This window comes from Doryrhamphus excisus, linkage group LG2 (assembly GCF_037039965.1).
Source record: "Doryrhamphus excisus strain RoL-2023G ecotype Guam linkage group LG2, RoL_Dexc_Guam_v1.1, whole genome shotgun sequence".
NCBI lineage: Eukaryota > Metazoa > Chordata > Actinopteri > Syngnathiformes > Syngnathidae > Doryrhamphus > Doryrhamphus excisus.
Window position 1 is genome coordinate 6,596,936 of NC_136358.1, and position 128,818 is coordinate 6,725,753.

Here is a 128,818-nt window from a genome sequence, read left to right on the forward strand (position 1 = left end):
TTGTAAACAATGTTAATGCAAAACTCTGTCATAGATTCAAATTTTTCCGTCAACTCATCAATAATGTTAGTAGCGAGTCATTAAAAAGATATTCATTCATTTTCTACTGCTTATCGTCACAAGGGTCGCGGGGGTGCTGGAGCCTATCCCAGCTGTCTCCGGGCGAGAGGCAGGGTACACCCTGGACTGGTCGCCAGCCAATCACAGGGCACATATAGACAAACAACCATTCACACTCACATTCATACCTATGGACAATTTGGAGTCGCCAATTAACCTAGCATGTTTTTGGAATGTGGGAGGAAACCGGAGTACCCGGAGAAAACCCACGCATGCACGGGGAGAACATGCAAACTCCACACAGAGATGGCCGAGGGTGGAATTGAACCCTGGTCTCCCAGCTGTGAGGTCTGCGCGCTAACCACTAGACCGCCGTGCCGCCCTAACTCGTAGATATCACTAGATTAAAAAACAAAACAAAACACATGAACCCTTAACTTTAAAACAGTAAGCGCTCCTGTCACATCAAGGATCTATGACTGTCTTTTTTTGCAGTAATTCCTTAAAAACAGTCCAATTAGCTCCGCTCCCAACATGTTGCTAACAGGTGCCTCAGCCTCCACCTTGCCGAGCTATCTAAATCCTTGGGCAGGTTAATCCAACTCTGACCTCCTCCAGTTCTCACTGACCGATCATATCGTCTTCCTCAGCTCAGGCAGTCATCTCCAGCCTACCCTTGTCTCCCATCGCTCGTCCTTGCCTTCTTCCATCCCTTATAGAGTCCTTATCGCTTACCTGGCTGTCCCTTTTCCTCACCCCCTACCCCAAAGTGGCCCTAAAGGAGATTTTTAAAGCTGCAGTTTGATGTACAGATAAAATGTGTTGTTTATTTCTTGTCTTCTTGACCCTGTAAGCCTTTAGTAGTGTGTATTTGCAGCATGGAAGGAATTGGGAGGGGAAGGAATGTTTTTAGGAAAAGGTGACTCCAAATGGCCCCAAAGGATACTAAGCATGGCGGCACCCTCGGGCAAGGTAGCGAATAGATGGATGATTTGGATCACTTGGCCGTGTACACATGGAAGTAGCTCATTTAAGATGTATATCTTCGTCGTTTATTATGAGCCTTCCCTGGGTGACATGTGCAAAGGTTGTGGTGGAAAATGGCATTTGAAGGGGATTTTAAAAAGCAAAGGCAGAGAGCTGCAGAAGAACTTTGAGTTGCCTTTCTTTTTTTTTTTTTTTTTCTTCTTAAACCTGTCGTCGTCTCTCCGGAGGTCTACCCTTGGCACTTAATGACCATATGTGACATTATGCACCTCGCGTCTTTATAAACAGACACAAGCCGTTTGCTATTCTAGCTGTCAAGAGGGGATGCAGGTCAAGCAGCTGGAGGTGATCGTAAATATTTGTTCGGAATTCCCTTCCTCAATAAGATGACGACGGATGTAGTTGGACACAGGCCAGGACAGTTACATGTCATGTCTTTCAAATGTAGTATATCTGGTACAGAGTACAGGGTACAGGGTTATGTATGTTAGACGACAAAAGAGATGGAAATCTAACATGAAACATATCCAATATATCCAAGAAATACGTTTTTTTTTTCCCTTTATTTGGGCAAATATATGAAACATTACAGTACATTTCCCACATCAAGCAAAATATAACTTCAAAATATAACTTTCCATTATTTACATTTGTATTCAACTATCTGATAACAAGCTTATAAATGCATACCCCTTTTTGCAAGATATAATCATGTTCATGCCACTGTCTTGTTTTCCCCCGTTATTAACATTGTAATATTCATTCATTCATTCATTTTCTACCGCTTTTCCTCACGAGGGTTGCGGGGGGTGCTGGAGCCTATCCCAGCTGTCTTTGGGCGAGAGGCGGGGTACACCCTGGACTGGTCGCCAGCCAATCACAGGGCACATATAGACAAACAACCATTCACACTCACATTCATACCTATGGACAATTTGGAGTCGCCAATTAACCTAGCATGTTTTTGGAATGTGGGCGGAAACCGGAGTACCCGGAGAAAACCCACGCATGCACGGGGAGAACATGCAAACTCCACACAGAGATGGCCGAGGGTGGGAATTGAACCCTGGTCTCCTAGCTGTGAGGTCTGTGCGCTAAGCACTAGACCGCCGTGCCGCCGTTGTAATATTATTATTATTATTATTATCATTATCATTATTGTTTTAATCTTTATCATTATTATCATCATTATAATCATCATTAATATTACCATTTTCATCATTATAGTTAACAATTTTTTTTTTTTTTTGTTATTTTTAATTATTTAATTTTACAGACTTCATTGCTTCTAGACCAAAAATCAATCCATACTTTGTGTTGTTTACTGGTTGTTGTTTGATTATAACAAAATGACCAAGGGCATTTTTGTTAAGCCTATGTCACTCACACAGAGGAAGAAGTGAATGTTTGGTTGAAGGAGCGGGAAGGCGGAAGAGGTGAGGGAATAGAACGAAAGAGAAAAGATGAAAAAACAGAAAATGTCAAAAGTATGGGAACATTTTAGGGTAAACAGCAAGTTGAACACTGTGACATGTATCCATTGTAATGTGTCACTTAGTACATACCACAACTGTACATTTTTGATGTTGTGGCAACCAGAATGGAGAGGATGAGCCGACACAAGGCAAAATTAACATAGCGCAAATCAATTTACCTTACTACTAACATAACGTTAGCCATGAGGAGGGCTAGTTTTATCTTAATTATAAATACTGTCGAATGTGTGACTGCTTTATTACGACAGAATGCCATTAAGGTTGATGTGACTTCATCAGTGGGCCAGCAAAGCCTTCTCTGCTGGCCTTAATTAACTTGAGATATTCAATATAATTCATTGGTTCACTCCTTTTAAAATAATTCTGGGTGGAAAAATGTGTGCGGGAACATTTTTGCATGGCAACATTTAGATAAAGTTTGACACAAGCACTGATAAATAGATAAGTAATCATCCTACATATCTTTTATTCCACTCTGTCACTTTTATGTTTTCATTTTTTGTCCATTCACGATGGCTACGGTTTAATTCTGCACATTCATTTGTTATGTCTTACTCTTATTATGAGTGGTTGGTTTTATTCTTGTGATTTCCAAGTGTCCATGAATGCAGCGGTAACTTGTCCCGGAGGTATTCTTAGAAAAGCTCGCTCAGCGCTGATAGCAGTTTGCTCGGGTTGATCCTGCTAGTTGAGTATGAAGTGTCCATTATCTGACCGGAATCTTTCTATGGTTTCCCAGCTGGAAAAAGAAGCACTTCCTCATTCTTAATAGTATCCAAAGTACATAAAATACATACAACGATAAATCCTGGCCACCACTTTCCACCAATGTGCCTTGCAGAGATTAATATGAACAGTAATTCAAATGAAATCTTCAAGAAACACTCTTAATAAATAAAATAATAATTCAAATGTACTTCCGACTCTGGTTTTCACACATTACGAGCGATTCAAGTGTACTCGTAATTGTGAGTGTGAGGCACGTACCCTCACGAGAACCTTCATTAGAGAACCTAAGGTGTAGATGTTTCAAGACGTTCTATTCAAGGTCCTTACGTTAGGTTGAGCGCTAACTTTACAAGCATCAGTATACTGTTGCTCACCTGTGGGAATGAATTACAAGCTCAAAAGTAAAACACGCGGTAATGTAGGTCAGGCTTATTGGTGATCTATTAGAAGATAAGAGGACTATTAGTGATACAGTATTGGCATTGCAGTGATCTGGTAGACACTAATTGTGTTGGAGTTCCCTCACATTGTCTCTGCCAGCATGGCATGGGTTTGCAACCTCAGCATGGCACATTTTATTATAGACATATATTTTAAAATTAGTGTCTGCTGAAAAAAAATCTGTCCGGTTAAGTCCCCACTATGCCAAATGCACTGGACTTCATACAGGCTTTCTGCAAAAAGACAGCAGTGTGAGTTAAGAAGATGGAAAACGGATTTCACTAGTCCACCGGTGCTTGTAAACATGGCACTCGGCCAAAAGTGACGAGCATAAATAGACCGGCTTGGGGATTAAAGGTTCAGATGACTCCATACATATACGCTAAAACATCATCTGAAGCTGTTCACAATCAATATTTCTCTCACAGCGTGACAAAAATAGAAAACCTTTTAGGCAAAATACATTTACCTACCACAGATTTCTCCTCAGTGCAAACATGCAATCGGTACAGGGGGATGCCTCTTTGCACCGATCAATCAATCGGAACTGGGGGCCTTCAAGCTGGATGGAGGAATAAGAAATCTAAAAAAACAAAACAAAACAAAAAAACTGCCCTCTTGCTACTGTGCATGTGACAGCGACCTTTCTAGTATATTCATTATACTATGCTTACCTGCTGTAGTATTTTTGATTCCTTATAATACCGAACATGTATTTATGTTTTATTTATTGATGTATATATACTACTTTATATTGCTGTTACAGCGACTCTCTACAAACCGTTGTTTGAACGCTACTATTGCACATCTTTGTCATTTTATTGTCCTTCAAAAATTGTTAATGGTAGATACTGACTATATAAAGTGAACAAATGTATTTGTAATTGAGTAATTGGGGTGAAATAAGCTCTGCTTAATCCAACTCATTTTCGGACATTGACTCTATCATTATAGAAATAATCTGTTGCAGGGTCAAACTGTGACTGTAACAAACTATTAACTATACAATAATAATAGTTAAGCATTTGAACATTTCTGTGTCAACATGAGCTGACTCATTGTTTATATAAAAAATGTAATAAATTGTCAAAAATAACCCTCCTTTCAAATGGAGGCCAATAGAAGAGTGAGAATGCCTTCTCTATCTCATGTCCATTCTGACAACATGGAGCTTTCGTCGGGGTGGGGGATGGATGGATGGATGGATGGATGGATGGATGGAGGGTAGAGAGGAGCTTCTCATGCCACTAGCCTGTAGCCGCTGAGCTTGATGCGTGCACTGGTTGCGTGTAAGCACTGCTAATTGCACCCGCCTTGAATGTCTGCTGCATTATGCATTGTGCGCATACATACATACATACAGTAGATTGGAAGCCTATAGGCCAGGGGTATCCAAAATGCGGCTCACAGATATTTTTTTTTTGTGGCATATTCTAAAAATAACAATGAACAATTCTTGGTTTAGAACATTACACAGAAATCAGAGAAATAGTTGTTCCACCCTCGGCCATCTCTGTGTGTTAAGTTGCTGTATGATGAGTTTAGTGTTCTACAATTTCCAATTGGAAATGTTCATCATGAGTTTTTTTCCATAGCTCATGATTGGGCTCTGTCAAATAAAGAGCTGCCTGGACTTGTGTATGCCACAATATGCCGTTTTATAACACTTATAGTCAGACAGTGCATCTTATGTACAGTATGTACAGCTGTGTTCTTCCTCTAATTTTTGTGTTTTTTTCTGCAACACTCATTGTAAAGAATGAATGAATGTTGTTTTTTTTTTTAGTTGGAGTAATAATATAATAAGAACAGTAAAGAATAAGAAGCCACGACAACTTCTTTGAGGAAGTTGATATTTAAGCTGTTTTTTTAAATATCTGAATACAATAAACTAACACTGGATTAGCTTTAGCGTGTCTCATGAATTAAAATGCAAAAAAATATGCAAAAAAGTGGCCTCCACAATGTTCATTTTGTTCTATATGCGGGTTTATGGAGACCAATATAGACGGTACAAATCAGGACCATCTGGGATGGACGCCTCAGGGCAAACCTCTTTCCCTTCTATTCCTTATGATACACGGCTGATCCATACGGTGTGCAGGTGGGCTGTTTTTAAACGACTAAATGATTTATAGGTGCGTGCTCTTTTGGCGTGAGTGTCAACTGGCGTGTTTGTATCATGAAACACTAAACAGAGATCTACTGACAGGAACCAGAAAGGAATATATATCTACAGTATACGTGGGATCCCCTAAGGCTCAATTGTAAACCACAAGAATCCAATCTTGGAATAATAATAGGAATTCTGACAGGCAATGTCCAGCAGGTCCATATGAGTGCAAAGGTCCCCATCCACACAGAACAAGCCTATCCATTAAAAAACCTTGTCTCGGTTCCCAACAGAGCGAGCCCAAGTAGGGCATGATTCACACTTGGAATGACCACCCGTTTTTTTTTTTTTTTTTTTTTGACAACAGGAAGAGTCTTTTGAATGAGGTCAGTCCATTTGGTAAAAATTTGGCTTTAATAGGCATTCTGAAAAATTGTCTAGTGCTGTTTATACAGAAGAGCGACATGGAAAACAAAGCTGGCTTTTATTTTTTTTTTTATTTTATAGAGCGAAAGGGGCTACACACTAATTCCAAAGCTATAAAATGTAACTTCATTACATGTCGGTGTTTTTTTATATGGAACAACAACACATGGAAGACAGAACTCTGATACTACTCATGAGTCATAACTACTTGATTGCTTTTATGGGACTCTAATGAGGACAAGAAATATAAAAAATGGATGGATGGATGAGATGACTATTGCATGAGTATCGGTCTTAAACGTTTTGAGTTGACTTCATCAGTTCATACTCAAAGACTAGGTGGGGCACATACCAGTCAGACTAGATAGGACAGCTCTTGTCTATGAACCCTGATTGGTTGAGAAGTCTTGTGAGACAACCTGAACAGTCCAGCGGCAGTCGATTAAATGCCTTGAGAACCCAGGGCATGACTTAGATGAATGGGAATATTCACAGGTTTGTTCTATGGAGCAAAGGTGCTAAGGTGGTGAAAGCAATGCACAGAGTGAGCTCAATTCCTGCTGTGTGGAGGCAAGAGATGAGGAAAAAAGACACACATGGTCATGGCGATATATTGAGACCGGCAAAATGATCATTTCTATTTTTGGTTGATTAATTAATTAATTAAGATTGTGACACCTCTAAAATACAATGTTGTTCACCTCATTTGTGACTTTCAAGAATGACAATTATTATAATACATAATAGTGGCTGCATGGCGGCAGAGTGGTTTGCGCGCAGGCCACACCCTCGATTCCACCCTCGGCCATCTCTGTATGGAGTTTGCATGTTTTCCCCGTGCATGCGTGGGTTTTCTCCAGGTACATTCCAAAAAGATGCTAATTGGCGACTCCAAGTTGTCCATAGGTATGAATGTGAGTGTGAATGGTTGTTTGTCTATATGTGCCCTGTGATTGGCTGGCGACCAGTCCAGGGTGTACCCCGCCTCTCGCACAAAAACAGCTGGGATAGGCTCCAGCATCCCCGCGACCCTTGTGAGGATAAGCAGTAGAAAACGAATGAATTAATAATAAATAATAATAATAAATGCAGGCGGCACGGCGGTCGAGTGGTTAGCGTGCAGACCTCACAGCTAGGAGACCAGGGTTCAATTCCACCCTTGGCCATTTCTGTGTGGAGTTTGCATGTTCTCCCCGTGCATGCGTGGGTTTTCTCCGGGTACTCCGGTTTCCTCCCACATTCTAAAAACATGCTAGGTTAATTGGCGACTCCAAATTGTCCATAGGTATGAATGTGAGTGTGAATGGTTGTTTGTCTATATGTGCCATGTGATTGGCTGGTGACCAGTCCAGGGTGTACCCCGCCTCTCGCACGAAAACAGCTGGGATAGGCTCCAGCATCCCTACGACCCTCGTGAGGAAAAGCAGTAGAAAATTAATAATAAATAATAATAATAATAAAATTTAGTAGTGGAAATGTTTCAAATTTTGGAGCATTTGTGAAGTTTGTGAAGAAATGACTGGGTTCCTATTTAATTTTTTCAAAAATATCAAAGCAAATCAATGTATCCAAACCTTGGTTTTGTTAGAATTCGCAGGCCAGCTTTCAGTGATATTGATATTCATCACATTGTGTAGTTTTCTATTTTATTCAGGCTCCAGCCCTGCTAAACGTCCCCTTTTGTCTTCCTGACTCCCGCCCTTTCTTCCCTGTCTATTCCTGTCACTCCTTTCCTGCTATGTGGAACATGGAGTCTCGCCGAGCATTCAATCTTTCATGGCGCCGCCGCTTTTCAGTCTCGCTTTGACACGCCACTCAGTCAGCATGAGAGGAATAGCCGCTCTTTCTCGCTCCCTTCTTACCGCCGCCATTTGGATGCATTTAAATGCCGTAAATAGGAGGACCTGTGCAGCATTTGTCGCTATAAGAAGACTTTAAACCACAGGCGCTCCATGTACGGAATGATGAAGTAGACGCTAAACACACACACACACACAGCTCACATGCACGACTACATTCACAGTAAATGTCAGCCTCTTTGATATTCAGATGCTTCGCCCTGATTTTCTTCTTAAGTAGCTGACGTGTGATCCCTGCAAATGAGAAGTTTTGGAGTTGCGGCCAGTTTAGGCCACTTAGCGGGCAGACGTGTGCTTTTAAATGAGAGGCGAAGGCGGCGGAGCTACTCTACACATGTCTAATATAAAGTGGGGAGCAAATGAGGGAAAGCAGCTTTAAAAATTGAACTGATGCTCCTCTTTAGATGCTATAAAAGCTGGTTATTGTTAAATAGTGATGTCTAGATCTACTTAAAACTTGATATGATTTTTATACACGACTCTGTTTCAAGTTTCAAGATTTTTAACGGCAATGCTAAAATGCACTATAACCTTTACAGGTCAAAACCTACCGTTATCTAATAAGGAGCTGAAAGGCAAAATTCACAATGTTTTTTTTTTTTGTGACTCTTCAAGTCTCCCTGTATCTCTGTTGCAACTTGCTGGTGACAGGTCTCTTAGGTGTGGTCTCGAATGTGAACAACAGAGGACTGTTTCTATACAAATATTAATTTATTCATGGATTACACACCCGATTTAAACTCAAAGTTGTGCAAAAAGTATGGAAAAATTGAGTTCAACATGTGCATTCAAACGTTTACGGAAGGTCACATTGAATAAATTACCTGTAATAGTTATAAGTAACTTTAAAACCGAGCTACCAAAATTTACAGACTAGAGAGGGCAACAGTCTATTAGCTGGAGCCACAACATTTAAAGAGAAAAAAATATTTGTACATATATAGGCCATACCTGTTTATAAGTCACATTTTTCCATGTCGTAACATGGGACCTTTTGTACATAAAAAGTTTAGTTTAAATGAATATCCATCCATCCATTTTCTGTACCGCTTATCCTCACTCGAGTTGCGGCCGCGGGGTACACCCTGGACTGGTCGCCTGCCAATCACAAGGCACATACAGACAACCATTCACACTCACATTCATAAGCTAACATTAACCAGAAAACCCACACACGGTGAGAACATGCAAACATGCCCGAGTGGGGAATGAAACCCCACTGCCTGCGCACTAACTACTACTATGCACAGTGCCAAACAGTGTAGGTAAAATGGTTGTTTAAAATGTATCTTACCAGAAAAGTCATTAATCGCCATCCTCCTCCTGGAAAGTAAAACCACTAAAGTTGTCTTCTTCAGCATGAGAATTGAGCAACCTCAGAATTTTTTCACTTTGTCGGTGTCAAACTGCCCCCCCAAAAAATGATAGTAGTTCTACACTTGGTAATGGTAATGGTTTTATTTCATTTGAACATGCATCAGATTACAATTGAATGCATCACATAATCAGTTCACAGTTCTACATGACCAAAAGGAGTAGGAAGAAGCAAAGCTTATTAAATCCTACCCCTCCATCTGGTACTTTTACAATCAGTAACTGTTACATTTGTTCACTTCCTGCTTTCCATAATACAGTTTAATTTTTTTTTTTTTTAATAATGCACCTCGTACCGAAGTACGAGGTGATATGACCATACAATGACATAACGGGTACCATAGTAACTGTCAATATAGTGATATGTATAGCACAACATGACTGGTTCACTTGAATGTATTTAACAACTTTATCAACTTTATGATCACACTTACTTTAAGATTTGTCAGATCAAAAAAACATGATTACTGCATAAGGCTTTAAAAGGTGATATTACATTCCACTTCACTCGTTCACGCCACTTCTTCCTGATCTGCACTCTAAGCATCATGGGAGAAGTAATGTTTAGCCATTAATTAGCTGCATCACTGTACAAGTTGCATGGTGTGACAAAAAAGTAGCGGCCTATTCACTACTATACCCCAATAAAAAAAGGTGACACACACACTTACATTTCTGCATTTAAATCAATGTTTCAGCTCTTTAATTTTGTACATTGTTTCTTCTGCTAAGGCACAAGTTGCTGACTTTTTATGGCATTTGCTTGCAAACTTCGTTCAAAACAATCTGCTGCCTAAAAAATAAAAGTCAACATTTGCCCCCATGAGCAAAACAGCCGGGTCCTAAAATGCAATCCTGTCTCTTTATGTTGCTGCTTGTTTATCACCATACGTTTGTATCATAGACAATGAATACATATTGTGTATTCTTCATTTTATGTTACTTCTTTTTTTTTTTTTTTTACAAAAAACAACACAAATCTTTATTTGGAGTATAAAACCATGAACATTTATTTTATTTAAAAATTGAACATCAATCTATTAACAGTCAAACCCACCAGCATCATCATCATCTTATGGCTTTGCCTGCAAGGCTTTGATTGTTTGGCCCTAAAGCATCACTGCGCATATAAATAATGCATAGATTCAGAGAATGCTGTCTTTTTAATTGTAACTCTTATGACACGGCATGTTTTCACATTGCCACGCATGCATAATTCAGCCTCCTTGGTCAAAAGCCAACGTCTGAATAAAATGAACAGTGTGTCACTTTTCTTTCATGTCTAAAAGAGCTAGCATTGATTGCATGAAGTTATAGATCCTCTATATCCTCGAGTCCCAAAGTGGGGTACACGTACAACTAGATTGCCGTAGGGAGCATGTGAATAAAAATTAAAAATGCATTGACTGTATTAGTTCTGAACACTGAGATTTACATAATGAGTTTGAACTACGACCAGTCCAGGGTGTACCCAGCCTCTTGGCCAAAAACTGAGAATAAGCAGTATAGAAATGGACGGAAGGTGTTTGAACGCATCACGTAAACAACCACAGCAGGCAGTGCAGTGTAGAGGAAAGGTGACAACATGAAGTGGTTTATTGTTCTGTGTGTGTTGGATAGTGTTGGAAGTTTGATGATGACGTGCATTAAAATTGTTTCATCTTGAAGATATTTCAAAATAATTTATGTTGTGTGCGTTGCCTTTCACCAGCCTTTTGTCGTTGTTTACAAATATTAATGCTGTTTGCAAATTCACATACTAAGTGAGCACAAATTAGACACTGATAATGTTCATTCACTCATTCATTTTCTACCGCTTATCCTTATGAGGGTCGCGGGGGTGCTGGATCCTATCCCAGCTGTCTTCGGGCGAGAGGCTGCACTGGTCGCCAGCCAATCACAGGCCACTTATATAGACAAACAACCATCACTGATAATGCATATTTATCAAACATGTCATTGTGTAGTGAATGCTTTTTAAGTGTGATAGGAGCACTCTACCATCTGCAGGATATACTGCAAAAAAATAGTCAAAAAAGTGATGAGTTAATTAATAGCTATTTATTATGGGCAATTGTTTATGGTAATTTTGATCATAGGCTCCCCCTTCTATTGTGGAGTCCAAATAGATTGCATCTGTCAACAACAGACCCAGGTAGTGTGAGCAAGTGCTAAAAGTAGGCTGTGTGATAGTGATTATTTTCCATAGTACAAACCAGGAAAAGTAGAAAACAAAGAAAATGTGTGTTTCCTGCCTTTCCTCGTGGTGTCTGCACATCAGCATTCATGCTGCATCATTTGCAATTCGCAGCAGCCCTCCCTGGCGCCTTGTCTCGATCTCGGCCTACTTTTGTGTGTTTTCCTCCGTGCATTGTCGTAGCCTGCAGCTAGCGCTTTGGATTGACTGGTGGCCCTGCTTTACCTCTCTGCTCTGGATGATTGATGGATGAGTCTTGCAATCCCACTCCTTCAATATTATGAACGCCATTCCAAACAAACCCTATTCTCGTTTACCACGCAGTACAGTTTGGTTACTTGACACGGCTAATGAACAAAAAAGCTGGCTTTTTTGAGGCTTTTTACCTTTAGGAGTTGAAGTTGACCAGGCAATTTTCCGTAGTATCAGTAGTAGTATCAGAGTTTAACTAAAGGCAATACGCTGCTTGTGTACATTTGTGTTTTTTCCTGCCTTGTTCCTGTGTCGCTGTTGTGTATAAACAGTAATGAAACAGAATGTGGGTTGAAAAAGTGGACCCAGCTTTGTACATAGTGTCAGAGCCGTGTAGCACCTTTCCCGCAGGCTATAACGGCTGACTATTTCCCAACTTTTTTCCCAATGTCCACCTGGCAATTTTGCTGCATAATAGGTAAAAAGGGACATTTCACTCCTCCTGAAATGGACAGTGTTTTTCTATGTTGAGTGGCCAAGTGACCCTGGGAGTTATGTTGTCCGATAAGGTATCCCTCGGCAAACAGGTCCTTGGTGACAGGCCGGCAGATTCAGAAAAGTGTAATTCAGAAAACCCGATGAACCAGAACGAAAAGAGGGACGGCACCCCGTCCCAAGATGTGGGATAGTGGGGTCACACGCTGAAGCCAGGCTCCAGAACCCCCCCCCCGGAGACACACCACGTGCAATGGCAAGCATATGGGTCCGGTGCAATGTGCATTGGGCGGCACCTGGGTGACCTGGTCTTTGGCTGCATAATCCGGTTCTTGGGACATGGAACGTCACTTTGCTGGTGGGGAGACTGCTATACCCGGACCTGGATAAGTCGGGTAGATATGCAAAAGTGGACTGACAAAGTTAACCCAGTAATTTTCCAGCTTCGTATGTAGTATCATAGCCAAAACAGCGGCGGGATGGTACATCAGCTCACAAGTTCTATCAATTGTCACTGTTTGACAGTTATTTTAACAGTCACCACCACTCGCCCATCAAACTGGACTATGTATGAAAACACACACTTTTTAGGCTGTGTAAAAGACACAAGGGAAAATTATATGTTGCTGGGTTGCAAAACTGGTCATTTTCTATGGGGATACCCACACGGCAATGTTTTCAGGTCAAAACAGCAAAGTATTTTACTGGAAAATGACATTCTTGGTGCCCTGGAATTTACAAATCGGCTTCCGTTTTCAGAAAATCTGAAAACATAGTTTTTCAGCCAACACGAAAACAACCAACACCGTCAACAATCACAACAATCACCGTCCCAACAAGCCAACATAATATGTGATTATTTCAAATGGCATGACTCTCCTAATATTTTGTTGTTTTATACTCCTTAATGGGCGGCACAGCGGGCGAATGGTTAGCGCACAGACCTTACAGCTAGGAGGACCAGGGTTCGATTCCACCCTCTGGACTCTCCCCTCTCCCCCTCTCTGTGTGGAGTTTGCATGTTCTCCCCGTGCATGTGTGGGTTTTCTCCGGGTACTCCGGTTTCCTCCCACATTCCAAAAACATGCTAGGTTAATTGGCCACTCCAAATTGTCCATAGGTATGAATGTGAGTGTGAATGGTTGTTTGTCTATATGTGCCCTGTGATTGGTTGGCCACCAGTCCGGGGTGTACCCCGCCTCTCGCCCGAAGACAGCTGGGATAGGCTCCAGCAGCGGTAGAAAATGAATGAATGAATACTCCATAATGAGTCAAAGAAAAAAAATTCCACGTCCATCTTCCATCACTCTTCTCTCTTTGGTTCTTTCTTCTTCTATGGTTTGTTGTGTCACATGGTTGTGTCTGCACGTCTGTTCACAGCGCCACACGTAGGTGTGCCTTATGTATTACATCGTTTTCACTCAGTGATCCGTTCCCATCTGGATGGAACTATTTACTAATCTGGCATCGTGTGGATGCAAAAAAATCCCAGGAGCGAGAGGAAGGCCTACAGCTCCTTTCTTCTTTTTGGAGCTATTCCCTGTCACTCAGCTCAATTTTTGCTTTGCCCTTTTGATGTGGTTCCATGCTGCTGGATTGCCCCCACCCCACTACCCCCACTCATTCCTCCTCTCTCAGGGTTAGCAGCCAGCGGCAGTGGCAGTGATTAGGAGGTGTTAGAAAGAATGGACGTGCTGTTCCCATAAAGCGCTCTGTGCTGTCAACACCAGCTTTGGTGGAATGGAATCAGATTAAAAAAAAACCTACATATATACTGTATGTGTGTGTGGACAGAACGGGTGCAGGGGGGTCAATTAGAAGATTCTAAGGAGACACGTACTTACTGCTGTAAAGTTACTTTGCCCTTCAGCTGAACTGTCACTTGCAGATATGAGGAAGAAAGAGGACAAGACAGCAAAAGCATCGGCATGAATACCTTGACCCTCCCGGCATGCCCTCGCATAAATGTTTGGCAACACATGCCGGGCAAGCGATGACAACATTTGGCACCAGATTGGAATGCCAGTGGGTGCAGAGAGCAGTGGGGCAGGGTAACGGCGGGCTAAAGCAGTTCCGATTATCAGGTGCCTGCTGCAAGGCTTTTTGACTCTTTTGGCGTCTTCTTGGGTCCGACTACACAGAAGACCTGGGAAGAGAGAAAAACATCTTGAGTGCCCTATTTTTGTATTTGTGCATCCATTTACTCAATAGCATTCAACTTAATAGTAGTCAGACTGAGATGATGACTGGAGTGTACCATTTTTATTCTGGGGCAAAAGAGAAAAACTGTGTTGTGTTAGTTGTCAGACTGCTTCCTGGTTCTAGGATGTCATAAGAGGACAGGATCCCACCATTGCTATTTTGGAGCAAGGGGAGCATAGTGACTATTTGAACAGAAAGGACAAAATGATGGAGTCAGGTGTTGGCTTGTGGATTTGTTACATAGCAGATTAGTTCCTGGATCGTACCATTTTTATTCCAGAAATGTGAAAATCGTGACTCTAAAGACAAAAAGAGAAAATAAATTCCTGTAACAAAAGTGATAATCTTGAAACAATATATTAATCTATGCATTGATAGTTAGCGAGCTACTTTATTTTGTGGTAAATCATACATTTTGTCTCAAATGGCAAAAACAAGTAAAACAGAGGATTCAAACAAAAACTATAAAATTGTGGCGTGAGAAATATCTCTGTTCCATTCCAGTCCGTATAGTTGTTGTTTGGTGAACTATTTCCTGCTTTATGGAGGATAATGTAAGATGACAGGACTGTACCATATTGATTCTGCAGCAGGGGGTATGTCGTGACTCAAAACATTACAATACGACTATACTCATTCATTCATTCATTTTCTACTGCTTATCCTCACGAGGGTCACAGGCATGCTGGAGCCTATCCCAGCTGTCTTCGGGCCAGAGACAGGGTACACCCTGGACTGGTCGCCAGCCAATCACAGGGCACATATAGACAAACAACCATTCACACTCAAATTCATACCTATGGATATGAAAGTGAAAAAAGACGTTTATTGTGTTATATTATATTATATTACATGTTTGCATTGCAATTCTTACTCAGCAAGCTACTTCCCATGTTATCAATGAAATGCTTGTGAGACATATGAGACATGAACACATGTCTTTCTTTTTTTTTTGTTGTACATTCTAAAGATATAAAAACAGATCAAATAGACAACTAGGAATGCATGTAATGCCTTTTTGTGTATTGTTAGCGTTTCTGTCAGCGTTCAGGAGGTTTTAACAGGACTTTAACGGGACTACTGTGGCTTTGTTGTTACCACAAGGACAGCAAAATGAGCAAAAACAGGTACATTTTTGCAAAGTTTTCCCGAAAACATCCAAATTAGTGTTGTGTTGTAAAAATGAATACGATCAGAAAATGCATGCCATCATCACGTGTGGCCTTGTGTAAATAGAAAGGTGAAAAAAAGATGCATTATTTACGAGTAGCTTTTGTATTAAAATGATTAGCACACTTAAAGTAGCACAGATGCATTGATATTTACACCAGCTATTATGTGGTCAAAGGTTTTATGGCATGTTTTACAACAGCGTCAGACGTGACTCGCCCATTCGATGAAATGGAACGTGCTTTTCTTTTCTCCTGGGGGGGGGTGGGGTGTGTGTGTGAAATGGAAGCCTGGCGTTATTGTGCATGAGAATGTCAGACGCGCCTGTTGTCTTGTTACCCGCACCAGGCAGCTGCTGTAAATAAAGGCCTGGAGCAACGCTGGTGAAAATGTCATGACATGGCCAAAATATCAGGTATAGAGGAAGAAAACATAAGGAAGGGAAATGTTTGGGTCCATTTCTGGCTGCAATCACCTGTGGCCACTGCTCTTGACTTGACACTGAGTGTGAGGAGCGCCCCGGTCAGAGGAGAAAAGCTCCCTGTTTAGCCCCGCGGTGTGCCCGTTTGTAATTGGCCCAAAACACCAAGCGGCCTGTAGCTATTTGTCAGCCTGAATAATTGACACGCGCAAACATGAGGCCTTTACTTTGCCCTTTTTTTTTTAGGCTGGTCATGTGACGCCTTGATGAATTATGCATATGGATTAACATCTTAAAGAAGCCAATCAATTAGGAGACTTGTAGGAGTGAGAGGGAGATTAAATTGGTGAGATAGCCGAGCCAAATTAACTGTTCGGGTGGAGAAGATGAGATGCTTGTCTGTGAATGACAAGCTTGAACTCTTCCCCCTGCAGCTGGACGGCAATGGTACAGTCCTGTCGTCGTATGGTATCCTGTCGCCGGTGAACCAGGTACAAGCATGCAAGAATTTATTCTCTTTTTTTGTTTTTTGTTACACCTAAAAATGGTCCAATCCAGCCGTTGACGATATCATACTTTGTGAACCAGGATGGCGCCAACTTTGTTCATTGGCTGACCTTTTTATGCAGATGGATTTGATGTGCGCGTTTTTGTCTTAGTCACCCCCCCCCCCTCCTCTCAATTCGTGGCTCTTATGTCCTAATTAACTCCCTTTTGTATTGCCGTGTTTTTCCAAACGTGATTTTCTATCTTGTAATTAGTTTGGAGGAACAATGCAAGCGTTTATGGCCTCGCTTTATTTTGTGGCAATGAAAAAAAAGGGGGGAGAGAGGGATCCAGAAGCATGTTGAGAGAACATAAGCCGCCTCGCAGGACTCCCGAACGCGCCGGTCCGGACTTTTGATGCCAGATTAGTGACGGCAAATCAGTGAGGTGCATGGCATGGCGTCAGCTTGAGATCAATGCGGAGGCACAGAATGAAAGTGTTGTGTTGGAAATGGACTTATGAACTGGTGTAATTGAAGTGGAGATGTACTGCATGTTGCACAGCCAATCTGTCAGACGGCACTTTGTCATTTAAGTGCTCATTTTCACATTAAAGCCTTGTTTTTTTTCCCCTCCATGAATACAAAATGCTAATGAACAGGGCAAAATGTGCACAGCACATCCCTGTTTCTAAAAGACAAAATCACCTCATTATTGTTATTATTATTCCAGTTACAGTCAAACCTTGCTTTTCAAACACCCCAGTTTTTGTTTTTCAATTGTAATATATGAGTAGTAGTAGTACTCTGACACCTAGTAAGAGAAGCAAAACTTTCATCCTTTTTTGATTAATGACTTAATACTAACTTATTAACTAAATTGACTTCATTGCCAACTCATTGCCTGGCATACACAGTTGTCCCCCGTTTATTGCAGTTAATTAAGTGATTAATTATTGCAGTTAATTAAGAGTGAATTTCCCCAAAGTAGTATCCATTATTAATGAACAGAATATTTTTGTAGTTACAGAAAATCGGTGTATAACTTTCTAAATACATTTTTTCCATTATTAGAGCTCTGTATGTAGTCCACCTTTTTGTGATTAGTGTATATGGACACAGAGTCAACAGAGCTATAACTGAATGAGTGACTGCTGTGATGTGAGACGGGGTAGGATTTAATAAGCTCTACTATTACCTGTTCCTGTTTGGACATGTTAAGTAGTGAATTGTGAAAATATGATGTATTTCAATGTACTATTGTATGCATGTTTGAAATAAATCAAACTAAACAAAAAACATCCCTAAACTATAGACAGAACCCCCCCATAGTCACTTTTACCCACATATTATCCATTGTTTAACTCTAATGCACAGGCTACGGGATCACTGCAGACATAAGAGAAAAAGTAAGAAGCAAAAAAAAAAAAAAAATCGTACCACTTCCACATGGAATGAGAGGATAACTTTTTTTTCATTCTATAATGCCATGGTGGTAATGTAATATAATGTCCTGTCACATCAATGTAACATTACTAATGCCTAATGACCAGAATACTACCAATGACTTGCCTTTCAATATTTTTTTTTACTAATAATGGGCCATAATCAACCACAAAAAAGCAACTATTTATTAATTCATTTTTGAAAAAACATGACAAAGCGACTTTCAAACTGCAATGTAACCATTGATGACTGTATACAGCACTTCTCCAGTCCAATATATTATTCATTCATTCATTATACCGCTCATTATACCACTTGGTTGGGGGGCATGCTGGAGCCTATCCTATCCTCGGGGTACACCCTGGACTGGTCGCCAGCCAATCACAGGGCACATATAGACAAACAACCATTCACACTCACATTCATACCTATGGACAATTTGGAATCAACATGCAAACTCCACACACATGCCCAACTGGGGAATCGAACCCGAGTCTCCTAGCTGTATGGCTGCGTGCTAACCACTGGTCCACCATGCAGCCGAATATATTATTCATTCATTCATTTTCTGCCGCTTTTCCTCACAAGGGTCGCGGGGGTGCTGGAGCCTATCCCAGCTGTCTTCGGGCGAGAGGCGGGGTACACCCTGGACTGGTCGCCAGCCAATCACAGGGCACATATAGACAAACAACCATTCACACTCACATTCATACCTATGGACAATTTGGAGTCAACATGCAAACTCCACACAGAGATGCCCAACTGGGGAATCGAACCCGAGTCTCCTAGCTGTATGGCTGCGTGCTAACCACTGGGCCACCATGCAGCCAAATATATTATGTTTATTATTATTAGGAGTAGTCGTTATAGTGTTAGTAGTAGGCATAATTTCAACAAGAAAAGCTAAACTTTTGTCCTTTTTATGATTATTTGATGATAAACAGTGAACGCTACACTAGTGGCCTGGCTTTGTTGTCTTTACAGTCCAGTGGGTTTGTAAGTATCCTGCTTCTTTCCTATAAACAACACATGGATTTGTAAATGATGACAAACCCTTTCTGTACCGTGTCATTTCCATAACCTCGAACCCTGGGAAAGGAGAGGGTAGGAAGTGGTGGGGGAGAATAAAAAGGCGTGGGAGTGCAAATCAGGTGCCGTGACAATGGAGTGATCGCTCCTAAACAGCTGGGCCTGTGATCAGTATTGATTTCGCCCGCCCGCTCTTCTTCTCGTGTCGATGCGTCAAGGCTTGTGCCAGATGAAATTTCTGATGTGACGAGCAAGCGAGAGGAGGAGGACGGTAGATGAGCAGGAATGCTTGTCTTCCCCCTCACGTCCAGCGCCATGTGTAATTGGCTGCTGTTCCTCCGCCTCAGAGTGTGTGTGCTCATCACTTCACTATGGTGTTTGCATAGGCCCGCTTCCAGTGACGCCAAACAGCCTGTTAGCCAATAAGTCCCTGCGACTGTGGCCACTGTGGACTTCTGACCACCCATGAAAACATGACTCTGCATAAATGAGAACACCCGCTGCCCTCAAAGAAAAAAAAACAAAAAAAACATCTATACTTTTATGTTTGATGAGTATTGGGAATAAACTGTGACAACCACTTTGTATTCATCAGAGTTTGGAGTTCCAAATTGCTACACGGGGGATTTAATGACATGCATTGTCTTTTTGCAGTTTCTGAAGACATTGCATGTGAATGCTTCATTGCAGTGGAAATTTTTCTCATGGAAAATCTGGGAATACAGAAAAATCAGGACTTGTTTTGGATTGTTAAAGTGAATAGCCAACATGTTCAAAATGAGCTTAAAACTTTTGAATTGGTTGAGAAATGTGGAACGAGTCAACATTTTCCATTTTCGGGAAAATTGTCACTGATGCAAAAATATGGAATCAAATGTTGGAAATTCCTGGAATCTTCCAAGAACTTAATCTGCCAGGGTTCTAAGTGGGAAACCTGTCTAAATAAATTGTCACGGATGCAAAAATATGGAATCAAATGTTGGAAATTCCTGGAATCTTCCAAGAACTTAATCTGCCTGGGTTCTAAGTGGGAAACTTGTCTAAAAAAAATTTCACTGATGCAAAAATATGGAATCAAATGTTGGAAATTCCTGGAATCTTCCAAGAACTTAATCTGCCAGGGTTCTAAGTGGGAAACCTGTCTAAATAAATTGTCACGGATGCAAAAATATGGAATCAAATGTTGGAAATTCCTGGAATCTTCCAAGAACTTAATCTGCCAGGGTTCTAAGTGGGAAACTTGTCTAAATTCTCAATTTCAAATGAAATTTAGGACACAGGAAATGTGGAATTACTGGAAAAGCAGAGATATTCGCCATGTGGAACGATGGAAAAAATAATGATTTCTACAATGTGAAAGCAAACATGTGATAAATATGCTGACTCTTTGATGTTTGAATGGTTTGAAGCTTCGATAAATGAATAACTTGTCACAGCGAGAGAATGTATTTGTTGTGGAAAACATGGAATCATCGGCATGTTAAAAATAGTCCTTATGTCCTGGATGGGGGGGTGGGGTGGGGTGGGGGTATGTACAGCGTGTACAGTATTTGAACGTCTATGCAGATTTGATTAATTAGAGAAAATGCAACCCTGCAAAAACAGCATTAAAGGCTCCACATTATTCCGTTCAGTCCCATGATGAGTGTATGTAAACTGTAAATGATAATTACTAATCCCTCCCTTTAAGGCCACTCAATGGGGGCCTTAATGACGCCTCTCGTCTCAGTCTACTGCTTGGATAGACAATCCCGTCCGTACACACGTGTGGGATTGAGTAACTGAGCAGTCAAGGGGTCAAGAACTGTGTGTTTGTGTTAGATAAACTCAACACAAAGGTTAATGACTGGCAAGGCAGTAAGGCAAATGTGGTCCACAGAGTCTGAAGTTTTTCTGCTACATTCTTCTGGTAGATTTTCCTCAGATTTTTTTTTTTTTTTAGGCTCATAAACAGGTCCCCCCGGAGCACAGCGAGGCGGGTGTGAAGAGCGGCTGTCTTAATTATGGCGGAGGTGCCATGTGAAGTGTTTTTTTGGCCAGGAAGGAACAGTTTGAAGCCCAGAAATAAGGCCAAACCCACCTGGCATCCCCCTGAGGCGACAGATGAACCAACTACAACAAACACTCCTGTAGCATTTGGCTATTTCGCTGCCAAATTAAGCATGACGTGGATTGCCCTTAAAGCAACACTTTGTGACAAGTGGACTTTAAGATGATGGCGTCATTTAGATCAAAAACTGGTGCTTTTTGTTGTTTTTATCGTTGGTGGACCAACATGGGCACCTCTCTTGCTGGCAACACGAGCGTCACAACGAATATTTCTTGTTCCTCCTCAAGTTTGTTGGGTTAAAATAAAATGTTCTTCCCCTTTGGGCTTCTTTAGTTTCTGACTACACTTTTAGGCAGTGGCCTGCAGTGCATTTGGTACCTCTGCATTCAGTGGAGACTTGACCAACTTAATGTTAATACCAAAACCATTGCCACTCCCAATTATCCAAACCATCATTAATATCCAAAAATGCAATATAACATGGCGTTGCAATACATATATAGAGAAAGAGAGAGAGAGGCATTTCATGTATTGAGGATGAATCATGGAGTCACAGTCCGGATGTTATGAGGATGAATTGCTAATTGCCAGTCATGTTGAAGTGATATCAGCCTGCACTCCTGATTCTGAAGGCCTGGGAAGATGTGATAGACATGGCAACACATAGAAGCTGAAATCTGATTGGACAACAAAATCTTTCATACACATACATTATTGGAAGCAGTAATACTGGTGCAGTCAATGCAGTTGGTGTAAATGAATACAATATTTGGGGGCAAATGTAGTGGATGTAGTGGAACCATGGTTAATGGAATTAATGCATTCCATTTGACTCTAACCAAAATAATTTTTCCCATAAGAAATCATCTAAAAACAATTAATCCATTCCAGAAAGCCCAAAACATATTAACAAAACACATTTTATAGTTTTATCATTATAGTTGGAGATGCAGAAAACAGGGCCTTCTGTGGGGTAGTGGATAGCGTTCTGGACTTTGGAGCAGGCACCTCAGGTTTAAATCTCCACTAGTATGCATCAACGGTATTTGTCAGGAAGGGCATCTGGAATTTAAAGGGCCCAAGCCAAAAATCAGTATATGGATCAAAAAGATCTGATGTGGCGACTCCGTAATCAGGAAAATGCCGAAAGAAACAAACAATGGTTGGAGATGCAGAAAACAATTCAAAATACATACTAATGGTAAAAATAAAATATGCCTTTTTTTTTAGTCCCACAAGGGGAAATTTCAGAAATACTGAAATAATCCCATACTGGGAGTCAAACTCAGGCCACCTGGGTGAAAAGTGTGAGAACACTATTGAATTCAAGAAATAATTCATGACAAAACAGGACTATTTTTTCCTTTGTGGTGTCTGCCAGATTGTGTCTTTGGGAACAGTAGTCTTCAACGAAAATAAAAGTAACTTAAAGGTCCATTCATCTGTCATTTATAAAAATGTAGAATCATTTTATGCATGTAAAATGATCATTATAAAACTATAAAAAGATGTTTTGTGTTCACGTCAACTGGTGATGATGTCATAAGACAGCTGACACAACTTCCGGTTCCATTTGCCATTTTGTTCACAAGCTAATAGGATGCCAACAAGGAACGCCATTTACTGATAAAACTGTTTCAAATACAGATGGACTTATGCAGTTTATTAATAACATAGCAAGAAGTGAACCATATTGTACACTTACTTACCAAAAAACATACAAATCAGGGTGGACTGTAACGGAGGTTCCATTGTATTAGAATTAAAGTTGTAAATGTAAATTAGTGTGTCTGATAGTGTTTAGGCCAGCAGAGGAGGCTTTGCAGGCCCTGACTGCACACCACTCGCACTTTCATCATTATTGATGTTTATATTCCCTGCTTTTTTGCCAACATTGTTCACAATTATATTTACTTTGTATATATCAGGGATTTATTTAATATTTTTTTAAAACTTAATATTCATTGGAATGTGAGTGTGAATGGTTGTTGGTCTATATGTGCCCTATGATTGGCTGGTGACCAGTCCAGGGTGTACCCCGCCTCTCGCCCAAAGACTGAAGAATGAATGAATTAATTAATATTTATTGGTAGTTTTGGCTTTTGCGGAAAAATTACTTTCTTTGGACTTCCAACTATCTAAAATGGCTGTCCTGTTGTTTCTGCATCTGACTACTTGTAAATGCATTTTCATGTTGAACTTGATATACAGTATTTGTTTGTGTTTTTCTATTATTTCTTTTGGGAAAATTTGAAAAATTAAAAAAAATGCAAGACTGCAGGTTGTTAAATTAGCGTAAAGGGTGCAATGTGTGTTCCCTTTAATGCGTCAAAGAGTTGAATATGCATCGATAGGGACTACAAAGAGAACAATTGTATCACTGTCATATCTAATAATAGCTCCATTAGCATACCCTTCAGGGCCATATCTATGGGGGGATGTGCGCTGGCGTGTGCACTCATGGAAATAACGCCAGTACAAACAGGATGGTCCCTGCTGACATTCCCTTCCTAGCTTCTTCCTTGCAGTTTTTCCAGTCTACGGCCAGACGGGAGTGTCTCAATTTGGGCACATAATTGTGTAACTATCCGCAAATTGACACACAGCCCTGGACTGAAGGTGCAAAGCCAGCTAACCTCAACTCAGTAGAACATATGTGAATTTGTGAGTTTATATTTGAATCTGTATGTACAATTTTGGCCCTTTGTCAATTAGAGAAATACAACTCTGGAAAAAGTGTCCCTGATAAATGATAAAAGAATCTGTTAGCCTTGATTATACGGCAACGTACCGCGAGCATTTTCCTGTTTGGAGTACATACGTAGCATCTGACATTATACATTGACGTAAGTCCAGCGTCATCCTTTCCATGATTAAATCATAGCTTGCTTTATCGCTCGTCGCTTGTAAACCTTTTTACACTTTTCCAAACCCTATGCTGATAGGAACAAACTCTGGGCGTTGTAAGCCCTTTATTATCATTATTCATTACAATTATTATTATTTATATTATTATATTATTGTTATTTTTATTCTATTTATTTAAAATATATTTTATTATGTTTTATTATTATTATTATTTATATATAAAAACATAAAAAGCAATAAAACAATGAAGAAATACAATGTAAACCTAAGGTGAGTCACTTATAAACATGGCAAAAATAAAAAATGTTGTCTGGTCATTCAAGTGTAAGAAGACATTAACCAGCATTTCAAAAAACTACAAAATAATGAAAAATGTACACGCCTAAACATGAATTATATCATAAATAACATTTAAAAAATGTATATTTAATGTACTTGTTAGACGAGTCCAGCGCCATCATTTCCATGATGAAATCGTAGCTTGCTTTATCGCTCGTCGCTTGTAAACCTTTTTATACTTTTCAAACCCTGCGGTGATAGGAACAAACCCTGGGCATTGTAAGTCCTTTATTATCATTATTCATTACAATTATTATTATTTATATTAATATATTATTGTTTTGTTTATTTTATTTATTTAAAATGTGGGGGTGCTGGAGCCTATCCCAGTACACCCTGGACTGGTGGCCAGCCAATCACAGGGCACATATAGACAAACAACCATTCACACTCACATTCATACCTATGGACAATTTGGAGTCGCCAATTAACCTAGCATGTTTTTGGAATGTGGGAGGAAACCGGAGTACCCGGAGAAAACCCACGCATGCACGGGGAGAACATGCAAACTCCACACAGAAATAGCCAAGGGTGGAATTGAACCCTGGTCTCCTAGCTGTGAGGTCTGTGCGCTAACCACTCGACCGCCGTGCCGCCAAAATATATTTTATGTTTTATTATTATTATTATTATTTATATATACAAAAATGTAAAAAATGTAAACCTAAAGTGAGTCACTTGTAAACATGGCAAAAATAAAAATAAAAACCCATACAGCTCATTTAAAGGCTCAAAATAAATATGACATTCATTCTCATGATGAATGTATGTAAACTGTAAATAATCATTTATTTGTATTCCAGTACAAAGAGGACGGCTGCTCTTCATTCCCTTCCCAGCTTCCTCCTCTTGGCAGTTGTTCAAGACAACGGACAAACAGGAGATGGAAGTGAAGGTGCAAAGAAAAAGTGACGACTTTGTTTGCCTTTGTTTTGCTCACTCCCGGCAAATTTATCAGACAAAAATAAGCCCAATTTGTCCGCCAATGGCTTTGTCACATTTCAAGATGCCCCGACCTGATGGGGACTACTTTTTTTTTTTTCCTTCTTCAAACAAATCAATAGCGCCGTAGTTTAGCCTTTCATAGCAAAGATTACAGAGAAATGGCTATTAAGGGCTTAGCCTCTATCACTTCTCCCATCTCAAAGCCACTTAAAGACTCTGGGTTGGGATCGTGGACCCCGCTGACCCTTCCGTCACACTGCAGGGGTTGTCAGACAGGACTTGAAGATCACGTTTGGCTTAAAAGGAGATGGACCGTGCAGGTGCACAACTTTGATGGGACAAGGGCAAAGGAAAGAAAATGGAAGAAATTGTCTTCTGACTCTTATTGGACTTTTCTACTGAGTCACTAGACGCTTAAGTGACCGTGCACTTCTTTAAAAATGGGAGCGTGTGACTGGAATGTCAAGTGACTCCTCTTGGTAGTGCTAAAAAAAAAAAAGACTCTTTTGCTGGAGTGCATGAATGACATATAGGCTGTGAGCATGAATGACACATAGTCCAGATTCCTGTGGCTAAATGATTCTATGTCTTATTTAGCTATTGATTTTGAGCCAGAGTCAGCGCGGGTATTGACTGTTCGTTTTTTGAATGAGCAGCGTTGAAGGATGAGAGGTTTGTCTTATTGCATGGTTTTAGTCTCCATGCTAACAATTACAGTTTCATCAGAAATTCAGGAAATAATCATCCAAGTAAGAGTTCTGTTGTTTTTGAACAATATCAGGCCCAAGGACAGAGACGTGTTTCTTGTTGGCATTTTAGCAATTGCAGTGTTTTACCGATGATCTTATTCATGGTGAAAAATAAATTATATCATAAATGATATTTTAAAAATTTACTTAAGTCCAGCGTCATCATTTCCATGATGAAATCATAGCTTTCTTTATCGCTCGTCGCTTGTAAACCTTTTTACACTTTTCAAACCCTGCGCTGATAGGAACAAACCCTGGGCATTGTAAGTCCTTTATTATCATTATTCATTACAATTATTATTATTTATATTATTATATTATTGTTATTTTATTTATTTAAAATACATTTTATTATGTTTTATTATTATTAATTTTTATATGAAAAAACATAAAAATCAATAAAACAATGAAAAATATAATGTAAACCTAAGGTGAGTCACTCGTAAACATGGCAAAAATTCAAATTTTGTCTGGTCATTCAAGTGTAAGAAGACATTAACCAGCATTTCAAAAAACTACAAAATAATGAAAAATGTATGTGCCTAAACATGAATTATATCATGAATAATATTTCAAAAATGTATATTTAATGTACTTGTTAGACGAGTCCAGCGCCATCATTTCCACAATGAAATCATAGCTTGTTGTATCGCTTGTCGCTTGTGAACCTTTTTATACTTTTCAAACCCTGCGCTGATAGGAACAAACCCTGGGCATTGTAAGTCTTTTATTATCATTATTCATTACAATCACTATTATTTATATTAATATATTATTGTTTTTTTATTTTATTCATTAAAAATAAAATGTATTATGTTTTATTATTATTATTATTATTATTATTTATATATAAAAACACAAAAAGCAATAAAACAATGAAAAAGTACAATGTAAACCTAAGGTGAGTCACTCGTAACCATGGAAAAAATTAAACATTTTGTCTGGTCATTCAGGTGTAAGAAGACATTAACCAGCATTTCAAAAAACTACAAAATAATGCAAAATGTATGCGCCTAAACATGAATTATATCATAAATAATATTTCAAAAATGTATATTTAATGTACTTATTAGACGAGTCCAGCGCCATCATTTCCACAATTAAATCATAGCTTGTTGTATCGCTCGTCGCTTGTAAACTCTTTTTGCACTTTTCAAACCCTGCGCTGATAGGAACAAGCCCTGGGCGTTGTAGCAATGCTGGCCTTTCAAGTGGCTGATAAGGTTTGGTTTGTTGAAGGTCGTTGTTTTTTTCCCTCATTGCGGAATGTTTGCAAAGCATTTGGAACATATGCCGAAATGTCTTCCTCTGAAACAGCGAGACATCCCACACGATCAATGCCACAATCGGTTAGAATCACAGCGCTTGATGTATCGCGCTAACCCACCTACAACACAGAAAGGTGGAATCTCACATTATTGTGTCTTTTTTTTAATTTGAGCTATTCTTTAATGTTTTCTGATTTATTGGTATGATGTCAGAATTTCTCATATTGGCTTGATAACTATCAAACTGATAATTATTTTCTTTTTTTTTTTACTTTTTGGAGGGAACTCCTCCCATGCAAATGAACTGATTGTCTTTCCTGTCTTGTCATTGGCATTTTGGGCTGTAAAGCATACACACACTGAGGCTTTCTGCAGATGTGTGAGATTTCATGGCTGCGTGACATGAATGCAATAGTAGTAGAAGTAGTACCATCCCCCCCCCCCTTCCTCCACCTGCCTGCCTGCCTTCCATGATTATTCCTACAATAACATTCCATACCATTTCCATGCAGCAATATAGTGCAAGAGTATGGAAAATTGCGCCCCGAAGCTGTACACCTCACTGCTGTTATGGCAGCAGCGTTTAAGCTTGGTGGTGGGAGACTTTTATTGGAAGTTTCACAGGGAAAGTGAAAGGATATCTTTTTCTTTTTTATTTTTTTTTAAGGGAGTGAGGGCAGTGGGTGAGTCTGAGTGGCTGTGATATTGGCGGATTTAACGCTACATCCAGGATTTGGAGCTTTTGTAGCGTTTTTGCAGTCCAGGCTGGGCCCCCGACCTTATTTAAAAAGTGTGTGCACACAACTCACTACTGTAAATCCCTGCACTGTTGTATGTAAACAGCACAAACATGAAGGAATTTAGGTTGTTTGACCTCAGATTACCGTAGTTCACATTTCAAAAACATTTTGACATTTTTTTCCCGTAAGTGAATAATAGAAGTGCAAATGAACTGCTCCCAAGTCAGCATTATGACTTATGACTTATAACGTATTTTTATACTACTCACAAGAACCTCGGGATAGTTCAGATTTCAGTATTACTGTATAAACGTTACAGGTGAACTGCATTTGAGCTTCTCTAATTTTGAACAATATATTCAATACTTAAAATACTATACCTAACGTGTTGTGAGTAGTAGTAGTAGTAGTAGTAGTTATAACATAAAAATATTGCTCTTTAAACATTGCACACTGAGAAAATTGTCATGAAAAGGCGAGTCAAATACAGTATTTATTTATTTTTATAGTATTTCTTTATTTATTATAATTATGTGTATTATTGTTGCTTACTTTCAATTTAATTTATTTTATGTAAATATTCATTCATCCATTCATTTTGTACTGCTTATCCTCACGAGGGTCGCAGGGGTGCTGGAGCCTATCCCAGCTGTCTTCGGGCGAGAGACGGGGTACATAATATATTTACATAATATATGTAAATATATTATTTACATAATATATGTAAGTATATTATTTACATAATATATGTAAATATATTATTTATACATTTATTTTTTATATACATATTATTAATTATTTTTATATATAAAAACATAAAAAGCAATAAAACAATGAAAAAGTACAATGTAAACCAAAGGTAAGTCACTCGTAAATATTGCTAAAAACTGTCACAATTAAAAAAAATTATGGTCATTCAAGTGTAAGAAGATGTTAACCAGCGTTTATATGGTTAAAACAACATAATAAAACAATAAATTAATGAAAAATGTATGTGCTAAAATGCCTAATTTTCATCACAATTGAAAGCGACTGAAACAATAAAAAAAATTGTTTTTACTTAACAAAGATTGTGTTAATGGAGGCTTATGTTTTTCTAAATTTCTGCAATGTTGCTGAAGTATTTTTTTTTTTTTAATGCATAAAATTCCATATTGCACGGCCCTAGGGGCGTTTATTTGAGTCTCAACTCCACCCCCTCCTTTCCCCGTGGCGCCTCACGCTTTAGCCAATAACATGTTTGCTATGATATGGACAGCTGCTCGGCCCAGAAGGTGTGAAATATGGGATACCATTTATAGCACATTAGCCTCCTTTTGTTGGGGAAAAACGCTCCCAAAACTCAGAGGCAGGCTCCTGGAATCTTCTTCTCATCGATGAGCGCCCCTCATTGACTGCTTTTCTTAATTGATTGAGGGTGAGCAGAGCTAATATTTGTCATTTTGACACATCCATTATGGCAACGTAGCGCTGTCCACTGGAGCTTCAGGAGTGTCAATAAATGAGAATGGATTCCGAGCGATACTGACAAGCATCCAAGGAGCTCTCTTCTGGTAATAGGATCATTTGGAGATACTGAAATGTACTCTTTCAGGGTGCAAAAAAAAGCATGACAGTAGTTATTGGCGTTATTTCAGCAAATATCCAAAATTTGAACCCTGTGTTATGCAAAAGTGACCACAGTAATATCTGTCCCTAAGGCGCCATGAGCGTGCCTCAGACCCAACCCTATATAGATGAGCCTGCCCTGTGGAAACCAGGCTTCGCTACACATCTTAAAATAAAGCAGTCAGCTAACTGGTTTTAGGTGGCAGTTTCAGTTTTTTACTGATTGTTATTTTTTGTTATATGTGATGATGTGGAGAGGATGAGGCGGCACGGCAGTCGAGTGGTTAGCGCACAGACCTCACAGCTAGGAGACCAGGGTTCAATTCCACCCTCTGTCATCTCTGTGTGGATTTTGCATGTTCTCCCCGTGCATGCGTGGCACTGACATCGACGAATTCTCTTGATAGCGGGATTCCATGTCTTTCAATAAACACGAACATAGTTCCTCCAATTTCCTGTGTGAAATGCACTGAACATGTGTAATTGACTTAGGATCTTTGCGTGAAAAGGTCATCACCATCATTAATACTTTTGAATTCAATTGAGTTTAATATATGTCGGATCAGCGGCACAGCAGTAGAGTTGTTAGTGCGCAGACCTCACAGCTAGGAGACCAGGGTTCAATTCCACCCTCTGTCATCTCTGTGTGGATTTTGCATGTTCTCCCCGTGCATGCGTGGGTTTTCTCCGGGTATTCCGGTTTCCTCCCACATTCCAAAAACATGCTAGGTTAATTGGCGACTCCAAATTGTCCATAGGTATGAATGTGAGTGTGAATGGTTGTTTGTCTATATGTGCCCTGTGATTGGCTGGCACCCCGCCTCTCGCCCCAAGACAGCTGGGATAGGCTCCAGCACCCCCCGCGACCCTCGTGAGGAAAAGCGGTAGAAAATGAATGAATGAATGTTCTATTGATGTTGAAAGACGTGTAGCAGAACTGTAGCTGGACGGGGTAAAAGGCAGAAAAACTTTATAGCATCGCACAGATTTAGTTGGCTTTCAGCAGCAGTTGCAGTTTCTCACATATATTTTTGTTAATTTCAAGCTTTGTGTCATTATGGTGTAAAAGTTGTAAAAGTTTCCTGTCGATGCGGACAGTGCTCATTCGATTAACCCCCCCGCTCATATTTGGATTAGGCGGACAAACCAGACTTCGCTTGTCAGTATGCGGCGGGCGCGTCCGATCAGTGTTGATTGAATCATTTTCCCAAATAGGGGGAAAGGATAATTAGAAGAAGTGGCAGCTCGGCACATTATGCAAGTGCTGCGCCATGACTTTGGAGCCAAACGGGGGCCCTTTCTTATTAAAGACCCGACTGGGCCCAGCCAAGCCTCCTAATCTATTTCCAGGATTTCCGAAGATTCAGCAATCCAGGGATTAGGACTTTTCTCACAGATTTAGACGACCGCTCCCCTCTGCTTCACCCCCACCAACCACATCCCTCCGCCCCCCCACCCTTGATTTACTAGAAGACATGGAAAAGTATAACATTTTCTCTATTATATGTCATTCATACACTCTTGCAGTGTTGCAGTTTTGCACTCTAGCAATATCACAATAGTCATCATGCACTCTAGTAATCTTGCAATTTAGCCCCCCATCGCTGGATTATGACGTTCATGCACTCAAACAATGTTGCAATAATCATTCATGGATTTTAGCAGATCTGTACTTCAGATGTCATTCCTGCACTCTAGTAATCTTGGTATTTAGCCCCCAGATCTGGACTATGGCATTGATAGTTCTGGACTACCCCAAGTACACCAAGTTCTGCACTATATGTCACTCATGCACTTTAATGATGGTTCCATTTATGTCACATTATTTTGATGTATTTACAGGGTTTTTCCACACAGAATTAAAACTGAACTGATTTGTCAATGTTAAGCAAGTAAAATGTCTCAAACAGACAATTGAGGTGTGAACACCCAGGTGGTCTCCAGGCTATCTTAGTCCGGGCGAGCGTGCAACCTTTAACACATGTTGTCATATTTACGTCTTTGTTTGTATTTATACTCACCGCTCTCACCATGACATCCGGAGTGGAGCGTGATTACAAGCGGCGTTCAGCTTCTTTCTCCGGACCCCAATGCCCCCTCCCAAACTGTCTCAGCTTTGACCTTTCCACTTAGGACACAGCTGTCCGCCTCATAAACTAGAATATTCCACTCAAGTCACCGAACTGTTATTTTGTCTTCAACACAGACGTCTCCGTTGTTCTATATGACCTTTGTAAAATGTATGTTATCTCCTTGTCATGATTCTTTAAGCTTCTATAAGATCCCCCCCCCCAACTGCATCATTTAGGACTTCATATAAGACAGGAGATAGCATGTATTTATGCAACTTTTTTTACCCCATGTCAAATGATATTACAACTCATTGTAATATCTAGCATTCATCAGCACCAATTTGCTGTATGATGCTCATTGGACTGACTAAAAGCGCACAAAAGACATGTAATATTCTTAATGTTATTATTACTGAAGCAGCACATACAGACAAAAAGTGGTAAAGTGGCATTTCTTGCAAAATGTCAAAAACAGGTGTGGCGTGTATCCTAGGCCAAATAAGTGGGGTTAAATTTGTAGCATTATGTAAGTGTAAAAATAAGTCAAGCACTGTTAATATGACAATATAAATACAATCATAAAGGGATAATGCGAAGATAAGTTTGGTGATCATGTGTCATGAAAATGGTTTAATCATTCCCAATGGTCATACATGTTTTTTGTTTGATTTTTTCGACTTTTTCCTGTTTACGGATTCGCCGCAGCAGATCTTTTTGATCCGCATGCTGATTTTTGGCTTGAGCATTTTTATATTTTGGATGCCCTTTCTGACCAATACTGATGATGCTTTCCAGTAGACGCTACAAAATTTGAATAAAGTAAAGCATGCATGCGCTCCAGCAATATAGTGAAGCAAAAATAAACACTAGTGGTAATACATGTGAAATACTGTAAAGACATTTTGCAATGGTGAGCATGTATTTTACTTTTGCGCAACTTGCGTAGCATTCTCAACAGTAATACAGTGTAAAAAAAAAGTGGACCTATTATGCTTTTTCCACTTTTCTGACCTATAAATGTAGTTAGAATATTAAATGATGCCAATATTTCAGAAAATGAGGTTTGCACATTTGGAAGTGAGCCCTGAAAAAGGTTTGAGGGCCTTGCAAATCTGTTTCATTTGCGATGTTGCCGACAAACTGAAGCCCGACACCTTTCCAATGTTACTTGGTCGTGTCAAAAGACCAAACAGTATAAACAGAATATAGTAAACTAAATAAAATAAACTACTATAAAGGCATTTTTCAATGGGAATTTTGCAGTTTCTTTGCAGTGGTCATGGAGTTATAAAAATAAGTTAATCAATGCGTCCTGGCTGGTCCATGAACAATGCATTAAAGTTAACAATTCAATGTTGCCATGGCAATGGCCGTGCTCAGTCCAGTGCTGAATTTCAGTGTGTGCGTTAACCCTAATTATCCCTTACCATTGCTTTAAATGGACACAAAAGGACATCTATGAGAAAATATGGAAATGGGAGCAAAAGGGGAAATTGAGCTGCAGCTCGTAAGCCTTTGGGGAGGTGATAAGCTTATCTTTACCATTTTCATTTCACCGTCCAAGCAAACAAAAAGAATGAAGATGTGATAAAGTACTGCAAGCAAGGACAACTTACATCAGAAGAATGCTCCTGTTATATAGATGATCTTTGACAGCATTTTCTCTTGTCATATAGAGGATCTTTGACAAATGTTTTTGCAGTTGGTGCTCAAAAACAGTATAAAATGTGTGTTTTTCAATCGGACTTTGAAACAGCACAGCACTCCTGTCACATAGAAGATCTTTGACTGGCATATTGATCTTAAAAAATAAGAGGATTATTTTTGCATTGGTCCTTAAAAACAGAACAGTGCTTCTGTTATTTAGAGAATCTTTGGGTCCTCAAAAACACCAGAGAATCTGTGACTTGTGGGTTTTTGTTTTTTTTTGCAGTTGGACCTTAAACACAGCACAGCCGTCTTGTACCATTTCAAGTTTTTGACTAGAAAGTGTCCCGAATAACCATCTACTACTTTAGCGTTATTGTTTCAGGCTCCTTTGTTAATCCTACAAGTCAGCATCCTGTCCCCCCCAGCCTCTCCCCCACCCCCACCCCGGAAGCATCCACATAATAAAAGACAACAAGTGTCCGCTCATAAACATCATGGTGGCACAAGAGCGTCCTTCTATCTTTGACCATTAAGCCTAATTAATGAGCCAGGTATGGAGAGGCGATAACTGCTCAGCAGCTATTATCCGTCCACTCATTCGCAACACAAAAGCCTAGTCTGTGCTCAATGGCCGCTGGCGGAAAAGGGCGAGGAGATCAATTGCAAGGAGAGGAGTAATAAAGGAGTTAAAAGGGAATGTGTGATGGAAGCAGGCAGTTGTTACAAACAGGCTTGGATGGAGAGGTGCTAGGTTGGACCATGTGGGAGTTTGTTGTCTGCAGTAGTAGTACTGTATATATTACCACAAATTACCAGTTAATTCCTAAAAAACTGCTGTATATTCATGTTCAGTGCTTTGTGCCGCAGACATGGACTAGATAGATGGCGAAGACAGCAGCGAGTCGTTTGCAGCTACTTAGAAGCAAAGGTGTGAAAGAGGTCAGCGCAGAGGCGAGAAGGCGACGCCACAAATGAGCTTGATGATGGACTAGTTTGCATGTGAGAGGGTCATTAAAGGAGAAAGAACCGTTGGTCCTTGCAGGATGTCTCACTCTGTTAGCAGGCCAAAGTGTTGTTGCCTGCAACCTACATTGATGCAGCTGCAGGACAAATGGAGACCACCAAGGTCTTTTGCTTGAATTGACAAGACAAGACAAAACACATTCAAACGTCATTCTGTAGTTAGCAGTATGGTTTTAGACCAGGGGTCTCAAACTCAATTTACTTGGGGGCCACTGGAGTTAGGGTCTGGGTGAGACTGGGCCGCATCACATTTTCAAAAAAAAAAAAAAAACGCATTTATTTAAAACAGAAAAATGATTAAACTTTGCTTTGGTTACGATTTTCTACAAGAAAAACCTCAAGAAACCACATATAGTTGGTGGGTAGACAAATTATTTTTAAGTATTAGTAGAGCCCTGTAGACATGACAAAACACGACTATAGTCACATTTATACTTTTTTTATTTACAACATATTGCACAACTGCAGAGTCTGGAGACACATGCTAACTCGCAAACTAGAGAGCTAGCGACCTAAACGGTAGCCTTCAAGTTATTTCCTTTACACTTAAATAGCCAAAAACTTACCACTTCCACACGAATAGGGAGGATAACTATTAACAGATATTTAACCTTTAACATGAACATTAATCAAACGTAATAATTTTTTCTGGGTACATGATACCATACAGCATCCATATCAAACTTGCGCGGGCCGCACTAACATTAAACTTTCATATCTCGGCGGGGGCCTCAAACTAGTGTCCTGCGGGCCACATTTGGCCCGCGGGCCGCGTGTTTGAGACCCCTGCTTTAGACACTAGAAAATGCAATCCAGTTCCTCTGACGTAGCGATATCGCAAAGGTGATCCGACATATTAATTAATTCATTCATTTTCTGCCGCTTTTCCTCACGAGGGTCACGCGGGGTGCTGGAGCCTATCCCAGCTGTCTTCGGGTAAGAGGCGGGGTACACCCTGGACTCGTCACCAGCCAATCACAGGGCACATATAGACAAACAACCATTCACACTCACATTCATACCTATGGACAATTTGGAGGCACGGGGGAAACCCACGCATGCACTGGGAGAACATGCAAACTACACACACAGATGGTCTGCACGCTAACCACTCAACCGCCGTGCCGCTAATCCGACATATATTAAACTCAATTGAATTCAAAAGTATTAATGATGGTGATTACCTTTTCACACAAAGATCCTAAATCAATTACACATGTTCAGTGCATTTCACACAGAACCCTGTAAGACAGGAAATTGGAGGAACTATGTTCGTGTTTATTGAAAGACATGGAATTAGTCGATGTCAGTGCCAGTGTCTGGTGTGAAGTATAAAATACTTGTTGTATAGCAACAATTGCCAGGACCAAGTTCATACTCCTTTTCCAGGATTGCAGTACAGTAATGTAAAAAAAAAAATGGCTGTGAACAGTCAACATAGCCACACAGCAGGAGACAGGGAGCTAATTTGCAAGTGGGAATATTGTCTTTTGTAGGGAACATGAAACATGGTTACGTGATACGGACCTAGAAATGTGGTTTCCCAGCTATCTTAACTTACTTTGTCGTTTCCCGCCTTGCCAGTAATTAACCCTGCACACAATGCGGCCTATTGGCAGTCGCGCGGACACAATCCCAGCCGTGTTTAAAAGCCTGGTCCATGTGATAGGATGTGGGTAACAAGGGGGAATGGAGACAGCAAAACTTTATCTTGGCCTAGCCGAGTCTTTTCTTGTCTGCCGGGGTCTTATTCAAAACTGCTGTCCCTTCACTTCTGCTGAATTGGGTTTTGTTCCCAGTGAATTCATCATCCAGGCTCGTGGGAACCCGCCACCGCGATCGCTTACAATCAGTCAAACACCTGGGAGATAATTGACTGGGCTTCGGTCAAACTTGTTTTTTCTTCCCTCCATCCTCGTTCTCTCTGTCTTTTCCCTGAGTCTTCACAATGGAGACAAAGAGCCAAGACACAAAAAAAAAAAGATCGGAATCAATCCATTCGTAGGCGAGGCGCTGCGTATAGTTGGACCTCGTCTTGTCTAGGCAGTGCGCTTTGAGCTCCCTAAAGACATGCAGGCCATAACGGGCTCAAAACAACTGTTTGGTCTTTGTTATACCGCCACAAAATGCTGCTCCCAGACATTTTTTTCCTAAACTCTAGAGCATGTCGCAGAAGCTTAATTGTAGCAAAAAATACGTCCTGGAAGGGCTATGATGCACCTGGCCAACTTGGAGGCTCATTTAAGGTTTTTACTCATGGTTTTGTGGTCTTTTTTGTGTGCTGAACCATATTGGCTTGCTTTTGCTGCATTGCAGATTCAGGCCGTCTAAGTCAAATTCTATTCTCAGTTTTGCAACACACTTAGAAACACTTGTGAATATTTATACAAATAATGAAAATATATTACATTTTAAAAATAATGTTGGGCGGCACGGTGGTCGAGTGGTTAGCGTGCAGACCTCACAGCTAGGAGACCAGGGTTCAATTCCACCCTCGGCCATCTCTGTGTGGAGTTTGCATGTTCTCCCCGTGCATGCGTGGGTTTTCTCCGGGTACTCCGGTTTCCTCCCACATTCCAAAAACATCCAAATTGTCCATAGGTATGAATGTGAGTGTGCATGGTTGTTTGTCTATATGTGCCCTGTGATTGGCTGGCGACCAGTCCATGGTGTACCGTACCTCTCGCCCGAAGACAGCTGGGATAGGCTCCAGCACCCCCGTGATCCTTGTGAGGAAAAGCGGTAGAAAATGAATGAATGAATGAATGAAAATAATGTTGAAAAACATTTCAGTAGGATTAAAAGAAATATTAATAATATTGTAATTTCTGACAACAGCATTTTTTTTTCTACTTCTTTGCACATAATTCTACTCATACTCTTTCGCCTCTCAAAAAACTCCCATTAGATCCAAAAATACTGTGTATGCATGTAAGATGTTCATTGGGAATAATTATGCAGGTTGCAGCGGTCAAATTTTGAGAGTGTGCGCTAGTTGGCGTGTGCCGGCAGCCTTGGAAAAGGGTTCAAATGTTCTTTTGCTACCAGTGAGAAGTCCCCGACATGCTTAAACTCAGAGGAGAAAGTGGAGCTAACGAGTTGAGAAGCTCCTAAAGCCATGAAAACTGATAACCCAGCACTTGAGATCATGCCTTTTATTTACTAACTGATGGGAGTCTGCCAGAAATACTTCAATTTATGTAACATAGTCTAGAAACAGACAGTATATTTACTGCAGTCATTTATACATTTATGTTTTTGTCCTGTGTACTGTGTGTCTATGTATGTATCTCGGCTGGTGTGTTTTTCATTAAACGTCAAATTTATGACACCGTTTTGTGAACGAATGCTCTGGTTAGTGTACTCTTGTTGTGTTAATTAATACACTGTTATCAATACACAAATCGTCCATCCTTGTTACCATTCACTAGCCAGGACTACTGAATTGAAGAAATAACTCGCGTAAAAACAGGCACGTGGTGGCGGTTGATCTCGTTTCCACATCGTGTCTTTGGGAAAAGTCATCACATCTTCACGAAAGCAAAAGTAAACTTAAATATTCATTTGGCTTTGTGTTAACACTTTTGGCTTTCTGCAACAGATTCATTACATTTGCATTCTATCTGGATTTGGTTAACATCCGCTTTGGTTAGACTTGGACTGTCTGGAACAAATTAATATAAAATAAAATAAATAATATCTGCCCCAATGGCTGGACAGGACTAAAAAAATCCAAAACTCATGTTTTGTATTTCACAATGCATTTATTTCTTGTCTTCTTACATTATTAACTGAAAATGTGAATGAAAAGCAGTTTTATCCACCTCTGCTGGGCCCCTCCAGCCACATCTGCTGGATCTGCTTCAGCCACATCTGCTTCAGTTTTTTCACTTCCAATTCTTCGTTTTGCATTATGAAGCTCTACTTAGAACTTCCTTTAGATTCGAGAGCACAAAATGTAAATTCTTGAAATTTTTTGGTCTTTTGTGGTCTTAATATTTTGATGATGTCACTATAAACTACATTTGCTTATATAATTTCTGGTTTACTATTTCAGTCATGTATTTATTTTAATCACTCATTTTCTCACCTTTTTGTTTCCAATTGATTCCATGTTTTCCATGCCAAACTTATCAAACCCTGTCTTTGACTTTTTTACTTTGGGAATCAGCATAGAATTCTCCAAAATGTCGACAATGTAATGAATGAATGAATCCGTCTTGATTTCCAAGGTAGTGCAAACGCAAATAAAGATGATATTTGGTAGCGAGGGAGCACAAACGGAACTGCGTTTTTAATCTTTTAAGCTTGCATTTGAAGCTAATCTGCCATTAAAAAAGCGACAGTACAACAGCGTTGACTACTTTGCCGTGTGCAAAGTGATGAATGCAAGACGGGAACGGGGCTAAAGGTGCCATTTCAACTCTAAATAAGAAATGTCAAAAATAATCCACACAAACAAAACATGTGCAATAAAAGCAGGAGAGATAAAAGCACTGAGTGGGAATATGATCCTTGAATGCAAATAAATACTACAGCTGCTACTACTACTTCTACTACTGCATACAGTATGTGTTTGAGGTGACAACAGGTGCACTCGTGTGCGTGGAAAAATCACAAACTAGCCAAGCAGCACGAGCGGCACGAGTACTCGCTTGCGTTTTTTCTGTACGGGGCATTGTCCGTGAACGTGAGTTATGTTTTTTTTTTTTTTTTTTGGACAGCATTCTCAAAGTTTCATGCCGTGTGACATACTTCATAGATGAGCTGAACCACACTGATGCATGGTCCTCTTTGCTCCATTTCGGGCTGCAACTGGCGACATACAATCTGGAAATAATTGTCAAAGGTCACAAAAGAGCTCCAGATCCCTTGTGATCAAAGGTTGAGTGTGTCACTGTTAGCGGTTAACTTCTTTTTACACTTTATTATTGCAATTGTGGAAAAAAACATGGATTACTACTAGCAATAATAATAATAAATGATTGGATTTTATATAGCAATTTCCAAGAAACCCAAACCGCTTCACAGTGAAGTGAACCCATTATTCATTCACGCACTGGTGGCGTAGACTGATGAAATGTGGCTGCCAATTTGAGCATACGGTCTCTCTGCCCACCATCAAACAATTAATTCCCATTCATACACTAGTGTGGGCAGCACTGGAGGCAAGGTGGGACAGCTCTGATGGGCTCCAGTATGCCCCGCGACCCTCATGGGGATAAGCGCTACAGAAAATGGATGGATTAATTGTCCTAAAATTTTAAATTTCCATAAAAAAATTGTGAAAAATGTGCTTTGAGCCATCAACATGTAGGTAGCTACTAGCCAAGCCTCTAGCTCTGGCTAGCTGTTTTACGTCTTATCACTTGCTAACAAAGCTAAATTGTGTAATTTGCTTAACTTAACTCCTGAATTGGACAAAAAAAAGATGGCGCCTATCCTTTTGGTTAGTTGCTATACATGCCACCACTGATTAAATTCAGTATTGGACCAAAACTTTCAACAAGTGCTAGCTAGTAGCTAATTTGTGTCTGCATTTAAACTATCCTCTTAAGGAGCAGTAGGCAGCCATCTTGCGGGTCATAGGTCAGCAGGTCAGTGAAGCATCAACAGCGGCACCAGTAAGTAAATGCCATTGTGCGTATTTGCAGCGATAACAGCGACATATTTAGCATAGCACCTTGAAATTTTATGCTAACCACATAAACTGCATGACATCATTACGACTTCACTGCGCTCTCCTTATAATCAGGGAGGGGTGACGAGGGAACAGTGGATGTTGGGGGAGGGGGGGGGGGGGGGGTCAAGGAGACGCGGCGAGCCACTGAAGCATGCTTTCAAACTGCAACCCGAGTAGGTTAAAACATCACATGCTTCCCACCGTGCACCACTTTGATGATGCTCTGCACAGAATAGCTGGCATCGCCTTCTTCCCGTAGCAACAAGGCTTAAAATAAAATAAGCATTGTGAGGCGGATGCTGGTCCTTTTAATGAGGAGATAGCATCTTTAGCTTCGCCACGGTGACCAAGGAGCATATTCATTTTTGATATTGCGAGAGACTTTGTGTTTTAAGACGGTATGTAATAACACCAGCACATTATTGTGTTTTTAAAAGCTTATTTTGGGAGCTTTTGGAAGGAAAGTTTTTATAAATGTTGCAATGTGATATTATTTTTATCATTATAATTATTGTTAGAATATTTAAGTAAGTACAGTTGTCCCTCGTTTATCAATTAGTTCCATACTCAACCACAATAAGTGAATTTTCGCAAAGTAGGATTCAACATTAATATTTTCACAGAGCATAGAAAACATGTTTTCATCTTTCTGATTATGTTGCTTAACATTATTAGAGTCCTGTAGATCTCATGTAGCACCCCTATAGTCACTCTTACGCTTCTATTATTATTTGTTTACACCACTTTGCATAGGTTGTGGGATCACTGCAGGGATGTTTACCGCTAGCATAGCAAGCAAGCTACTGAGCTAACTAGTTAGCCTTTCCAATTTACGTATTCTGAATGTAAGAAAGTGTTTCAAAGAGAGTGGAGGAGAAAAGGTAAACAAACATGTACCACTTCCACACAGAATGAGAGGATAACTTTATTCAATTTTATTGATTGAAAACATTGGATCCGGGTTTGTTCAATAATGTAAAAATTTAGGATTTAATTTTCGGGCAATTTGGCTATAAAACAGGTATGATTTTTTTTGTGAATATTGTGCTATGGAATAAAAAAAATCCCAACGCTATGCTACAGTGACAAATTCATCTGGGAATATTTTTTTTGACAATTTGGCCATCAAAAAAGGCGAGTTCCTTTTGAGCTTGGAAAAAAAAATAAAATTCAGTAAATTACAAAATTGTCCCTCAAACAAGCTTGGAAAAATACCCAATATCATCCACGGAATTCCAAAGCCGGTTTCTATTATTCTCTTTGTTTTGTTATCTGTGTTTATTCAAGCTGACACGGCACATATTTAACCAGACAATTACTTTATGACTCCTCAACTTTTTTTATGGAACCTTGCGTCATTGCTGCCTTTCAAAAGTTCGGAACGTTTATTAGCACTTGTTGAACTACTGGTTGTAAAACAAGCGGCTCGACATTGATGTATGCAGATAATGCAGGAAGTTGATAAGCAAAATAAGACATACTGTTCCAATTGAGAAAAGTTTCCTGAAGAGTCCGGAATGTTCCATTTAGGATAATTAATGTATGTTTAATCCCCGCGCCCCCCCCTTGTGTGAAGCTTTGCTTATTGAGCCCCACTGCTAGCCATATTAACAAAGTTAGCTTAATGATACAGCTATTTTACCTAATAGCATTTTTATTACTCCCGCCAAGAACGGAGACATTCATTAATGACTGGAGAAATGAACTTCCTCTGATGTAACGGCATCACAACGACATCACTGCAAATAGTCCAAAACATTCATAATGCCGACGGAGGAGGTGGGAGAAATTAATATTCCCGACAGGCGTTCAAGCGGGATAAATTATGGATGGATTACGGGCTGTTGGCGGACATGTTGGATGTACCGCATGCAGAGCGAGAGACAGGATGGTAGAAATGCAGCAGATAATAGAAAATTCATTAGTAAAGAAATTTTAATTGAAGAAAATTCCCCGAAAAAAGCACACAGAAGTGTGTACGTAGTAGAAATTAAATTAGTAGATTGCTATATATTGTCATAATTTTCATACTTTTTCATTGTACTTTTCTTAAAAGTATGACAAAATCTTGTCTCGTTCTCATTGTCGTTTTTAGTCACTTATATGCATTTTTTTTTTACTTATTTCCTGTGCCTTACCAATGTATTTACTCATTAATTGACTTAAGTAATGAATTCTGAATCATAATCTTCTGTTTTAATTTACTATGTGTTCCGATACAACTTTCCCTGTACTGATATTGCAGCTTTGTCGACATGATCGAGAAACATGCTTTTATTACTTAATTTTATACAATGTTGAATGTTGGAAAAAGCTTGATTAAGTAATATATGACCCATTTTCTTCTTTATGCATGTGAGGTATAGTTTTGTCCACAAAGTTAACATTAGACTTAGCAATATAGCAACATTAAACTTTTCCTGACTTTAATCAGATGGAATTAACCAAATATTTGTGCAAAAGTATGTTATTTTGTGAGAAAGATGGCAACATTGTTGGATAATCTTCCCAAATTCCAATATATCAGACAACCCCAGTATCTATTAGTCACTCTATGGTGTCTGAGGTCTTATTCCCAACCTTGTATCTCCCAGGATGCTCTTTCTGGAAGCATGTATAATTCAAAAACCAGCAGCACACCTTTAATAATCTTTGACGGCATTGGTATTTATAGGACAGTGCCACTTGTGAAAAACGACGGGGTATTCTTTTAAGTAACTACAAACTAATGATAAATATGCTGTGAGTCGGCGCGTCATCCTAAAGTCTCCTCTTCATTACCTCCAAGGGCAAAGAGGAAGACGATCCGTTTGCTTGTATTCATCCCGACATCTCCCACAAGAGCCCAGAAACGAGGCTCGGACTTATCCCGAAGCTTTACAAGTAGAGATAAGGCCAGTTCAGACCTATTGTTGCCGCCCGGTCGACCCGGAACATAAAAGGGCATCTCGGCCATCTCCCATTGTGTACAGCCACACTACATAGTGTGCTATCCCGGGAAAAGGAGGAGCTCTTAATTAATGTTCTAATATAATGAACCACCGGGAAGTTGCTGAATGCAAGTGCCTGTAAGTGGGTTAGCATGTAAATACATAAATAAGTTAGCTTTAAAGTGTGTTAGCATGTAAATAAACAAGTGATGTAGTGTCAGCAAAAATTGGAATAATTAAACAGATTGTTTTTGTTCGAATTAAACTCCGTAAAAATATTTTGCTATGTTATGGTTCCATAAATCGCGGTATGCAGGCATCTGGTACATATCTTGTAGTCCATCACATCACGGAATTTCTCTGTCCAATAATAATGACTTAATTTCATGAATTTAAATTAGTTCCACTCTATATGAATCTTGATTCATATACCATACGACTGCGGATGGTAGGAATCAAGGATCGCTTAAGGCTAGTTTTTGACAGCATGCCAAAAATAAAATGTTTTTGCATTCAAATTGTCGGCAATTCTGAACTTTTTTTTTCATTGCCAAATTTTTTTTCATTCTGTATTTGCACTTATACAGTTTTTTTCAGGTCTTAGTGAACTTCATAATACAATGAATGAAGCTGATGAATACATAAATAAGTTATCCTTAAAGTGCATGCAAATAAACGTCCAAGTGTCAGCAAAAAGAAGTTATCTCAGAGGACACGGCGGCGAGCTCTCTGGCTTTCATGAATAGTGTGTGTCATATTTCCTCATGTACTGATGACACGCTAATTACTCCTTAATTACACGCGTCATCTGGACCAAAGTGGCTAGCGCTGATTAATCCACTTTATTGTTGCAGTGATGGCGGTGCTCCCGACGGACTCTGACAAAAAAAGGGATGTGAGGGCAAAGGTTGATGGAAATAAAATATTTCCAAAAACGTAATTGGGTGGTCAGCATAATCACTCACCTTGACGGAAATTGTTCAATAATCTTCCCAAATGTTGTCAGAAGTATGTTTTTAATAGCTGTTATGTCACATGATCATACTGGAACGGTGGCATATTTAACATCGACTGGCCAACATTGCCATTGCAAGTTATACTATCCGTTAACGTACTAAATATCAAAATGGGTTTAATCTCTGGTGAATTATGAAAATTCTATTATTTCAAAACACACTTGACAGAACTATTACAGAATGTACACATAAAAAACAAGTACAGTGGTGTCATTAATCCGTTCCAGAAGGTTAAACGGTCTCCAGCCAAAGCAAATTTTCCATAGAAAATAATGTAAATACAATTCACCCGTTCCAGAAAACTCAAAACAGATTTTATAGACAGTATTGCTTCAAAATCATAAAATCCTGCTACCAAAACGGTGTAGTTTTACATTTTCACCAGATGCACTGAAGTGCACTTCTGACTGTGTGGTAGGTGCAAGTCAGTCTCGGCACTTCCCCAGTTTGTCTGTGTGCACAGCTGGGGTGGATCGTGACGAGCGAGCGTTTGCGACACGCTTGAAACTTGTGTGGTGCACACAGATTTCAGCAGTGGTGTCGGCATTTTGTCTCCTCTCTGGGATGCCGTGGCCACAAAAGAGGGAGTCGGCTGCATCTGCGGTTCAAAAGGCAGCGGATGCGGCTGTAGAGGCCCAGCAGAGGCGGTCAAACTTGCTTTTCATTCGGGTTTTCAGTTAATAATGGGAGAAGAATAGAAATAGTTTGGATTTGTTTGGCTTGAATTACGTTATTAAAAAAAGCCAGTAGTACATTTAAGCATTGACACTGCATCTATGTACATATGTGATCGGTATTGGTATTGTTATAGGCCAATTTCATTTAGTATCGGGATCGGTATCGGCAGCATAAAACCCTGATCAGCATTCCATAGCGAAGCTAGCCGTTGATATATTTGCTCCGCGTCTTCACGCTCCACCCCATACAGTGTATGTGCTTTGTCTGGCTTTATTCTCACCTGTTACATGTCCTCCTTTTTGCCTCTTCCTGTGCCTATTGACTCCTCTTCTAAAAGGTGAGGGAAAAATGGTGATGATACCATCAGTTTTATTGTGCCGTAAGGTTTTTCTTCCCAGCATTCCCGTCTCAGGGAACATTTTTACCTGCCATTTCCTCTGATGATTATTTTTTTCTTCTTCTTCCAAACACGGCATTCCACAGGGCACTCGCTGCACTCCACCTAACCTAATTCCTCCCTGGCGCTCTTTCAAAGTGCTGAGCATCACAAGGAAAGCTCCGTCAAGGTATCCATCCCTGCCTCTCTCGCTTTCTTTTTGGAACTCAAGCAACATCTGTTGTGCTTTGGGGGGCCTCCTCCTGACTCACAGGAGGGTTTTTTTTTTTGCTTTGCTTTGCCTTGAAGCCAGCAATGAGATCTCAATGAATTTTTCACATTACGGAGTGCATTTTGTCCGAATTAGCATTGCTCACTCAAGCTATAGTATAGCACTCAGCTGCCACCAGACATGTTGTATCTTTTGGAATGTTTTTCAGTCTTGTTTACCTGCTCTTCTGGACCATCGGTTTTAATATTCACAGTCTTGAGTGCCATATCCAAGTAAAGTGCAGCACAATTCCCAGCCTGGAGCGCCAGTTTAGCACAGTCCATCCCTTCAACTCCAGCACCAACCTCTTTTCTAACCGCATGAATCTTGTATGACTTGGTGATTTTTAAATAAGTCAATAAGAAACCTGGACAACATGGAACTCTCCGTGACCATGATATTATTCATGTTTCCCCCCACCCTCCGGAATAAGGAGTGCTGTTTTTAAGGACCTACATACTGCAAAAGCGGTAGTCAAAATCCTCTATGCTGGTTTTTGAGGAGTTAAAAACAACACAAGTCAAAGATACTTTATATGACAAGAGCTCTCTGCTGTTTTTAGGAACCTATGTGAGTCAGAGATCTACATAGTCGGAATGATGTGTTGCAAAAATCCCAGTCAAAGACCCACTATGTGACAGAACACCCTCCTTTTTTTAGGGGCTACTGAAAAATGCTAGTCAAAGATCCTTTATACAATAGGAGTGATCTGCTGCAAAAATCCCAGTCAAAGATCTTCTATGTGACAGACCACTCCTATTCACCAACTCTCTTTTATTGTAGATGGTGCAGCGTTAGGATAAAACAAATAGACCTAAAATGCTCTAATGGGAGCAATTCAAGCCATTTGTCACTTATTGTAGCTTTAACGTGGAGCTCTCCGAGACCTGAAATGCAAATGAGATCCTCTGTGTCAGTCAGCCAGTCAGGCAGACCATGTTGAATATTCAAACAAAGATAATTATCCGTGGATTAGCCTCATTTTGGCTGGGCCACTTCCACTTGTCAAGCGGACTCTTGGGAGAGATTGTTTAATCATTAAGACCTCTTGCGCTCTGTGAACTGCCGGGGTCGGATCTTGGCGCACCCGGCATGCCACCGGCTCAGAAAAAGAGATATATTTTATCCTAACATCTGAGCCATTTAGCAATTAAACCATGGTGGTTGTTTGAAAGTATGTTTTTTTAAAGCTGCTTTTTGAAGTGTATTTGTAAATGCCGCCGTATGCAATATTTAACGCCAAGAGGCGCGTCTGTCATGTAGGGTTGGATTTTTTTCTCCCTTAATCATATAAAAAGTCATTTAAGAACTGCATTTTTTGGTGATGAGTGGTTAGCACACAGGCCTCACAGCTAGGAGACCCGGGTTCAATTCCAACCACGGCCATCTCTGTGTGGAGTTTGCATGTTCTCCCCGTGCATGCGTGTGTTTTCTCCGGGTACTCCGGTTTCCTCCCACATTCCAAGAACATGCTAGGTTAATTGCCGACTTAAATTGTCCATAGGTATGAATGTGAGTGTGAATGGTTGTTTGTCTATATGTGCCCTGTGATTGGCTGGCGACCAGTCCAGGGTGCATCCATGAATGAATGAATGAATTTTTTGTTCAATTGTGTTTTCCTTGTCTAATTTTTCAAATTTTTTTTTGGTGATCTTAAACATCTCCGTGTCACAAACATGCAAACAAAACGATAACAGGAAGGGGACAAACATTTTTTCACACCACTGTGTATGTGCTATGATGCTTCAGATAGGGTGTCAACTACTTTTCACACTGGAGATATACATAGTCGCTATAGCAAAGGTTAAATGTAAGAGAAGTGCGAACGCAAAACCCCTCATGGCCATTTTCAGACGCCTGGATTATTTAATGTACAGTATGGTAGGAGGACATGAACTCTATGGAGGCCACAGGGGCTGAGTTAGTGCTCTAAAGTCATTAAAGCACTCCATGTGCAGTACAAATACAGAGCATATATTTGTATTATTAATTATTATGGTCACAATACTTAGGTGCATATTTTTGTCATTTTATGTTACTCATTGATATTGCTATTGCTATGCTAGCATCTTTTCCATCCCAACTTCTACCAAGCTACCTTGCACTGCTTTTCACCAAGCTCCACTCTTTTGCTGTGTGTGTATGCTAGTGGCCCCACCTCCTCCCACAGCCAATCTTTGATTGATTTTTTTCTGATATTATTGTTCTTATTATATTATGGTCATATTTACATATATATTTAATTACAGTATTTATGTTAGGGGAGTTTGCATGTTCTCCCCGTGCATGCGTGGGTTTTCTCCGGGTACTCCGGTTTCCTCCCACATTCCAAAAAACATGCTAGGTTAATTGGCCACTCCAAATTGTCCATAGGTATGAATGTGAGTGTGAATGGTTGTTTGTCTATATGTGCCCTGTGATTGGCTGGCGACCAGTCCAGGGTGTACCCCACCTCTCACCCGAAGACAGCTGGGATAGGCTCCAGCACCCCCGCGACCCTCGTGAGGAAAAGCGGTAGAAAATGAATGAATGAATGAATTTATGTTAGGATTTTTTGTTAATTGGGACATGCATGGTTTTCATTGGCAATGATAATGGGGTAGCTCTCCCATGATGATCACCCACCTTCCCTCCTTTGAATTCCAATTTTCCCTGATTCTCCTTTCAACACCATTCCAATAAAGAGCTGTAAACGCAACACTGGAACTATATTTAGTTCTTAATGTGCATGAAGGTACAATCAGATAAGCCTTGAGATTGTGACTCACATCACTTCCTTTTAACCAGAGAGGACACACCGTGTAGTTCCCTTTAAGGTGTGCATATGGCGGCGCCGTTAACGCCATCAGGATGTTTTTAACCAGTGGGTACTTTAAGTCCCTGATCTCTTTTTTACTGTCCAACTCTTTTCGCCAAATCTGGGCGGTACCAGGTCCATCTGGGCTCCATGAGGTCACTACACATGCCACCTGCTCACATCGGGCCCTCCTAGGTGGCGTCTATATATGGCGAGCAGATGTACTCTATAGATTTAGTGCTACATGTAGTGGGAACATTTTCGCATGTATAGCCTGTTTTGTGGGTTCTTCAAACTTTCCATTGACATATCCCGGGGTTTAAAAGGTAATATTACAAATCGGATGGGAAAATGTATATACAGCATTTGCTTTAAGGGGTACATACAATACACAATTTATATCATTTATGACAAAATGGAGTTTAATGCAAAAATCTATTCCATTTCTTACCAAATTTGGGTCTTTTTCCCATAGGTATGTTTTTATCTTATTAATTTATTTTTGAAAAATCTAAAAAGAGCCATCTGATCCCCCTGATTCACCATTTAACAGTAGATTCCATTCCTGTTAACATGGCAATTAACGGGCCCCTGCGCATAGCTTTTTCTTGCAATCTTGCGTGTCTTTGGTTACGCCATTTCTGGTTATCCTGAACATTTTTTTTAAATGGGAGGTCTAATTGATCGAAACAGGCTTCGGTTAAAATAAGAAAAGACTTCCCTTAGCTGGTCCATCCTTGTTAATATACTTGGTTTAGGGTTGAGACACTATTTCTATTGAATACAAGCCAGAGTACTACGGAAATGATTTTTTTAAGGTCAAATTACCACATGTTGATGCCTTAATAGGCTATTAAAACACCATAGGGGCTTGCGGAAGCCTTGAAAAAAAAAACTTTCTTTAGTGTAAGTAAATTCCTCCTCAGTTTGTAGGAGCGACAAAAGCATCTTTGTGTCAAATGTCCACACTGCTCTTTGTTTTTATTGAAGGCAGCTTGGTGTTGCCTATACACGTTGTGTTGACACTGTATACACGTTTGATACCACCACCTGTCCTTTTTACTGCCTCCCAACGCACAAAGAAACGCTTCGGAAAAAAGGAATTACAAAGCATGCGGATTTCCAACTTGTGAGATGCAATTTGATCCCTAAAGAAATCCGATCTCTCTCTCTCTGTCAGTAGTTCTGTTGAGTGTGGACTCCTAAATAATGTTTTAGTCTTCGTTAGGTACAAATACAACCACTCAACTCATTTCTACTGTTCATCATTTTTTTTCTTGTTTGTTTGTTAGCCAGATTACACAAAAACTATTTCATAGCAGAAATGTTTGTAGGTGTCGTACATGGGTTACCAAAGAAACTATTTCATTCTAAAGGCAATAAAAAGGCAAAAAAAAACCCCAAACAAATATTAATTAGGCCAATGTTAGCTGATGTAATGTCACAGGAGTCCTTGCATGAGTGCTCAGCCCGTCTTCTTATATCAAAATATATGCTGGTGGAATAAACACTTTGAGGTACTGAGACACTGCAATAAAACACTGCAATAAAACACTTTTAATTATGAGATGGAAGAATTGAAAAAGGTCGCCACAAAACATGTTACACACGAAACACGGCTATCTTAGGGTCATAATGAGCAGCATTTTTATATGTTTCATGGAAATATAACATTGGAACAAATAAAAGTTGCTGCTCCAATGTATACATTTTTAAAAAATGTTTGGTGATAAATGAAAAGAGAGTATAGTTTTTTTTATAAAAATCAGTTTTATTTTGCTTATCCACATGCTGCATCCGCCCTCACCCTCATATCGCTCTGCAATAATTACTTACTCAGTTTTTTGTAAAATACAACGTTCCCTCGCTACATTGCGGTTCACTTTTCATGGATTCACTGTTTCACAGGTTTTTGAAGTAAAATTTTGCATATCATTTTTTAACAGCATATGAACCTGCATTGTGTTCTATGTCCTTGTAGTGTATTAGAGGGATCTATTTGTGCTCTGTTGCATGTGTCTTGTTATTATATTTGCTACTGCTACCAGTAGAGAGTGCTGTATAGTCATGCTGAAGATGTGTGTAGCTACGCCGTCTGTGTGTTTACATGCCTCAAGCATATTTGGAAACCACAGCAGAAAATAGCCAGACAAATATAGAGTCCTAATACAGTCCTTATTGGCTAAACGTGCCCATTCTGCATCCTGATTGGCTGTAGACCATTGCCGATCGATGTGTTATTGCTAGCAAAACTATGTTATTGTATCAGCTGCTTGTTAACCAGCAGTAAACAATAGCCGAATATGAAGCAGCAGTTAATTTAGTTAAATGAATCTTTGGTTCAATGAGTAGGACAAGGAAGAGGACGATGGCAGAGGGATATGTTTTGACAAGGATACAAAAACGCTACAGTCGAACAGCGCCAGGATGAACCACAGTCACTAAATAAGTTATTGTGTCCAATCTGGTTGATTGATCATAAAAATTCAAATTGAATTGAACTTTGCTAGTGTTTAATGTGTGAGAAAATGTTAATGCCTTTCTAGAATAAGTGTATAAAGTGAATTTTGAGGGGATTTACAGCCTTAAAACAGATATAATAATGGTGATGAAATAACAATTGTTTTGCTGTTACAGTACAATTTGTCACCAACAACGATTAGCTGACAGGGTTATATAAAAAGTACTTACTCTTTCATTTGGTTCACAGTACTAATTTTTCAAACACATTTCAGTCCTGTCATCTAGTGAAGAAACCATTACATTTGGAATGAATGCTTTGGGGGAGGCTGGAGGCTCTTCTAGAAATTATGGTTCTATATTCATCCTTATGCTAACTGTTTTTATTTAATGTTGTTCAACATTCTGGATGATTTTGCACTGTTCTACTGGTTTTGGTCATTTTGGGCCATATTTCTGCCTGAATCGTTCTTTGGGGGAAGTTTTAATCACATTCTACATCAAGCCAGTTTTCTATATTCATCCTTATGTTTAGATAATAATTGTTTGTGATGTTCAATGTTTTGGATGTGTTTTAATCACATTAATTCACTCTTTTAGTGCATATTTTGGTGAGTTTCTGGATAGTTCCTGTATTTATGGTTATATAGTCATTCATTCTTATGCATGTTTAAGTAAAGGTCAAATGTATGTTTAAGTTTCTGTCATTTGTTGCATTGCAACAAAAATAAGTACAATCTTATTGTTGGTGTATATTTTGATGGAAGATGTGTTGATTTTAGTCACCTTTCAAATACATATTTATGCAGGAATTGGCATTTTAATCACATTCTACTCCACTAAGTTATGGTTCTATAGTCTATTTACATCCTTGTGTATGTTATGGTAACTAGTATTTAACAATTCTAAAGACGTTTTGTTGAATTTTGACAAAAATAACCAAATTTCCACTGTGCATATTTTGATAAAGATGTGTTGTTTTCTGCCAAATAGTCTTTAGGGAGGTTTTAATCACATTCCATATGAAGTTATGATTCTACACAGCAAAATCAAAAGTGTTAGATTTCCAGTGTTGGTGTTGTATGTTAAAAATACAGTGTTAATTTAACACTTGCTTAGTTTAATTCAACTATGTGAGAGTTAATTCCTCAAAAGAGTTGGTGTTAATCCAGGGAGTTAAATCCAAGCAACACTGTTAAGTGTTGATTTTAAAATCAACACTTAACAGTGTTGCTCCCAGAATTTCAACGGATCTGTGACGTGTTTGTCTAAAGGGCGGGACGACTTGGAGACTCGAGCACGGTCAGCAGAGGACGACTTTACCTCCAGACTTCACGGAGTATCTTTTCAGTAAGTATTTTATATGTGTCGATAAGTGTCGCGGAGTCCTGTCTATAGCTCTAACAAGGTAGGCTAAGTCCAATGTTAAGGTTAGCTGTTGTATGCTATTTTTTAAGGGTGCATTAATGTTCCTTTTGCACATCAGTGTTGATGAATATACACAGCTTGCTTAGGCTACACGTTTGGATAACACGGTATATAACTGCACATTTTTTGTAAGAGGTTAAAGCTAGCTAAAATGGTGTAGCACGAGCATGAGGCATCACATTAACAGAATATTCTCTGTCGGAAAATCTGTAGGCCATCGAAGTGCGCTTATGGCAATTAATTAGCTATGGTCTAGTTTCGATGAAAATATCAAGCGATGGAGTAAGGTTAGAGAGCCGGGGCTGGGCCGGGGGGTTGAGCTCCCGCCTGCCCAGAGACTGCTGCTATTGCTAAAAGTCAGGCTAGCTCTGTGAGCCGGGTAGCATGTTGCTGCCTTAGGCCTTAGGCACCGGACCACCACGCCAGCCACACAGAGCTCTGCTCTTACAGGGAGGAGTAGTTTATTTAATTATTTTATTTTATTGTATTTTATTTATTTTTAACTTTTGGGACTTAACAAAAGCTTATTCTTAACGTTAGCTTCTCAATCTAACGTTAGCCGCAGCTAATAAAGTTACCGGAGTCACACACACCCCCCACCCCCCAGCTGCGGCCATAATAATAAACGTCTGAAATGCCGGTGAGTTTTTAACTTTAAAGTTACAGTGTTTTAGCTATCTATGCATATGAACAATAATGTCGCTGTCATGTGCCTTCAGTTGACGTTATTTTGCCAAACTAATTAGAGACGAGTTGATCATGTGTCTTTGTGTTTATGGGTAAGTGTCGGTGTTGTTGGCAGGAGAACCAGGTTAGCCGTCATGATAGCAGGCAGGCTGAGCTTTAGTAACAGTGTCATTGTGCTGGACCCCGTTGTCGGGGTGGAGACTAGTTGGCATGACTTGTGAGTAACACTTAAAAAATCAAAACAAATACTCAGACGGTCGAACTCAGGCAAGGCCAAATCTTCATGTTTCTCCACATCCACGGTAAACATACTGTAAATGATGATGTAGTGTGGATGTCTATTCTTCTATGTTTTTCTATAGTACATCATGTTGGTGAAGGTGAGATTTGGAGAAACGCAGAAGTATGTCAAAGTGGCTGAGACTGAGGATGGCTATGATGACTTCAACACATTTCTTCAGAAAGGTTGGCATCACTTTTAATAGAGCCCAGAATGTTTGTGTAAATTGACTCATTGCTATAATATCTACTGAATTTATGTGATATGTAAATGTCTCATATTATGGAGTTATGTTTATGATAGCTAATGGTAATGCCCTGTGTGCCCTTGATCTAAAATGTTGGGGAAAAGAAGTTTAGAAAATTTCTGTTTATCATAATTTTTCCATTGCTCTAAATTTAATATTTTTTTATCAGTCATTCATAAGCTAGATCTTCCACTTGAGACTGAGCTGCACTTGACAGATGAATCAGGGACAGAAGTCGATGCAGATGTGTTTGAGGAGCTTTTGCAAGCAGGGAACCTTACTGTTAGGGTGGCAACTAAGTCAACAGGTGAGACTCAGGCTTGTGAGGTCAGGAGTGGATCGTCAATAGAGTATTGTGGAGAACTAATTATTTTTTCATTTTGTGTATACATTTTTCTTTTACTGTTTACAGTTGTGCTTCATCATGATCTTTCATATACTTCGTTGGAGTCACCCATGTCAGACAACTCATCTGTGTCAGTGTCAGAAGACTCCGTGCCAGTATCCTCTGATTCATCTGATGCAACAGTGATTGTTCGGACAAATGGAGGGAAGAGAACCCATGCTGAACGGAAATCGGCAAAAGAGGTCTTAGTTATCAAATATCACACACAAATATATTGTGCAGTAGAACTGTGTCAAACTTTTTTTGTTGTTGGACATAATGATGATCGTGATGGATATAATTGCTAATTTGCTTTATGATTCTTTATGTTTTAGATGGTGAGAGATGCTCTGAAGGACAAACCGGGTGGACAGATTATTTTGGATGAATATGATAAAATGAAAACATTGATGGATAGCACAAGGAGACAGTTGGTAAACCTTCTTGTGGCCGACATGGTTGAAAGTCATGGGTAAGACTTCATTGTTCATATTTATACTTTACAGATTTTTTTTTTAACAGCACACTTATTTTAGAACATTGCATATTAGTAAAGCAACTTATTATTTATTTTCTCCTATGAAAGAGATAAATACTAAATGGCTAAAACATGATACAAAAACTGATTAAAAAAAACTATTTGAAAGAGACTTAAACTCAGTGACACTAACAACAGTAACATTTGTAAGCACTGAAGGAACTGTAGTAGTAATGTCATGTTTATCTTTCAGGAGGAGCCCACCTGTCTCTGTGCGAAGTAAATACGCTTTGGGCATCATCTCTCTGTTTCCCAGCCTCAGAGATCCATACTCAGACAATGGATATGTAAGTTTATAAATGAAAAGCTTGTATATCAATTTATGGAGTAGTAATGTGGTCTGAACTTACTCTACAATTTAATGTTTTTAATATTACAGGAACACTTCTATGACCCACAGAGTGGATCTGGGTACTTGGCCTGGAGGATAAAAACGGTTCAGCGCAACACTGCAGCTCAGTCCCGGAGATCTTCCACCAGCACACCCTACCAGGATAGTCCAAAGAGAAAGAGGGTTGAAAATGGATGATGCTAGCAAGGACCTTGGTCTAAATGCAATTCAGTCGTGGTGTCTTGTGAGAAATACTCCTCTTATTTTTGGTGATGTATTGGAAAGAAATAACTGTTACTGGAATCTGCTCCTCCTCTTGATTCAGATTGTGAATATTGTATTTTCACCTATTGTAACTAACGGTATGACATACTATTTGAAGCACTTGATTAAGGACCACCACAAGCTATTTCAGTCTTTGTTTTCACAGAAAAGATTGATTCCAAAGCATCATTTCATGCTACATTATCCACGTTGTATTAGAAAAATAGGTCCACTCCTTCACGTATGGTGCATGAGGTTCGAGGCAAAACATAATTTTTTTAAAAGATCAGTGAAAAATTTCAAAAACATCACAAAAGCACTGGTGAAACAACACCAGAGACAGCTAGCTTACCACTGGGAGAATTTTAATTTTCAGAGATTTGAGTTTGGTCCAGTGAAGAAAGAAACCATTGATAGCTTGGAAGGAGGTGATGTTTTAAGTTCTGTTTTTGATGAAAATGCATACTGTGAAGTGTCAACCACTAATTGGGTGAAGAACTATGGAACAGAATACCAGACTGGTATGTTTGTTTGTACTGGAACAAATATGGAAGTTCCTGTTTTCAGAAAGGTCACCAACATCATAATACATGATGAGCAAGCTTTTATTTTGACTTGCAGAGTGGACACTCTTTATTTTGATGATCATTTCAGTGCATACTGTATCAATGAGAGAGCAGATTCATTTTCTGTTTTTCCAGTTAAGGAGTTGATTTATTACAGGCCCTATGACAAACAGTTTTCCAATGAGATGTGTGAAAAAACATACATAGTGCCACATTGTCATATTGTGTGAAAAAACATACATAGTGCCACATTGTCATATTGTGTGACCTGTGTTGTGGTTATTGCAAAGCCAGTGCTGTTGTTAATGTGGTGTGCTTGTTTGAAATACAGGTGATTCAAACTGCAACTTGTGTGGTTTTCTTTGTAAATTTTATTGTTGTTGTTGTTATTATCATTATTATTATTATTATTAACAACAATAATGATGATAATAACAACATTATTATTATCATTAATATTAATATTAACATTAACATCAATATTATTATTATTATGAGCAGTAGTAGTAGTATAATATTTAACACTATCCATAGTGTTAGTATAATTTGAATTTTATTCAGTGTTAAAACAACACAATGATAGTGTTAATTTTTGACACTACACACTAGTGTTAGGTAAATTCAACACTGATGGGTGTTAAATTTCAACTATTGAGAGTGTTGATCCAACTCTGTCACAGTGTTAACTGTTTAACACTTTCAAAAGTGTTATTTTAACTCGATTTAGTGTGGACCAATATAGACACTTTCAAAGTGTTGAATTTAACTCCCTAGGAGTTGATTTAACACTTCTGAATTTGCTGTGTAGTTCATTCTTTATCTTCATCCTCGTGTTTAGATGTCATGTTTGTTCACACTGGAGTCATATTTGCAGCTTTAAAATGATTATTTGCTGTTTTGTGTGCGTTAAAAGTGCACTTAAATGCATGCACGGTTATTTTTTTGTCGAATGGTGGATGTTGTTGATTTTTTTTTTTTTTACTACGTATGTGTGCATGCAGAGCCTGCATGCATGCCTGCAGACTCCGCCTGCTCTGTGCGCGTCACCGGCTTGGCTGAGTAGCGTGGAGGTTGATAGTCACTCCCCGAGCCTACTTTTAATAGCTTTGTCATGTGATAGAAAGCAGTTGTAAGAAGACAGGTGCCCTCGGTTCATTCTCGGCGAGGGGAGCTGCAGTTTTTCTTCGCCAGTGGGGAACTAAAGCGTGTGTGGATTTGCCTCTCTCTTTTTTTTCTTTTTCTTTTTTTTTTTACTTGCATTCTTTTTTTGTGTCATTTTACGCATTTTGTTCGCAGCGTGTGCACGGAGGGTTGTATTTTGTCCTTTTTCCGAAGCGTCATTCAGTGGCTGGATGGCGTGGGACAGGTGTAACCAGCAGGACTCGGTGTGGAGAGAATTAGAGGTGAGACATCGTTGTGTTTTGTATGTGGTGGACTTGTCTCTTCTCGGCTTTTTGGACCCCCACTAGCTGGTGCGTAATGGGGAGAGAATGGGATGCACAATATGACAACTATCTTGTTTTTTTTTTTAAAAATCTTTATTTCCATGCTTACGGGGAGACTCCTTCGCTTGCAGTCGGATGTGTCGGTGCACTTTGGTGCGTTCGGGTACCACGGAAGCGGTGATTTTGACATTTTTTTTCTTTTTACGCACGGACCCCTTGATGATTAGCACTTAAAAGCATCAACGACTTGTTTATATTTATCATAATCGCTCCATTTGCATTCACAGCATTTATCAGCGCTGCAGGTATTTTTCCTGGAGTCGAGTGGTGCAAAACTATAAATATTTTGCACCGAACAGCTCCCAATTGCCCTTCATTCGTTTTAGATGCACTACTTGTCTTCTGTCTTATTATTCCATTATAAGATGACGCCTGATAAGCCCAGTTGGACCCTTGTCCTCTTATTTGGGTCCTGACTAGTCTTATTGCTGTCGGTACAGCAAATGTTATAAGGGGGATTTTTTTTAGTTGTGTTTTTGTAAAAGGTTCTTAAAAACGGCAGACCTCTCCCATCATTTAGAGAATCTTTGACTTATGTTTTTGCAGGCGGTCCTTAAAAACAGCACAGTGCTCCTGTCATATGGATGATAGCTGACTAGCGGTTTTTCCAGTAGCTCTTAAAAACAGCAGATATCAAATAGAGCATCTTTAAGTAGTGTTTTTGCAGTATATACTTAAAACCTGCAGAGTGGCAAAAAATTATTCCCAAAAACTGCAGTATACTATTATATATTAATATTTTTTTCACACTAATCTGACACTATTAAAAAAAATCAATATTACTGTCATTGCCCTATCTCAGGGCATAACCGTAATAATTAGCAAATATAGCTATTATATATTTTATGTAAACCGACTGGCACTTTGAAGGACCACTATGGTTACATCAGTTATTACTTAATTTTGCATGGACACCCACTTATCATATCTGCAGCAAAGCACCTTAGCAGAAAACAGAAATCAATAATAATTTTTGCAGTATGCTTTGAAGGGGAAAAAATAGCACCCTCTTGTGGACAAATGAAAACATTCCAAGACAGTATTGTTTTTTGGGGGATTGTTTATGTTCCTCAACAACTCAAAAATAGCAATTTCAATGGAACGTTTTTTGTGTTGTAAGGAACACGTGTGATGTGTGTGTAATGTGGCAATTTTAGGCTAATTTAAGCAACATACAATACTAAAATGTAAATAATTTGCCTACAATTATTTAAAAAAGCCAACATTTCCTTTGGCTGTCTTGAGATGTCCAAAGAAAATCAGCAAGAATTGGGCTGTGTGTCTCAAATGGTATACTTCTGTCAGTACACTTCAATTATTATAGTAATGTTAGTCCCTCCCCTTCTGCTACGTAGCCAAGATGGCGGCTATTGAGGGTGGTAAATGTCCATCAATGCACACTCATCATTTTGGTCTTTTTGAGTGCAACATCTGGGTACGGACAAGGCACCATATTTTGTCGTACTTCTCAGTGTGAATGCACTTGTAAGAAATAGAAGTGTGTGAATTGAAACACACACACACACACACACACACTTGCTGCTTTCTGCTTGTTTTCACAACACAGGCCCTCATTTATAAGATAAAGTCAACTACAAGTCTTCTTCTGTCTGTCTTCTGTCCCTACCACAGTGTGCTGCCTTAGTTGGCGAAGACCAGCCCCTCTGCCCGGACCTCCCCGAACTTGACCTCTCTGAGCTGGACGTCAGCGACCTGGACGCCGACGGCTTCCTTGGCGGCCTGAAGTGGTACAGCGACCAATCAGAGATCATTTCCACTCAGTATGGCAACGAGGTCTCCAATCTTTTTGAGGTAAGTCACCACGGCGACCGCAGCAGGGGCATCTTGCAAAGAAAACACGACAACAAAAAGAGCGTTAGGGAGATAAGGGGATGCCTGATAAGCCCAACAGGACCTTTGTCCCCTTATTTGGGTCCCGACTGTTTTTTTTTTTTTTTTTGCAGGAGGCTTTTGATGGCAGAGCTCTCCTGTCACATAGAGGATCTTTGACTAGTGTTTTTGCAGTAGAACATTCAAGTGCTTTGTCATATGGAGGATTGTTGATTAGCAATAGGCAGTCCTGACGGGCCCAGCAGGACATTTGTCCCTATTATTTGTCCCCATATTGGGTCCTGACAGTGGTGGGCTTCCTTATCAAAGGTGTTTACGCGGCCTACATCTGAAGGCAAACTGTGGACTTCACATCATAAAAAAAAAAAAAAAAACACGCCTGAAAAGATTGTAAAACTTTTCATCCTGTCCGCTTTTCTGTGGAACCTGCCAACAAGGTCGATGATCCAGCCCGGGGGCCATAAAGCCATCAGTCTCTCACTCCCCCCCCCATGAGTTCATTAGAAGAAGTTATCAGTACCGTAGATAGACCAGCAAAGGAAGAAAGACAGGGATTGGATGGCATGGCCTCGCCTCAAGGGGGCTAAAATGTCACCTGCCGGCAGTCCGTGTCATGTGCTCGCTCACGTTTGCAGCTTGATAACAGGCGGAATTCTTTCCCTGTTTAACCTCCGCAAAGAAGTCACCTTTAACATAACCCCCCGGCCCCCTAAACACAGAGTGGTCTAAGTGGTTGCTGGTGTGACCGTCTGCCGCCAAGCAGTGATATGCAAGAGTAAAAATACCAATGAGTTAAAGCCAGCACTATTTACTGGTCTGCAATGACTTGTAACAAAGCTTATTAGTCTTATAGGCGTAGTCAACTAGATGCATTTGGCCCAAATCTGGCACATTAATGACATCAAACCAGCCTATCAGTTTTCTCAGCAGATTTCTAAATGACATATTGGAGGATTTTGTTCATGCACTTTTGCAGTACCCTCAAATGCATCACTTTTGTACTTTATCTGTCGCCTTTTAGCCCAGTAAAATAGTTACTGTACCACTATATTTCCCCCTGACATGTTGTTTGGATGTGTGAGGAAGCATCTTGTATATGGATCATTCTCCTGAAAGGGGTACCAAAAGTGTGGCATAGCAAGAAAAAATTGAAGAAGATTTTTTTTTTTTTATTTTGTAGCCAATTTGCATATGAAAAAAGCATACATTGTTCTTTGTCAGTTTATGAAGAAAAAATTGCAAGAAAATATCACATTTGGGGATATTTCATGACAGCAGGGCACTGTTTACTGAATTCTCAAATGTAACATTTACATGAAAATAATGTAATTGTATTTGCTATTGCTTCATTTGCACTGCACGGTGCACACGGTCAGGAGATCGGAAAGATCTGGGTTCGGATCTCCGCTTGGGAATCGCTTTCTGGAGTTTGCATGTTCTCCCTGTGCATGCGTGGGTTTTCTCCGGGCACTCCGGTTTCCTCCCACATTCCAAAAACATGCTAGGTTAATTGGCGACTCCAAATTGTCCATAGGTATGAATGTGAGTGTGAATGGTTGTTTGTCTATATGTGCCCTGTGATTGGCTGACTACCAGTCCAGGGTGTATGCCGCCTCATTCCTGAAGACAGCTGGGATAGGCTCCAGCATATCCCTGTGACCCCCAAATTTTAAGTGGGATTACCAACTGCCTTATCATTTTATTTACTTTGTCCCACGTTTGTAGCGGTTATTCTTATATTATTTTGTAGCGGTGATTCAACGAAATTCAGACCAGAATGAATTTCCGCGATATGCTCTCCTGGTCAAAAGTCGTTCAAGTCCAATGTCATCATCAGGCATTGTACAACACTCAAAATATACTCATCTAGCCTGAGTCGCACACACACAACCACTAAGCTAAACTAAGTTACCCCCCCCCCCGCTCCATAAGAGGACATTCTGCCAACCCTCGCCTGTGTTTATTGCCTATTTTACCTGTTGAGGTGTGGAGGGGGCTGTTTAGTGTTTGTATCTGTCACAACTGATCCTCCTCATGACAACAACATTCTTTCAAATTATGTCAATTCCCGCGACATTCTGTGTTAAATAGTAAATTCCGCTTTTATTAGCCATTTCCGTGATTCCGTCTGTGATTCCTTTAACGTGGAAATTATCGGGCCTTTGGAAAGGAAGTGATATCAGGGATTCCTAGTTGAAGTTTGGCAGGAGTACGGCCAGTAGCCCGTGTTATCATGATGATGATGATGATGATGACAATTATTATTGTTATGTTATTATTGGTGCTGAAGTCTGGTGCGTGTTACTAGTGACACCCAGTGGCCAGCAGACTACAGTTCATCAACGTCTTTGTATTTATATGTATTTTAGTTCATTTAGAACATATTTATGTTTGAAAATGCTTAATAATAATAGGTCGCAGTCAACCATAAAACAGCAATTATTTATTTGTCGAATAATTTATGAAGAAAAACACAGAGTGAGGGAGCAATGTTCGAACTGCGATGGAGCGTGGAGCGAGGGATGTACTCTGTAGTTCATATTGTGTCAAGGCAGCTGAGGTCAGCTCATTTGCATATAGTCGTCCTCAATTAAAATGTAGTTACTGTGTTTGCAGACTATGCTGTTTAGGGTAGTTGGTCATTGTACAGGTTTTGTATGCAGCATAATGTGTTTGGTGTTGTTGAGCTGAAATGTAAATTCCACCGTTTTGTGTTATTTATTTCACAAAAAGGTGCAACTGACATCAGATCTTGTTTTATACACAACAGACAATAAGAAAAACTATGTCTCCTGTTTAATCAATGTGTGTTTATACGGTTATAGCTTCATATCACCGTAGTCGGTGTGTCTCTGGAGCCCCTTTCAGGAGAATCACCCATATGTGTCCCTTTGAATTCAGCGCATGTGTTCTGCCTGAATATTGTACACTGGCAGCATCACATGATAATGTTTTGGGCCAGCAGCTATTGTGTTGCACTTAACAGTGAGGTGTGTGTGTGTGTGTGTGTCAGGGTTGTGTTTATGCAACCTCCTCCCCATCTTTGGAAAAGTTTAAAGTCACCATATGAAGTGGCCAGTTCTTCATACAGCAGGACCCGGCTAATCCCTTTTAATCTGACAGGGGAAAGTTTGCCTCTTGGCAAGGATTAAAGCGCTGGGGGGGTGAGGTTGGGGGGGGGGGTGCGGATGTATTTCCTAATTAGCCTCTGCACAAGGCGAAAGCAGGCAATCAATGCGCATCATCACGATAAAAAAAGCTGATCGTCACGATGCAAAAGAAGGCTTGCCCTGAGCAACATGGCTGCCACCCTGAGCCTCAGGCTATCCCAGGCTGTCCCCTGGCTGGCCTTTTGCACTTGTTCCCAACTGTCCCCTGACACAAAATGTAGCGAATGTAGACCCTAACCACCTCACCTCACTCGCGACCAACATCTCCTCTTAAAAAAAAAAAAAAAGGAGGACTGACCGTGAATGTCGGCGCTCTATTTTGGGCGTCAGTTGTTAAGGGGGACGCTTGGTGCAATGAAGTTCCTGATGTACTGCCAAAGATAACAGCATGGCAGCGTTGACCCAATGTCTTTTTAACCTGCCAGATCTCGACTCGGATTTCATGCTTGGCTTAAACTTTTTGATTGATGGCGGAGAACTACAGTGGAATCATGTGTGTGTGTGTGTGTGTGTGTGTGTGTGTGGGCACAAGTATTAGGACACGCCTCTGAATTGATCATTTAATCAATCAGTTATGAGATGGGCTTATGCTTCAACCAGGTATGCATTTGTATGCCATCAATCTAGTAGAGGATGTTATGTTAATCTTTTTTTTAATGCAAAACATGTCATTGCAGTTATTATTTTAGTGTGTGTCTTCTGCCATGGCAATTTTGTCATTGGCAGTTACGATAGACCCCTATGAACTCTGCCCAGCAACAACCCTCCAGTTCTTATATGGACTCTTTCTCGGTTTGATGTTGGCCAGTAATGAGAGCTCGATGAATGATGCTTGGAAATAACAAGGAATCAGGAGCAGCTTTGTTGCTCTACGTTCCAATGGCAGCTGACTTTTTAGTCATAGTATGATAATTGAGTCCTTTGGCCGCGATGATTGAACCCGGTGAACTCTGCCCGGCAATGACAGGAACATGAATCAAGAGTAGTCTAGTGTAGTTTGACTGTAACGCAATACAGACTTATCGTTTAATTAATGTGACTGCTCCCCCCCTGCATGTGGTAGCAGATGAGAACTTGTAAACGTGGCAACCATGTTGAGATGGAAATTACATGCGGTCGTGTAAAGAACACCTGGCAACAACACGGACCAAAGTTAAGATTAATACAGTTGGTCAGTGTTCCTGTTTCTGCTGACTCTCCGTCTCGAGTCAGTCCGTCATTTAAACTAACTGACATGGTAATTCTGTCATTGGGCAGCTATGATGGAGCCCAATCAGCTACGCCTGGCAACAGCAGAAACAAGAATCAAGAGTAATTATGTTGATCTCTGTTCTTGTTCCTGCCGACTCTCTGTCTCGAGTTAGTCAGTCATTAAAACCTACTTGCAAATGGCAGTTTTGTCATCGGGCAGCAATGATTGAATCCTAAGAGTTCTGCCTTACTACAGGAACAAGTATCAAGAATAATGATGCTGGTTCCTGTTCCTGCTGACTGTCTTTCTCTAGGGTTAGTTTGTCATTCAAACGGTCCTGTGTGTGCTTATTTTGTCATTGGGCAACTATGATTGAGCCCTATGAACTTCACCATGAACAAGAATCAGGGCTCGACAATAACGATGTACTGATGGCCCGGGGCAAGTTAAAACAAAATTCGGGCAAGTAAATCCAATCAGTGATATTCCCGTCGGGCAAGTGCACTTTGCCATACTGCTAAGAGTTTTTTTTTAAAGCGGTTCTTGTTGGGTGTTGGTAAAACACAGACTGCGTAATTCCGGTGGTAATTTGCAAACCAATCCTTGCAAATCTTGAAATGGACCAATCAGAATCGTTTATTTAGGCCGCGGTCCGCAGTACGCGTGTTACCCAAACCCATTCTTGTTCGTGATCAACCAATCAGCGATCGTTTGACTACGAAAACATCTATCATGGCGTCCCTGCCAACATTGTCTAATACTTCAACAACTTCTGAAGGAAAACACCAAAAAGTGATGAAACAGTGCTTCCTAAAGAAGTATTTTATTAGCGGCAGCAAATCAAATGATGGCACAGGTGAGTGAATCACATTGCTGTGACAATTTGAAGTGCTCACAATGAAACACCACCGATTAGATCCAATACCAAGTGCTGATTTTGCACAAGCTACAAAATCTAGCAGTTCCGTTTCTCTGTGGATTTTTCTCACCTTTGCTTCACAAATTATTGTTTGACCATTGAGAATTTTTTTCTGGATTAAAAACACATTACTAGTACACAAATGTGTCTATTCAATAATGTTTCAATGTGGTGCACAACGTATAAATATCACTGCTTACTACGACTACGATGTGTAAGGTATTATGGCATGCCATGTTAATATACGTTTCAGACATTCCTCCAAATACAATGCATCAGTACTATTATCTGATGAATTATCAGCAAGTTCGGGCAAATAGTTCTCACCTTAAGGATTCCCCATGGGCAAGTCATTTTTGTTTTTAATGTAGAGCCCTGAAGAATCAAGAGTAATTATATCACTCTACGTTCTTATTCCTGCTGACTCTTGGTCCAGGGCCCGTTAATCATTAAAGCAGCAGAGTGTATGGAAATGTTGACGTTAGGCAGCAATGATTGAGCCGTATGACTTGTCTAGAAAAAGGAAGATGAGTTCTGTAGCTTCAGTTCCTGCTAAAACAAAGCCATTTGTGATTTATACTAATGCAATAAGAGGAATGATCGTCTTCCTGGTCTAAGCGAGCTTGCTGCCTAGTGCCAGGGCAAATTCGTGTCATAGCCAGGTGTCCCAGGACTCGTGTCCATGATGAGATAGACAGACAGACATGAGGACAGATGGGCAGAGAAGGCGAGGTTTGGGCTTCATGCCAGCCCAAATCAAAGCCCACGGATTGGAAGTAAAAGGTTGTGGGCTTTGCAGCTAGTAAAAGCAAATGCCAAGGCTTTAGAGCCTTACCAAGATAGTGTGTGTGGACATTCTGCAAGCATGCGATCACGCGTCGCCGAGCTCTGTCGCTCATGCAGTTTGACGGCCTTCGTTCTCCTGAAGGCATCGGGGACGCTTTGTGCATCTTTCTTTGGGATTAGATTGATCGGTACCAAAAAAAAAAAAAAAAAAGTGAATAAGCAATTACTATACGCTCGCACACAGCAGAGACTCTTATTGTTCCTGTTCCTGCACCCTGCTGAGTGTTTTTTTATTATTTTGCAAATTTATGCTGACATTTGTGAATACACCGCCCACACCGGTTCACCGCTCCTGCGAAAGGAGTGTATGAATTATAATATTCTCACTGTGAGCCTCAGTAGAGTACACTAGCCCTACGTTTCTCATGCTGAGACACTGTTTGGACTGTCTGCTCAAAACGAACTCCTCAATGCCATTTTTGCTCTTGTCACATAAAGGATCTTTGACTAGCCTTTTTGCAGTAGGTCTTTCAAAACAGTAGCACTGTTGTAGTCGTGAAGAGCATCTTTGGCTTGTGTTGCAGTAGGTCCTTAAAAAGAGAATCGAGAATCTTTCAATAGCTTATTATAGCACTATAAAATCGATTATATTGAAAGAGAATTGTTTCCCCGTATTCCCAGACAAGTTTGCAAGACAAAAACACCACAGATTGTGCAGCGTTTGTATGTATCACTTCCCTTATGCTGTGTAATCCTGGCCACCGTGCTTACTAATTAAGATCGTTTTATTTGCAAATCCAGTGAAAATGCTCACAGGATTCATTATCTAAACCTGGGATAAACTCTCTTTACTTATTGGATCCTCAATATTGACTATATTATTTGTTAGGGAGCACAATAGCTGTCATATTTCTTCATGTTTCGTGCAAGTCGGGACTCTAGCACTGTTAAATAATACAAGCAGTGTTGGCACTATCGCGTGGCATCATGGCAACATGTGTGTGTGAGTGTGTGTGTGGTGTGTGAGAGAGTCTGGGGGAGGGTTGGATTATTGGCTTAGTGTTTTGGCCAGGTTAACGTGAAACAGCCCTGAAAGGCTCTTAGCTGAGATTACCCCTTTTGGCTAAAAATAGACATCACCACCACCCAACACACACACACACACACACAGATGCACCACTAGAAAAGACCACTATTTGATCTGTGTATTGTAAGTTTCAATTACACACACACATGCACCTGTAGACAGTGGTGGTGGAAGAGATCCACTGGGGGCTTTGGGATCAGCTGGGCAGGATCACCAAAGCAATCATCAGCAGCATCCCACTGGGACTACCACGTGTGTGTGTGTTTGTGCACGTGTAGGAGAGAGCAGTGTGTGTCTGTGTGTGTGTGCGTGTACATGTGTGTATAGGAGAGAGCGCATGACAGGCAAGCAGATCAAAAAATGCTCGTTTTCCAAACATTCCCAGAAGAGACTATTGTTTTGGACCAAACCAGCTACTTCTTCTTCCTCTTCTCGACTAGAAACAAATCCCTCGCCTCGGGGAGCTAAAGGAGGCAAGTGGATGTGACAGACAGACACTGCGAAACGATAGTGGCTTGGAGAGCTCCATGTCATTTGTATCACAGCAAGAAACTGTTTTTAAGAACCCAATGCAAAAATACTCGTCAGAGAGTTCTCAAAATGACAGGAGTGCTCCGCTGTTTTTGAGCATGTACTGTCAGTTTTTGAGGACCTACTCCCGTCAAATATTCACTAGATAATACTGCCTCTAAGGAGCTACAGTTAATCAAAGATCCTCTATATCAGGGGTCTCAAACTCAATTTACTTGGGCGCCACTGGAGCTAGGGTCTGGGCGAGACTGGGCCGCATCAGGTTTTCCAAAAAAAAAAAAAAAAAAAAAACGCATTTATTAAAAACAGAAAAATGAATAAACTTTGCTTTGGTTTCGAATTTCTACAAGAAAAGCTCTGATAAAACATTCCACTGTTCTCAAATATCTTACTTTTTATTTTTCTACAAAAAATAAATAAACAAATCAAGAATAAAGAAAATCAATCAATCAGTAATAAATAAATAAATATAATAATAATAAAACGGCAAATAATAAAAATGTAAGAAACCACATATAGTTGGTGGGTAGACAAATTATTTTTTTCAGATTAAAATTAACAAAGCATTATTAGAGCCCTGTAGACATGACAAAACACGACTATAGTCACATTTATACTTTTTTATTTACAACATATTGCGCAACTGCAGGGTCTTGAGACACATGCTAACTCGCAAACTAGAGAGCTAGCGACCTAAACGGCAGCCTTCAAGTTATTTCCTTTAAACTTAAATAGCCAAAAACTTACCACTTCCACACGGATAGGGAGGATAACTATTAACAGTTATTTAACCTTTAACATGAACATTAATCAAACGTAATAATTTTTTCTGGGTACATGATACCATACAGCATCCATATCAAACTTGCGCGCTAGATAACAGGTCCGCTTTGCTGTTTTTAAGGACCTACTGCAAAAACAATTGTCAAAGATTGAGGCAGTGGCTCAGGAGGGTTAGCAGTTCCTCCATCCTAGTCACTGCTGTTGTGTCTTTGGGCAAGACATTTAAGTGCTGCCCACCCACACTGATGTATAAATGTGAACGAATGTTTGGTGGCAGCCGGAGATGCCAAATTGCCAACCACATTTCCATCAGTCTTCTCCATGGCAGCTGTAGATACAGATGGGTGTATCTTACCACCATCAGTGTGTGACTGTGGGGTGATTGAATAATGTCTTTCACTGTGAAGTGCTTTGCGTATCTTGAAAGATGCTATATAAATCCAATCCATTGTTTTTCAAGTTTTTTTAAGGACCTACTGCTAAAAACATTATATCGTCTCAGCCTGAATTCCAGGAGGACTAAATCAGAGTCAGCCGTGGTGATCGGGTGCCAGTCATGGACCGGTCAACATATGTCGATGAAGGTGGCAGGAAGAGATGGATCGGAACGTCCCGCCAAAGACCTCTGGTCATTTAGCATGAACTCACTGGAATGGACAGAGGGGTGATTATGGGCCATGTGCAGCCATGCAACCATACATTGGAAGTCCCACTTGTGCATCTGACAGTGTTCCAAACCATAAAAGTAAATGTTAAAGTTGTGTCCCGGCTGGCAGAGACTGTGATTAGCTTTAATAAATAGCAGCTACTTAGCAGTATATTCTTAAAAATAGCAGGGCACAGTCAAGTAGAGGATCTCTGACTGCTTTTTTTGGTAGGTACTCTACTGTTACACAGAGGATCTTTTTTTTTTTGTGCAGTACATCTTTAAAAACAGCAGAGCATTCAATTTTCACATCCTGTTTTAATAAGCAGATGTCCCAATACTTGTGTCCATATGTGTTCTCCAAAAAATGAAGCTTGTCACAGCTTTGTTCTCTTCACTTGTAAAGATGAACACCATGCAAACGCGAGTGAAGTGCGGCCCATATGGCACATGAAAGTACACAACAATAAAGAATAAAAAGCTAGCTCAGATAGCATGCTTGCAATGTCATGACCGAGCAGGAGAAGAGACCCACCTCTACCTGCTTCATGCACACACACACACACACACACACACACACACACACAAATGAAGGTAAAAAGATAATGCATTTATTTGCTAATCAGCAAATAGCTTTTAGCCAGAGGCTAAGTGGTGGAGACTGTGGGGCCTTGATAAGATCGTGTGCTTTCAGGTGTTTCCCTGTCACACCGCTATTGAGTGCAAATTGAATACGCTGACCTTCTTTTGCCGCCACAATCAAACGACTGCATTTCTCCCCCCAAAAAGATTGTGTCATTTCAATTACCATACGTCTGATATTGCCCCGTCCCCCCCGTATGGCTTCTGTGCATGCATTGACAATGATGTCTACAATGTGTTTAGAGCAGCACATTAATATCCTTCTGAAGACGTTCTCCGTGGTGTACTTCCTGCTCTCCTTGCTAGTCCAAAACAAAGACTACAAACAATAATATTTCAATCAATGAGCTCCAGTGATCAGTTATTGGAAATACTCTTTATTCAAGCATGGGCTATTGGTCGGTCAACATGTCAATCATTAAAGAGGACCTATTATGATTTTTTTCACTTTTCTGACCTCTAAATGTAATTAGAATGTTGTATTCTCGTGTTAAGCAATGCCAAAGTTTGAGATAATGAGTTTTGTGCATTTGGAAGTGAGATGTGGGATGAGTCAAAACGCTCGGTTTCATAGGGCGTTGTAAAAGTGGAGGTCTGTGATGTCACAGATGGCAGTTGTATTCATTGTATGAGTGTTAGTAGGTCTTCATGACGATTGTTAAGTCATGTGATTTAGTCTTCCTGCAAACATTGGTCCGTCTACATCATTAAGTCGATCGCGATCTACCGGTCGATCGCGGAGGTGATACTGGTCGATCGCGGCGTGACATTAAAAAAATATCATCCTAGCATCAATGCCGTCACTTGATTGATATACAGGGCAGCCATTCAGATGACAACTGAATGTTGCCCTTCGGGTGACCAATCAAATCAAACAACGTCTCTAAGTGCAGCAGAACTTACGATGTCAGCCTATCATCCATCCCCGTTACTTGATTGACATACAGGACAACCAGTCAGATGACAACTGAATTTTGACCTTTAGGTCACCGCTCATGCGTAAACAACGATGCAAAGTGCTAAGCTAGTCGGCGAATTGCGTCAGATTTGAAACCCTCGCTAAAGTTTATGGTCACTAAAATGAGTGAAGTAGCTGGACCAAGTAAAAAGGCAAAAACATTAAACTTCCATACGGAATGGGAGGTGGACTTTTTTTTTTCACAATGTCTTTTTCGAAGTGCGTTTGCCTGGCTAACCTGGCTATCAGCAGCTACTGTCCGGACTATGCATCCCTGGCTGATTCAATTCAGTGCAAGTCATCAAAGTAAACTCAAGTAATTACAAAAAATAGTTAATTATGTGTGTTTTGCAATATTGGCTCATTTGGTTATGTAAGGTACATCAACATACATTGTACGTACAAATAATCCTCAATACATTTGAAAATAAATAGATGTTTTGCATTTTTGTAGTGGGTAGATCATTTTGACTCGGTCATTTTAAAAGTAGCTCGCATGCTGAAAAAGTGTGAGCACCCCTGGTCTACATTATTGGTCAGTCATGTTTAGCAGCAGTTATTGGTTGATGATTGGACTCATTCTTCATTTGAACATTGGTTGGTTGGTTTAAAAACCTGTATGTTCAATATGGCCACATATGTACTCAATATCTTTGTGAAATATTTGACAGATTAATGTGGATAATGATACATTCCATTGAAATTGTTTGCTGGAATAGTGTGAGTGTGCATGGTGTGCTGCATAGAGATAAGAAATAGTTGAAAACAAGGCTGTCAGACAGCGGTGAAAGCTTATCTTCCTCATCGGACATCATGAATGAAGCAGTTGAAGATAGGACTTCCAATATTTCTGTGCGTCGACCTACATGAACATATTTTTCTATTTGTCCTTATCATTTTAAACTAGGGTTTTCAAAAAAGTACTGAATTAACTATGTTGAACTTTTTCACGCTATTAATGCATGCACATCATGGCAAGCCATTCCTCTCTGTTCGATGGCAGATGGAAACACAATGTAGCATCCCCACGAGTCACTCTTTTGTCTTTTACTCTTTTATTGTCATTGCATTCACAGATATTCCATACTCACAGCAACATCTTTACAAGGCATGCATGTGGCCTAAATAAACAGAAATACAAAAACAAAACAAAACAAAACAAAATCACAAAATCTGATGACGTTGTCCTTTTCTTTGCCTTGTGGTCAAGCAAAAGCACTACTTTTTGAAAGTAGTTATGTTGCCGACCCACTGCCATCACATGACATGATGTGCAAGCACCACATGTGGACATTTCCATATGGACAGAGCCTTCGTAATAACTTTATTCCGAAATCCACAGAGCCTATCCCAGCTGTCTTCGAGCGAGAGGCGGGGTACATCCTGGACTGGTCGCCAGCCAATCACAGGGCACATATAGACAAACAACCATTCACTCTCACATTCATACCTATGGACAATTTGGAGTCGCCAATTAACCTAGCATGTTTTTGGAATGTGGGAGGAAACCGGAGTACCCGGAGAAAACCCACACATGCACAGGAAGAACGTGCAAACTCCACATAGAGATGGCCGAGGGTGGAATTGAACCCTGGTCTCCTAGCTGTGAGGTCTGAGAACAACATATGTACGTTTATTTGACTCAAATCTGTCAGCCAGTGACGACTGCAACCGGACGTGACATCTCATGTAGCCAAGCATGTACAGTAAATGTATCTTATGCAGTCTTAATGGCTGCACGGCTGTGCATAATTCTATCTAGAATACATTGCAGGATCCTGTGCCCCGTTTGAGTCACTCAGCTCGTTTTTTTAGGCTTACTAGAAGCTCCTACACGAGCCACACTTGCAGATGTGAGCTAGTTCAAGTCTTAGCAGCGACAAGAGGGTGATGCTGCTTCTAACAGGAAGAAGAAAGAACATCCCCGCTTACATCCCAAGGGTAGGTGTCTCAATCGGATGTGGTCAGGATGTGCTACAACGCACACATCTATACATTCACATATATATTTATATAGCGCCTCTTCTCACTTTCACTTTCCCTCTCTTGTCCCCCACGTTAGCTCATGTGATAGCGTTCTAACAGTCTCCAATGGTTCCCAGGAGATATATCATCCCTGCACACACACACACGCACACACACACACACATCATTGATGGGTCAAACCATTTCCTCTGTGATGTATTACTCGCATGGCCTTCTAAACCCAGACAGACATCTGGCATATAAATAGCCGGCGTGCTCTCGCCTAATGTCAATTCACTCACATAGCTTTCGTGTTTTAACAAGGAGACTTCCGAGTGGTGAATTCCGAGCAGGACTAATGGATTATTGCAGAGTCGTGGTAGAACCACCAGTCAAATGATTGCAATGGGAGTAACTTCTGATGATAAGAAGAGCTTGGTTGGTTGCTATTTTTAAAGCTAATTGCTGCTTCTGCTGGCCAGGAAAGAGTTTAACATATAGTTTTATTTTTGGGGGCGTATTGCAAAATGCGAGTCGTATCAAGCAGTCGGCCCAAACAGTACTACTCCTGTGAGGATTTTTGACTAGTGTCGGAGGTACTTTAGAACAGCAGAATCTTTGACTAGCAATGTTTGCAGTAGTTCCTCAAAACAGCAGAGCGCTCCTGTCACAAGGAGGATTTTTGATTAGTATTTTTGCAGCGGGTCCTTAAAAAGGCAAAGCACTCGTGAGGATATTTGACTTGCATTTCTGCAACGGGGCCTTGCAACAGCAGAGCACTCCTTGTCATATTGAGCATGTAGTATTTTTGCTGTAGGTACTTAAAAAACATCCGAATGCTTCTGTCACATCGACAATCCTTGACTTACTTTTTTTGCAGTACTTTGAAGCTGTGATTAGTGTAATATGAAGCGATGCAGGTTTGTGCAAAACAAGAATAAACTGTCAATGACCCACTTATTTTTATTTTTTTTTTGACATATTTTAATTCTTTTGGTTCCTTTTTAACATACAAATGATGAACAGCTCCCTCCCCAAAAAAAGCATTTGTTTGGGTTCTGGCAATTAGCAGATTTAATTTAAACTTTTGTTGTTTGTTTAAAGCAGCTCCTTTCACCTTTCTTCCAGAGTTATCAGTCTTGTGAATAGTATCTGCTGGCACACAATGGCGCAGCGTGAAACTCAATAAAATAGTTAATGGCAAGGACAATCTGAAAGAAAGCCCTACCTGATAACGAAAGGACCTCACCTCATAATGAACAAGCGCCTTTCTTTTGCTGGAATGCGGGGTAAAGGAGGCGGGAAAGGCGGGAGGAGAAGCTCTGGCAAGCACTTGCCAGCATGTTTTATGGCCAATTGAAGCATTTGGAATAAAACAGCCACAGAATGGCACCCTTTAGGATTGGAAGCGGGTTAATATATTGTGATCTCCACAATTAGCCCAAGATTGTTAAGATATCTTTAATTTGGTGAGGTCCATTAAGCGGGATGACCGAGAAAGTATTTCCACAGAGACGTAAGACCTACCACCAAATCACTATCTCTTTGTTCTCTGTGTCCCCTTTTTCCTCTCTATAGCTCAGGAGTAATCAATAGAAGTGACAGGAACCCTTCATTGCCGTCCACATCATCCTGCGCCTGTTAGTTGACACTCTTCTATAATGTATTGAAATTGTACATGGAACTGTATCTTTAAGGGACGGTGTTGGGTATTGGAACCCTACATGTCATTCTGTATCAGGCATTAGTTGGACATATAGTTATACATCATGGTGGTCAACATGTGAAGCCGAAGTCACAGGTGAGAAATGTGACTGTTTTGTCTATGGAACAGTTTACATGTCAGTCATCAAATGTTGCACCAGTTCATTGTTGGTCACTAGAATTATTGTTTGTGCAAACATTGGCCGGTCATGACACGTAATATCAGTCATTGTTTGGACAAATTAGTCTTTTTTTTCATGGGGACATCAGTCATTACAAAGAGAACCAGTAATCGGTCTGTGATTGGACTCACTGTTTACATCGGCAGTCACTGTTCATAGCACCAGTCATTGTTCGGACATTCAGCTCATTCTGTAAGCAAACATTGCCCAATCTACAAGTCCATTAGGACACATAGACCTATTGCTCATGCAAATATTGGCCAGTCTCCATGTAAAGGATTCCACATTGTGAGGATCTGTACATGCTTAATCAGTCATTGGTTATCTGAGTCTTTTTTTCATGCCAACATTGGTTGATCTTCATGTCAGGTTTTAAACATAGTACCAGTTACTGGAATTTTTGTACAAACTTTGGCCATCATTACACATAATACCAATCCTGTATGTTTTTGTATGGGAACATTGTTCCATTTACATGTTATTCCAATGACAACCAGTAAATGACCATTCATTCATTTTCTACCGCTTTTTCCTCACGAGGGTCGCGGGGGGTGCTGGAGCCTATCTCAGCTGTCTTTGGGCGAGAGGCGGAGTACACCCTGGACTGGTCGCCAGCCAATCACAGGGCACATATAGACAAACAACCATTCACACTCACATTCATACCTATGGACAATTTGGAGTGGCCAATTAACCTAGCATGTTTTTGGAATGTGGGAGGAAACCGGAGTACCCGGAGAAAACCCACATGCAATTGAACCCTGGTCTCCTAGCTGTGAGATCTGCACGCTAACCACTTGACCACCTTGCCGCCTAGTAAATGACCAGTGCTTCTTAATTCAAACACTGGCCAGTGTGCATTACAGACAGTATATGTCATTACAGGCAACACCGGTGATTGGTCGGTCACTTTGGCCACAAACACCTTCATGCCAACATTGGTTGGTCTGCATGTGTGTCTTCCAGGATGTTTTCTCTGTGTTGCTTGTTGGTGGGGGATGGGGTCGACCCTAAACAGATGGCTCATTAAAGACTCATTTATGTCCCTACTTTTAATCTCTCACGTGAATTTGGCCAAAGAAGCATCTAATAACTGCCAAGGCCCCCCATCCCTTCTCTCCCTCTTAGTCACCAGGTAATAACGTTTGAGGGGGAGTTGCATGCCGTTCCAGTGGGTTGGATTTAAAGCTCCTTACAAGTAATTAAACAGCGTGACACCTCATACAGTCCAATTTCCTGCCAGGACGTCTTCGCTTTGCCAGGGTGGCGTCACCCACCCCATCCCCCCACTCTCAGTCTTCGTACGTGGCGTTATCTCTGTGAAATATGTCCCCTTCATCATTTTCTAATAATGACAGAGTGCTCATGTTGTTACTCACTGAGCATCCCATTAACATTTTCCTCACTGTTAGCTAGCTAACTGAACATCTGAGACGTCTGCTAAATGAAAATTGGAGGGGGTTGGGGGGAGGAAGCATGAAAATAACCAGTGGCGGACTCTGACATTTTGTCAGGGGAAGCATAATAACACATGTTTATCCCTTTGCAAAACCGTTGTCAATGGGTATTTTGTGCCAGGAAACAACAGTTTGATTTTGTTTTGGCAGTCAATTAGTTTCCCCAACCGGCCAATTAGAGGACAGATTCAGGTCACCTGATGAGTAGGCATTAAAAAAAAAAAGTTTAAAGTTAAGCTAGAAATGCACTATCATAGACGCTAATCAAAGATCCTCTATATCAGGGGTCTCAAACTCAAATTACTTGGGGGCCACTGGAGCTCGGGTCTGGGCGAGACTGGGCCGCATCAGGCTTTCCAAAAAAAAATGCATTTATTAAAAACAAAAAAATTAAAAAAACTTTGTTTTGGTTCCAATTTTCTACAAGAAAAGCTCTGATAAAACATTCCACTGTTCTGAAATATCTTACTTTTTATTTTTCTACACAAAATAAGATGAAAAATAAATAAACAAATCAAGAATAAAGAAAATCAATCAATCAGTAATAAATAAATAAATATAATAATAATAATAAAATGTCAAATAAAAACTTAAGAAACCACATATAGTTGGTGGGTCGACAAATTATTTTTTTCAGATTAAAATTAACAAAGCATTATTAGAGCCCTGTAGACATGACAAAACACGACTATAGCCACATTTATACTCTTTTTATTTACAACATATTGCGTAACTGCAGGGTCTTGAGACACATGCTAACTCGCAAACTAGAGAGCTAGCGACCTAAACGGTAGCCTTCAAGTTATTTCCTTTAAACTTAAATAGCCAAAAACTTACCACTTCCACACGGATAGGGAGGATAACTATTAACAGTTATTTAACCTTTAACATGAACATTAATCAAACTTAATAATTTTTTCTGGGTACATGATACCATACAGCATCCATATCAACATTAAACTTTCATAACAAGGCGGGGGCCTCAAACTACTGTTCTGCGGGCCACATCTGGCCCACGGGCCGCATGTTTGAGACCCCTGCTTTATATGAAAGGAGTTCTCTACTGCATTTTGATGTTTTCTACTGCAAAAATGCACATATATACAGTATATTCCCTGCCCAGCCAAAAAGCTCTCTTGTCAATAGTCATCTTTATCTGCATCCATCTCCAAATGCAACATTTGTTTGTTTATTTCACACCCCTATAATGCGTCTGCAGAAATTCGCCGCCTGTCATTAGCATCTTTAAATATAGCGCCTTTATTCGGCATTATCTGGAGGATTGCTGGCAAACATCTTGTCAGCGTAGATTTGAACTGGGCGTCATTGTTTGCCCACAAACTCCCTCTGAAAACGTCCCTGCCTTCCCTAGATACTTGCTCGCTTGTCAGCCTGGCTAATGGCTTTTCTGGGAGACTATATTATTTTGGTCCAGTTAAGCCGCGTGTTTAAAATATGACTGACAGGCTTGACTCACTTAGGAATGGGGGGGTGGGGATTTTCATTTATTTTGGATCTTTTTTCAACACATGCATGCAATCACCCACCAGTTTTACTTTCCTAGGAAGAAAAGATTTACAACTTCCAGACTAAACTGTCCTATTTTCTCCTCTCTATGTTTCTGTCCATCTACTATTTTTTTTCACGCCTGCTAAGAAGATAGATGAAGAAAATGAGGCCAACTTGCTGGCAGTGCTTACTGAGACCCTGGACAGCATCCCTGTGGACGAGGACGGCCTGCCTTCGTTCGAAGCTCTGGCAGACGGGGACGTGACCAATGCCAGTGACCAGAGCTGTCCCTCGTCCCCGGAAGATCTGCCTCCTACTCCGGAGGACCAAGAGGAACCCTCCCTGGTAATCGCTTTAACCATGTGTAACAGCTGCACTTGAAACCATCAGATCAGCTTCAAAAATCTGGCTTGTAAGACGGAGAACATGTTTATAATACAGCATGATAAAGTGGATAATAAAGTGGTGGTAAATATTGTTGGACCAGCCAGGACACCTAGTATGGGCACTAACATTACATTTCTGAAGAACCGCATCTCATTTTTCACTCGATATCAACGAGAATTTACCACAACTACTGTGCCAATACCAGTATGAATACTAGTATGACTATAGTCATATTTATACTCTTTTTTATTTACAACATATTGCGCAACTGCAGGGTCTTGAGACACATGCTAACTCACAAACTAGAGAGCTAGCAACCTAAACGGTAGCCTTCAAGTTATTTCCTTTAAACTTAAATAGCCAAAAACTTACCACTTCCACACAGATAGGGAGGATAACTATTAACAGTTATTTAACCTTTAACATGAACATTAAGCAAACATAATAATTTTTTCTGGGTACATGATACCATACAGCATCCATATCAAACTTGCGCGGGCCGCACTAACATCAAACTTTCATATCAAGGCGGGGGCCTCAAACTAGTGTCATGTGGGCCACATTTGGCCCCGGGCCGTGTGTTTGAAACACCTGCTCTACTTAAACATCAATAATTGTCCATTTGTGCTAACATTTGCCATTGTTCATTTGCTTCTGTACCGATATTAGAATATTGTGATACTTGTTATGTTATTCAACTTATGGTAATGCTTATAATGTAGCCAAATCAAATCAATATTGTTAGTACCGCGGTGGCTATGCAAGGAAACACATTGCAAGAAAATGGAGCGGGCACAGAATGAAAGTAAATCCATCTATTCTCTCCAGGTCTCGTCTAATCCCCCCAACCACCACGCCTCCTTGGCAGCGAGCTTCCGACCATTGTTTATTGTCTCACACAAGCATGCAGCTACACCTGTTAGCTTTAAGGCTAACATTTTTGCATGTTTAATTAACCACAATTGGGGCTCAGAAGTTTGTTTACTTTAGATGAAAAAAAAACCACAACCTTATAATGTCCATTTAGATAATTTGGGTAAATTTTGCTATCACATTCCAGCTGAAGAAGCTCCTCCTGGCACCAGCCAACTCCCAGCTGGGCTACAATCAATACACAGGTGGCAAGGCACAGAACCATGCAGCCGGCAGCAACAACAACCATCGCATCAGACCACCACCTGCCGTCGTCAAGGTATGCACATCTTTACCTTAGATCATCTTCCTCCCTCTACTCCGCTCTCACAATTTTCTTGTTTCGGTGGCCTAGCTCTGCATCCCCGAGAGGGTGTAATGAAAACAGGGTGATTGCTGTTGAGCTTTGGCAGACACGGCAGCGTTGGCGGCGGCGTTCTCCTCATTAGCGCCGCTACATATCCGTCTTGCTATCACGGACTGTTAAAGAAAAAAAAAGCAAGGCGTATTGTCGGAATGATGCCATGATGAAATTGCTCGCTAGAGGTGTCATTTTTTTTGGTACTTTATTTGTTCTTATTTTCAAATGACCCCCCTCTGTAAACATATTTCTTGTTATGTTGTGCTACGTTTGCACGAGTGTCTCATTCCATTTTCATTACGTGCCTTTGAGTCATCCATTTCTGGAGCGCAGCGTATGAGGTCTCACCAAGGACTCGGTCTGCTCAAAGGACCACACAAATGTGAAAATGTCCAAATTCTGTCCATATTTTGTGTCACTACCATTCTTTTCCAACACTGTCTTCGGGATGTAGTTCACTAGAGCTTGAACACTAGACGATACCTCTGACATCACAGGGCAGCTGGATGTTAGAAACCTTGCAATCTACCATGTTCAGTGTATGGATGCCCCATAGATGCTCAATGAGGTTTAGGTCCATCACTTTCTTATCTTACCCTCAGCTTCTGGAGGTGTGTTTGGGTTCGTTATAATGTTACATTACAGGGCATCATCATCATGCTGTTGCTGTTGTCTCTGTGCTACCCAGTGCCGGCAGGACTCATGCAGCCCCACACCATGACACTCTCACCACCTTGCCTGACTGAAGACAAGAGGCACTTGTCTTTACACTCCTCACCCTGACGCCGTCACGCATGCTTGACACCATTTGAACCAAATTGTTTATCTTGGTCTCATCGGATCACAGGACAAGGTTCCAGTAATCCATGTAATCCACTACAACAACTTCCAAAAAATCAGAGGGGAAACCCTGGGATGGCCTGCTGGCCCTGAGCGGTCAATCTGAAGTCTGATTGGCTAAAATAACGGCCCCATTGCCAATAGTGTGTATGTGATATAGGTAGACACTCCTGATTCTGCCTTGGGCAGATTAGATCAACATGGCAACACATAGAAACTGAAATCTGATTGGAGAAAAAAATATACACGGCAGCACTCATGCAGACAATTATGCTGCCATTACCATGTTTGACTGTTAGATCTGCTATAAGCTGTACACTGACTAAAGTCTGTACATTTCTATGTCCCTTGAGAAGATGTGGATATTATTTCAATAAAATGCAAACATGGCTTCTTCTTCTCTTGTACAGACGGAGAGCACCTGGAGCGGCAAAGCGAGGGTGGTCTCCGGCCAGCAGAACCGTTCCTTGAGGCGACCTTGCACCGAGCTGCTGAAGTACCTAACAGCCACCGATGACATCTTACTCCACACTAAAGCCAGCGACGTCAAGGGCGGCCACAGTGCCTCCTCCTCGTCCTCCTCGCCGTCCTCGTCGTCCACGTCTTCGTTCTCCTCCCTTTCCTCTACTTCCTCCTCGTCCTCCAAGAAGAAGTCCGCCGTGCCATCTCAGCAGCATCTGCCGCAGCGAGGTGAGCGCCGGGCTGCAGGCCAGTGTTGTGTGGCTGGTGTTGGGGCTGGGAAGTGGCAGCGTTGCTCTCAGGATGTTGACGAGTCGAAGGGTGGCCACGGAAGCTACACCGGCGAAGAAGAGAGGCGGCCGGGTGACGCCGACCGGCTGGCCTCTGCCGCTAGGTTTATTAGGTATATGCATTCTTATTCCCTCCCTCCCCGAGAGGCGAGTCACAGCTGTGAGCGTTGCCGAGAGGCTGTAGGCGCCCCTCGAGATAAGAGCCAGCGTAGGCGCGTCACCGTCACCATTAAGAAACGGGACGAGAAGCCAGGGCACCCTTTACTTAGCCGGCTGCTCACCACCAAGCCTGCTCAGTACCGAGCCCCACCTAAGACCCCCCAGCCCCCCAAGAGTCTAAGCCAGGGAGGCCATGGGGAGTATGTTGACCATGATGATGATGATGCTGATGATGATGTCAGGGCCCGCCCGCCCAGCTTCCCAGATACTAGCAATGCAGAGCCCGCCCCCGCCCGCATGAAACACAGGCCGCGCCCAGACCACGCAGACCACCTGTTGTTAGGTAATCATGACTGCATCCCCCCCGCTGGCCTTTATCTCTGCTGCTGCTGCTTCTCCTTCTTCTAACCACTTTTTCCACTAACTCGACTAAATTCTAACATTCCTTCCGTCAAATTGGAGTGGGGGTTTAGGGTGTGTGGGGGGTGACTTGTTGTCTGTCTTTAGTCTTGAGAGCTACGTTCCACAAGTCGGGCCAAAGCCTCGGGCAACTGCACAAGCTTCCTTGACTCTCCTTTCTTATCTTCTTTACCCCGCCCCCCCACCTTGCTGTTGGTGCATGCTTGATGATTTTTGTTGGTGGAAAGGGGCCTCACCCGCCGTCATGTGTCTTGTCTCTCTGTCCATTGTCCCATCCCAAGCTGTCTCAAGCAGGTTATGTCTGTATCTGGACACCTGAGACCCGTATATAGCCCTCACATCACAGCTGCACTATTTTTAAGGAGCGACAAAGATCCTCTATATCACAGGAGCGTTCTGCTGTTTTTAAAGACCTACTGCTGAAACACCCGTCAAAGATTTTGTATACACATAAGAGAAGCACACTACTGTTTTTTTAAGGACTGACAGCAAAAAAAACAAACAAAAACACTAGTCAATGATCATTATGACTGGAGCACTGTGGACCAACTCCAAAAAGGCTAACATTCCACTCCCCTCCAGTCATTGCATGCTTATTGATTATGAATTTGTTGGTGGAAGGGGGTCTCACCCGCCATCGCGTGTCTTATCCGCGGTGTTGTCTCTCTATGTGCCATCCCAAGCTGTCTCCAGCGGGCTATGTCTGTATGTGGACACCTGTGACATCACCTCATCCTGCCTCATAGAGTCTATAAGATAAGGATAGGGTCATCCAAAAGAAACAAAAAGACAATAGAACGTCTAACCAGGAATGGGTGTTTTTGATTTTGTAATCATTTTAGTGCATTTTAATTTGATATCTATTCATTGTTGCAGCTCTTAGATCAATAATTACCCATGCTCCTTTGTGTTCTGCAGCCAAACCAACCACCTTGCCACTTCCTTTGACCCCAGAGTCTCCAAAGTAAGTGCATACTGGATAGAGACAGTATAGAAGACAAAAGTCCAAGCTGAGGCATTATTTGTGACTCATTCCCATGTCTTTTAGTATCACCTATAATGTCTGCATGTGACTTAAATGTCTCCCTTTGTTTTTTGTTTTTTTTCTTGCAGTGACCACAAGGGATCACCATCGTTTGAGAACAAAACCATTGAGTGCACATTAAGTGTGGCGATTGCTGGAACCCCAGGTAAGAAGGCGCTCTTTGCATCTCAAGTGTTCCGAGTTAGGAAGATGTTCATATGGATTATTTGAAGTATTGATTCGGATGTCCAGAATTTATTACAAAAAACATCCCACCCTCTGCAAAATCACTCATCAAAGATCCTTTTTAAGATAGCAGCATTCTGCTGGTTTTAATGCAAAAAACACGAGTCACAGATCTACTATCTGACAGGAGACTGGTATTTTTAAGGACCTACTTCAAAAACACTAGTCAAAGATTCTCTATACGACAGGAGCGCTCTGCTGTTTTAATGACTTACCGCTGTTTTTGAGGACCTACTTAAAAAATACCAGTCAACGATCCTCTATGTGACTGCAATCAAGACTTGGTGCAAAACCACAAGTCAAAGATTCAATATACGATTGGACTTCTGTGCTATTTTAAGTACCATCTGCTGTTTTTGAGGACCTACTGCAAAAACACCAGTCAAAGACCTTGTGATATGAATGACAACCTACTTTTGAGGGCCTACTGCAAAAATGCCAGTCAAATATCATCTATGTTACAGGAATGCAAAAACAAAGATTATTTCTATGACTTTAGTGCGCTGTTGTTTTTAAGAACCCATTGCTGTTTTTGAGGACCTATTGCAAAAATGCCAGTAATGTCCTCTGTGTGGAATGACAACATACTGAAAAAACAAACATTATTTATATGACTGTTGTTATCTGCTGTTTTCAAAGACCTATTGCTGTTTTTGAGGACCTACTGCAAAAATGCCAGTAAAATATCATCCATGTTACAAGAATGCAAAAACAAAGATTATTTCTATGACTGGAGTGCTGCTTGCAAAAATGCCAGTAATGTCCTCTGTGTGGAATGACAACATACTGAAAAAACAAACATTATTTATATGACTGTTGTTATCTGCTGTTTTTAAGAACCCATTGCTGTTTTTGAGGACCTATTGCAAAAATACCTACTGCACAAACACCAGTTAAATATTCTGACAGGAATGACGACAAAAAACACTGGTCAAAGATTCTCTATATTATGGGAATGCTCTACTGTTTTTGAGGGCCTCCTGCAAAAATGCCAGTCAAAGATCCTCTGTGTGACAGGAATTACAATTTACTGCAAAAACAAAGATTGTCTAAATGACTGGAGTGCTCTGCTGTTTTTGAGGACCTACTGCCAATCAAAGATCCTCCATATGACAAAATAGTTCTCTTTTTAGAAATCTGACGCAATAATGTGAACTGAACTTGAGGGCCACTTTGATGTCATTGACTGATAGGATTTGGCCCGTGTGCCGCCAGTTGACTAGCACCGCAACAAGGGGCAAATAGATTGTCATTCCTCTCAGATGTCTTTCTGCTCACGGCCTCCACCTCCTCTTTGCAGATTTACAAGCAGACAGATGGCAGTTATATGGCAAGTCCTGAGATGAGCCCACTTTATAGCATTGTTAATGCACTCACACACCGTCACTATTACTCTCCTTCCCTTGCTTGGATTTCGAACAGAACAAACCAGAGCATCTCCGCTATGTCACTCCGACACACCTACGCTCTTCTTTACCTTTCTTGTAACGCACACCATTTCTTGCTCGCTTCTGAATTGCACCAAATGACAGCTCTTAGCATCAAATCCGGCATCGGAGGAGGCGGCTAGGATGGAATAAATAAGCCAGGCTGTGTTGGGAATACCTGATGTCATGCAAGTGAAGACACCAGATATAGTAGACTGTATATAAATGATGCCCAGCAAATGCCTGAAGAAGCTTCATTCAGCGCCATCTGTCCCGAAAAACAAAAACGCACGTCGGGTCATAAACTAGAAGCCATTAGCGGGCGAGGGCAAAATAAATCAGAATTAGATAAATGTGTGTCCCTTAGTCAAACTCGGGCATGATGGATGGATGCTAATCATGTCGCCGCTGGGGGGAGAACAATAGAAGAAGTAATGCAAAGGTTTTTAACAGTCATCTATCACAAAAAGCGTCATGCAATAACTCACAGAATGTCATTTCATCAACTTTGACTCATGGAACGTACCATCCGTGCTGACAAAAGTGAGGAACGCCCACTTGTTTATCAGTTACGCCATCGTAGTGGAATTTTATTCTTATCAGGACCGCTTTCACCTTGAACTACTTTCACCATGTGGGGGGGCTCAATAGCCCTGTCCTGCGCTAATGACTTTCCAGCTCGCTAATATTCAATCCCAAATAAAAGCCAACTTAAAAGCATTAGAGATATTAACTGGATGGTGAGGCAACAAAATGGTGAAACAAGGAGGAGGACAAAATCGGACTGATAGGAGGCTTTAGGGATTTGTTACAAATTTCCTTCCCTGACAGTACAAGGTTCACCCACAGTGTGTAATTTCCACATCTTGTAAATAAATACCCAACACTGAAACTAACCTGAGATGCACAAGGCTAAAGGACAACCTGTTGACCTTGTGATGGTCATACATAAACTCGTGGAACGAGGGAGTACGATCTTTAGCATGCAAAACTACATAGAGCAGCTCACTTGGGAGCCACTAAGTTTTAGCAGTGAAGGGGGGGGGCTTTTTTTGGTGGGGGGGCAAAGCTTGTGTTATTGTGTTTTTACCAATAAAAAACAAGCCATGCGCTGCAAATGCCCCCCAGGCTGCACTTTGGACACTGCTGATTTAGAACACCCTTGCGTAGCATTTTTGCAGCACATTTCTAACCAGAGTACTCGTTGTCATAAGAGGATCATTGACAGGTGTGTGTCCCACCCCCCCGGGTATGTCCTTAATAACAGAAAAGCGTTACTGTTATAGAGGATCTTTGACTGGCATTTTGGCATTTGATTCCTAGAAACACCAGATTACTATTATCATATGGAGGAGCTTTGTTCTTATTCAAATGATCCTGTCACAATTTATTCGTCGAAGATTCTCAAAAATAGCAACATACTTTGTCACATAGAGGATCTTTGACATGCATTCGGTGTGTGAATATTAAAAACAGCAGAGCACTCCTGTCATAGAGGATCATTGACAGGTGTTTTTTTTTCTCCCCCAGGTATGTCCTTAATAACAGAAAAGCGTTACTGTTATAGAGGATCTTTGACTGGCATTTTGGCATTTGATTCCTAGAAACACCAGATTACTATTATCATATGGAGGAGCTTTGTTTTTATTCAAATGAGCCTGTCACAATTTATTTGTAGAAGATCCTCAAAAATAGCAACATACTTTGTTACATAGAGGATCTTTGACATGCATTCGGTGTGTGAATATTAAAAACAGCAGAGCACTCCTGTCATAGAGGATCATTGACAGGTGTTTTTTTTCTCCCCCAGGTATGTCCTTAATAACAGAAAAGCGTTACTGTTATAGAGGATCTTTGACTGGGATTTTGGCATTTGATTCCTAGAAACACCAGCTTATTATTATCATATGGAGGAGCTTTGTTTTTATTCCAATGATCCTGTCACAATTCGTCATTATTCATTGTCATTATTCGTAGAAGATCCTCAAAAATAGCAACATACTTTGTCACATACAGGATCTTTGAAATGCATTCGGTGTGTGAATATTAAAAACAGCAGAGCACTCCTTTCATAGAGGATCTCTGACACAGGCTGTTTTAGTCTGTCCTTAAAAACAGCAGTTTTTCTGTAGATTCTTAAAAATAGCAGCACAGCTGTTTTTGGGAGGATCTTTTTTGCAGGAGGCCTTAATACTCTTGATCTTATATACGCTAGGTTTGTCCCATGTTGCTTTTCCAACCAAAGGGGATCTTTCCAAGGTCACAGAGTAAAGTGGGGGTGAGAAACCATCCATGTTACAGCCCCAGCATATTAAGTTCCATCAAGCATTTCATGAATCTGTCAAGATTGTAATAAAAGAGAGATCAGGATTAATCATAGTGAAAATGTGGATTTTAATCAGGCCTCTCCATAAACCCATCTTTGGAAGGAATGGGGTATATTTGAATATTTGAGACCTGTTTTTATTTTATTGACTTCTTATTGGATGTCTCTCCATCCTCTGTCCAGGTCTGACACCACCTACCACGCCCCCATACAAAGACAGTCCAGAGAATCTTTTCAAAGCATCGCTCAAAACCAAGTTGTCTTCATGTGTCTCCTCAGCCTTGGTGTGCAAAAAAGCAAGGCTGGGCGAGTCGGGCCCCAGCGCCTCAGGCGAGGACCCTGCCAGGAAGGGTCCCGAACAGACTGAGCTGTACGCCCAGCTGAGCAAAGCCTCCACCGTCCTTCCTTACCCTGCCACGCTTCAGCGAGTGGCAGGGAGCGGACCGGAGGAACGTCGCAGCGTCACTGGTGGACACAAGCGGGGTTCTTCCTGTGGGCACGGCGACCATGACTATTGCCAGGCATCAGCAAGCGTTAAGAAGGACGGTCCCACAGCCTCCGGCGCGCCCAAGGAGGATCAGACGCCATGTAGCCCTGCTGCTTTTGTGCCTATGGGGGATTTTGGATTTAAGGACTCAGGCATGCCTCCACCCTCTTTATCAGTTGGTTCTTTAAGTTTGGTCTCCTCTGTTGGAGAAGATGTCCAGAGATTAGCGAAGGAGTCCCCGACCCCAACCTCCCAGAGCCAGGAACCCTCATATACTGTCAGCCGGAAATTCCTGTATGACCTGGAAATCCGAGCGGAACTCAACAAGCACTTTGGACACTCCTTGAGAGCTCTGTCCAGTCCCGGTGAGGCGGAGACAATTGCGTCCCCGCAGTCTCTTGAGGATGTGGATACCCAGAAGCTACCCGGTGCAGGGCTTCTGTCCTTCCATGATGAGATGGATCTGGGCGAGGGCCGGGAGAGTCGGTTCCTTTACCCATGGGAGGGCACCCCTCTGGACCTCCTCTTTGACTGCTCCCCTTCCTGCTCTCCACCATTGAGTTGCTCCCCCTCGCGAAGCACCCCGTCCCCGCCACCCTCCTCCCTGCTGCTGTCGCCCGGTGAACTCTTTCGATGGAGCGGCGCGAACTCGCACTTCCGTTCTCGGTCTCGCTCTGGATCCCGCAGCTCTTCTTCGCGGTATCGGAGGCGCTCGCTGTCCAGCTCACCGGATAGACATCCTTCCTCCTGGTAAGACTTTCTGCGGTGTACTTTCTCTGCCTGAACCTCCAGTTTAGTTGTGTAAAATCAAATGATTGGAGATACTTCTTCATTTTTTACTGCAGTACCTTAATACCTTACTGGTCCGAATATAAGAAGACCCTGAATATATGGCCGCCCTGAATATAAAACAACCCAAGATATAGCTGACCTTGAATATAAGATGGCCCTGAATATGACACTAAGTATTAGACAACCCATATGATAAATAAAACCACCCTGAATATAAGATGCTCCAACCCCAGCTCCCATTTTTCAGGACCCTTTTTAGGAAATACATTTTCATTCATTCATTCATTCATTCATTCATTTTCTACCACTTTTCCTCACGAGGGTCGCGGGGGGTGCTGGAGCCTATCCCAGCTGTTTTTGGGCGAGAGGCGGGGTACACCCTGGACCGGTCGCCAGTCAATCACAGGCCACATATAGACAAACAACCATTCACACTCACATTCATACCTATGGACAATTTGGAGTCACCGGAAATACATTTTTTAAAAAATAGATGAAATTGCCATAGTCAACCAAACGTGGCACCACACCCTGTTTTTGATTGGGTCTCTGTGTTGTAGTTGCACTTCTCCAGATCATAAACATTTGTATGACCGAGGAGTGCTTCTGTTCTATATAACATCTTTACTATGGTTTTGTTTTTTGCCCTACATTTGTAAAAACACCACAGCACTCATATTGAGGATATTTATTTATTAATACAAATATACAGTATATTTCTTTCCCACAACTGAAATTCTGGCCAATAGAGTATTTTATTAAACAAATAAAAAAGATGTTGAATGAACATCCACACAACCAAAGTTATCAGGTGTTTATCTCTGAAGAAAATAGCGCTAGCAACAAAAGGGAATAACTGTTTGAACACTTTTCATCTCTCGAAAGGAAGCTTTTGGTTTTTGAGTGTCTTTCTAATATTCTGTCTCCTCTGATACTGCCTTTATTCGTTTGAAGCAGGGGGTTATTGTTTTAAGCGGCAGCTGTTGTTTTTCTATGGCGCGCTCCTTTTTTTTTTTTTTTACATCCCAGGAGATGAAAGCCAAATCCAGGCTGTGGGAATGTCGTCTTAAATCCCATTTCAAAGCAGACTCCTGTCATCAGTGTGAGAACTTCATTTCCCATGGTTCTCTTTGATCAGCGCTCGAGGGCTTGTGTAGGGTCTCTTAGTAGAAAATGAAGTTAGTCAGCAGCAAGCAAGGAACATCTGACTAGGCTTTTTGTAGTAGGTGTGGAAAAACACCAGAGCGCTCCTGTCACATGAAGTGTTTTTGCAGTAATTCCTGAAAAGTACTTGTGTTACATATAGGATGTTTGACTAGCGTTCTTGCAGTTGGTACTTGAAAACAGCAGTGATCTTTTTATATAGAGGATGTTTGACTAACGTTTTTACAGTTGGTCCTTAAAAACAGCAGTGATCGGTTCACATAGTGTGTGAATAAGTACCATTTTTGTAGTACGTCCTTAAAAACAGCAGAGCACTCCTGTAATATAGGGGATCTTTGACTGCCATTTTTGCAGTACCTCCTCCAGAACGCAGAGAAGATTTTCAACTAGTGCAGTGGTTTTCAAACTGGGGGGTGCCCCGTGCCCTCTGCGTTATGGCGCGGGTGGGGGCTACCACGAGCACGGTTAATTATTAACCATTTTAGTTTTTTCAACTAAATATTCAGTTTTGATATTACTATTTCAAAAGGTTAGGGCTTGAAAATGGTAATAATGGCATACTGTAAACGAGAAAAATCATCAGTATGACCCAAAGTCTGTGATGGGGTTGAAAGTCATTTCATGTCCAAAAGGGGGGTGCTGCTAAAAAACATTTGAGAACCACTGGACTAGTGTATTTGCAGTAGATTCTTAAAAGCAGTCATATAGAGGATCTTTTTTTAGGAGAGCAGAACTCTCCTGTCACATAAAGATCTTTGATTGGGGTTTGTGAAGTACATCGAGAACCCCCTATCATATACGGAATCTAGGGTTTTTCTAGTATATTCTTAAAAAACACCACAGCGCTCCTGTTGTTTTGCAGTAGGTCCTCGATGACAGCACAGCACTCACTCCTCTTCCAGAGAGGATCTTTGATGAAATGAAGTTATCTCCTCAGTGCAGTTTGTTTAGCAGATTACTTAAAGGTCAGTTTACTCCACAGAGTCACTTTCATTCTGTTTCATCTGTTTTTTCTTGCAGCTCGGCGCTAACTTGCTCACATGTATGCAATAATAGTCTCACAGCGTTCAATCACAGGCTCGACAAGCTTCCTGAAAAATACGAGGTCACAGATTCAAGTTTGAGGGGGAAGCCATGGGAACAGAAAGCTTAATGTGTTTTCTTAACATCTCACTTTGAAACGCTCCGTCTTTCCTTCTTCTTCCTCCATAATTCAAGTCCTCAGCAAAGCTTCAATAATGAAGCATCAAGAAGCGTAACGTTATTTGCCCCGCAGTTAGTCCAGCACCAACAGCACATGCATGACTAGTCAAAGGAAGGTGACATTTTGCTGGAATATGGAACTGGTCTCCAACAAAAGCTTGGGACTAGTTTAACATCAGCTGTCTTTATGTCCCCCCCACAGGTGTCGTCACAGCAATGACTTCAGCAGTTTTCGTTCCAGGAGCCAAAAGAGCCCCCGGCCTCAGTCTCAGTCGCCTCTCAGTCTCAGGCCAAGGTGATTTTTTTCGCTTACTTGATGCACAAAAGTATACTAAACTAAGGATATTCAACTGGTAGTCGCAGGCCAAAGGTTCAGTTCAATGTTTGGGAGTGACTAACATTTGTAGATTCATAAGAAAAGCAGCATCTTTAATGGTTGCTCCTTCAAAACAGTAGAGCACCCCTGTCGCATAGAGGATCTTTGACTAGTGTTTTTGCAGTAGGTCCTTAAAAATGTCTGTCATATACAGGTGGATTATATTTATTATTTATCACATACTACAGTATTAATTGGCCCTGTACTCTAGAAACCGCCAAGAATGATACGGGAAACAGGCCGAAATGATACTGTGTCAAAGCCCAGGGCAGTGATACTGATATAATATAGAGTTTAACCATGTCCAGTATCAGCCCCCCTGTCCACTCAGAGCGCGCTGCTCTGGTATCGTGCCCGTGAAACAAGCAATCAGAGAACAGCGCACGAGTGCTTAGTGCCTAGTGCTTCTCCAGTCACCAAAAAAACCCAAACTTGATCAATGGAACTTTAATTGTCAGACATTGATAAGATAAGACTGTTGATAAAATATTATTGTTGAAATATTTTTGCAATTATTGTGTTTACACTGTTTAGATACTGAAAATGTTCTGATCTTTTGATTAAATAGTATGTGATAATAAGATCATCACATGCTTTGTCTGGTATCAGGCCCAGTATCATGCCCCCGCGTGACAGTATATGATACTGACACTTGGGGGCATGATACCTGGCCTGATACCAGACAAACCATGTGATAACCTATAAATATCAAACATATTTCTTTTGTTTGAAATTATGACACATTATGGTTCCAATGCAGTAAAGCCAGCACCAAATATGAAGTTATTCAGACGCAATGATTTAGGGAGTAGGAGATTGAGTGTGGGTTAAAGTAGAGCGACACTGTCTGGGCGCTCCCAGCTGATTTGGCACTCATGTGTCCTAATGACACCCGACAAGGCTGAGAGTCATTCATCAGTCGATGTTGTACTTCCTAAGCACAACGTAATGGCATGTGAAGTTTCGCTGACAGATGCTGGTCCCTGTAGGGCTTTACTGTAAAAAACACCCTTGTGTTGTCTCCGTCCACCCTCAAGGTACGACAGTTATGAGGACTACCAACATGACCGGCTGAAGAGGGAGGAGTACCGCCAGGACTACGAGATGAGGGAGTTTGAAAGGGCCGAGCAGAGAGACAAGCAACGGCAAAAAGCCATTGTGAGTTATTTGGAGGATCCCTTTTCTCGTTTCGAGAAAAAAAACTATACTAAACTATACTAAACTGGCATACTTATATAGATGACTTAAAAAGAGGAGACCACTCTTGTCATATAGATGATCTATGACTACTGTTTTTACACTACGTCCTTAAAAGCAACTTAGTCAGAATTAGAATTTGAATTTTTTGCAGTTGGTCCTTAGTTGGTGCTGATGCTGCCATTCTTATCCGAATCCTCTACGACACGTCCTGTCCGTATAGGGACCGCATGCAACGATTCACTCCCAATTCAAACTCTCCCATCCTCGGAGACAAACAATTAGCACTAGCACTGTCAAACAAAGACTTGTGAGACAGGTGAAATCATCTTCGTCTGGCTGCCTCTCTCTCTCAGACACAACGGGCATCCCTCAGGGGGGGGGGCGTCAAGAAAATTTGCCTATTTATCGGTTGTCAGCAACTAAAGTCCTCATTCAGCGCTTCCTTGTCCACCACGGTGGACAGCAGCATGAAAGGGAAAGGATAAAAATCTGCCATTAGTTTGTTTTTTTTTTTTTACTAGAGCGCCTCTGTGACGCCTCATTTGCATACTTACAAAGAGCAGAGGTCCTAGCATATAAAGGATCTTTTATTACTACTTGTCAAATTAGCACAGCTCTCAATCCTACAGTGAATCATTGACAAGCGTTTTGAGTGCTCACGTCCTATAGAGGATCTTTGATAAGCGTCTTTTTTTTAAAAAAGCACTCATTTTCTGTAGACTGCAGTGGTCCCTAACCTTTTTGGATTGGATGATGACGTTATTGTCTTTTTCACTCATAGCGCCTCAAAGATTTCTTTGACCTGGTTAGGCCCCGCCCGGTCGTTTGGTATTTTAGAGAAGTGGTATTTTCATTCATTCATTCATTTTCTACCGCTTTTCCTCACGTGAGTCACGGGGGGTGCTGGAGCTTATCCCAGCTGTCTTCGGGCGAGAGGCGGGGTACACCCTTGACTGGTCGCCAGCCAATCACAGGGCAAATATAGACAAACAACCATTCACACTCACATTCATACCTATGGACAATTTGGAGTCGCCAATTAACCTAGCATGTTTTTGGAATGTGGGAGGAAACCGGAGTACCCGGAGAAAACCCACGCATGCACGGGGAGAACATGCAAACTCCACACAGAGATGGCCGAGGGTGGAATTGAACCCTGGCCTCCTAGCTGTGAGGTCTGCGTGCTAACCACTCGCACGCCGTGCCGCCTAAAGGGGACCTATTATGCAAATTTTTCGACCCTTTGTTTTGAGTTGTGGACTCCTATAGAGCAGCTACAAGCGACTTAAAAGTTTTTAGATCTTCCAGAATCTGTGCCTATTCCAGCTGTATTTTTTTTTTATTTGTACATCCCGCCAAAACTGTTTTTTATTTATTTTGGTCAGAAAAGTGTAAAAAAGCATAATAGGTCCCCTTTAAAGAGGATCTATGAGTAGCATTTTAGCAACTGGTCATTAAAAAACAGCCAATGTCCTTTTGACATATAGAGGATCTCTCTTCTCTGCACAAGGTCTTAGAAAACAGAAGAATGAAAAGCGAAGTATAATAACATCAGTTGTTAATTTGGATTCTTCCTTGGGGGGGGTCATAGGTGACACCTCATTTACATATGTCAGCAGCACCGTCAAGACGCCACTCACCATCTGGAATAAATAAATAATGTGCCCGTAGGCATGCACCGTGTAAAAAAAAATGATAAGCTGATGCCGCTTAATTATTCCGCTTTGTCCTTTTGATGTTGAAGGAAATCTGTGTGTGTTTTTTTCACCCCTGAAATGGGCTAAGATTCTGATAAGTGTCCAAGGCGTATGTCAGCGAAGTAAGTCAACTGCTTGTGTCGCTGAGTCACCGCAGAGTTTTATTTTTAGACTGGGAGGAAGACATCGCATCATTTGATAAAAATCAGTCTCCCCCATGGTTGACGTGTTGTCCCAAGAGGAAGAGGGATTGTAGCGCCGTGCGGCAGACTGGAGGCACTTTCCTCCATCAGATTACGCTGAGCAGGCCGACCAATCACAGAAGACGTCCGCGGGTCGTGATGCGGGCTAGTCCATTAGAAGGGCAAAAAAAAATGGCTGCCGTTTTAATCTGCCGTTTTTAATCTGGTGTCTTTTTTCTTTCAACGAGCAGGACGAGAGACGGGTGGTGTACGTGAGGCGACTCAGGTCCGACTGCACCCGCGCTGAGCTGAAGCACCGCTTTGAGTTCTTTGGCGAGATCGAAGAATGTGCCATCAACCTGAGAGACGATGGGTAAGGAAGACATTAGGAATACTAAAATATTATACCGTATTGACTCCTGTGGTGGGCGGTGTTAACGGTCCCTGGGCTTTTAGTGGACTGGCCAGATGACAAACCACTACAATAGTGACAGGGTTTCAAACCACGCTTGCCTATGTATAGTGTCGCTAGTGATGCACATACAGGCTGCAACTACAACCACAATATTTTACCAGTGTAAATCCCCTTATCTTGGTAATGGTAGTGGTTTTATTTCATTTGAACATGCATCAGATTGCAATTGGGTGCATCCCATAATCAGTTCACAGTTCCACATGTCCAAAAGGAGTAGGAAGAAAAAAATTTACATAGAAAAAAACAGTGGGTGAGTGTTTAGCATGCAGGCCACACAGCTAGGAGACCCGAGTTCGATTCCACCCACGGGCATCTCTGTGTGGAGTTTGCATGTTCTACCCGTGCATGAGTGGGGTTTCCTCCCACATTCCAAAAACATGCTAGGTTAATTGGCGACTCCAAATTGTCCATAGGTATGAATGTGAGTGTGAATGGTTGTTTGTCTATATGTGCCCTGTGATTGGCTGGCGACCAGTCCACCGTGTACCCTGCCTCTTGCCTGAAGACAGCTGGGATAGGCTCCAGCATGCTCGCGACCCTCATGAGGATAAGCGGTAGAAAATGAATGAATGAATGAATGAATGATAGAAAAAGAAAAGGATGTCTTATTTTTGAGTCAATGCTGTTAAAAAAGTAATTTAAAAAGTAATTTTGACTAGGCTAGATTTTCCTGCTGTTTTTTATTCAAGTGAAATGATATTATAATATAATATAATATAATATAGCATTACATTGTATTGTATTGTATTATATTGTATTATATTATATATTTTGTGTAGAAATGGGCAAAACTTTGTTACATTTAGGTCAAATTTGCAAAAACTAAACATTTCCCATGCTTCTCCATACCCAGGGACAATTTCGGCTTCATCACATACCGCTACACGTGTGACGCTCTCACCGCCCTCGACAACGGACACACCTTGCGCCGGTCCGACGAGCCTCGCCTGGAGCTGTGCTTTGGCGGGCAAAAGCAGTTGGGCAAATCCCATTACACCGACTTGGGTAAGTACAGCTTTGTTGTTGACTAAGACACCCCCCCCCCCCACACACTCACAATCCCGATTCCCTGCAGGCTGCGTTGTTAAATGTTGGCATGGCTGTGAAAAGAGGAAATAGAGAGGAAATAGAAGCTAAGTGATGCTGATAAAAGCAGGAGTCATCTTCTCTGTTGTTTGTAACATGAACGTGTCCACTGGGCATCCAAGAAGTTCAGAGATGAATTTCTATGGTTGTAGCTGCATTAGGTCCCAGCAAGTACCTGATACAGTTTTTCCCATACATTCATTCATTTGTGGAAACAAAAACAAAAACAGGACGTTCTAAGTAGAGGCTCAAAAAAGACAACCAGGAGTCAGACAAACCCCTTTATATATTATATTATACTATATATACTTGGTGACTTGTGTGATGCCCAATGGGATACATAGTCGTGGTCTTTCAGCACCCGTTTGTAATGATCTTGTCACTGAGCTCTTCCAGTAGCGTTGCCTCCAAGTCTACTTTCCTTGTTGCTGTTGTTTGCCAGGCACACTGTCCATTTGTTTTAAGTAGAGCAGGGGGTTATTGGTCATCCCCTCAAGGTGCGCAGCGTGACACAATGCAGCCGTCAGCCATTGCATTAGCGCGGGTCACGCCCACTATCTCCCAGGCTGCCATGGTCAGTCCCATTTCTCAGTGTGCTGCCGTCCGGGGTCCCTCTGAGGCCTCCATTTGTTGGAGCTGTCTGTTGGCAGAGATAAGATAGCCTATGTATTATCAGCCTGATCTGGAGAAATAGGACATATGAGACACGGAAAGACAGGATAAGATGCATATCGCTATAAAAATAGACCTTTTTTTTAACGCATCACAATCTGTTGCTTGGTTGCTATCTTGAAACATCCTCGTCGGCGTTAGGAAGTATGTTGTTCTGTTATGTGGAACTGACACTGCGTTGCTCTCTGAAGAATAAAAATCAGATTTGTCTACTCGTTGCAGGGTATTAACTTGCGCAAGCAAAATATTTTTTTTTAAGAATGCATTTTTAAGCTGATGCACACAAGGTGCTACATTTGTAGGGTAGAGTTCTGCCCTTGTAAGCCAATGGGATTATGCAACAATAATAATTATTATTAATTGGGTAATCAATGAATAGTTACACTTTGAATTATAGTCATAATTAAAAAAATTACTCTATTCTTCATTCATTCACCTTGGTTGCGGATTGTTTGCCAGAGCCTATCCCAAAAATCTTCGGTGTGAATCTCCATTTATCAAATATTTGATATCTATTGTTTGATATTATAATGATATTGGACCCTGCTTCAAACTCCGTGTAACACTCAGTGTTAGTTGTTAGTTAGCACAAGAGTAACACACTTCGCTTTAGCAGAACATGATGTTAGACAATAGTTCCACAAAGTGCATTGATTGAAAAAATGTAAAGATCAGCAGAAACTCGAATATCATGGACACTGTGTCATATTTCTGATTTTAAATCAGTGTCACCTCCATTATTGTTTGAGTTTTGACACAAAAAAACAAATAATTAACGCGAAAATACACTGAATTTCACATTGGGTTTCAATGCAGATGTCAATAATCTTCCTAGATTGAATTTTAGTTTGTGGTGTTTTATACACAACAGATACAAAGAAAGTCCTTCCCCTGTTTATGTAATGTGTTTGCAGTATAAGTTTTATTGGTTATAGCTTCAAGTCACTGTAGTCTGTGCGTCATGCCCGTCAAAGTGACGGCACCCGCAGTGGTACCCCTGTCAGGAGAATCACCCGTATGTAAAATAATAGAACAGTGTCTTGTAAGGAAATAAAAACATTCCTCCGTGTCCCCTTGCAGACTCCCACTCGGATGACTTCGATCCGGCCTCCACCAAAAGCAAGTACGACTCGCTGGATTTCGACAGCTTGCTGCAGGAGGCGCAGGGCAGCCTGCGAAGGTAACCTGCTGGCCTTCCTGCCTCTCTTGCTTCCTTCTTGTGGCTGGGGGTGGAAGGTGCTGGGGGGGAGGGGGTGGTGGTGTGACTTTGCGATTACCTCAACGTCTCCCGTTGACGACGAGACGCTAAGAAGTCTGTGTGCTCTGTGGAGCTGTGAGAAAAAAAAAAAAAATCTACACTGAAGTTTACATGAACAATCGCTGCTGAGGAGAGGATGCGGGGAAAAAAACGGGACGATGGAAGACGATCTTCTCCAAGCACTACAATACCCATGATCCTTTGGGGCGAAGGGGGATGAAAAACAGCTTGTTCAAAAGGATTTGTGTTGTTTTTTTCTGCCTTTGAAATCTTTGTTACATTTAAAAAAAACAAAAAACAATGACGGAATCTCTTATTGTCTACATTTTAAAGAGTAGTTGTGTATTTACAAATAACTATAAAAAGGAATATTTTTGTTTTAATGTACATATACGTATATAAAAAAGTTCTTTATTTGTTACAGCTATGCACTGTAAAACGCAGCCTTTTTTTAAAGAAGAAAAAAAAACGTGCTGGGGACAGTTTTTTCTTAATTCCGAATGTCCTCTGTAGTAAAACATATTGTACGCCCACATGTGCACCTGTAGGTACTTCAAAACAAAAATGCTAGTCAAAGATCCTCCATATGACTGTTTTTAAGGACCTACTGAAAAAAAAAGATTTTGCAGTAGTTCCTGTTATACTGTGCAGAGGTTTGCTGTTTTTAAGGTCCTACTACTTGTCAGAGCACTCCTGTCACATTGAGAATCTTTGCTGTTTTTGAGCACCGACTGCAAAAATGCTAGTCAACAATCCAATCCTCTTAAATGTTTTTAAGCACCTACTACAAAACTGCTAATCAGAACGCTCATGTCACATTTTTAGCTTTTGGTTTATTTTGCAGTAGGTGCCTAAAAACAGGAGAACATTTTTTTTGCTGTTTTTAAGGACATATTGCTTGTTCGAGTCAGTCCCAAAAACAGCAGTGTACTCCTGTCTTAGGGAGGGTATTTGCTGTTTTTACAGACCTACTGTGAAAGCGCTAGTCTGCTGTTTTTAAGGATCTACTAAAAGAGCACTTGTCTGAGCACTCCTGTTATGTGGAGGATCTTTGCTGTTTATAAGGACCTACTGCTAGTAGGGCGCTGAGGATCTGTAACTGTCTGCAGTAGACACTGAAAAACAGCTGAACACTCTTGTCATATAGAGGATCTTTGATTTTTTTTTTTTTTTCGCAGCAATAGGTTTTTCTGAACTTACTGCAAGTCAGAGTGCTCCTGTTACATTGCTGATCTTTGACTATTGTTTTTTACAACAGAAACAGAGTGCTTCTGTCATGTCAATGATCTTTGATTTTTATGCAGCGGGTCCTAAAAAAAACAGCACAGTGCTCCTGTTGTATAGAGAATCTTTGATGTTGAGACATATGATGATTGTAAACAATAAAAAGGCGACAAAACAGAAGAACAAGCGACTCACTTTTGAGGGAGCACATGAACAATCTTTGTGTTTTTAATCATGTTTAAAGAATAAAAAACAGCCCATTTTTTAATTGATTTTTTTTCTAAAAAAAAACAAAAAAAGAAAACACACAAAGCAATCTTGATTATATTGTGTTTATATACTGTGTACAACACATATATGCAATTTCTTTTGTAAGCTTCTCGTTGATTCAACACAGGGAAAGCAAGCGGAATATTTATTTTAGGTATTTATTTTGGAATCAGCAATATTTATGGCCGCTGTTTTTGTTCATTATTTATTTTTGATTTTTTTTTTTTTTTTTTTTAAAACATCACGAGACAGGGTGTACAATAAACAGAAGGTGGTGGTCTTCTATGCCTTTTTTCCTGAACAATCAAGTCTCATTTTGGTGCCACTTTGGTGGTTTTTTTCTTCCTTTGACTTAAAAGCAATAATTTCTTTTTTTTTTTTTATTGCAGGACTTTTTCACATCGCTCCGCTCGCGTTTGATTCTGTGAATGCCAAACAAAAGTTTACAATTTCCTTTCTTGAATTTTTTACAAAGTATTTAATGTACAATAATAGAAAGATTAGTAATATTATTCACAGTAATAATAAAAAAAATAGAGGGTTGGGGGGATATATCTATATATATATACACGACCAGTCAAAAATTTGGATGCCTGATTTTTTTTTGCATTAAATACATCCAAACATTTGACTGCATTTTGACTGTAAATCTCACTATTAAAAATGGTGGTTACATTTATAGTAACAGTCAGATGTTAGCATGTACGCTATAAATCAGGTGTGTCCAAACATTTGTCAGATATATATATATATATACAAAAGCAATAATTATTTTTCATAATTGTATTTTAAGCGCTGATTGTTGTGATTTTGTTTGACTTTATTTAATTTTTTTTCCTATTTGCGACCACATTGCTGTTCCCTTTAAAGACAGGGGTGAGGAAGCTACGGCGCATGGGGCAAATGTGGTACGTTTGATAACACATTCAACTATGCCGGTCAAATGAGAATAACAGTAGTTCCCCCCCCACCCCTGCTTTAAAAACCATGAAAGTGTTTTGAGTAAATGAAGAAAAAAAAAGATGAAAAATGTATCCCATTTCATGAAGTCATGAGGCTTCTGTCTGAGGTAAGAACGGCAAAAGAAAGGGAAGAAAAATGTTGTCGTGTTGTTTTTGTTAATATCTTGTATAGCGTTTATGGGTGACTGTGACCCATTGTGTAGATTTGGCTTTAAATAAATGTATTAATAATAAAAAAAACAGCTTTGTAAATGGTGTAGAGTAGCAATATTAAGATTCTAATTTGTAATATTGAGACCTGAAGGACTTTCTCAATGCTTTGGTGTCCATGTTTTTTTCGGGAAGGACAATATGTTTGATTGTGTGTGTGTGTGTGTGTGTTAAGAGATGTGTGTGTGTGTACGTGTGTGTTTTATCCACGTTGCCTTCTGCCAAGTTCTTACCAATGCCTTTTGTGGTTCTACCTGTTCTTGTTCCACTTTTCTTGTCAATTTTCATGTTTTCTTTTTTAAATGTGCAATTCTCATTCGCCTCACCATGCCAATAAAGGGAAAACGTGTTTGAAAGTTTCCATTTGTCCGTCTTTTGGTGTCCACAGCGTGACTCCTTCCAAGCCTGCCAGTTCATTAAGAATTCCAAGGGAAGCGTTTCATGCAGACAAGCGGAGTGACTCCATCATCAACAATTTCTTGCTTTCCATCCCCAAGAGTAATTATGCCTCATCGCCGACATTTTAATTTTTTTTTCTCCCATTACGGGCTGGAGAAGGTCCTCAAAAATGGCGGTGAATTTTTGACATCCTTTGTTATGCAGTTGTTTTCTGGAAACCTCATGTCTTGGTTGTGGCCAAGAGTCAGAAAAGCAAGCGCTAAGTAACAATGTATCAGTGTCCTAACTGTGTTTATTTCGTGTCAGTAATGAAACAAAAGCGATTGTCTGTGTAGCATTATAGAGTGTGCATACAAGGAGTAGTGCTGCATACTGCTAATCGCCATTTCCCACCACAATCAGTGGCTCTACCCGCGTTTTTTAGACACTGGTATTCCCACAAAAAATGTGTAATGACCACATTACATGTTACCGATGCTGTACAATGCCTAACGCTAAAATGCTAAACCTACTTATCATTGAAGTAATCTCTTTTATTGAGAAACTTCAGATCGGGTTCTGGATCCAACACATTTCGCGGTATGTTAAACAGACCGAAATCCAAAGAAATACAGCTGGAACAGGTGCAGACTCTGGAGGATCTGGAAAGCTTTCTGTGCTGGTAATCATGTTTAGCTGCTCTATAGGAGGCCATAATTCAATACAAAGGGCCGAAAAATGATCATAATTGGTCCCATAATTGGTCCCATGTATATATATATATATATATATATATGTCGCGGGGGTGCTGGAGCCTATCCCAGCTGTCTTCGGGCGAGAGGCGGGGTACACCCTGGACTGGTGTCCAGCCAATCACAGGGCACATATAGACAAACAACCATTCACACTCACATTCATACCTATGGACAATTTGGAGTCGCCAATTAACCTAGCATGTTTTTTTTGGAATGTGGGAGGAAACCGGAGTACCCGGAGAGATTTCACAAGAATTTCCATAAACTATTAAAACGGGAGGGCTTGATATGAGCTGCACATAAAACTAGTGTTAATGAGTATTTTTTTTGTATTGAATAGCAAACAGTGTTTGTGTATAAAAGTCCATAATGTATAGGAAAAAATATATTTACATTTAACTAATATTATTATATATTTTTGTTACCAAAATTGACTATTTCATGCAGATACAAAATGTAAGGCTGGTTTACCCCTCCCAGAATTACATGCCTAAGCATCTGTTATTAAAATGCAAGCCCAATATATATATAAAAAAATACATTTTAATTTTTAAAAAATAGCAGACATGCCATGGATCACTCCACTTTGAAGAGAAAATATGTGAAAATGTGCATTAAACTTTTAAGGAGGGGAGGTGTGTGTGTGATTGTGTTTTTTATTAAGGCCCCGCGGAGGAGCGAGGTGACTGGCTTTCATTTCAGCGGGAGGTCTCACTCTGCTTGGCCTTTTGGCACAATGAAAACATCCCTGGAAATCTCACTTCTCTTTCCATCAAAGTCACAAGACCCATATTATATTTTTATATCTGTTTCTCATAAGTTTAATGCCGTTGATTTATTATTAGAGTGCTTTGTTGAACTTTAATGCTTCATATGTAGTACCTCACAAAAGTGGGTACACATTTCTATAAATATTAAATTATAGCTTTTCGTAATTGTGTAGCTTATTAAACAGTGGATCTTCTCAAAATAACTCAACATATTGATCCACCCCAAGTTAAAATGGCCAAATCTGGCCAAATTAGCCATTTTCTATCTCTACTATTATATGAATCAAGGTGTGAGATACCAAGCCGATGTGGTGATTGGTATTCATAGCTTCCCCCCCCCCCCCCCCGTCTAGTAGTCCATCACATGTTTTTTCATTGACCAAACAAAACTCACCAAGCATCTGTCAATTCCAGATTCACCGTCTTAGATTTGTTTTCCAGTGTGATCGATTGAAGCAAAAAGATACAATTTCAGGCGGGCGTCCTGAAAAGGGAGAGTAGCTGACTCTCATGCCTGCTCCCTTTCAGCTTAGAATCATCCTTATCATCCCTTGGGTCAAGGAAGGTGGGTCTTTGATATTGCCATTTGGCCTGGGTCACCATGGCAACACATCCCGTCCTGGCTCCATCGATGCTTTTTTTCTCTCGTAAATACAAGATGACCATCAATGATACATTTTAAGACATTTTTGTGAAGTGCCGTACATTTTACGTTTTTATTCACTACTGCAAGATGCCGAGTGCGGTACATCGTGATCGTCTACGAGTATGTTTTGCCAGATTTCAGACAGCGTGCAGCGTTTCCTGTTGATGGAGAACGTGACATTGAAGCCACATCTCAGATGTTATCATGGTAATTAAACAGAGGTGTTTATCTAGGACTACAAGGCCGAAGATGGCACAAAAAAAGACCATCATTTTCCTTTTTCTTCAAGGTTGAGTTTTATTTTTTTGTTTTTGCTGTTGATTTTCAAGGCAAAAACCAGACTATGTATTAACTAATATGGCATGGGAAAGTGTCTTGATATTTTTGGTTGGTTGGTTTGATTTTTGATTTCATGCGAATTTAAAACAAGAACCCTACTGATGTTATTTGCACTGCATTATACAGTCCAACATTTCCTGTGTTTACGTCTCAAAAGCATGTCACAAAGAACCCCTTTGATTTTTTTAATTGGGTCCAACTGGGACAATTTGGAGATGATTTTCAACAATTGTTTGTCTTTGCTCCGGGTACTCCGGTTTCCTCCCACTCTTTATGTCAAAAGGACATTGGCTGTTTTTTAATGAGCAGTTGCTAAAATGCTACTCATAGATCCTCTTTAAAGGGGACCTATTATGCTTTTTTACACTTTTCTGACCAAAATAAATAAAAACAGTTTTGGCGGGATGTACAAATCCAAAGAAATACAGCTGGAATAGGCACAGATTCTGGAAGATCTAAAAACTTTTAAGTCGCTTGTAGCTGCTCTATAGGAGTCCACAACTCAAAAGGGTCGAAAAATTTGCATAATAGGTCCCCTTTAGGCGGCACGGCGGTTGAGTGGTTAGCGCGCAGACCTCACAGCTAGGAGACCAGGGTTCAATTCCACCCTCGGCTATCTCTATGTAGAGTTTGCATGTTCTCCCCGTGCATGCGTGGGTTTTCTACGGGTACTTCCAAAAACATGCTAGGTTAATTGGCGACTCCAAATTGTATGAATGTGAGTGTGAATGGTTGTTTGTCTATATGTGCCCTTGTGATTGGCTGGCCACCAGTCCAGGGTGTACCCCGCCTCTCATATGAAGACAGCTGGGATAGGCTCCAGCACCCCAGTGACCCCCGTGAGGCTAAGCGGTAGAAAATGAATGAATATAATGCTTTGTCAAAGCAAGAACTTTATTTCACTTTTCTGCAAATGATAACAATCTAATCCGCAGAAAGATACGAGATGAAGATATTTGTACACAAAGTGGAGATGCTGGATCCCGTACAGCATTCACTTGCTTTGGACTCTGATGACTTCTACCAGGCGTGGCTGTGGCTGCATATGCTGTTTCTGACTCCGATGTGCCCACAGCACTATCGGTAATCCAAAACATCCAAGAGTGGATGTCTGTTCCTCCTCAGGGTGCCTCTGGGTGTTTCAGTGATGTAGGAGAACCTGCTGAAGAGATCACTGCGCTCCTATTCCCTGCACGTCTTTGACCCGCACCTTGATGCAAAGGGAACCAGGTCTCAGGCTCTGAGGCGGCGGTTCTAGTTTCCTTTGCTCCCTTCTTTTCAGATCGTCCATCCGAGGATGAGCTAAAATGGGACAACAACAATGACTATGACCATAAAACAGAGGAACAGCATAACAGAGGAAATCCTACTTTGGGGCAAACTGGGGCCCATTGAGTACACAATTTTATGACATGCAAAATTTGATTTTAGATGTTAATAACTGTTTCAGAGGTAGTTATTAAATTAGAAAAATAGTCCACAACAAATATGTTGTGTTCGAACTTGTGTGGTCACTCTAGATCAGGGGTCTCAAACACGCGGACACTAGTTTGAGGCCCCCTGCCTTGATATGAAAGTTTAATGTTAGTGTGGCCCGCGCAAGTTTGATATGGATGCTGTATGGTATCATGTACCCAGAAAAAAATATTATGTTTGATTAATGTTCATGTTAAAGGTTAAATAACTGTTAATAGTTATACTCCCTATTCGTGTGGAAGTGGTAAGTTTTGGCTAATTAAGTTTAAAGGAAATAACCTGAAGGCTACCGTTTAGATCGGTAGCTCTCTAGTTTACGAGTTAGCATGTGTCTCAAGACCCTGCAGTTGCGCAATATGTTGTAAATAAAAAGAGTATAAATGTGACTATAGTCGTGTTTTGTCATGTCTACAGGGCTCTAATAATACTTTGTTCATTTTAATTTGAAAAAAATAATTTGTCTACCCACCAACTATATGTTTTTATTATTTGCCGTTTTATTATTATTATTATATTTATTTATTACTGATTGATTGATTTTCTTTATTCTTGATTTGTTTATTTATTTTTCATCTTATTTTGTGTAGAAAAATAAAAAGTAAGATATTTGAGAACAGTGGAATGTTTTATCAGAGCTTTTTTGTAGAAAATTGGAATCAAAGCGAAGTTTTTTAATTTTTTTTGTTTTTAATAAATGCGTTTTTTTGGGGTTTTTTTTTTTGGAAAACCTGATGCAGCCCAGTCTCACCCAGACCCGAGCTCCTGTGGCCCCCAAGTAAATTGAGTTTGAAACCCTTGCTCTAGATACTTCTAGTTCTCTAGTAACTTGTTTTGTTCTCTAATTGAACATGGTCTTGAAGAACAGTGATGGTTTAAGTCAGTCCTTATGTAGTTGTGTTAATAGTCTCCTCTAAGCACTGGTGGAATTCCAATTGCACTTCCAGACAGCAGTAGACTATTATGAACAGTGAGCTCATCTGAATGAATGGTACATATGGATGAAAAGCCTTCTGAGCAGAATTTGGTGAAGACTAGAATCTTGATGTTGCTGTTCCTGGATGTCCTTCGGTCTCTTTTTCAGTGGCTGGCAAGTTCAATATTTGTGCCCAGGATCCACCTCATTTTCCTCACATCGGTTGGCCTTGTCAAGGCCGTTATGGCGGTGACTTTATCAGGATTTGGGATGACCCCATGCCGTCTCGATAATTTGCCTCAAGAGTTTGATCTTCTTGCTCTGAGAAAACTCACATTTGTCGTTGAGCCAGCTCTCCATAGCCTCTCACCAGGCTCTGTGAGTGTCCTTCCACAGATGAGGACATCATCCATCTGATGCATGGCACCCTCCAGGATGCGTGACAAAATTCCAAAACATAGACGGTTATTGTCGTATCGACCATAGGGTGTCAGAAAGGTCACTAACAGGGAAGACTCTTTCCATAATAGGATCTGCCATAATCCTGCTTTGGCATCTAACTTTGAGGAGACCTTGGTGCCAGTGAGTTTTACCTTATTGTGTTCCTTATTGTGAGCTCCATGCATATTCTCACCTACTTTTTGGGAAAAAACACCATTGAGTTGGGTCTTCCACTCGTGATGATTCAGCTCGGTTTGTACTTTGGGAAGGACTGAAAAGGGAAAAGCCTCCATCTTTCCCTGTCCACTGAATATCTCCTTCACAGTTTCTCCACAGCTAAAGAATACATTGACTTTCTCTTTAGTTGTATCTTTTGTGTGATCAGTAGAGGAAAACCTCATTCAAATACGTAGGTTCCTTCAGGACCATACATTGATGCTATTGATGACTTCACCATTGAACAGACCCTGCTTGTATTGCTGTTAGATATGCCAGCAGTGTTTAGGTTGTGGTGGTCAACTTACACCTCAGCTTCCTAATTCATCTGGGATGGGTCCTAAGAACGCAGCTTCCTCATCGCTGTCCCCACATTCACCAACAGCAATCATGTCATATGCTACCTTTGTTTATGCCTCTGACCTTCTCATCATGAAAAGCTCTGTAGCTGCAATGTTCAGCCAACCCAGGGGTATCCAATGTTTTGTTTTTAGCTGTGAGGTCTACGTGCTAACCACTCATCCGCCGTGCAGCCTTATATTCATTCATTCATTCATTCATTTTCTACCGCTTTTTCCTCATGAGGGTCGCGGGGAGTGATGGAGCCTATCCCAGCTGTCTTTGGGCGAGAGGCGGGGTACACCCTGGACTGGTCGCCAGCCAATCACAGGGCACATATAGACAAACAACCATTCACACTCACATTCATACCTATGGACAATTTGGAGTCGCCAATTAACCTAGCATGTTTTTGGAATGTGGGAGGAAACCGGAGTACCCGGAGAAAACCCACGCATGCACGGGGAGAACATGCAAACTCCACACAGAGATGGCCAAGGGTGGAATTGAACCCTGGTCTCCTTGCTGTGAGGTCTGCGCGCTCGACCGCCGTGCCGCCCTCAGCCTTATATTTACAATATATATATATTTATCTGAAAAAAATGTAATACAAATAAATAGAAACTATATATTTATTGATTTAATCAGTGACAAAGCATATGTTTATGATTATTATTATTAACTGTTTTCCTTATGTTATGTTATATTATATTCTTTGATATTTCAACTGTATATTACTACTTTTTCTCTTAATATTAGCACTTCACTCTTAACTCATTTAATCCAAGTAATTTTTCAAAAGCTGTTCCTCTTGGCCAATCACAGGGCACATATATGTAGACAAACAACCATTCACACTCACATTCATACCTATGGACAATTTGGAGTCGCCAATTAACCTAGCATGTTTTTGGAATGTGGGTGGAAACCGGAGTACCTGGTGCGAGATAATGAGAACATGCAAACAAGGGGGAATCAAACCTGGGTCCCTTGCTGTGTGGCCTGCGCGCTAACCACTCAACCACCGTGCAGCTCATTAGCATATACATATATTTTGCTAAAATATATAAACAACACAATTTTTACATGTAAATATATATATATTTTATAAATATAACATCATGAACTATTACAATTTTCACATTTGCAATTGAACATGTGTGCATGTGTTCAAATTACGCTACATAGCAAGATGCCTTTTCACTTCCTGGTTGCCGCGGAGCGTGTACTTCTATAAAAGAGATGCATGCTGAACTCTTATAAAATGCACTTCTGCCACCACAAATGGCCCCCGAGTCCCACTTTTGACACCCATAAGCTCGGCAGGGTATCACTGTATTGAGACTAGCTGCAGCTTTTTCATGTGGTTGGTTAAACCTTGCTATCTGAAATATCCCATTCGGGTGGGCCACACAGTGATTGTTTAACTTGTCCTTCACAATAGGGTGCTTACTGGCGTCCTGGCAGCTAAGATGGAATGACCCCAGGATATCCTCTGCTTACTTTCCCACTGAGTAAATCAAAGCGTTTACTTGATTTTCTTCTGGCTGTGAGACCAGGCCAGATGCAATTTGAAATCTTTCGAAACCTTTGTATCCATTTTGTAGGATTTTGTAGGAAAGATATAGTGCATAACCCTTGTATTACGTTGAAAAAAAATTACATTGATTATGTTGCGGGTAGGGCGGCACGGTGGCCTAGTGGTTAGCGCGTAGACCTCACAGCTAGGAGAGCAGGGTTCAATTCCACCCTCGGCCATCTCTGTGTGGAGTTTGCATGTTCTCCCCGTGCATGCATGGGTTTTCTCCGGGTACTCCGGTTTCCTCCCACATTCCAAAAACATGCTAGGTTAATTGGTGACTCCAAATTGTCTGAATGTATGAATGTGAGTGTGAATGGTTGTTTGTCTATATGTGCCCTGTGATTGGCTGGCGACCAGTCCAGAGTGTACCCCGCCTCTCGCTCACAGTCAGCTGGGATAGGCTCCAGCCCCCCCGCCCCACCCTCGTGAGGAAAAAGCAGTAGAAAATGAATGAATGAATGAATGAATGTTGCAGGTCATTTTGACCCAAACTGTGTAAATCCACTCAAAACAGTAAAAAAAATCAGGTTAATGTAGTATCAGTCAAAATGTGTCTCTGTACTTTTGATTGGCACATCATATGCGTTTAAAACAAGAACCCTAATAACCTTGATTGTGCTGCATTAGACATCCAAACAATGTCTGTGTTAGGAGAACCTTGTCATTGAAAGTGAAAGTGTCTCCATACGTTTCCAAAAAAAAAAAGCATTTCAACAATGAATTTGAGAGTTAATGCGTAGTTAAAAGTAGCACCGTTTTCCAGGAACTGGCATTTATTCCTTTAGCTTTCCAGACATAGGAATGAGCTCACGGCCTTGTGATGGCGCAGAGGACGGACAAACAGTTCCGGATGGTCATTAGGCTGATGGACGGCAGAGAAGGACAGCTGGGGATGACTGATTACATTATGGAGCCATTTCCCACAGACTGTACATTGACATAAATAGTAGTAAACAAACAATAACTGTCCATGTGGAAGCGTCTATTACGGCATGATGGTTCGCTGTGTGTGAGTCGTGGGTTCAAGCCTGGGTCTGGAGAAAGAGAGAGGGGCCGGGGATTTGGAAAATAAAAGAAGAAAGCACTCAGCTACTCTCTCTTTTGCAGCCATCAGGAATGCTTGAACGGAGCCATTATGGCGCCTCGATCCGACAAATGTGAGGAAAACGGCGCAGGATTGCGAGCTTTGGAATTTCAATGGAAGTAGATTCAAGCCGGAGGTCCCTGTGAGTGGTTTTATGTCTCAAAAGTCCTCAAAATAGACATGGATCTTCTAGAAACATCCATTTAGTGACCCTACTTCAACATCTAATGTTATTTATTTGTATAAATCATAATTTTCACTTTTGAGATATAATTTTATTATATTCATCACAGCCTATCCCAGCTGTCTTTGGGCGAGAGGCGGGGTACACCCTGGACTGGTCGCCAGCCAATCCCAGGGCACATATAGACAAACAACCATTCACACTCACATTCATACCTATGGATAATTTGGAGTCGCCAATTAACCTAGCATGTTTTTGGAATGTGGGAGGAAACCGGAGTACCCGGAGAAACCCCACGAATGCACGGGGAGAACATGCAAACTCCACACAGAGATTGCCGAGGGTGGAATCGAACCCTGGTCCTTTATTATATTATTGTATTTATTTTTTTATGTTAAAGAAGTCCTTATGTGCAGTGTTTCCAACATTGTCATTGTCTGGTTTAGCTATAACTGCAAGTACAGAAAGGGGTGCAACCTATGGCACACAGGCCATATAAGGCCTGCAAGAACGTGTTATTCTAATCTCCTAATGTAAATTGTATTGAAAGGAATATAAGTCAGTCAAGCCATCTTATATTCAGAGATACATGCAAACCATCAGGTGGGGTCGGAGCTTTTCTGCCTGTCACTCACTGAATTTTAAGAAGCTTTGAAAATTACAAACTTGGTGTATTTTTTGTCTGCAATAAAAAAGTAATGTGTAGAAACATAAAAATATTTTGCCATGTTGATATTTATCAACATGAGGCTCGTCAACTTTGCCATTTATTAGTGATTTAATTGCAGCACGAGCCTCTATCCGCTGCTTAATTGACTCTAAATGACCTATTTGTATCACGGAAATAAGCATATTTAATTTGTCTGCGCTTTGAACAACGCCATTAAGTTAAAGCTAAATAATTAGCGAAGATGAAGGCATAGCCGCCATCTTTCCATGTGGTCAAAAAGGCCCGGCATCATTGGCCTGGAGTCGGGCGAGGTGAGATATTAGAACGCCATCAAAACAACACATTAGCAAAGCTTGTGGATGCTAATTCATCAACTAAAACCTACAGACATCATCCCCAAAACAATCCTTTTTGTTGGTGTTGCTCTAATTAATACGTCTTGGGCACGCTCGAGGTAATTAACGTTTTTTTTAGGTTTTTTTTTTTTTTTTTGCTGCGCCACGCAGCAGATGGTGATTGAAAATAGACGGATGAGTCGCTCAATCAAGCAGCCATTTGTCTGCAGCCATTAATTATCCAGCGCAGAATACATGCAGTCCCCAAAGTTTAGGACAGTTTATGAAGACGACGAAGACGCTCCTTCTGTTGCTCATTACTCTTTAACAGCAGAAAGTGCTGCAAGTAGAACGTCGCGTGGGGAGGTTGCAATTTTTAATAGTCATTATTTTTGTCCCAGAAGAAGGTGTGAGGAGAAAACAGGGGAAAAAAAGACAAGTTTCAATGTGTTTCAATACGCACAAGACAAGATGCCGTCTTTATTTATTTGTCACTTCAAAGCAAAGTAGACAAATATCTGCTGAAATTTGTCATAAAAAATTGATAAGGGAATGTCCCACTAAACCAGGGGTGTCCAAACTTTTTCCACCAAGGGTTGCATCCTGAAAATCAAAGAATGCGGGTGTCACTTTGATGTTTTGATGTGTTTTTTAATGTTGTAAAAAGGCTACAAGAGCATATTATAATGTATATAGTTAAAGACAAAGATTTGATTTATTATTAGTTATTAGTACAGTGGTAAACCTGGGTTCAAATCTCCACTTGGGGCATCTCATTGTGGAGTTTGTATGTTCTTCCGGGTTCTCCGTTTTCCTCCCACATTCCCAAAACATGCTAGGTTAATTGGTGACTCCAAATTGTCCATAGGTATGAATGTGAGTGTGAATGGTTGTTTGTCTATATGTGCCCTGTGATTGGCTGGCGACCAGTCCAGGGTGTACCCCGCCTCTTGCCTGAAGTCAGCTGGGATAGGCTCCATCAGATCCAGCAGTACAGTGGTACCTCCGTTAACATCTGCCTTGGTTAGCGCACTTTTTTTTGGTTTACATCCCTCCAAAAATGTTGACGCTTGTTTAGCGTTCAAAATACCAGCTGGTTTGTTTAGGCCACCATCTTGGAAAATGTAAATCTTGCGACACAGCTGGGGACGCCATTTTTAGGGCAGCAGTGTTTGTTTATATCAGACTATGCAGTGCAATAGAGAGATACACGTCACAAAACACATGGACCGCACAAAAGAGAAAGTCGATGGACCATACCGAGACAAGAGGGCAAAACCTCTTTGTAGAATTTCACGGCGTAAATATGACGATGTGGCGATGTGATCAGGTCCATGGTCACTAACACACATGCATAAACATCTACTCCAGTTCCTGTGTATTAAATGGATGGTGTATCTAGGGTGTTTCTGTCTCATTCTACATCCACTAAAAAAATCAATACAGTTCTTGCTCTCACCCCCACATCCCCAAAAAGAGAACATTGCTTTTTAAAATAGCTAATCTTTACCAATCTTACATGACCAATCTGATACAAAAAGATACGTGACACTAGATACATGATACGCTACACTGCAGTGTAATGTCCCCAATCTGACACTCTTTATTGTGACCTGAACACATCAGCAGCAATTCCAGCACCTTATAGTATGTATCTTCAACTCACAAAAATTCTTCCTCGGAATGACACGTCCTCATTCTCACGAAACCACAGTAAGATGCATTCACGGACACTCTGAACTCTGAACATCACAATGTATCTATTATGCGTTTTTGATATTCCTGTTCTTCTGTCCTTCCCAGGAAATACACCCAAAATGTAAATTCAACTTTTTTGACCCCAACCCATGATTGCTTATAATAACATGGTTAAAATGTGATTGTAACGATATTGCCTTGTCCTGTCATTTATTTTTCTTTTACAGTAAATTACAGAACAAACGAGCACATTTCAGACATGGATGCAAATGACACTTAGTAATTAGTCACGCGTAATTAATTTGAAAATTGCAATTAATGGAAAAAAATTAAATGATTTGACCATCCTAGTTTTTTTTCCTTCTAGGTGAATTATTATTATTATTATTATTATTATTATTATTATTATTATTATTGTTATTATTATTATTATTATTATTATTATTATTATTATTATTATTATTATTATTATTTGCCATTAGGAGATCTTTTTTTCGTGTGATTTTTAGAATAAATAAGCTCCAGATCTAACAGTTTAATCTATTAGTTAAAATAATTGAAACAAATTTGTAAACATAACCAACCTATTATATGTATTGAGATTATTTAGTAATATTTTTAATTTTTACAATTTTTATGATATTCATGGTGCAGCTAAATTAATAAATGGTGGAACAGTGAGAGGCTATTATGCCCCCTTTTGCTATGGCATGCTATCAACAGCCAAAATCATTTTTAATTGGTCAAAAGCAATTGGTTAAATAATGTAATGATATGATAGGCTATTTTTGGCATGCTAATGACAACCATTGTGATCCTGTGACAATGCAAACAAAAGGATATTTACATTTTTTGACTAATATACAGCAATCTTGCCGCATATCGGTGCTTTATTTACTGAAGTTGTCATAGTTTACTTGAATATTTGTACACATGTGATTTGTTTCCCAAGTTGTCAAAACCTTCATGTTTGGAGCGTTTCCATGCAGCCGAGGGCAGCAGTATCCCACGGTGTCCTGTCACTGATACAACATCCAGGAATTATGCCAGCTTGTTCCTCTCATCACTTGTCAAGAGGTAAACTTTTTTCTTTTATTTTCTGTGTGACAAGAAGGGCAAGAAGGACTTTGATATCTGTCATCTTATTTGCTGGCTGCCTGGGGGGGAGGGGGGGCACATGTTCAACAAGGCTTGAATGTTCTTGCAGTCGCTGCTTGCTTCGCTTGTAACAGCAATGCGCATCCCGCCGTGGATGTGACAGGCGCAGCCCACACGTTGGTGGCTAATTGCAGCTTTAGATGCTTTGAAGTGATTATGTTGGTTTGGTTTCATGTGACTGATGATGATGATGATGATGATGCACATCAGTAATATGGCATGTCAATGGGGCAAGTTTTTACTATCATACCCTTGACCTTTGGCTGCTACAGCTGAAAATATACTTATGGTGCTTCATGGTATAAACAATGTTTATTTGTTTCAGCCATTCATAACAAAGTTACTTCATTGAAGCACAGCACATCCCAGAGCTGAAGTAACAATTTACAAGTGTTCTAAATGTGTTTACTTTGTGCAAGTACAAGTGGTTGTATGTGTAGCATTATAGAGTGTGCATACTACAGACAGCGGGGTGTAAATTATTAGCTCACCGATGCGTGGAGTTGCTAATAGCCCTTTTTCACCACCAGTCAGTGGTCTATCCAAGTTTTTTAAACACAGGTACCACTACAACAAATATGTAATGACCACATTTCTACTACCAATGTTGTAGAAAACCTACCTTACCACATACACTGGAAGTAGGGGTCTCCAGGCAGTATAGTATATCAACTTACATACCGACAAAATTAAAAAGTAGGGTTTGGCAGTAGTCCGGAAGTCCTCAGGAGCGCTCGGCAGTGTCACCAATGACAGCACAGTAAGTAGGCGGGCTGTGGGTAGAAAAAATTAAAACAGACCGTTTTGGAAATCAAAGGAACATCTAGAATAAGTGCAGATTCTGGAAGATCTAGAAAGCTTTCTGTGCGGGTTATCATGTGTAGCTGCTCTATAGGAGTCCACAACTCTTTCCGCAGAGAAAGACATGCCCATTTTTGCTGTATTAGGATTATTAATTCCCCATGTTGGTTGTCTCAGCCTGTTCTAAATTGTCATTGCTAGCACTCAGATTCAGCTGTACTTCTCTTCTTCTGCCTTTAATTCCATTCTTGCTTGTGCTATTCATTACAGGCCATGATTCCCACTTTGGCAGTGTCCATGTCCTCAGTCTTTTGTCCCTCCTTGACTGCTTTAATCAACGCTAGTTCCAATTTTTCCAGATTACGTCAGTTGTGAAGAGAAAAAAGGCCCCCAAAAATTGGCGCCATGCTGAGTCTGTGCCAAACAAACAACATCCATGCAGTGATCTGACACTGCAATTTGCGTTTGCACACAGAAGAGGCAAATCCTCGCTGTCTGTGCAGTGCCGGCCTACTTTGCAAATCAATCATGCAGCACAAAACACTGGCTTATGTTTTGGCCCGCAAAAGAAGCAGTGGCGCCATGGTGTGTTTATGGGGAATATGAATGAAGGCTGCGTACGACTTTTATGCCTCCTAATAAGCCCCCGAGGCTGTGCAACATTACTGCTCTATGCTGGTTTACTACTTCCAGTGCGCTGCTCCGATATCTGCACTAACTGTGTGTGTGTGTGTAGGTTAGCTACATAATGTTCTCACAGCACACTACCAAAACAATTACAGTGACTATGTACCTGTATGCAAGTCATCCCACTTTTATGCAATGTACAACCATAATAAACAATGTTAATTTATTCAGTGGAACCTTAAAGGCTAATTGGCCCTGAGCTTGCACAATTCAGAGTTTCACCGCAATTTGGAGAAAAATATGCCACTAAAGCTGCATAAAATAGTGATGTGCGATTTCCATGCCAATCCGATAACACGTCAAATTCAGGCTGATACCGATCCGATACTGATACTGTCTACAAATACACCTAACAGGTAGTATGTAAATGTTTAAAATCACAGCATAGCTCATAGCATAAAGAATAGAATAGTTTATGTATTTACTATGAACTTGATTTACGATATAGCTCAGGTAATATACAACAAAAGGAAATATATACATCATAGGAAATATACGAATATTGTGTTTTAAACAATGAAAAATAAGTGAAAACTATTGAAATGTATGATTTTTATTAAATATACAACAAAAGGAGGACTACATCATAGGAAATATATGAATATTGTGTTTTAAACAATAAAAAAAAAAGTGAAAACTATTGAAATGTATGATTTTTATTAAGACAATACATTAATTTTCGGTGTCGGTGACATTTTTTGGGTCTATTGCACTTTTTTGATCCATAACCCTCAGGATGCTTCAAGAAGTTTCAAATGCACTTTCCAACTTCAGCATCATGAGACCTTACTTATGCAGTTCAACAATTCAAAGAGAGAACGCTTTTTTGCCAATGTGAATACCTGACAGAAAATGAAACTGAATCCACATTTTTGCCAGGAATTTGAGTTGGTTATGGTTTTAAAAGTTTTTGTCAGTTGATGAACAGCCTATTTCACTTTGACGCTTGTTTGCAATAAATTGCTTACTCAAAAACAGTTTGGCCTCACTTCCATTGCATTTTGAAGCTCTACATGCAGTAGAATCCAAGATCCAACATTTCATCTTACATTTTTTATCAGGAGTGTATATGCCTGTTGCATAAGATCACTTCAAATTATTGGAAAAATCTGCACAATGACAGTTTTAAGTAAGACTACAGGCCTCTGATTGATTCATCAGTTCTATGAGATGGGTCTAAATACTTGTAGTAGTAGCAAATACTTGTGCGTAGCATTCTGGTCACTAGGCAGCAGTAATTACACAAAACATCAAGACATTACCTTATATTATATTACCTTAATGTTGCATAAAGTCAAAGTCATGGCATGTCCAACATGATAGACTTAAAAATACTTCTCCTTCCATTCAGTGTGGAAGTGGTACGTTTTCAGCTTCTTACATTGTAAATTTGAGGCTAAGTGGTTAGCTCGCTAACTCACTGGCTTGCTAACCTGTTAGTTGTCTCGAGTCCCTGCAGCACAAGAGTTGTGAAGAATGAATAGTAGGAGTATAAAGATGACTACTTGGGTGTTCATGTTCCAATAATGTTATGTATGTATGTATGACATATTAAGCCGCTTCCCATTATTCCCAGCCACCAGTCCAACCAGTGGAAAGCCAAAGTCCATAAGGAGACTCGATCTGAATATGAATATGACAGTCAGGGGGATGCAGAGAAGTATTTTCTTGGTGCAAAAAAACAGTTATAAGAGAGCTAAAAATGTGCTATTTTATATACTAAATCCATGATAATCCATGAATATTTTCGAGAAGGATTTTGAGTCACAGAAGCAACGGATAGGGTGGGAATCAGGCACTAACAAAGCTACACATCTACAGACAGATAGTAATCAAAAGGCTTTAGTGGGAAGTCTATATGAAAACAACTCGACAACAGCAGCATTTGAAAAGTTTGTCCTGGAAAGCTGAAGAGGTGCATATATATATATACTATATATATGAGAAATATATATGAGAATTACCCCAAAGCCCAAGGTGTTATGTTCCATCAGATGAGCTCCATGTTGCATTATGAGACGTAAAAGACGGAAGCAGATATAGCAACATTAGCATAGCGTGTCCTGAGGGTACTCAATAGCATCAATGGCTCTATTTGTGTATATGTGGGAGGAGAATGCCAATTGATCCTCTCTAGTATGAACATTTTTAGAAAGGCATCGATTATATCGGCCAGTCCGGGAAGCAGACAAATGTGACACTGCAGGCTTTTTTATTGTATCCAATTATTTTAGCATGTGAGTGTGCTAATATCAAGCAATGGCATAATATCATGCCTTTATTATAATGTAAATATTATATAGAGTCTTATGGACATGCCCTTTTTTTTGTTTGCAATGGTAAACAAGAGTACAGGAGAGTATTTCATTGCTCTTTATGATAAAAATAAAATCCTTATCTAACCCCCTTACTTCAAAGATGCTGAATACATTAGCTTTGCAGCTTGTTATTCAAATTGCGGGATGCCTTTTGGCCCTTCATAAGCATATTAATAGTATTTTGTCACACAAATGGTTGCTGGTCACGGAGGCGTAATCAAACAATGAATTGCATAGAGCGATTTAAAGCCGGGATGTGCTAATATTAAAGTATGTTGCATCCACGCTCGGAATGTTCAAAAAGAGTTAGCAAAAATAAACCTATCTTCCAGCCATGCTAATACGTCTCCTAGCATATCAGCTCAATCTGCACTGCCATGCAGTTTTCCCAGCAGCAACAACCTGCAGTATTTACGACGTGATACGGAATTCTAGGAGTTGGAAGCATTTCATGTCGGAATTTTTGCAAGCATTCAATTAAGACACTGATTATTTAATCTATTTATATATTTTTCTGCAGTTTCAATTCCAGGTGTCCAACATAATGGTAAAATCGTGGGGCGGGGGGTGCCCTTTTCTCTTTCATAACAATGGTTATGGTTAGGGTGCTCCGATCGATTGGCCACTGATCAATATCGTCCGATTTCTGTGAAAAGCACAGTATCGGCACATGTTGAGACATAACTTAACCTATGTGATCAGTATAGGTATCGGACGATTTCACTCATGGATGATCAGTATCTGTATCGGAAAAAAAAATCCCTGATTTTTGTGAGAAAAGTTTGTCAAAGGCCATTTTTGCTAACATTCATCCATCTTCTATAACGCTTATCCTCATGATGGTCGCGGGCAGGCTGGAGCCTATCACAGCTGTCCAGAGCCTATCTGGAGAAAAACCATACACACACATGGGGAGAACATGCAAACTCTACACAGAGGTGCCCGAGAGTGGAATCAAACTCAGGTCTCCTAGCTGCATGGCCTGTGCGCTAACCACTCACCACCATGCAGTAGATTATGGACCAGGTTGTCTAACATTGTCAATATGTCCACCATTTTTTTAACAATTTTTTCCCTTGTCTGTAGATGGAATATCTTCCAGTCCCATTCCTTGTGTTAATCAGAAAGTCGGCTTTAAACCCCTGCTCCACCCGAGCTCGACTACTACTATACTACCCCTGGCTGGAGTTGTGAGATGAAGATATGTGAATTTCCATGAAGACATACGCACAGGGACGTTTGGAATAGCACATAAATGCTGATGCAATAGGAATACAGGTGGATAAAGGCAGAGGCGCCTGTCTATTTACTTATGCATGACAAATGGGAGGCAATTTCTCATATAGCGGAGCACCCCATTCTCCCCAGGGGCGCTTCGGAGTGCCTTACGGATCACAGAATGGAAATAGAGTGGCACTCGCTGGATAGGCAGACCTCTGCCAAGGCTTACTCTTGAACTTATCGATTTCTTAGAGATATAATAATGGCTTTAAAAAGCTATATTTATTGGCAATACTTTCTAATTCATCACAGTGGTCGGCCATGTTTTATTATTTACATTGGCACGATGCCTTGAAATACAAAACAGGAATGAATAGTGTCAGAAATAGGTGTCATTCTGGGTCTCATTCTCACACAAACTGTAAATTTTGCGGAAAACTGTACGGAATATGGTCAGACCAGTGGATAAAAGCGGTGGTGCTGTTTGGTTGAAATAGCTAAGAGATAAATTAGCATCATCGCATCACTTCCTATGAATCTGATTGGTCCTTGAGTGTGCTTGCATCATCAGCAGGAGACCACATCTTGCATGGAGGGAATTAGTATGAAATTAACACTATCATCTCTTCCTTGTTGGGCATTCCCCATGTTGCTTGGCAACAAGCAGAGGTGTGGCCAGGGCCCTTGACAACATATATAGGACTATACTCAAGCAAGCGTGCAGAGACGGTTTTTTAATCCTTTACTTACTGTGCCTTTTAATATTACAGTCATAACATTATTGCAAGCATTCCCCCCCTCGTGCATTTTATTGTGGAGGGGGAAAAAAGGCATTAAATAAAAATTGTTTTAATACACTCCATCGCACCGTTTGCTTCCCCTTATTAAATTCCCTCCAATTCACTCATGTACGACAAGGTTTCTAATTGCCATATTTAATGTGTTCATTATTTAATTATTCTTTTTAATTAATTTGTCATGATTAAATGGTTAATGTAATGCAAAGGGCTCTCAGCATGTCTTTGCATGTGACTTGGGATTTTTTTTCTTATGAGGAATTGGACAAAAGTTGGGAAAAAAGGGCACTTTTCTGAAAAAAAATATTTTTCATATGATTTTTGTAAAAATATAAATGCACTTTGATGCTGATGTTGACCTCACTTTGAGATGTTGTAGACCGGTGGAAGAAATACTTTAAAGACCTCCTTAATTCACACATGAGATGTTCCTGTCTTGAGGCTGTCTTGTATCTTGTATCGACATTGGGAGTGGTATCTCTGGATTAGTAGACTTCTACTTATGGTCTATTTGGGGTTCTAGAGAGGAATTTCTGAAACTCTGAGTAGAACCGCTGTTCCTGCACATTGACAGGAGCCGAATGAGGTGCCTCCCGAGCCTCTCCCTTGGGGAGGTGTTCAAGGCACGTCTGACTGGTACGACACCTTGGGGACGACCCATGACTCACTGGAGTCACTATGTCTCTCAGCTGAACTGGGAACGCCTCAGGATCTGCCAGGAGGAGCTGGACAAAGCAGCCAGGGAGAAGGAGGCGGCTTCTCATCTCAGACTGCTGACCCCTCGACCCAAGGTGGATGGAATACGCGTTAATTAACAAAAATTAACACTAAATTGACAACATTGTAAAAAAGACATTTGGTCAAGTAGAACGTCTGCATATTAAAAATGAAAAAAATTAGGTGGTTAGTCAAGCATTAGCATTAACAACAGAAAGCTAACCTGGTGTTCTTCAAAATGGAGCATATTTCTAGCAATTACCAATTACTTGTTAACTTTCTTTAATCAGTGTGTACCTATTACGATGTGCTTGTATTGGTTGATTTTATGAATACAATCAGAAATTAGAAATTGGAAAAATAACAAAAATACAAATACAAAAGACAATACACAGTGCTTAATGTCTTTTTTTGCACTTCTAAAATGTTCAGTAAGGGGTTAGCATGACTATGGAACATATTAATTCTATTTGCATCATTGACTACAGGCGTAATTGTAAATTGGAATAAACTGGAAGTCCTTGGAGATTCCTTGTAATGCAGTCCCCATTCCTCCATGATGAGGAAACAAAGCAGCAAGTGTTAGTGTGCTAGAGATGGTTGGCACATATTTTGACGTGTTTTGATTAAACTCCTGTGGTGGTGGCGCGCTAATCAAAAAAAAAATAGCTGTGAGAAATCAATGTTGTTTTAATAAAAAGCACTTGAGGTGGGAGGCAGTCAGTGCTGCTAGTGACAGGACCCGTCTCTGCCTTATCTCTCGCCTCTCAGATCCCCGAGACAGGCAAATATTTTAACTGTAAACACCCGACAGCCTCTGTCAAGCTTCTCCACTTGCAAGTATCTTGAATTAAAAAGCAGACATGCATAAATATGTTGTACAACAATTAGCCTGCACCTCCTCATCATCTATTTTTCCTCCCTCAATCAAGTGATACCTGCACCTCTTCCCTCCAGCTGCCATCCAAATCCACTGTCATCCAGATTAGCCTGGAAAAGCAGCCAGGAGAAGACAGCAGCAGTGAATTCCAGTATAATTAATCCCAGATTACAAGACGTGGCGTTCCATCAAGCCAGTTAGTGATGAGGCGCCTTACAGCACACATCTTGTCTTGGAAGGGTACAACACTGCTACTTTAAAACATGAAGCCTCAATTAGCAGGGAGCACGTTTGACACGACACACAACACAAATAGGAGGTTTGAGGTCCCCAATGTGGACAATTCGTTAACTTTCAATTATATTGTTTTGATGTTTTTATATTATTATTATTATTATTATATAGTAATAATAATAATAATAATAATAATAATTATTATTATTATTATTCATTCATTCATTTTCTACCGCTTTTTCCTCACGAGGGTAGCGGGAGATGCTGGAGCCTATCCCAGCTGTCTTTGGGCAAGAGGCGGGGTACACCCTGGACTGGTCGCCAGCCAATCACAGGGCACTAATAGACAAACAACCATTCACACTCACATTCATATCTATGGACAATTATTATGATTATTATGATTATTATGATTATTATGATTATTATGATTATTATGATTATTATGATTATTATGATTATTATGATTATTATGATTATTATGATGATTGTGGTGATTATGATTATGGTTATTATTATGATTATGATTATTATTCATTCATTTTCTACCGCTTTTTCCTCACGAGGGTCGCAGGAGATGCTGGAGCCTATCCCAGCTGTCTATGGGCAAGAGGCGGGGTACACCCTGGGCTGGTCGCCAGCCAATCACAGGGCACTAATAGACAAACAACAATTCACACTCACATTCATATCTATGGACAATTATTATGATTATGATTATGATTGTGATTATGATTGTGATTATGATTGTGATTATTATTATTATTATTATTATTATTATTATTATTATTATTATTATTATTATTATTATTATTATTATTATTATTATTATTATTATTATTATTATACAAGAGAGTATCATTTGAGTTTTCCCTGAACTGGCATACAAGTCTTTGAAGGGCTTTGCATTCCTCATTACCATACTAATGTAAAAGTGTAAAAAGAAATCAACCATTGTTGCATATGTGAGTTATGGCATGGAAAGTAGCATCAGAAATAATTCCCATCTCCTCAGAATACGTATTATTACTAATAGCCATAGCCATATTGTACTAAGCAGCCAGGACACAGTTTTATGCGGCACATTTTGGGGGCAAATCCCGACTTTTAAGTAGTTATGGTCATGAATTTTCAGGACTGTGTTCCCACAGTGGCCACATGTGAGGTGCGGGGGCATGTTAGAGGTGTCATCTAAACAGCCGCTTTGGGCTTGTCTCCAAGTTGCCATCCTGTGCTTGGCGGGAGACGAAATGATTGGATCTTCGTCAAACCCATCTGTATCTCCACACCTGCACCTGCACGAGTAGAATGATTACGACGGCAGGAACCATAAAATATGATTTCACATGTAAATGAAGCTGAGTTTTCATTTTTCCCACTGTCTTTGAATGCAGCATTTAAAGTGAACTCTGCAAACTGTCTGGATTTTAAATCATAAGGGGTTAGCATGTCGTTTTTTTTTTCAACTTGCTTCTATTGAACTTTTCTGGTTAAAAACAGTTGAAACCTCACACATGCTCAACAGGGGCCTGAGAAGTATGGCATTTTTTCTTTTTTTTTCAACTTGCTTTTAATACACTTTTCTGGTCAAAAAACCCGGGAAAACCTCATACACGCTCAACAGGTGCCCGAGAGGCATCAAAAAATTGCATAAAATGCCAGTGTTTGAGGGCGGTGATTTTTGACAAAAAATTATAATGGGTTAGTATATCATTTTTTTCTGTTTCTTTCAACTTGCTTCTAATTCACTTTCCTGGTCAAAAACACAGTTGAAACCCCACACACACTCAACAGGGGCCCGGGAAGCATCCAAAAATGGCATAAAATGCCAGTGTTTGAGGGTGGTGATTTTTGACAAAAATCATAAGGGGTTAGTATGTCGTTTTTTTCTGTTTTTCTTAAACTTGCTTCTAAGGCACTTTTCTGGTTAAAAACACAGTTGAAACCTCACACATGCTCAACAGGGGCTTGAGAAGCATCTAAAAATGGCATAAAATGCCTGTGTTTGAGGGCGGTGATTTTTGACAAAAATCATAAGGGGGTTATGGGTATGTCGTTAGGGGGTATGTTCTTTTTTTCTGTTTTTTTCAACCTGCTTCCAATGCACTTTTCTGGTCATAAAACCCAGGAAAAGTGATTTTTGACAAAAAATTATAATGGGTTAGTATATAATTTTTTTTGTTTTTTTCAACTTGCTTCGAATGCACTTTCCTGGTCAAAAACACAATTGAAACCCCACACACACTCAACGGGGGCCTGAAAAGCATCCAAAAATGGCATAAAATGCCAGTGTTTGAGGGCGGTGATTTTTGACAAAAATCATAAGGGGTTAGTATGTCGTTTTTTTCTGGGGTTTTTTAACACTTGCTTCTAATGCACTTTTCTGGTCAAAAACACAGTTGAAACCTCACAAATGCTTAACTGGGGCTTGAGAAGCATCTAAAAATGGCATAAAATGCCAGTGTTTGAGGGTGATGATCTTTGACAAAGTCAAAAGTCATAAGGGGTCGCAAAGGTTACCAAATGAGAGCTGACAGGTGAAATTCTTTGTGTCGAACATCAAATTGGATTAGTGCAAAGTTATGAACTGATCATTTATGCTGCAGTGGCGTCTTCAATGTCAGAAGTCTGATCCCAGTAGGTACCGTTTTCTTTTGGACTCCACGTGGCTTCCTAAGCTACTTCTAGTGGCTTACTAGAACATACCATTTTTCTATGGGTGCCAGAAGTAGGCTCACTTAATGTATAATCACATTATTTGACCCAGTAGGTCTATCTATTAGATTCAAAAGAATCTTTTCTAGCACCGTTAAGCTACAGGTATGTTCCATTTGAGGGTACTACTCCTACTCCTACAAACAGGAGTGTTAGCAAGGTGCGATAAAGATGAAACATTGAGAGGTGAAAAGTTCGCACAAAAATAATTGACACAAAACGGAGCAAAAGTTCATAAAGTGGAAATATTGATTTTACCACTACATAGTGCGATCCCAGTAGGAGCCAATTATTATCTTTGAAAGTACAAACTACATTATTGGGGCCACTTACCGGGCTCCTAGGTACCCTTTTCACACAAAAAGCTACCTTTGAGGCTAGCCCCTAAATACGCCTCTTCCAAATGGTTTTCAAAGTTGGATCCTAATAGGAGCCGATTCCTCTCTCTTCTGGTACAAACTACTAAATTTACAAAGCATTTTTACAGATATCGTAGTTGCATCACAGCTGCTGGCTGTGTTCAGGTCCTCCCGTGGGCATCTTTGAGGAACTAATTGAGGTGCTCATGTGTGTCAAATCCGAGGCAGGATTTTATTATTTTTTCCTCCATCCTCTCCCAGCCAGATGTTCTTATGATTAGAGGATGAGGAATGAGCGCCGCACTGGTGTTGCCCCCCTTTACACTCGCGTTAGTTTGTCACTTTACTATAAGTTGATTCTATCTCCCCCTCAAGGCCTTTTTTTTCCAAGATTTGTGGAGTCTGGCTGTGTAGTTTAGGCAGATGCTAGTGGTCCGCTCAGGGAGAGTATCTGGTATAAAAATGGGGCTGAATGAATGGTGGCCGCCTGTTTGCAAGCCCGCCGCCAAGTACTGAAGAAAGCCCTTCATGCTCTTGGATGTATCCATGACAATATCTAAACAAACAGTAACCTAAAGTGTAACAAAGCAAAAATATTTGGATAAAGAACATGCACCATTAAAGAGTTATACTCTATATTACATATTTTTACATACAGTATATTTGATATGAGGGATCTAAAGGGCTTTGTTGCAAAGGTATTGATGAGATGATTTAAAAGCTGCTATTTTTGGTTAATTAGCCCTAATGAATTTATCTATCCTCATTGTCCTCTAAAATACAGTCTCATCAATCTTCCCTGACTTTTGATTGATGTCTTTCTGCTCCACTTTGCTATTGTTTTTGCAAAGGAAGTATCCCCCCACCCAACTCCTCATCCTCCCTTTTTTGTGATGATTCCATTATCTTCAAGCTTTGTCATGGTCGTAATGGAGGCTTGGAGGAACAGGTGATGGGGCTAATTAGTCATTAGTGAGGAGATTAGGCTCCCAAATGACAAGCGCATGCTTTACAAGGTCATAATTTGATTAAAGTCACCACAACTTGATGGGAGAAGCTATTCTCTGAGATGATTAACTTGCCTCCTCCCATCGCTATATACTTCTTTACATGATACTAAGACGCAGACATTGGAGTGGTTTAGTCCATTAACACCCAGTTATCCCAGGTGGTGTAATAGTATAGGTTTCTTCCTTTTATGGAAGTGGGCACCACAGGGATCCATGGAACCCGCTAACAGAGGGAAAAAAAGTGCAGAAACATCAGTAGGCATGTGAGGACCATGAAGGAGAAAGATCGTACCACCAATATATGTACCACACACAAAATATGAGGCTGCTCAGGCGTACGGCTGTCGCTTCACAGTCAACGCACCTACCATGTAAGACCAAAGTCCGTCAAACTAATAAACATTCTGACCTCACATTGCATGCAAGCTTCGCATGAAGGTTGCAAGAACTATGTGCAAGCTTACTTTGCGCACAAGAAACATGATATATTCTGCACATGTGCAAGGTGACTGCCGTGATATTTATTTATTTTTTCCATTTATTTATCAGTCTGGAGAAGGTAACAATACCTTTGGGACTCCAGCAAACCACAGTAAGAGTCAAAAACAGTCTCAAGCCAAGACAAAAACTACTGCTGAACAAAAGTAACATCTAAATACTGAGTGATGCTAACAATAATAATAATAATAAAAATAATAACATAATATCCCATTTAAATATTTAAGCATTCTTAAGTCATAAAAGTGTAATAGTAAAAAAACAAACATGTTCTCTTTTTGACCTAGGTGAGTTCCATCACGTTGAATTGTTTCTAATTAATGACGTTTTACAATTAATAAAAAGCATCCATAAGTCCCAAGTCATACAAACAATGTACTTTGCATTTTGCAGTCATTCATGAAAGACAGCAGAGCACCCCTGTCGAATAGAGCATCTTTCACAAGTGTTTTTGCAGCAAAGGGACATTTATTAAACCTTGCAACCACTGACCTTCACCTTTGCCCCCAGTTGTCTTATCTACGCATTGTTTACTCGTTGCTGTTCACTGTGATCAAATATTGATGGTGACCGATAAGCCCTACCTTCATGTTTCATGTGTAATATAAATATAGGAGCTTTTCTTCACGTGAATGCTTTCCAATGGGGAACATTGAGGATTTGGGTACATATATGCGTTTCCTCGAGGTCGCCTGAAAGCCACACTGCAGCTATATACGTGGTGTAGCGTGCCCATTGGTGAATTATAAATACCCTATACACTTTCTACTGTACTCTGCATCCTAAAGTGGACTACTGGAGAGAAAGTAATAACCCTGAATCATCTCAAGAAGAAGAAGAAGCTGGCCATGAAGAAGACTGAATTGTTGTTGTGGGGTCACCAAAAAAAGGGTGATACTTCATTACCTGACCCAGAGAACAAAGAAAACACGCTTTTAACACATGAAATAAAACATAAAATACATATATTTGTGTTAAATATGTATTTGGAATTAACGGTTATTCTCAGTGAAAGGGAAACGCATGTATCTCAGTTTTTCCTTTTGTGCTCAAAAAACAAGAACAAACTATGTTTGTTTTAACTACCCCTCATACCAAAATATCCAGGTAGTTCATTAATTCCCTTGAAGTACTTTCTCAGAAAGATGTGTTTTAAGCATTTCTCCCTCCTGACGACAACCTAACAGCATCTTCAAGAGCTTCATCCTTTATCTGGCGTCCATTAGCATGTAATGGTTGAAAGCCTCTCCACTTATCAATGCACAGCGTTGTCCCTTACGACCATCTCTTAGGGCTTTTTCTGATTCATAAGTGGTGCAACAGGGGTCACTTCACACGAAGGAGAACATCATGGGAACATCATGATGAAACCATGGAAGTCCATGATCCATCATCCATCCATTTTCTACACCACTTGTCCTCACGTAATCCCAACCACTAATTGCTAAGACAAGTCTTACAAACTAGTTGCTAAAGCTAACTTAAATCCTATTAGCTAACGTAATCACGTAATCCCAACCACTAATTGCTAAAACAAGTCTTACAAACTAGTTGCTAAAGCTAACTTAAATCCTATGAGCTAACGTAATCACGTAATCCCAACCACTAATTGCTAAGACAAGTTTTACAAACTAGTTGCTAAAGCTAACTTAAATCCTATTAGCTAACATAATCACGTAATCCCAACCACTAATTTCTAAAACAAGTCTTACAAACTAGTTGCTAAAGCTAACTTAAATCCTATTAGCTAACATAATCACGTAATCCCAACCACTAATTGCTAAGACAAGTCTTACAAACTAGTTGCTAAAGATAACTTAAATCCTATGAGCTAACATAATCACGTAATCCCAACCACTAATTGCTTAGACAAGTCTTACAAACTAGTTGCTAAAGCTAACTGAAATCCTATGAGCTAACATAATCCCAACCACTAATTGCTAAGACAAGTCTTACAAACTAGTTGCTAAAGATAACCTAAATCCTATTAGCTAACGTAATCACGTAATCCCAACCACTAATTGCTAAAACAAGTCTTACAAACTAGTTGCTAAAGCTAACTTAAATCCTATGAGCTAACGTAATCCCAACCACTAATTGCTAAGACAAGTCTTACAAACTAGTTGCTAAAGATAACTTAAATCCTATTAGCTAACGTAATCACGTAATCCCAACCACTAATTGCTAAGACAAGTCTTACAAACTAGTTGCTAAAGCTAACTTAAATCCTATTAGCTAACGTAATCACGTAATCCGAACCACTAATTGCTAAAACAAGTCTTACAAACTAGTTGCTAAAGATAACTTAAATCCTATTAGCTAACGTAATCACGTAATCCCAACCACTAATTGCTAAGACAAGTCTTACAAACTAGTTGCTAAAGCTAACTTAAATTCTATTAGCTAACGTAATCACGTAATCCCAACCACTAATTTCTAAAACAAGTCTTACAAACTAGTTGCTAAAGCTAACTTAAATCCTATTAGCTAACGTAATCACGTAATCCCAACCACTAATTGCTAAAACAAGTCTTACAAACTAGTTGCTAAAGCTAACTTAAATCCTATTAGCTAACATAATCACGTAATCCCAACCACTAATTGCTAAGACAAGTCTTACAAACTAGTTGCTAAAGCTAACTTAAATCCCATTAGCTAACAGTAACCACAAACACAACTAGCTAACCCTAAACACCAGCAACAAACCCTCACCTTAAGCACTAGTGTTGAACCCTAAAATGTGAATCTTTAACACTAGCTCTAAATAATAGTTACTAACCCTAATCACAAGCAGCTGAACCTCGTTAGGAAGGGAATATTTTCCCGCTCTTTTCTGGAAATTCTTATCAACGAGAGAGATAAAGCAATTACAAGACCTATCACTTGGAACAAAAGGCACCCTGTTCTTTTTTAATTAATATCACACACAGACTATTTTATCCTGAGTTTTTCATCCTGTCTGTCTTCTGGCTGGACCGCTCAGCCTCCTAGCCAAGGATTGGTTGAAACCTGATTCGACCAAGCAACCAACCTCATCTACGTATGTATCTATGTGTACGTGTATGTATGTACGTAGTGGAATTAAAACCGCTGTCTTTCAAGCAGCTGTTTGTTTATTCAAGTATATTTTTACATACCGTGAAAGCGACATCCAGCATTGGTGTGATTCCCTGTCTACACATTGATATTGAGGTAATTCAAGCCTTAAGCACCTTCTATTATCATGGGAAATGTGAATTTACGACAGAGTAATATCTACGAGCTGGCAAGATTGTGCTTTAGTGAGTAGCTAAGAGCTAGCGTCCCAGAGGCTAACGTGAAGAGCTAGCCGACTTCAGTATGGTCGTCCAGGAACACTGTAGAAAGCATAATGGAGGTGGGCTTACATTGTACATTGTCATCCTCGTTGACATTAATGTTCATTAATTGAAGATGCAAAGAATACAACACAAAAATATGAGCTGTAAAGACAATAAAAGGTCACTAAACGTGGTCAACATTTCATTTTTACATTCAGCATTTTTTACATTTTCGTTTCGAAAATCCGATACCGATGTCGACCCATATCATATTTTTGGCTGGTTATTGGGCCGATATTATTGAGTAAGTAATAAGCTTTGTGTTGTGACCGAAATAATAACATTGCGGATACAAGTGGCTGAAATGAGTTTCCTTTGTAGGGTGGCTTGACTCACCTTAAGACGGGATGGGAAAGCTGTGGACTGGAGGCCACATAACGCCCACCTGGTGAGGTGTTCTGGGCATGCCCAACCTAGGACACGCTGGAATGATCTCATGGTCTCGCAGCTGGCCATGTGAATACCAGACAGCAATGAAGGAAAGCTGAGAATGTCAATCCGAAACAGAATGTATGTGACAAATATAGACATTTATTTGTTCAATCTATTCTTTTCACTGCTAGTTAACCAGGATTGGTATCTGCTAGCCTGCAGTGGTGTTCCTCTATGAAAAAAGTGTAGTTTGTAAGAAGGACAGCACCTTTTTAATACAGAGCAGAGGAGGAATAAAGTGTGGGTGTGTGTCTTAGCCAGTTTAATATTTACTAAGTGTGCTCTGTAGGGCTCATATTTCCCATTAATCTGCAGCATGAATACTAATGACCCCTAGTGGCTTAATGGCCCTGCCCAAATCCCTCTATTTGATTTCCACTTCCCAAAGTGACCTTTTCCCCATGCTAATGAGCTTACCTGTGTGCCGGGAAGGCATCAGAATGCTCCACGTTGACCTCGTTTAGTGACCTTTTATTGTCTTTACAGCTCATATTTTTGTGTTGTATTCTTTGCATCTTCAATTAATTTATTTGTCGCAGCATGCAAACAGATATGCAACGCTTTACAAGGTTATGTGCAAACACGCTTCACTTTGGGATGCTAATTAGCAGCATACATGCATTGGTCTTTTGTATGTCATAAAATAGAAGGTGGATCATGACTGTGAGTAAAGACAAGCATAATTCATAACTCATAATAAAAAAAACAACAACAAAAGAACATTATTTTAGTCCTTTGTACCTTAAGAGAGAAGAATTGGCAACCTTTGCCATCCTACTTCTGACACCTTGAGGAAAAAAGGGGAGTCTTTCGAGTGCAGTTTTTGCAATAAATACTTAAAAACAGAATAGTACCCCAATTATTCAGGGATCTTTGAATAGTGTTTTTGCGGGTGGTCATTAAAAAAGTAGGGGACTCCTTTCATATAGGCGATCTTTGACTATCCATCTATCCATTTTCTATGCTCCGGGGAGTCTTTTTTTACCTGAGAAGAGAAGGAACCGATTGTACCGCTCTGGTATGTTGAGGGGTACACTGAGACGATAGCCTCAAAGGTACTGCTTTTGGAACATACTGTAGCTGTGGCTTTTTGGCACTGGAAAAGGTACACCGATAAGTTTCCCAAAATATACTTTGTATCTAAAGAGAGAAAAATGAGCTCCTATTAAGATCCCACTTCTGACACCCTTAGAAAAAAAGGTACAGCATTTTATTCTGATTCTGTCATGGCCTGTCTCAGAGCAGCGATGCACATTACAAAGGACGGCCATCAGAGCGCTCCCCTCTCTCATCACGTTGTAAAAGAAGCCGTGCAAGTATCAGGACCCCAGGGCTCTGTCGACTGCAGGCTAGGGGGCAAACCCTCCACCCTCTCCCCTCCTACACTGTACCAAGGCTCTCTCAAGGGACCCTTCATTTCCGTCGCTTGGTAATAGAAT

The 128,818-nt window shown here is 40.4% G+C and overlaps 2 protein-coding genes across 5 annotated transcripts; both read left to right on the forward strand.

Annotated features, from left to right (window-relative positions):
* The first annotated feature begins 51,890 nt into the window (after positions 1-51,890).
* On the forward strand, positions 51,891-55,583 carry LOC144901781 (uncharacterized). 2 transcript variants are annotated; one of them, XM_078796769.1, is made up of 7 exons: positions 51,891-51,995; positions 53,123-53,225; positions 53,457-53,594; positions 53,700-53,875; positions 54,008-54,144; positions 54,404-54,497; positions 54,590-55,583. In XM_078796769.1, exons 2-7 carry the CDS (start codon positions 53,129-53,131, stop codon positions 54,737-54,739), a joined length of 792 nt encoding a protein of 263 aa, XP_078652895.1. In that variant the 5' UTR covers positions 51,891-51,995; positions 53,123-53,128; the 3' UTR covers positions 54,740-55,583. The 2 variants fall into 2 exon arrangements, with proteins under 2 accessions (XP_078652895.1, XP_078652896.1); XM_078796770.1 differs by lacking the exon at positions 53,457-53,594.
* A 640-nt stretch (positions 55,584-56,223) lies between these two features.
* ppargc1a (peroxisome proliferator-activated receptor gamma, coactivator 1 alpha) lies at positions 56,224-98,723 on the forward strand. 3 transcript variants are annotated; one of them, XM_058066965.2, is made up of 13 exons: positions 56,224-56,774; positions 58,509-58,688; positions 76,406-76,603; positions 77,706-77,837; positions 79,169-79,448; positions 81,005-81,050; positions 81,200-81,276; positions 85,293-86,346; positions 88,958-89,050; positions 90,169-90,289; positions 92,462-92,583; positions 93,539-93,690; positions 95,524-98,723. In XM_058066965.2, exons 1-13 carry the CDS (start codon positions 56,724-56,726, stop codon positions 95,625-95,627), a joined length of 2,610 nt encoding a protein of 869 aa, XP_057922948.2. In that variant the 5' UTR covers positions 56,224-56,723; the 3' UTR covers positions 95,628-98,723. The 3 variants fall into 3 exon arrangements, with proteins under 3 accessions (XP_057922948.2, XP_057922950.2, XP_057922949.2); XM_058066967.2 differs by having other exon boundaries at positions 85,389-86,346; XM_058066966.2 differs by having other exon boundaries at positions 76,409-76,603.
* The last annotated feature ends 30,095 nt before the right edge of the window (positions 98,724-128,818 follow it).

Bases quoted from the DNA above. Each gene is read 5' to 3' on its own strand.
- ppargc1a (XM_058066965.2), top strand. From the start codon at position 56,724: ATGGCGTGGGACAGGTGTAACCAGCAGGACTCGGTGTGGAGAGAATTA. The intron at 77,838-79,168 runs GTATGCACATCT...TCTCTTGTACAG, and splicing joins CACCACCTGCCGTCGTCAAG to ACGGAGAGCACCTGGAGCGG. The intron at 79,449-81,004 runs GTGAGCGCCGGG...TGTGTTCTGCAG, and splicing joins GCAGCATCTGCCGCAGCGAG to CCAAACCAACCACCTTGCCA.
- LOC144901781 (XM_078796769.1), top strand. From the start codon at position 53,129: ATGTTGGTGAAGGTGAGATTTGGAGAAACGCAGAAGTATGTCAAAGTG. The intron at 53,226-53,456 runs GTTGGCATCACT...TTTTTTTATCAG, and splicing joins CAACACATTTCTTCAGAAAG to TCATTCATAAGCTAGATCTT. The intron at 53,595-53,699 runs GTGAGACTCAGG...TACTGTTTACAG, and splicing joins GGTGGCAACTAAGTCAACAG to TTGTGCTTCATCATGATCTT.